Here is a 144,179-nt window from a genome sequence, read left to right as displayed (position 1 = left end):
TTTCATCTTTCAGAACTGAAACTCTATACCCATTAAATGACAACTCCCCTTTTCCCCTCCCCCCAGCCCCTGGTAACCACCATTCTACTTTCTGTTTCTATGAATTTGACTATTTTAAATACCTCATATAAGTATCTGTCTTTTTGTAACTGGCTTCTTTCACTTAGCATAATATCCTCAAGATTCATCCATGTGGTAGCATGTGTCAGAATTTCTTTGCTTTTTAAGGGTGAATAATATTCCATTGTGTGTATATACCACATTTTGCTTTTCCATTCATCCATTGATGAACATCTGGATTGTTTCCACCTCTTGGATATTGTGAATAGTGCTGCTACAAACATGGGTATGCAAATGTCTCTTTGAGGCCCTGTTTTCGATTCTTTTGGATATATACCCAGAAGTGAGATTGCTGTATCATATAGTAATACGTTTTTAATTTTTGAAGGAACCACCATACTGCTTTCTATGGTAGAGGCACCCTTTTACAATTCCACCAACTGTGCAAAAGAGTTCCAATTTCTCCACATCCTTGCCAACACTTGTTATTTTCTGTTTTTTGGGTTTTTTTTTATAGTAATCATCCTAATGGGTGTGTGGTGATATCCCATTATGGTTTTGAGATTAAAAGTATTTTTAAAGGAGTGTTGTTTGCAATGCTATGACAGTGAATTTGAAAATCTAGAGGAAATAGATGCCTTCTCAGCAAAATTTAAGTTTTCAAAATTGACCTGAGGAGGTTGAAAACCCAGACAGACCAATAGCAGTAGAATAAATTAAAACATTAATATGAAATATAACTTTTAAAGTATGTGCCAGACTCAAATGGCTTTGTATCTGAATTTCATATAAACTTTTAAGAACAGAAAATTCTCAAGGACTATTCTTGATGCTAGAAAATGATAGAGAATATCCTGGTTTACTTTATGAAGCTAAGAAAGTCTTACTACCAAGAAGTGGTAAAGATATTACCAAAATAATTAAATCTATAGACTAATTTCAGTGAGGAATACAAATATAAATAGCCTAAATAAAATACTGGCAAACTAAATATATAAGCATCTAAAAGAATTTAAAATATAAACAAGCTGAATGTGAAAAAATAATAAATCATGACCAAGAATGGTTGCTATAGGAATGAAAGGATTGTTCAACATTAGGAAATCTCTTAGCGTAATTAATTATATCAACAGATTAAAAGGCTGATTATATTAATGGATGGCAACAGTAAATTAATAAAATTCCCTGGTTATTTTTAATATAAACTTTAAGTAAACTGGAAGCAAAAGGACACTATTTAAAAAGAATGCGTATTTAAAAATTGACCATTTAAAGCCATCTTGATTAAAATAAGGAAGAAGACAAGGATGCTTGCTATCACCATTATTTGTTAGTGTTTTTAGAGAGGTTTTAACTGATAGTCAGGAAAGGAAATAAAATCATGGTTTTGGAAGAGACAAAACTATATTTATAAATACATGACTGAATGGATTGTATATATAGAAAATCTGAGAGCTACACTGTCCAATATGGTAGCCACTAGCCACATGTGTCTATTGAGCACTTGAAATGTGGCTGGTCCAAATTGTGCTCAAGTATAAGACAGATAGTGGATTTTAAAGCCTTGGTTTAAGCAAAAAAAATATATAAAACATCTCATTAGTAATTTTTTTATATTACATGTTGAAATGATAATATTTTGGATGCATTGAGTTAAATAAAATATATTATCACAATTGTTTTCACCTGTTTGTTTTTGTTTTTGTTTTTTTTGGAGGAAGATTGGCCCAGAGCTAACATCTGTCACCAATCTTCCTTTTTTTGCTTGAGGAAGATTTTCCCTGAGCTAACATCCATGCCAGTCTTACTCTGTGTTGTATGTGAGACACCACCACAGCATGGCTTGATGAGCAGTATGTAGGTCTGCACCCAGAACCTGAACTCATGAATCCTGGGCCGCCAAAGTGCAGCACACAAACTTAACCACTACACCACTGGGCCGGCCCCTCACCTGTTTTCTTTTTACTTCTATAATATGGCTACTAGAAAATTTTTAGTTTTGTATATGCTTTGCATTTTCTTTCTATTGGACAGCACTGCCCTACAATGTCTAATACCAATACAAATTAAGAAAAACTTTTAAGGTTGTTGGATATTAGATAAATATACAAAAATAAATCACTTTTTCTCCTTAAGAATCAATTAGAAATGGAACTAGAAAAGATATACTCACTTATAATAGTGATAAAACTATCAAGTACTTAAAAATAAATCTAACTAGGAAAGTACAGGACTTATATGAGGAAAAGGATTAGCAATTTATTGACAAGAAAAACAATCTGAATAAATAAATAAACCAATAAAATTCCTGGATGGGAAGATGTCACATCATAAAACTCTAAATCATTCAAAACTATATATATAAATCAAAATTCCTATGAGATGATGGGCTGTTGGGGTTTTTTTTTTTTTGCTTGTTTGTGATATTTTATTTTTGCTTGTGACATGAAGCAAATAATTTAATAGTCATAACAAATAGGGAAGACCTCTCTTTATTAAATATTAAAACTTTATTAAAGGGGCTGGCCCGGTAGTATAGTGATTAAGTTCATGCACTCTGCTTCAGTGGCCTGGGGTTCACGGGTTCGGATCCTGGGTGTGGACCGATACACCGCTCATCAAGCCATGCTGTGGTGGCTTCCCATATACAAAAGAGAGGAACATTGGCACAGATGTTAGCTCATGGACAATCTTCCTCAAGCAAAAAGAGGAAGATTGGCAACCAATGTTAGCTCAGGGCCAATCCTCCTCACCCAAAAAACAAAACAAAACAAAAAACTTTATTATAAAGCTACTGTAATAAAAGAATACAGTACTGGTGCAGGAATAAATAACTAAATAGTAGAAGAAAAAAAGATCCAAGTTTTGTGAAACATAATTTATGGCAAAGGTGTTGTTTTAGTTCTGTGAGAAAAGAAATTTTTAAAAATAATTGTTGCTGCTATAATTTTCCATTTTAGAAAACAAAACAGTATATGAAAACTCTGGAAGGATTCAGTGGCTTAGCGGTTAAGTGTGTGCGCTCCACTGCTGGCGGCCTGGGTTCGGATCCCGGGCGCGCACCAACGCACCGCTTCTCTGGCCATGCTAAGGCCGCGTCCCACATACAGCAACTAGAAGGATGTGCAGCTATGACATACAACTATCTACTGGGGCTTTGGGGGAAAAAATAAATAAATAAATAAAATTATAAAAAAAATAAAGTCCAAATGGGGTATAAAAAATACATAAGAAGAAAATTTATGAGAATATGTATATAATATTGTGTCAAAAACGTTAAGCAATACTGGAAACCCAGAAACCATACTAAAAGAGAGAAATGAGATCCAGAAAGTGGAACTCAGTTGAAATAAAGAGAGAAGGAAATCCTAACATTGAATAGTGAAGGGAAGATAGCATGATAACATGGTGGGCATACATTCCAGATTTGAACTGTTTTTTATAGAAAGCTTTAAATAACGTGCATTGGATAACTTTGATAAAAAATGAACACTAGGGTAAAAAAAAGCTGTGCGTGTGTGTATGTGTGTGATGATGATGATACAATTTTGAAGTATTAATGAGGATTTCCTACTGCCATCCTATCAAATTCACCAAGAATCCTCTCAAATATTATCTCCCCCATTTTCAAAAGCAAATGAAGCTAAAAAACATTAAGTAATTTGCCCAAGATCATACAGCTAAGTAAAGAGAACTATGATTCAACCTAGACCCTCTAAATTTAGGAGCTATGTTCTTTTTTTCGATACCCCGTATTATCTCTCTAGCAGAATGAATCTTGTTATTCCTTTTCCCAAAATATACCCCTCCCACCTAGCTCCACTTTCCCTTCTATGTTCTCTCCCTCCCAGGTAGGAGTTCTCTAGACAGGTGTATAATTGGATAATTTTTGTTTAGGTCAAATAGTCAGAGTATTAAGGAAAGTTGAGCACATTACATAAAAGATGTAATCCCTCACTTAAGTTATTTACATTCTAAAGAACAATATTAGAGTTAGAGCATAGATTTCAAAGGTAAAGAATCACCAAGCTATCTTCCTAAAAGCTAATGCAAACAACTAGAACTGTTGTCTCCTCACCATACAATTGTAATAGGAGTATATATACTTAGTAATCATACTAAGCAAAAAGTAAACGCTTATTGAACTATTTAATCTGGTACCATTAAAAAATGGCAATTTTTAAAATTCAAGGTTTGTAAGAGAAAAACCTATGCTCAAGAGCAAAAATGGTCCTTCTCAGTACACATATGCTAAAAAAAATTTTAAAAGCGTAGTTACTAAAATACCAGCCATTGGTGTCCCCATAGCAGCAACTCAAACAATCACCTTGAGATTTCCCCAAGACTAACTCACAAGAGAGTGTGAGAAGGAAATAGCTGTTCCTGCCATCAAAGAGAGGATAAAAAATGTATCCAGTTGAGGGCAGTTAACACCTCTGTATTTGGAGATTTAATGATCTGACTAGAGGTAGATTTACTATGAAATCAATGAAGTTAGGCTTGCAAAGGGCCCTGCTAAGGACTTGGGAGGGCCCGTAGCAATGTATTCTCAGGATCATATGTATTTGTAAAATTTTCAAAAGTAGTATATTTTAACTACAACTAGTTAAAACTATTGTCTCTCTCCATTTGGACGTTCCCTTGTGTTGGGTTATATTGGGGATCTTGACCTGGGAATATATGTATTTAGTTTGGGCTCAGTGGAATATATTTATGGGATTCATAGTCACTTCCATGCATAGTTAAGTCATTGATAATCATCCAGGTTACAGGAATGGCTTCTAAGAGCACTCCTACCGCCCAGTGCCAACTCACCGTGAACCATGACACAAAGATCTAGGACCAGAGGTGGTATCACAATACAAGCATTCAGTTTCTGAGTAGTGGAGGAGAAACAAGTTTAGAAATGTGCAAAGCTAGAGCCTTGTCTTTAGAAAATTATTCTAGTCGTCAAATGTGAAATTGTAAGCTGGAAGCTTTGACTCTTATCAATACCTAGTCAAAATGGAAGTCCTCTCCTGTCAGGAATGTGTTCAGTAATGCAAGGTATATAAGTGTAAACAAACCATTTTTTAAAAATGGGAATGGTACAAAATAGAATTTGTCAGAATTCCTATGTTTATAGGGCAAAGTCTATAGAAGTATTACAAATAGCAAGCATATCTTTGTGTGAAGTCATATGTTTTATGCTTCTACGATTGGATTGTGTCTTAGTGTATCTAATACATCTTGTCCTGACAAGATGGAGTGTAAAATTGGTGCCAAGGCAGTGAAATGGCCCTGAAATCTTACCACTCATATGTGATAGAAATTTAGTCTAAACTTTCCCAAATTTGACAACAGTGCTAAAAATTGACATGGCATAACCAATTATGAGTTGTGATGCAGAAATATCAAACCATTAATAACAAAAAATTTTGATTGACCATGCTTTATAAAAGACTCAATTATCTTTCTATTCTCTCTACAGAATACAGTATGATTTTCTAAAAGCAATGTCATGAGAAGAGGCAATCAAAAATTATGCAGCCAGAAAAGATAGGAAAAAAGTATTATAGAGATATGTCAGGCAGTTAATTATTAATTAATCAAAATAATGTAAAAATAGAAATAAAATTATTTGTTTTGATTTTGTGACATCTCTGGTATTGGTTAGCTTTTAAAAATCTGTAATCTGTTGTGATATCTTTTCCAGTTCTACATAAATATTTACTTTTGTGCCTAATTTTATGTTTACAAAGTTGTATTTTTTTTAAAAAAAGAAGGTTCCCAAAATTACATATGATTCAGCTCCCCTCAAAACCTGGCTCTTCTGTTTGGCTCTAACAGCAAGGGAAAAAATACCCCAGAACCTTTAGTTTCAGTTTCACTTAGAAAGTAGATATAGATACACAGAATAAATGAATTAATAAAATAATGAACCAATGGAAAGAGATGCCTGTTCACTGCTATAGTCCAATGTACAGACTAGTTTCTTGTAAAGCATGCAAATACACTTGGGCATCGTGCGTTCTAGGCTCTCTTTGCTCCTCCTTCTGTATTGTCTTCCTAGGTGATCTCACCCAGCAGTCTTATCGCTTAAGTACCATCTGTAGGTTGGTGACTCCCAAATTTACATTTCCAGCCAGACTTCTCTTCTGACCTCCAGACTTGTATGTCAAAATGCTTAGCTGACATTATCACTTGAATTTTCATGAACATTCTAACCTTACCACATCTAAACCTGCACTCGCACTCTTTTCCCAAACTTCTTCCTCTGCCAGCCTTTCCCATCTTAGTAAAGGGCTCTCCAAACACCCAGTTTCTTCAGGCAGAAACCTGAGAGTCATCCTGAGCACCCCTTCTCCCTAACCTCCTTGACCCTACCTTCAAAATGCATCCACTCTCTTCTCTTCACCTCCTCTGCTGTGACCCTTGTTCATATTATTATGATCTCTCTCCTAGATGATTGCATTAGCCTCCTACTTTATCTGGTGCAATCCATTCTCCAAAGAGCAGCTAATCAAGGTTTAAAAAATATAAATTGTCAAAGTGTACAAACTTCCAGTTATAAGATGAATAAGTTACGGGGATCTAATATTCAATGTGGCGACTACAGTTAATGATACTGTATTATATACTTGAAAGTTGCTAAGAAAGTAGATCTTAAACGTTCTCACCACACACACAAAATTATAATTATGTTAGGTGATGGATGTGTTAACTAACCTTATTGTGGTAATCATTTCACAATACATACAGGTATCATCATGTAAGGCATCACATTGTATTGCCTTAAACTTACACAATGTTATATGTCAATGTTATATCTCAATAAAGCTGGGGGAAAAATACATTAAAAAATAACAAACGTAAATTGGTGGATCAACTTACACCCCTCCCACTCCTCATTAAAACCTTCATTCATTTCCCATTGAATTCAATATAAATCTGAACTCCTTGGTATGACCTTCAAAGCCTTGCATAATATGATGTATCTCTCTAGTTCATCTCCTGTCAGTGCAGCCCCACTGGCCTTATCTGAATTCCTTGACACACCAAACTCTTTTCTACATCAAAGTCTTTGTACATACTATTTTCTCTGCCTGGAATGCAGCCCCAGCCCCACCCACACATACTTTGTCTAATTAACTTGTACAAATCCTTCTATAGGTCTTAGTTTAAATCTCCGCAGAGAGGTCTTCCCTTACCATTCAGTTTAATTCAGTTCTTCATTATGTAGTTTCTCATTAGCACCCTACACTTCCCCCCTTTTAGCATATATCATAATTTGTCATTTTAAGTTATTTAATGTTTATTTATACTACTGGGCTATAAGCTCCATGAGGGCAAGGACTGTTTTTATTTAGCTCAGCACTTGGTACAGAAAAAACTTTCAATATATATTTGTTGAATGAATGAGTAAACAATATGATTCATAATTAAAATTAGAGTAAGCCTACAGAAATTATGGTACAGAGTTAGAAGAAAATAATCTCTAATCCTTCTATTATCTTTTGGTATGTCAATATTGTTGGTGAGTCATCTTAATGCCAAATATTTGCCTTTTCTCAGCCTAATAATACTGACTATCTGTTGAATTGTAGACGTTTAGAGTTAAAAACGTTATTAGAGGTGGAAGTACCCTTACGGATTAAGAAACAGAGAAGTTGTGGTCTGCCAAAGTTATACAGTTTGTGAATGGCATAGCTAAGACAGGGCACCAGATCTTCTAATAATTGCCATATCAGTGATTTTTTTCACTAGGAGGTAGCAATGAGCTGTGGGAGAGGGGAGAGAGCATGGAATTGTAAATGCTAAGTAAGCTAATAAAAATATTTTAGGATATTTACAAGTTTTACCCCTATAATATTTCAAACTATTTTCAAGTCTGTTTAGTAACCACTGACTTCAAAGAAAAGAACTTTTCAGATATTATTCTATAATAATTGAGCATTTTAATGTTTAAAAACTACCTATAGGAATATGTAACAACTTCATTCATATAATATATTTTAGAACATCTCTATATTCAAAAATAACTATGTGGATTGGATTATTATATTCCATCAAATATAAGGTGCCATTGATTGTAAGATACACTGTTATTTTATGCAATACTAAGAAAAAATGTATTATTATCAATTAGGATTTTTATTTTATATTCATTGAAAGAGCTCTTTTAGATTTATTTAGACATAGAGTTTAAAAAAAATTATATACACTCTTGGCATACATAAAAGGGAAAATATGAGCAAAATCAACTGGCTAATTTTTCCTAAAATTTCTTCCCTTTTAGAGTGAAGCTCTTCTGAATCACTTTCCGACTCAGAGTTGTATATGTCTGTGGTTTTTCCACATAGCACTTCTTAAAAATAACTCTGGGAATTTAGATTTAGAGTTTTTAAAGAAAAATATTTTCTCTGTTTATTTAATTTGAACCCCTAACCAATAAATCAACAAACATTTTTCTCAATAAGTAAATAAGTTACCTGCTGAAAGCTGAGAAAATTTTTCTGTCTAGCTAAATAAAATTAAAAAGTCAAAAACGAAAACTGGATAGCTATCAGGTAAGTGACTAGAGAGTGGATGAGGAATGTCAATCACTGAGGGGAAAAAGTTTAGAGCTGGGAATGATACTATGACATACCCTCAACTTCCATGGCCAGCTCAGCTCTAGATGGTTGGTTTTTAATTTATGGAAAAGAAGAAAAAGAAAGGAAGGAAGGAAGAAAGCGGAAGGGAGAGGGAGAGAGGAAGGAAGAAAGGAGAAAGGAAGAAAGAAGGAAAAGAGAGAGAGAATGAGCAAAGACCCACTACATTTTCTAAACCCTAACCCTCGGCTTTGATTTGGAAACTCAGCCTGAGCTTGTTAAGATCCTATGGTACTTGTGTAGTTCCCTTCCCCTATTATCCAAAGGGCAGAAATAGCTTTAGCTTCAGGAAAGTAATTTAACTGATAAGATGAGCATTCTGTACTTCCTCATTGTACCTCTCTGTTAAATATCCCAAAATAGCATGTGTTCATTATCAGTCTTTTGCAGTCTTTCAAGGCGTACCCTGCACTCCAGTCTTAAATGTAAACTTCTCATCCATGTCACTGGAACTATGGAAGGTTAAACGTATGGCGGGAAAAACTTTTGTGGTTTAGAAACATGCAAAATCAATGTAGTAATTTTTTGATATGAAGGTAATATTGGTTGAAATGTTTTTGCAAAGTTACTTGCTATTTCAACTTTTTTTTGTGTGTGAGGAAGATCAGCCCTGTGCTAGCATCTGCCAATCTTTCTCTTTTTTTTTGCTGAGGAAGACTGGCGCTGGGCTAACATCTGTGCCCATCTTCCTCCCACTTTATATGGGACGCCACCACAGCATGGCCAAGCCGTGCATCGGTGCGCTCCCGGGATGCGAACTGGCGAAGCCGGGGCCGCCACAGCAGAGCACGTGCACTTAACAGTTTGCGCCACCGGGCTGGCCCCACCATTTCAACTCTTAAAATGACTTTATTCCATTTATGATTCATTAGGCATTTTGATTTTAGCCCCATAATTATTAGTGGAGAATTTTAATTCCCAAATTATCACAAGTCAAAAATACAAATAAATGAGAGTCATCAAAGAATTTAAACATTTCAGAAAGACTCCCTGATGACTCAGAGATCAAACTCCACTGTGTAGCACATGCTGTCAGTCTTCAGGATATTAATGTAAGTAAAACCACATAATATGGAAAATACTCTGGTCATTACTAATCGAGAATTATTCCTTACAACTCTTTTTCTGGAAGAAATTTCAGGCAGCCTTTTGGTTTAACTCATGGCTAATTTAATTGGTGAAATAATGTTGTGAAATTAATTCATCCAGCAACCATTTATCAAATGCCTACTATATACTAGAGCTGTGCTGTGCAATAAGGTAGCCACCAGCCACATATCACTACTGAGCACTTGAAAGATGGCTGGTCAAATTGAGAAATTAATTTTTTTGTGTGTGAGGAAGATCGGCCCTGAGCTAACATCTGCCAATCCTCCTCACTTTGCTGAGGAAGACTGACCCTAGGCCAACATCCACACCCATCTTCCTCCACTTTACATGGGACGCCGCCCCAGCATGGCCTGACAAGCTGTGCGTTGGTGCGCGCCCGGGATCCAAACCTGCGAACCCCGGGCCGCTGCAGCAGAGCGCGCGCACCCAACCACTTGCGCCACCGGGCTGGCCCTGAGAAATTAAATTTTTAAATTTATTTAATTTTAATTAATTTAAATTTAAGACCTGATACTCAGTTCAGCTATTGGAAAACTTTTAAGTATGTTTGGAACAATTTGAGTATGCAAATTTACTTTTTCAACTCTAAATTTTATGAAATGCAAATACAGTTCAAGTATCTACAATAAAATTTAGCATCCAATTGAGATGTACTGTAAGTGTAAAATACGCACTGGATTTTGAAGACTCTATGCGAAAAACACTAAAATATCTCATTTTTTTTAATATTGATTACGTACTGAAATGATATTTTTGATGTTTGGGGTTAAATAAAATATATTATTAAAATTAATTTCACTTGTTTCTTTTTATCTTTTAAAAATGTGACTACTAGAAAATTTTAAGTTACATGTGTAGCTTGTGTTATATTTCTGTTCAACAGCTCTGTGCTAGAGACTGGAGGTGAAGTCAAGAATGATTTCATCTATTCCTTGGTCTCAGGAAGCCTATGACTTCCATTTCAATTAGCCTGAGCCATTTGCTCTCACCATCTTCTTTAGCCATCAGTTACACTACACATCCCAACCAGTACCCAAATATGTGCCATTGGGCCTAAAGATCCAAGTATGGATGAATCAACACAAACACACTCATCCTACTAACAAAGCTCAACCCAAAGGAAATTTTATATTGATGATACAATAAAAATATAATTTTTACATGTGATTACTAATAAATTCTCATTGTTTTTCCTCATTTTCAACACACTCCAAATTTTCCTCCTTTCACAGAATTTAATGATTTCCTGCTTGACCAAAGTTTCATATATTTCTCAATTCATTTATTAAGATTTGAATATAGGCTAAAGAAAAGGGAGTGTATTAGTTATCTATTGCTGTTTAATAGATTACCCCAAAATTTAGCAGCTTAAAACCAGGAGCAATTGTTATCTCACAGTTTCTGTGAGTCAGGAATCTGGGCGTGGCTTAGGTGGGTTCCTCTGGCTCAGGCTCTTACAGGCTGCAATCAACGCCAGGGCTGCAGTCATCTCAAGCTTGACTGGGGAGGATCGCCTTCTAAACTCACGTTATGTGGCTGTTGTCAGGCCTCATGTCCTCACTGGCTGGTGGCCAGAGACATTAAGTTTTTTGCCGCATGGACCTCTCCATGGGGAAGCTCACAAAATGGTAGCAAACTTCCCGCAGAATGAGTGAGAGGATAGAGGACAAGCAAGATGGAAGCCTCGATCTTTTTGTAATCCAATCTCAGAAATGCTATCTTGTCACTTTTGCCATTTTCTATGTGTTCAAATTGAGTCATTATGTCCAACCTACACTCAGGAGATGTTATTACACAGAGGCATGAATACCAGGAGGTGGGGATCCTTGGGACCATCTTAAAGGGTGCCTACTACAGGGAATAAGCTAGTCTCAAACTGTTTTAACTTTAACCAAAATCAGTTAATGATCCCTTGAATAACTGAGACTGATTCAAAGAAAGTCTTTAATTAATGTGACTCCTTTTAAATTATTAACCATAAATCTAGAGATGTAGTCAAATGGTTTTTTTCATTTGTTTTTTGTGTGTGTGTCTGAGGAAGGTTAGCCCTGAACTAACATCTGTTGTCAATCTTCCTCTTTTGCTGAGGAAGATTGGCCCTGACCTAACATCTGTTGCCAATCCTCCTCTTTCTGCCGAGGAAGACTGGCCCTGGGCTAACATCCGTGCCCATTTTCCTCTACTTTTTATATGTGGGACACCTGCCACAGCATGGCTTGATAAGTGGTGCATAGGTCTGTGCCTGGAATCCAAACCTGCAAAACCCAAGGCTGCTGAAACAGAGTGTGTGAGCTTAACCACTACTCCACCGGGCCCGGCCCCCGTAATCAAGTATTTTTGATACCTATATAAATGTATATTGTAGTTCCAACTGACTAAAGACATTTGGTTACTGTTTGCTGGAGTGCTGAGATTTTTAGGATTTTGTTCATGATTTTGGGGGGAAAAACCCCCCAAAATATATGAAATATGGTCCATCCCTTAAAATCATAATAGCATCGTTAAAATTCTCTGAAACTTGTATTTTAAATATCCATAGCCAGAAGTGCTCGGGAATGGTTTTGTTCATAGGCAAGTAACGGTTAGTCACCCTTAAAGACTTTTTCATGTTACCTACAAGTTTTAAGTATTCCTGCTGCTTTTCCACAGCATGAAAACTTGTGCTGCTCTGAGAATGACACCCAATTCCCATTTTAAATTAAAGTCTTCATATAAAATTGATCCCCCTCCTTTCATTTAACTAACTTATCTCTCACTATACCCCGACAGGAGTTTTCCATTGTGACCTGACTCGTTCACTGATCTCTCCCTACAGGGCCATCACATAGCAATCATCCTGATTAATAATAGATCGTTTATATTTCTCTCTATCAAACCACATCCTTCCCTCTCATCCCTTTAAAAGTCTGCTGAAGCTCACCTTCCAGACTAACCCCAGCGGATATTTAATCACACAAATCTAATTAGACCTGAATTAAAGTGCAGACTACAGAGGGATTGGGAGTTGCTATTAGATTTGAGTATCGAAATTTAAGATTTCAAAGGTAGAGGATTTTCAAGATGTAACCATGGAAATGGACCAGTAAATTGTGATCAAAGTTGTTGGCAGCAAGAGTGTTTGTGTTCTTTGAGGGTAGACGGTTGGATGGGTGTACATCATCATGATAACGGTTGGGTGGAGAGCTGCAAATGAATGATGAGAGTAACTAGATGGGAGTGCAACATCCCTTAACTTGATTCAGGAAATGAAAAGTTGTGTAAGAGGTTACAGTTAAAAAAGAGTAACAGTAGCTAAGAGAAATACATAATGTACTGGACAGATTTTAATTAAAAAACAAAACAAAACATGGTTTGAAGAAGTGACCGGCCAAATAAAGACTGGCCTGTGTGAATTATTCTGGGAGGTGCACCCAGGTTCTTACCTTCTGATATCTTCTTACCACACCTATGACTTGTGATCCTAAATACATATCACAGCCAGCGTGTGCTTCTCTTAGTCAGATAAGCAAACTTGCAACTCTGAGAAAATATAAAAGTAAGTTTTTAAATGGTACAAAATTGGTGCCAAATTACAATGTTAATATTTTTGTGCAAGTGTTGTAATAAATTTTGTAATAATTGTTATAGTTTCTATGTTTTGTTCATGATTTGAGATATTTGATGTGTTTAAGAGACTCTGACATTTTAGATTTATGTTTTAAGTGAAATACTTAGAAATATTTAACTAACTAAATTTATACTCAATGTTTAAGCATTTAAGAGAATCTGATTATTAAATCTACAAGTTTTGCCTTATGCATGTAAGTACTCCTTAAATGCTGAGGAAGTTTGATTAAACTTTATTAGGTATTTGAAGTGCTAAACAGGAAAAATTTACTAAATTGGTGACTTATAGTTTGAAATGTCTTACAGAATTGGTAAAAATGTTAAATATTTAGGTAAATTTAATAAATTTATAATAAATAATTTAAATTTATAAGATGACTGAGTATTAACCAAGTACAAGTAAAAATGTTTTAAATTTCAAAACAAACAATCTTAGATTTATAAATAAGATTTGTAAGTTGAGCTCAAAAGCCTCAAAAAATTAAGTTCTAAAATTTGCAACCATAACTGAATATTAATTAAAATAAAAATAGCTGTAAAATGACCAACAACATGGATTGGTTACATAAGTTACGATTCATCCATATGATAGAATTTCTAACTATTAATAATAATCTTATAGAAAAATCAACACGGACAGCATTTGATTTTTTAAAAAGCAAGCTATAAAAGAACATTATAAGATGATCTTATGTTTTAAAGATATTAATCTAAAAAAATCTATGCCTACATACATGCTTAGAGAAAAATCTGGATGGACTAACATCAAATTGTTAATAGTTACTAGTTGATACTTACAGATATTTGTGTATGAGTGTGTAATTTCCAGTTTTTTTTTTTTCTGCATTAACCATGTATACTTTTGCTAGAAAAAGAATATTCTTTTTAAAAGAAAAAAAAGATGTAATGGTGTGGAAGTAGCAATGGAGAACTAGAAGAACGCCCACATTCCAGGCTCCACCATATATGAAATTAGGGGAAATAAGTAACATTCGAGAGGGCTACAGAGGAAGCAGTTTCCCTGAGGTAAAGCTAGGGTTCTCAGGCCCGGAGGTGGAGGGAATGTTTTGTAAGGAATAGACCACACTTTCCTTCGTGACCCTGTTAGGCCTGGCATTTGTTTCTATCAAAGGCCCTATCACACTTCTGGTGCAAGTATTTGCTTATGTGTCTGTCAAGCCACATTAGATTACACGCCTCTTTGAATATAGGAATGGTCTTCCTCACCTATGTAACCCCAGGGCCTAGCACATAGCAGGCATTTAATAAATACTGGTTGAAAGAGGGAATGAAAGATAACTTTTTATTTCTCTTATCACCTCTCCACTTGAAAATGCAGGCTCTAATTTGAAGACTCGCTCCTGCCGCAAAAACCAACCTGGTCCAAAATATCTCCTTACCAGCTTGCCACAGTGGTTGAAATTCTCCCCACTGAAGTAACCTTTTTTAGTTAAAGCACTATATCCAAAGACTCTACTCTTGAAACTCTACGCATTCCCAAGAATGTCAAAATGATCATGATTTTTGAAACTGAGTGATAGATAACGTCCATGATTATATTGTTCCCTCTACTTTCGTGTATGTTTGAAAATTTCTATATTAAAAAGTGTTTTAGAAACCTGTCAAAAAATTCAACAAGTCCTGCAGCAAATATTTAATGATTTATGAGAGCATACCATATGCTAGTCATTGTGTTAAAGTCTAGGAATACAAGTGTGAATAAATGTTAGGGGTGTGAGTAGGAGTGGGACAAACATACAGTGCTCTGTACACACATGAGAAACAAGAGGATAGGGCCGGCCCCGTGGCTTAGCGGTTAAGGGCGCGCGCTCCGCTACTGGCGGCCCGGGTTCGGATCCCGGACGCACACTGACGCACTGCTTCTCTGGCCGTGCTGCTTCTCTGGCCGTGCTGAGACTGCGTCTCACATGCAGCAACTAGAAGGATGTGCAACTACAACATACAACTATCTACTGGGGCTTTGGGGAAAAAAAGGAGGAGGATTGGCAATAGATGTTAGCTCAGAGCAGGTCTTCCTCAGCAAAAAGAGGATTAGCATGGATGTTAGCTCAGGGCTGATCTTCCTCACAAAAAAAAAAAAAAAAAAGAAACGAGGATATAGCTAACTCACAGTTGGGGCACTGATACAGTGGTCCAGGACAAATCTAGAAAGTAATAAGAGTTAGGCCGACTGGAACGAGCAAGAGAAATGGTGAGAAGGGAGAATGGGTCATTCCAGACACAAACAACATCAAGTATCAAAACATGGAAACTAGGTAGAACACAATGAGTTTGGAGTTCTAGTTCACTATGACTCTAACTTTGAATTTATATGGAGAAGTCATGGGAATAAAAACAGTCAGGGTACAGGCTAAGCTATTTTTACAAAGAGACACCAAGTTACAATGGATTAAATAGGATCAAAGTTTATTTCTCTCAAGTAGCAGTCTAGAGGTAAGGGTAGTCCAGGCTTTTGGGATTGCTTGTTTAAATCCTAAATGCCTTCCATATTATTGCTCCACCATACCCTAGGATATTGTCCTTGTCTGCATCATCAAAAGAGGATTACTGTCATGTCCATCTTACAGCTCAGAGGAAAGAAAAAGCGTAGATGGAAGGCAAGAAATTTCCTTTAAAAAATATTTTTTTTGAAATAATTTCAAATTTACAGAAAAATTTTCCAAACAGTAAAAAAAAAATCCCATATCTCTATTACCTAGATTTTCCAATTAACATTTTATTTTATTTTATTGCATTTCTTCTCTTATATTCATGCTCTCATTATATATACACACACATAGAGACAGACATGTCCCTAAACAATCTGGTTTGTATTTCCCCCGAGCAAAGATACTCTACCATATAAATAGGATACAAACTCTCCAAATGAGGAAATCAACATTAGTACAAACACTATCTAGTTCACAGATATCATTCAAATTTTGTCTACAACAATGTCGCTTTTCCTTCCTGGTCTAGGATCCTATTCAGGAATATGTGTTACATTTCATTGTTATATTTCTTCAGACTATTTAGTTGTGGAACAATTCCTCAGTCTTTGACAGTTAAGAGTACAGGCCTTACATTATGTAGAATGACCCTCAACTTTAGTCTGTCTCATGTTTGCTCATGACCAGACTCTGGTAATGCATTCTTGGAAGGAATACCACAGAAATGACGCTGTGCTCTTCTTAGTGCATCCTATCAGGAGACATTCCACGTTGTTTGGTCCTGTGGGTGATATTAACTTTGATCACCTGGTCAAGTTAGTGTCTGCTGGTTTACTCTAGCATAGAGTTATCATTTTCCACTTTGTAATTGATTAGTATATTGTAGGGAGGTATTCCGAGATTGCACCAATATTCCATTCTTCATCAAACATCCACTACCTGCCTTAGACATTCATTGATGACTTCTGTCTGAATCAACCACCTCTATGAAGGGTGCCAAATATAGCACTTTATAGCATGAAATGTGGCATCATTATAGGCTTTACTGAAAAACTGTTGTGATCCGACTTGTGTTTTAGAGAGGCCATTCTACTCTCAGTGTGAAGTGGACAGTGATGATGGTAGTGTAATAATCTAGGCAAGACAGCTGGCAATTGAGGGTAGAATAGAAGGAGAGAGTATATTAAAAAGATATTTAAGATATAGCTCCTAATCTAGACCTGATGAAGAATTGAATGTGGAAATTTAAGAGAAGGAGAAGTTAATAAGAGGGTGAATAGTGACCAGGACAGTGTGCTTCAGGAGGAGCACGTTTTGGTTATTTTAGAGAAAATGAGTGTGTAGTTGGTGAGAGAGGTATAAACTGTAGATAGAGAACTTGGAATCTGTGGCATCGAGATGGTACTGGGAGTAGATGAGATCACTAGAAGGGCTAAAAGGAGAGGAGACAGCAGAATTTAACCGCGGAGAATGCCAGTGTTTTAGCAGAGGAAGAGGAGGTGGAGCCAGCAAAGAAGAATGAGAAGGTATGATTAGAGAGGTAGGACAGGACAATTAGAAGAGGACGGTTGTAGTTAACAAGACATTAGCAAATTAGCTGGCTACCACCTAAGAGAAATCTGAAGGAATATAAACATAAGACTTAAAAGCTTTGCTGGGAGCGGAGAGGAGTAGAGAAAGATAAATCCACAAAAGCCCTGGGTAGTCAAGAAACAGCATGAAGACCCTAAGTGAACAGGTTTGTGCAGGAAGAATGTGCAACCTATAGCTAACTAGCATTCCCTTTTCCTCCATCAACTTCTTGGTCCTGAGCTGGGGCCACTCTATTTTTATTCCTCCATAGGCCCTAAAGATTGTTTCCTTTCTTTCATCATGGTTTACTCTCCCTACTCACCACCCAGATCCACTGAGAAACAGAAAACATTACCAGCTTTACTTCTATTATCCTGTTACCAAACACAAACACATTTTTATATTTTTAAATATTTTACTTTAAGAAACTATAAGAGAAATAAAGAGAACAAAACAAAAAGTGAGTGAAATAGAATCACAAGAACTCTGCAAAAATAATAGTAGAGCAGTTCTTTAGTTACTGTTTCCTTGAAATGTAAGTGGGTCTAGGACAGCTCTCTCTCAGCCCTCTTCTCTGAGGACCCTATGAGATGCCTGGGGTAGTTTCCTTAGGTTGGGTCCTGAATCAAATGATTCCTTTTTTAAACCCAAAGTTACTTCTGCTGCTGAGTCTTGAACGTATACAATTCTCAGTTTCTTTCTTCCTTTTTTTTTTTTGTTGAAACATATATTTATTGAGACATAATTCACATACCACCAAAGGTACCCATTTAAAATGTAAAATTCAGTAGCTATAGTATCTACACAGAGTTGTGCAACCATCACCATGATCTAAGTTAAGAAAATTTTATTACCCCAAAAAGAAACCTCAGACCCATTAGCAGTCACTCCTCATATGCACCCCCCTCCACCTCCACCAGCCCTAGGAAACCACTAATCTACTTTCTGTCTCTATTGATTTGCTTATTCTGGACATTTCCTATAAATGGAATCATATTATATGTGGTCTTTTGTGACTGACTTCTTTCACTTATCAGAATATTTTTAAGGTTCACCATGTTATAGCATCTTTCTTTCCTTTTTATGGCCAAATAATATTTCATTGTATGGATATGCCAAATTTTGTTTTTCCATTCATCAGTTGATGGTTATTGGGTTGTTTCCACTTTTTGGCTATTATGAATAAAGTTGCTAAGAACATTCCTGTACAAGTTTTTGTGTGGTCATATGTTTTCATTTCTCTTGGGTATATACCTAGGAGTGGAACTGCTGGGTCATTTTAAGTTAAGGTTTAACCTTGTGAGGAACTGCCAGCCTGTTTTCCAAAGCAGCTGCACCATTTTACATTCGCACCAGCAAAGTATGAGGGTTGTGATTTCCTTACAACCTCACCAACACATCATCTGTCTTTTTGATTTTCAGTTTCTTTTGATCAGTACTTTCTGCTCCTCTCTCTGGGTAGGGTATAGTCCCCAGCTAAACTGCCCTTCTACACTTTAGCAGCCTCTGGTACTTTTGAGCCCTGTGGACAAGAAAAGCAAGTCCTTTTTTTAGTCCCTAAAAATTCCACTCCTAGGCTTTGGGCCAAGCTGCACTGACCTGGCATGCCTGACTTCACCCTTCCTGAAGTCCTCTTTCTCTGGCTCCCTGTGGGAATAAGAGGCTAGGATGCTATGTTACCCCACCACCTTCCCCATCAGTCTTCTTATTTCCCTTGCCCCCTCAGTGCTGTGGCTCCTCCAAGTCCTTTCCCCTTTGCTGGATTCCAGGATAGTAAGTGTCACTTATGGTCTTCCTTGAAATGTAAATGGGTGTAGGTTGGTTCTCTCAATCCGCTTATCACAGGCCCACTCTTTCTCTTCCATTTGAATGGTGTATTAATTAGCTGGGTGTTAAGGCTTTCTTGATTTGCTAAAACTCTACCCTTTCCTTTCAGTTTTGTTTTTATTTTCATTGTTTTATATGTTGCTAGTAACTGAATTCATGATTTCTTCCTTGAGCCCAATATTAGCAGAATGTTTATAAGCTTCCAAGATTTTGGATTTAAATTTATGTTTTTAATTTTTGGCTTTACTCTAGTGTGATATGCTTTCTGAGATTTATTTCTGTGGCCCAGTATATGACCAATATTTATAAAGTGTCCTAGAAGTCCAAAAAGGAGATATTTTCTCTGTTTGTAGGATACAAATTCAATACAGACATGTTAACTGTTTCCTTGTTAATTATGTAGTTCAAATCCTCTATGTCCACAGTTTCTTTTAACAATTTAAGATGGGTCAAGTAGTCGTTACAACAGATGCCACCATCTTCATGTCTTCCTTTTGTGAACTCCTTCCTTTACTTCTTTGGGATGGGAATAATAATACCTAATCTATAGGATTATTATTAGGATTAAATGAGATAATAGTTGTAAAGTGATTAGTATAATGTTTGGCACATTGTAGGCACTCAAATGGTAGCAATTATTATGCTGAGGCATCATGGTCAAAAGCATAGGCTATGGATGCAAGCTGATAGGAATTCCAATCCCATTCAGACTCTACCAGCTGAAAGACCTCGGGTGTGCCACCTCACAGCTGTAAGCCTTAGATTTCTAAGTGGAGGAAACAGTTCCATCTCACTGCTAAGGCCACAAATCAGAGATAACCAGTTTGCATTTTGGTGTACATGTGCTGCTTTTCAGTCATTTCGGTATGCATATATATATAATTTTAAAAAATCTAAACAGGTCATACTACATAGTTCTGTTTCTTTTTTTACCTTAAACTCTTTGAAAGCATAATTTTCAATGGCCCCCATTTTTGTGTTAACTTCTAAAAGTTACCCATATTATATTTCTTTGTAAAAACAAAATATCAAATTGAAATCTATTATATAGCAATTAACAACTTTTTTCTAGAGGAATCATATGGATTAATTTCTTGTTACTTATTTTGAAACCTATCTGTTATGGGTTGAATTGTGTCCTCCTCCAAAAAAAGATATTTTAGAATCCTAACCCCCTGTACCTCAGAATGTGAACTTATATGGAGACAGGGTCTTTACAAAGGTAATCAAGTTACAATGAGGTCATTAAGGTGGGCCCTAATCCAATATGACTGGTGTCCTTGTAAAAAGGTGAAATTTGGACATGGAAACAGCACACTCACAGGGAGAACGCCATGTGAAGATGAAGACGGAGATCTGGGTGAACAGCAGAAGCTGAGGAATGCCAAAGATTGCCAGCAAACCACCAGAAGCTAGGAGTGAGGCACGGAACAGGTTCTCCTGCACAGCTCTTAGAAAGAAATAACCCTCACCTAGATCTCGAATTTCTAGCCTCCAGAACTGTGAGACAATAAATTTCTGTTGTTTAAGCCTCTCAGTTTGTGGTACTTGGTTATAGCAGCCTTAACAAACTAATACACTATCTGTTGCCAAGAATTCTAAGGAGATGATTATTTTGAAATCATCTTAGACATACACAAAGAACTGTCAGTTGTCACAAAATTCTGCAGTAGGTGTTTTGCAGTTCACCTGTGTGCCACCAAGTTTGCATCTTGGAAACAGTTTCCAAGGTTATGCTATAGTTCATCTCATTTAGGTAGGTTAGTAAAATGACAGTAAAGAGCAGCTGATGATGTCTAAGGGAGGATAGCTATCTTCCGCAATTCAGGATGACTTCACTAATTCACTATTTCGGTCTTTTGTTTCTGAAAATCTTTTTATTATAGAAAATTTCTAAGAAAAATACAATGAGGTTATTTAACTACGGCTCAAGTTCAATACTAGTCACACATGGTCAATTTTGATTCTTCCACTCAAACCTCCCACATCAAACTATTTTGAAGACAGTCTCAGACTTTATATGATTTTGTAACAGCTTTATTGAGATCTAATTTACATGCCATATAGTTCACCTATTTAGTGTACAATTTAATGGTTTTTAGTACATTTATAGAGTTTTGAAACCATCACCATAATCTAATTTTAGAACATTTTCTTCATTCCAAACAGAAACATTGTACTCATTGGCTGTCATTCCGTTTTCCCCTCTCAACCTCCCATTTCATATCATTTTATCTGTAAATATTTCATATGCGCTTCTAGAAAGATAGGAACTATTTAAAAAATACATAACAATATCCTTAAACATAATTTTTTAAAATAATAATTATTTAATGTCAGAGATAAAATTAGTGGTCACATTTCCCAATTCTTTTATATAGTATTTTTTTTCAGTATGTTTGCTTGCATCAGGACCCAAATAAAATCCTTACATTGCACATTGCAATTGCTTGATACATCTGTTAGGTTTCTTTTACTCTCTCTGTTATCCCTCCAACTGTCTCTCTTTTTTTTTTCTTTTTGAGGAAGATTAGCCCTGAGCTAACATCTGTTGCCAATTCTCCTCTTTTTTGCTGAGGAAGATTGGCCCTGGGCTAACATCTATGCCTGTCTTCCTCTACTTTATATGGGACACCACCACAGCATGGCTTGATAAGTGGTGTGTGGGTCCATGCCTGGGATCTGAACCTGCAAACCCCAGGCTGGCGAAGTGGAGCATGCAAACTTAACTGCTATGCCACCAGGCTGGCCCTTCTCTTTTTTTTCTTACAAATTTTTGTTGAAGAAATTAGGTATACGTTCTATGCAGTTTCTTAGGGTCTGGAATTTATGATTGTATTCTTGTGTCATTGTTTACCATGTTCTACTGTCTCATATATTTCCTATAAATTGATAGTTGGATCTGGGATCTTAATCAGATTAAATGTTGTTTGTTTGTATTAGACTACTTCATAGGTGGAGGTGTTGTGTCACCTTCCTTTTCTTTTACTGTGAAATACATCATTTAGCAGTGTATAAAAATAATTATATTTTTTAAAGAATAATAATAAAATGAACATCCAGCACTCACCTCACAGGTTAAAAAACAATAGAGTATTGCCAATACCTTAGAAATCCTGTTTGCCTTCTCCAAGCAAATCTCCTTCTCTTCCCATCCAATACTAGATATAAGCACTATGCTGAGTATCGTGATAATTATTCCTTCACTTTCTTTATACCCCTTATGAATATTTTCCTAAAGAGAATATTGTTTGGTTTTGCCTCTATGTCTACTACTCTATGCCTTTTCTTTTCCACCACCACATTATGTTTTTGAGATTCTTCCATGTTGTTTCAGGTAACTGCAGCTCATTCATTTTCACTGTTATACTGTATAGTATTTCATTGTATGAATATACTACAGTTTATCTATTTTGTTAGTGAACATTTAGATTGTCCTCAGTTTTTTAATATTACAAATGATAATGCTATGTACATTCTTGTATGTGTCTTATGGTGCATATGTGTAGAGTTTCTCTAAGGTATATATATATATCTATATCTATCTATCTATCTATCTAGGGGTGAAACCGCTGAATGCAGGGTATGCACATGTTCAACTTCAGTAAGTAATTTCAAATTATTTTCCAAAGTGCTTATACCTATTTAGATTCCCACTAGCAGGAGATGAGAGTTATTCATTGCTCTGAATTCTTGCAACACTTAGTATTGTCAGATTTTGCCAGCTGGTGGGTTCAAACTCTCTATTAATAAAAGATGTGTAAAATTGCACTCATAGTTGATATTTAAACTGAATTCACAGGAATCTTATTCAAATATTCCTTTTGCTTCTCTCTTATTTTCAGGAAAACTTAAAGCTTTGTATTTTAAAAATGAGATTAAAGCATTTCACCTATAGGTTGTCATTGAAAATATGTCACAATGTTTGAAGTGGGAGAGGGGGATATTTATGTAATTTAAGGTCTAGAACGATGTTCATAAGATGCATGACTACTTACAGCTATGTAGCAGCTAAGCATTATGGTGGTAAAAATCTAGATAAAATATATCCTTTGTAGGGCCGGCCCCGTGGCTTGGCGGTTAAGTGCATGCGCTCTGCTGCTGGCGGCCCGGGTTCGGATCCCGGGCGTGCACCGACGCGCCGCTTCTCCGGCCATGCTGAGGCCGCGTCCCACATACAGCAACTGGAAGGATGTGCAACTATGACGCACAACTATCTACTGGGGCTTTGGGGGAAAAAATAAATAAATAAAATTATTAAAAAATAATATATATATCCTTTGTAGAGTTAATGCAAGACACTCCATTCAACCCAAAAACAAACACAGTAGCTCTACATTATCTAGAGCTAATAATGTAGAGATAATGTGTTGCCTGGAGGAATAAATTAGGTGTCATATTATCATATTAGATATGACTCTTGGCACACTTTAAAGAATGATGGGCATTATCTCACCTTCTAAATGTTAGCCTATACCTTATAGTTCAAAATATTTCAGTCCATAAAGTTTGCTCTTTCTAGAATTATTTTTATCCACCATTTTCCAGGGAAAATCAAATGTACGTAGAAACCATTCCTAATTTCTCCCTTCTTACCGCCTCTTCTCCCAGAGATTTCTGCCTTGTGTCTAAGATTTTCTCAAAAAGCAGCAATATCTTCATGATTTTGTGTCCTTGAACAGTGCTCCATGCAAGCTGATATTTTGCAAACTTGTAATCATCGGTTTCTTTTAAAGCTTGCAGTCATCAAGCTATACATAAAAGGTAATGCATTAGATCTTAGCAATTGGAAGGCTTACTAGCCCCCTTTTCCCCCCATTACCAGCCTGCTCCACTGCTTTTATCTCTTCATGTCTCACTTAATTCAGGCCTCATCCTCTAGTTCTGTGGCTGACCTAAGGTAGACACTTAAAATTTTTTTAAACTTTTAATTGTGGTAAAATGCACATAACATAAACTTTACCATCTTAACCATTTCTAAGTGTACAGTTCAGTAGCGTTAAGTACATGCACATTGTTGTGCAACCAATCTCCAGAACTCTTTTCATCTTGCAAAACTGAAACTCTGTACCCATTAAACTACAATTCGCCGTTCCCCATTCCCCAAACCCAAGGCAACCACCACTCTACTTTCTCTCTCTTTGAATTTGACTACTCTAAGTCAGTCATATAAGTGGAATCATACAGTATTTCTTTTTTTGTTCACTTAGCATGTCCTCAAGGTTCATCTATGTTGTAGCATGTGTCAGAATTTCCTTCCTTTTTAAGGCTGAATAATAGTCCATTTTATGTATATACCATACTTTGTTTATGCATTCTTCTGTGAATGGACATGTGGATTGCTTCTACTTTTAGCTATTGTGATTAATGCTGCTACCAATGTGGGTGTACAAATATCTCTTCATGACCCTGCTTTCAATTCTTTTGGGTATATATCCAGAAGTGGAACTGCTGGATCATGAAATAATTTTTTAAAAAAATTTTTGAGAAACTGCCCTACTGTTTTCCATAGTGGCTGCATCATGGTAGACAATTTTACAGTTTCTGTCATGCTCTGGAGGGGAAAAATGATTGTACTATAGACTATAGCCAAGGAAAAGGATTGTATGGCCAAGAATGAACACTGTCAATTATCATGCTTTATTAGAAAATTATTAAAAATAATTGAAAGAACGGAATTCCTAGAATTTGGAGACATTACAAACCATTTGATCCACTCCTTTCATTTACTTGTGAGGACAAGTGGCTTGTGGCTTGTGAAGGTCAACGGGCTAGTTAAGGGAAGAATCAGAACAGGCATCCACGGCTTTCCAATCTTCAACTTATCGCAAAGAAAATAATTTTCAACTTGAAATATTATGTGATGAAGAACAAGAATTATGGAGTGTATAATTCAAAAGATCCTCTGGGATGCACTGTGTTTTGCTTTTGTTTCTATGGCTGGTTTTTCGCCTCCCAAATTGCCTTGGTTGACATCGAAACCGGGCCTGTTTTTCTTGCTAGCGCTGCAGACTGGGTGCTGGGCATCCTAGCAGATGGAGGGGGAGACAAAGAAATCTAGTCCGCAATTAGGATCCACCGAGCGTGGAATGCGACCCTCTGCTCGCCCGCGCGCTGGCCAGAGCCGCCGGTCTGTAGCGCGGATTTAGCTCCCATCATAGGGCCTCAAAGACCCCCGCGCGCGAGGAGGACGGTTTCTGGCTCTCTGCTGTCCCTACACTGGATCCAAACGAGCGAGTTCGGGGACTCCCGGAGGCAAGGCAGCTCCCCTCCTCAGCCAGAGCTGCGGAGCCCATGCGACTTCCCCCGCGGAACCGCGCCCAGTCTCCCCCGCCACAGTCGGGGAGCCCCGGGCGCCGCGGAGCGCGGTCTGCGGACCACGGCGGGCACGTGGGCTCGGCCGCAGCGCTGCGCCAGGCACCGGCTCCCCGGCTCGGCCCAACCTCTCCGCTCCCGCCTCGGCCCCTGGCGGTGGGGAGAGGGATCCTCCCCCCTTCCACTTTGCACCAGTCCGAGGGAATTTGCGGTCGGTGACGCGCATCCTTAAGCGAGCCACCTGCAGCGCGGGGCGCGCCGCTCTGGGCGGCATCGCAGGGCTGGGCCGGCGCGGCCTGGGGACCCCGGGCTCCGGAGGCCATGCCGGCGTTGGCGCGCCGTGGCGGCCGGCTGCCGCTGCTCGGTAAGGCCCTGCTCGCCCGCTCGCAGCCCCGCAGCCCCCGGCGCGGCCCTCGGCCCCCATCCCGCACTGTGGACCCGGGCGCGCGCCTTCTCCGTCCCCGCCGCCTCGCTCCTCCCCGCGCTCGCTCCTTCCCTCGCTCCCGCGCCCCTCCTCTCATTCGCGCCCTCCCGACTCGCCCAGAACTTGCCCGAGGCCCCTGCTGGTCCCACCCCACGTCCTGCTAGCCTGGTTCTCTATCGTTGCTGTTCGGGCTCGGGCCGCGGTCCCGAACGGCGGCCCGGACTCCGCGGGCGGCCTCGCCGAAGCGGGGCCCGGGGCCCGGGGCGGCACCGCCCGCCTGCCGTCCCCGCTCACTCGGCCCGCGCGCTCTGCGCCCCGAGGTTGGCGCCAGGTGCCGGACCTCGCCTCGCCCGACCCTGCATACCGTAGACTCCTGGGTGGCGTCTAGAACTCTTCTTTTGAGGTTTTGATTTATGGAGTGAACTTTGATGGGGAAATGCGCCCGCGTTCTCCCCCAAAGCGAGTCATCCTGAATAACGACCCTCACCCCGGCCGAATTTCGCTTGGATCAAAGAAAAGTTACTTTGGAAATATTATGCAAACAGGATTTACATATTAAAATACTGGCTGCCCCTTCCGCCTAGACTCGATTTTTATCCTGGCATTAAATCCCAAGAGATTTTGCAAGGACTCGGAGGACTGTACCCAAATAATCTACTGGGTACCATAGTTGTTACTGCAAAAAAAAAAAAAAAAAAAAAAAGGATCTCTATTAGATCCAGTTCTTCTGTTGGAAAGATGAAAGGGTTGATTAGAATTTGGGGTGAAGGAGACAAAGTTCAGGGAGCCCGGGAGTCTCAGGTCCCTGTCCTAGTTCTGCAACCTTGGGACCGGCACTCACTGCCCCTGCCTCGGTGTCCTCCTCTGTCCAGTGAGGGCATCCGGCTGTGTCTCCACCAGCTCCAAAATTCCTGTGGTAAATAGAGAAAATATTTGCAATATCGATGTGCGGGAATTATTTCCAATAGTTTTTGTTACAAATAGTTCGGAAATATAGAGTAAGAAATGTAGGGGGAAAATGAGTGGGAAAACAAGACATTTTGCATTTCTTAAACTTTATCTTTACTAGTTGGTAAATAGGTCCATTTCAAATGTATGGTACAATATGTTTTTCAGAGTCTATTAATACAATAAAGTTAGCTTTCTGTTATGTATGACATTCAGTAGTAAGTGAATTTTTCGGTAGCATACAAAAGCTTTCTAAAAGTATAAAAATCAGTACTTGCAACTATATTTAAGCTGCATTTGAATTCTTTTATATTTAGGAATGATGTCAGAAATTTCTACATCTCTTCAGATTTTTCTTGAAGTATAATTTGTATACAGCAAATATGCACACATCTTAATACAACTCCATTACTTTTTACATATGTGTATACCCACATAACCATTATCAGATCAAGATATAGAGCAATTCTAGCTACACTCCCCCTTAGTCGATACCCGCCAAAGGTAGCCACCATTCTGACTTCTATTACCATAGTTTTGCCTGTTTTTGAACTTCATGTAAACCAGACCATCACTATGTACTCTTTTATGTCCATCTTCTTTCACTCAATGTTGTGATTATGAGATTCAACCTTGTTCTCAGTAGCAGTGGTTTTTTTTTTTTTTAATTGTTGGGTGCTATTCTTTAGTATGAATATACTATTCAATTTTTCCATTCTATTGTTGAAGAACATATAGGTTGCATCCAATTTTGTGTCATTATGAATAATACTGCTGTGAACATTCTTTTACATGTTTTTTTGGCGGACATAACCACCCATTTCTCTTAGGATTATACCCATGAGTACAATTTCTGGATCACAGGGGAAGGCATATGTTCAGTTTTGATAGATCCTGTCAGTTTTCCAAAGTGGTTGTACCAATTTACATTCCCGCTGGCAGTGTATGGAAGTTCCAGTTCCTCACATCTTTGCCAATACTTGGTATTACTGATTTTCTTGAGTAAACAAGCATAAAGCGAGAAGCTTAAGAATGAGGACTTTAAAATGTTTAAAAGCTTTAAATTCCTTAAATTATAAGATGCAAGCCCCATTTCCCTTATATTGTGAGCTCTACCTTTCATGAATAATGATGAAGCTTTCTGAGTAGTATTTAAAGAGTGGAAACATATTCTCCATGGCCTTAATTGCATTCAGTGATGATATTGGCTAGGAGGAGGAGAATTTCAATATTTCCGTAACTATGATAATACCTCGTTCACTAGTGTCAGAAAATTCATATTCAGAGCCTTGGATTACACATTTCAGTTGCCATCCTTTGCCCTGTTGCTTATCTTACTTTATTTACCTTCTTGTATACTGCTAGACTAAGGGGGAATGGTTCAGGAGGAGGTGGAGGGAAGGGATGCTAGGTAAAGATTGTTTTGGATTGAATAGGACACTAGACCTGGTGACCTGATGTTAAGGTCTCCTTCGATTTTAAAAGTCTAGTTCTAATCTTTGCCATCATCCAAGTATAGATTGGCTATTCATTTCTTCTTAGGTACTTCACGTTTATCTATAGCAAATTATCCTCCTAGGCTTGCTTGTGAACTACTTGCCTTCCATTAAAGAATAACTCTACTTTTTATAACTAAAAAGGCACTTTCAGTAACTTAGTTGTCAGTAAAGATTTTGTTGTTATTGAATTCTTCTGTTGTTTAACTAAAAAAATAGCAGGTAATGAGATATTAAATGTGGGAGGGGAAGATCTGCCCATCTTCCAGGGAAGACTTCAGATAAGAAAAATGAAGAGGAAGCATACATGAGAAAGAAAAAAATTTTTATTTGAAAAACTGTGGTTGAATATTTATTTCTGTGCTAGGCACAGGGGTACAAAGATGAAAGAGATGGGGATGGGGGAACTTACATATAAATAGCTAATTACATTGTGTTTAAGAAATCCAAGCTCATGGTCTTTGCCTTTCCCCAGGAAAAGCATTTCAACACAAAGCTTGCTTTCAGTTAAACCTTCCAACACAGTTATTATAATCACTAAATATCTATAGATGAAAAATAGCATGCTTCAATGAAGGGAGCTTCAACCAGGTCAGAATAGGAATCCCAGATTTTTTGTCCCCTAAAACTGCTTAAACATGGATATACTGAATTTAATAGTTGTGGGAAAGAAACTGCTCTTCTATTTAAAATAAAACAGACTGTTTCAGAGTTAAATATGACCATCTTTTATGTCCTGTGAAGAAGTAATTTTCTAAATGGTTCTTTGAACAAACTTTTGGACTACATTTTCCTCCCAAAGAGCATTCCTGCTCACCTGAGAAGCCCACAGGATGGCTCAGCTTCATCCCTTTCTTCACAGTTCTTTTTGTTTCTCTCCTCTTGTCATTCTCTAATGAAACTCAGAAAGCAGTGTGACAAGAGCCCTTATCAATAAATTCAATGTTCTAGATTACAATCTTGCTGACTTCCCGAATACCCACCAGATATTGCCTTAATCTTTGGGTAAAGATTCTGATTTGACAAAAACCAGATAATCTCAGAAGTATTGTATTTTATCATTTTTCTTGATTTTAAAAGGAGCTTGCAGAGAATAAGAGTAAGAATTTGGAGAGAGGAAGTTGAAGGGCTGAAAATTAGCTTAGCTGCTTTATAATTTGCTTTGGTTGGTCTTGCTACTGTGCTCTATCCTTCATTTACTCTGAAATAGCACATTCTTATGAATCTCACAGTAGGTGTTTGAATAGAGCTTTTTGGTTTTCATCAGATGACTTTGTGATCTTAAGATTTTTAGCCTGACTTTCAACAAAAGTTTAGCCACTTCTCAGGTAGCCATAGTTATGTGGCTGAAGATTTTTCTGTCTTTTTGGGGTCTATGAGCTTTATATCTAGATGGTTTAATTACCTTTGGTTGATACCTTCTATTTCTATATCATCAGTGGTCCTCAAGTGATGAAAGCTTTTGTTGAACTCGCTGATGGTCGTTAATTTGAATCATGCAACTCTGTTCTATGGGTACCAACACATGTGGAGGAAATTTAAAAATAATATAAAGTGCACACACACACTGTTCTTTTGTGGCTAGAGGAATTGCATAAGATCTTAAAAGAGGAACTATTGTTATTTTTTAGGTTAAACAGTAAAAATATTTTTTCACTGCTGTCATTATAAGGTCAATTGGTAGCCAAGAATCCTCTAAAGAATTATTTACAGTCTACACTAAAACTGGATATTGTCATTATTTCTTTAAATGACTGTGTTTTGATTAAGATATCCACTGAATTCAGTCTTCAAATACTTTGCTATTTGAGTTACGATGTTCCTAATGTTAGAGATTCAGTTCTTGGGGGCAATGTGGAGAGATATGTTAGGGCTAACAACACAGTCAGGAAACATGTGTTCTCTACTCTGGCATGGAATTTCTCTGCACTCAAGTTCCTCATTTGTAAAAAGGAGATAAGCAGTATCTTACCCCTTCATCAGATAATACCTGTAAAGTACAGCTGCATTTCTTGTTAGGTGCTTTGCAGAAAGAGCTGTCTAAAATCTGAAGAAATCATTAGGATTTAGAGTCACAGGACTTTTCTCCCTCTCTCCCGCCCGTCCTAGACACTTGTGAGCACTGTCTATGTCCAAGACTTGTGTGACATGCCACATAGTGCTGGCTCCTGCCCTCTAAGAGCTCAAAATCTAATGTTGGGGGTGTCAGCAAGAAAGGGTCAGGCATACAAAAGGAAAATTGCATTGCAATTTTATAAATATGCACAGAGGTTGAGCCTCTAGCCCTCACAGAAAATAAGACAAGGCTTCCAAGAGGAGGTGAAGCCAGAGCCATGACTAGAAAGATAAGTAAGAGTTGACAGGGAAAGGAGAGGATCAGAACATTCCAGGCAAAAAGGACAGCAAAGAAAAAGGTACAGAGATAAGAAACATGGAATAGATGGAAAACTCTTACATTCCGGGTTGCTAGAGCACAGTTTATAAGGCCTCCAGGATTAGAGTAACTATCATTTAAAAAGTTGTAACTCAGAAAGTTGTTTGAAGACTGTTCAATGGAGAGTTTTAAAAAATTCAAGGTTGCCAGAGGCACAGTGTGTAATGTGTAAGGAGTGTTTTGGTGATGTGGTAAGGGACTTCGACTTGATCATGTAGACCAGGAGACTCTGGATGGAATTCAAGGGGTCCATTGTATCCCTTAGGGTGCGTGTGCATTGTGCACACGCGCATGCATGGTATTTTTATTTTTTTGGAGAGAGGATTAATTGTGTTCATCAGATTTTCAAAGGGGTCTGTGACTCCAGAAAGGGTAAGGACCATTGCTGTAGGTTGTTGAGAGGTTTTAAGCAGAGGAGTGACTGGTAGTATTTTAGAAAGACAATTCTGGTGTCGGCATGGAGGATGGATGTCAGGCCGACAGGACCATGGCAGGGAGGCCAGCTAGGAAGGCATTGGCAGTAGTCCAGGCGAGAGACGATGAGGGCTTGAATAAGGGCAATGATAATAGAGATGCAGAGCTGTGGATAGATTTGGGAATTGGCAAGAGGATAAAATGTCAAGGCTTGGCAACTGCCAGGATAATGGGAAATGAGGGAGAGAGAGGACTCAAAAATGACTTCTGCGTTTCTGGCTTTGGTGACAGTGGATGTGTTACCACTAACTGAGAAAGAGAGAAGATAGAGGTGGGAGTAGGTTTAGGAAAGAAAAAGTGGAGTTCAGTCTGGGTTTAAGGTTCCAGGGGGGCCATCCAGATACATAGCTGTACACAGAGGAGGTATGAATTTGGAACTCAGAAGCAAATAGATGGTAATTAAAATCGTGAGACTTTACAGAAAAAGAGCATAGAATGGAGTGGAAAGGATAAGACCTTAGAGCTACCCAGTTCTAAGAAAAACACACTCATGTATGTCTCCTCTCTACTCACACTGAATACTTCTGGCACTTCTGGCCACAAAATGTGTGTGTGTGTGTGTTTGTGTGTGTTTCCCCACACCAAGCAATTCTCAGACACCAGCTGAGTGTCCTACAATTTATTTCAATTCTGACATTATCTTCCTGGAGATAGCATCAGATCCCACAGGCTAAGAATTCAGGCTCCCCCTGCCCCCACTTCAGACACCAATTGCAAGTCGAGGTTGTTGCCTGAGCTTCTGTCCACAGGCTGTAAATCAGAGGTTCCCATGACCCTCTCTTCAAGTTTGATTAATTTGCTAGAGAAGCTCACAGAACTCAGGAAACATTTTACTTACTAGATTATCAGTTTATTATGAAAGGATATAACTCAAGAACAGCCAGATGGAAGAGATGCGTTAGGGCAGGTATATGGGAAGGGATGTGGAACTTCCATGCCCTCTCTAGGCAGCCACTTTCCCAGCAACTCTTCATATTCACCGACCTAGAAGCTCATCAAATCTCTCTGTTGGAGAATTTTTGTAGAGTTTAATCTGTAGCCCCTGCCTTTTCCCAGTGGTCAGTGGCTGGGGCTGAAACCTCCCACCCTCTAATCACTTGGTTTTTCTGATGATCAGCCCCATCCTGAGGCTTTCTAGGGGCCCCACCCTAAGTCACCTCATTAATGTAAACTCAGATGTGCTCAAAAGGGACCCCTTTTAAGTAACAAAAGACACTCCATCACTCAGGAAATCCTAAGGGTTTTGGAAGCTTTGTGCCAGGAATGGGACTAAGACTAACTATATATTTATTATACCACACCAGTCTACTGCTCTCTTTCACCAGATGAAGAAAAGGGGGCCCAAAGAGGTTAAATGACTTGCTGAAATTCAAGGTTATCAAAATGGGTAACTCAGAAGAGAGACTTGGAACTCAGGTCTCCAAGTCTTAGCCAGTTCTCTTTGCCTCACAGGACACCTTACTTGGAGGATTTGAAAATGAGGTGCCCTGAATTTCTCTGATTTGTTTTATAATGTCTAAATCCATCACACTTTCAGTGGAGTAGATTTTACTTTTACCTAAAATTTATTTTAAATTGATGCCAAATTTTTTTCTCCACCAAACCTCACCCCCACCCCAGTCCTGTCCCTTCAAAGTAGACCACTTAGGGAGCCATTTTCCGATTCCAAAGGTGTCCTCCTTGCTCAGAATGTTTTTGAAACTGGACTCTAGGAAATGCCACTAGGGTTTTGGAATGCATTCTCAGAAAAAACCTTAATATTGATGATAGCAAATTCTTTCTTTGACTTCTTTAAAAGTCAGGTTTATTGAGGTACAACTTTTCATATAGTAAATTTCACACTTTTTAGTGTATGGTTCCATGCATTTAACTAACACATACAGTCACATAACTGCTACCACTACCAAGTTATAGAACATTTCCATTCCCCCTAAAACTTCCCTTATGCCCATTTGTAGTCAACCCCAGTGCCCATCCCCAACCCCTGACAACCAGTAATCTCTTTTCCATCCCTATCATTTTTCCTTTTCCAGAATGTCCTATAAGTGGAATTTTATATTTTTTTATTTTATATTAAAAATTTTTATATTATATATTTTATATTAAAATTTATTTTATATTATATATTCTATTTATTATATTATAAAATATGTAGCCTTTTGAGTCTGTTTCTTTCACATAGCGTAATTATTTGAGATTCATCCATGTTGTTATGTATATCAGTACTTTCTTCCTTTCTATGGCTGAGTAGTATTCCATTGTATGGATGTGTCACAGTTTGTTTATCCATTAACCATCATTTGTTTGCTTTTAGTTTCTGGCAATTATGAATAAAGCAGCTATAATATTTGAATATAGATTTTGGTGAGAGCATAGGTTTTAATTTCTCTTGGATAAATACCTAGGAGTGGAATTGTATTGCTGGATTGTGTGCTTAGTGAATGTTCAACTTTATAAGAAACTGCCAGTTTTTCAGAGTGAAATTACTATTTTTCATCCCCACAAACAATGTATGAGAGTTGTAGTTACTCAGCATCGTTATCAGCACTTGGTATGGTCAGTTTTTTGTTTTTGTTTTTTAACCACTCTAATAAGGGTGTAGCAATATCTCATTGTAGTTTTAATTTGCATTTTTCTAATCACTAATGATGCTGATCGTCTCTTTGTATGCTTAATTGCCATCCTGTATTTTGTTTGGTGAAGTGTCTCCTAAAATCTTTTGCCCATGTTTTTATTAGGATGTTTGTTTTCTTATTATTAGGTTTTAAGTGTTCTTTGTGTATTCTGGGTACAAGTCCTTTATCAGATATGTGTTGTGGAGATATTTTTATCCCAGTCTATGGCGTATCTTTTCATTTTTTTAGTGGTATCTTTTGAAGAGCATAAGTTATTATTATTTTTTTTCTTTTGATACTTTTTTTCCCAGTAACTTTATTGAGATAATAATGGTTTATAACATTGTGAAAATTCAGTTGTACGTATTGTTTATCATTTTCTGAGTAGACTTCATCGTGGTCACCCCAAGTAGTCTAATTATTAGATTTTGATGAAGTCCACTAGTGGAAAAAAATTAGCCTTAGGCGAAATACTGCTCTGGTCCCACCTAACCAAGCTTAAAAGCAAGACCTGAAAGGAACAAAGCATTTACAATGAACTTAACTGCATCCCAGAAAAAAGTTCGAGAATATTTAACAGACTACAAAAACATCTGACACCAGGTAAATTCACAATGTCTGGCATCCAATTACAGGTTAACAGACAAACAGAGAATAAAAATTCATCCCGTAATAAGGAGAAAAATCAATCATCCAAAAGGGACCCAAAAGTGATATAGAATATAGAATTAGTAGGCAACAATATTAAAATAGGTGTTATAACTCTATTCCATATATTCCTGAAGCTAGAGGAAAGACTGTGCCTGTTAAGCAGGGACATAGTAGATATAAAAAGTCACACAAATTGAACTTCTAGAAATCAAAATTACAATTAGACTGGATGGGATTGGTAGCAGATTAGACATTGCAGAAGAAAAGATTAGTTAACTTGAAGACATAGCAATAGAAGCTATCCCAAATGAACAGATTAAAAAAATGAAATAAAATGAACAGAGAATGAGTTACAGGAGAACTTTGAGTGGTCAAATATACATGTAAGTCTGTGAATGTATCTTTTTTCTCTGCATGCTTTTAGGATTTTTTTTTTTTTTTTATCATTGGCTTTAACCAATTTGATTATAAAGTACCTTTTGTAGTTTTCTTCCTGAGTCATGTGCTTGGGTTTTGTTGGGCTTCTTGGATCTGTAGGTTTATCATTTATATCAGATTTCGAAAATTTTCCTCCATTATTTCATCCAATATTTTTTCTGCCTTCTTTTCCCCCATTCTCTCCTTAAAAGACTCTAATTACATGTATACTTGGCCACCCAAAGTGAGTATACTTTTTTTATTGTTTAACTTTAAAAGATAATTGACTGTTTAAAGCAAAAATAAAAACAGTGACTTGTTGGGTTTATAACTTATGTAGAAGTACAATGTATGACAGCAATAGCACAAAGCCCAGGAGGGATGAAATGGAAATATACTATTGTAAGGTTCTTATATTATACACTTAAAAGTAGACTGTGCACTTAAAAGTAGACTGTGTTACAATGAAGATGTGTACAGTCATGCATCACTTAACGACTGAGATACGTTCTGAGAAATGCACTGTTAGGCAATTTCATAACAATCATATGATGTGCGAACATCATAAACTGTACTTACACAAAGCTAGATGGTATAGCCTACTACACACCTAAGCTATATGGTACTAATCTTATGGGACCACCGTCATATATACAGTTTGTTGACTGAAATGTCATTATGTGGCACATGACTGTACTATAAACCTTAAAGCAACTGCTAAAATAACAAAACAAAGCATTATAGCTAATAATCCAAGAAAAGAGATGAAGTGGAATAATGAGAAATACTCAATTATTCCCAAAGAACGCAGAAAAAGAGGAAAAGGGAATAAAGAACAGATGGGATGGGGGGAGGGAGGAGGGCGAAAGGGAATAGAGCACATGTGTATGGTGAAGGATGGTAATTAGTCTTTAGGTGGTGAACATGATGTAGTCTACACCGAAATGGAAATATAATGATGTACTCCTAAAATTTATATAATGTTATAAACCAATGTTACCTCAATTAAAAAAAAAGAACAGAGGGGACAAATAGAAAACAAAGAATTATATGGTGAGTTTAAACCTAATCATATATAATAATCTCATTAAATTTGAATGATCTATATATCACAATTAAAAGGCAGAGGTTGGCAGACTTGGTTAAAAAAAACCTAGACCCAACTATATGGTGCATAAATGAAACCAACTTTGGATATGAAGACACAAATAAGTTAAAAGTAAAAGGATGGGGAAAAAACATCCTATGCAAACACTAATCAAAAGAAAGCTGGAGAGGCTAAAATATCAGACAAACTATATTTCAGAGCAAAGAAGCATATTACTAGGAACAAAGAGTCATTCTATAATGCTATAAGACTTGATTCATCAAAAGGACATACAAATCCTATACATTTATGCATCTAATAACAGAGCTTGAAAATAAATGGAGCAAAATCTGATTGAACTGCAAGGAGAAATGGACACATCCACAATTATATACAGAGAGTTCAAAACTCCTTCTTCAAGAATTGACGGAAGATGGAGAAAGAAATCAGTAAGATATAGAAGACCTGAACAACAATGTCCACCAAACTGACCTAATTCATGTTTATAAAATATTTCACTCAACAACTACTGAATATACATTCTTCTCAAGTGCACACAATATGCTTATCAAGTTAGACCATTTAAAAGATTCAAGACATACAAAGTATATCCTGTGGTTATGATGGTATTAAATTAGAAATTAATAACAGAAAGATATCTGGAAAATTGTCAAATATTTGGAAACCAAATAACATATTTCTAAATAATCCATGGGTCAAAGAAGAAACAAAAAGATAAATGAGAATGTATATTAAACTGAATGAAAAGAAAACTCAATAAGAATTTGTGGGATGGCCCTAAAGCAGTACTTAAGAGGAAATTTATAGTATTGAATTATTAATTAGTAAATGATTAGTAGCATTCAATCATAATGCTACAAATTAAACTAGTAAAGATCAAATCAATGATCTTGAATTCAAGCACAAGCAAGCGGGGAAAAATAACAAATTAAACCCCATGTCAGCAAAAGAAAGGAAACAAACATGATCAGAGTGAAAATCAATGAAATAGAAAACAAAACAAAACAAAAAATGGAGAAAACCAATTCAGCTACGAGCAATAAAGATCAATAAAATTGCTAAACCTGTAGCCAAACTGATAAGGAAAAAAAGAGAGAAGACACAAATTTCCAATATCAAGAATAAGAGAGGCAACATCACTATAGAATCTATAGTTATTAAAAAGGATAATATGGAAATACTATTAACAACTTTATGCCTGTACTTTGACAGCTTCCATTTAATGGAAAAAATTTCTTGAAAGACACCACCAAAGCTCATCCAAGAAAAATTGATAACCTAAATAATGCTATGTCTGTTAAAGAAATTGAATTTGTGGTTAAAAATGTTCCCACAATGGAAACTACTGGAGCAGATGGCTTCACTGTGGAATCCACCAAATATTTAAAGAGGAAATACCAGTTCTGCACAAACTCTTCCAGAAAATTTAAGAGAATATAACACTTCTCAACTCATTCTGTGAGGCCAGCTTTACTCTGATGCCAAAACCAGACAAAGATGTTAAAAGCAGAAAACAAAAACAAATCTACAGACCAATAATTGCCAGGAATATAAGTCAAAAATTCTTAGCGATACTTTAACAAATTGAATTTAACGATACATAAAAAAGATGATACATTGTATCCAACTGGTGTTTATTCCAGGAAGGCAAGATTGGTTAACATTTGCGAATCAGTCAATGTGTTCACCATATTAGCAGAACAAAAAAAAAAAGCTGCTAAAAAACAAAAACAAACCTGTATGATCATCTCAATAGATACAGAAGAAGCATTTGACAAAATTCAGCATCCACTCCTGGTAAAATTTCCCAGCAAACTAGGAATAGAAATGATTCTCCTTAAACTAAGTAAGAGCATCTATGAAAAACCTTTAGCTAACATCATAGTTTAATGTCAAATGGCTAAATATTTTCTCGTAAGATCAGAAATAAGTCATGGTTGTCCATTTTCACTACTTGTCTTCAATATTGCACTGGAGAGTCTAGCCTGTGTAATAAGGCAATGAAAAGAAATGAAAGGCATCCAGATGGGAAAGGAAGAAGTAAAACTGTCTTTATTTACAGATGACATGATCATCAATGTAGAAAATCCTATGGAACCTACGAAAAAGTAACTACAACTAATAAGTAAGTTCTGTACATTTGCAGTATACAAGATCAGTGTAGAAAAATCAGTTACGTGTCTATAACTAACAATCAGAAATTGAAGTAAAAAATACAAAATATTTTCCATAAAAAATATGAAATAGGGATAAAGATAGACAAGATCTGTATACAGAAAACTATAAAACATTGCTAAGGGAAATTAAAGAAGACCAAAATAAAAGGAATTATATCATGTTTATATATTGCAAGATTGAATATTGTTAAAATGTCAGTTTTGCACAAATTAGTCTAGTGATGCAATATAATTCCTATCAAAATCCCTGCAGACCTTTTTGCAGAAATTGACATGCTGATTCTAAAATTTATATGGAAATGAAAGAGACGTGGAATACCCAAAACAACTTTGAAAAGAAGAACAAGTTGGAAAACTTAAAATACTTGATTTCAAGGTTTATTATAAAGCAACAATAATCAAGACAATGTGGAATTGGCATCCAGATAGACAAATAGATCAATGGAAAAGTATAGGGATTCCAGAAATATGCAGTCAATTTATTTTTGATGAAGGTATAGAGGTAGTTCAGTGGATAAATCATAATCTTTCAATAAATGGTGCTGAAACAATTAGATATTCATATGTAAATATATTTATATGACAAACTTTGATTCTTATGTCATATAAAAAGTTTACCATATAAAATGTTTACTCAAAATGGATCATAGACCTAAATGTAAAACTAAAATGTAAATGTAAAACCTAAAACCATAAAACTTCTAAAAGAAAACTTTTCTAACTTTAGATTAGACAAAGATTTTTTAGATACAAAACCAAAAGCATGATCCATAAAAGGAAAATTGATAAATTGGACATCTTCAAGATTAAGAATTTCTGGTCTTCAAAAGATGAGTCACAGATTGACAGAAATATTTGTCAATTACATACCTGATAAAGGACTTATATCCAGGATATATTTTTGAAACAAGTCTCAAAGGGGGCTGGCCCCATGGCGTATTGGTTAAGTGCACACGCTCTGCTGCTGGCGGCCCGGGTTCGGATCCTGGGTGCGCACCCGATGCACCTCTTGTCAGGCCATGCTGTGGCGGCGTCCCATATACAGTGGAGGAAGATAGGCACAGATGTTAGCCCAGGGCCAGTCTTCCTCAGCAAAAAGAGGATGATTGGCATGGATGTTAGCTCAGGGCTGATCTTCCTCACAAATACAAACAAACAAAAACTCTCAAAACTCAAAGATGGCCATGTGGGAGGCTCCTGAACTCACCTCCTCCCATGGACACACCAAATCTACAGCTACACATGGAAGAGTTCCCTCTGAAAGAAATTCAGAAAATAGCTGAGTGACTCCTACACATCAGGCTAATGAGAAAAAAGCCACATTGAAACAGATGGAAAAGACTGAGACAGAATCTTGCCATAACCCCACCCCTGCCACAGTAACCTACAATCAAGAGGGAACTCACAACTCACAGCTTCTCCCTGAGGAGTGAAGGGTTTTGACCCAACATCTAGCATTCCTACTATTAAGACTTCCACCTGAGGGACAGGCTCCCAGAACACCTGGCTCTGAAAGCCAATGGGTCTTGTGTCCATGAGACCCACCAAATTATAGCAAACAAAGAAAAAGTTCTTATTAGGCTTTCAAGGACTCACTATGGTTATACCCCCAGGACTCAGTGCAGTGGCAACAGACAGGAAATGCACATCTCTCAGTCTTTCCCTTAAAGAGACCTATTTGCAGCCTGAGGGTCAGGCTCCTGATTTAACATTCATCTAGGAATTGACTGCGGTCCTGCTCGAGACTGGGGATGCTGGCAAGCACCATCTCCACATTCTCCTTCTGTCTATATCTCACTGAAAGGAGCTTCTGCACATGTCTGGAGCCCTGGCTTTTGTGGCTGCCACTCAGAAGACACACCCCCTGATTGTCTGGCTCTGGTGGCCAGCAGGGCTTGCATTTATGTGTCCCACAGGACTGTGGCAAACAAAGAAACAGTTCTTAACTGGCTATGGCCCAGGGCTCAGTGCAGAGGGAGCGGACAGAAATGCCCCGCTCTCAGTCTTTCCCTGAAAGAGTTTGTTATTTAAAGTTATATATTTGTTGTTTCAAGTTATACTTTAAAGGCTACTCCCTGAAGGTCCAGCTTCCAATTACTCTGCATCTAGGTGCTGACTGAGATCCTCTCCTTTGTGGCACTGACAGGTCCTGGCACACCCTCACTACTGGAAGCCAATAAGAACAAAGAAGGTAGCTTGGACAATCACAAAGATTTGAGAGACAACAAAGACCTAAGCCTGGGCTGAATGATAAGGTTCATCTGCTAAATGAGATCACACTGTGAAGACTGGGAGAGGTGGCTGTTTTATCCAATTCACAGAAACCAACACAAAAAGTCAAGGAAAATGAAGAAACAAAGTAGTATGTTCCAAACAAAAGAACAAGGTAAAACTCCAAAAACAAAGCTTAATGAAATGGAGTTAAGTGATTTACCTAAAGAATTCAAAATAATGGTCATAAAGATGCTCACTGAGGTCAGGAGAACAATGCATGAATAAAGTGAAAATTTCAACAAAGAGATAGAAGACTTAAGAACGTACTAAACAGAGATCACGGAGCTGAAGAAGAATACGGTAATTGTACTGAAAAATTCAAAAGAGGTGTTCTACATCAGACTAGATGAAGTGGAAGAAAGGATCCTTGAATTCGACAGAGCAGTGAAATTCATCTAATCAGAGGAGCAAAAAGAAAAAAAATGAAAGAGTGAAGATAGCTTAAGGGACTTATGGGACACCATCAAGCAGACCAATATGTGCATTATAGGGGATCCAGAAGGAGAAGAGAAAGAGAAAGTGGCAGAAAGCTTATTCAAAGAGATAATGGCTGAAAAATTCCCTAACCCGGGGAAAGAAACAGACATCCAGTTCCAGGAAGTCCAGAAAGTTCCAAAAAAGAAGAATCCAAAGAGACTTACACCAAGACATATTATAATTAAATTATCAAAAGTTAAAGATAAAGAGAGAATTTAAAAGCAACAAGAGAAAAATAACTTGTTACATACAAGAGAACCCCTATAACCCCTATAACCCCCATCAGCAAGTTTTTCAGCAGAAAGTTTGCAGGCAGAAGGGAATGACATTATATATTGAAAGTGCTGAAAGAAAAAAACTGCTAACCAAGAATACTCTACCTGGCAAATTGTCCTTCAGAATTGAAGGAGAGATAAAGAGTTTTCTAGACAAGCAAAAGCTGAAGGAGTTCATTACCATTAGGCCAGCTTTACAAGAACTGTTTAAGGGACTTCTTCAAGCTGAAACAAAAGGATACTAGTTAGTAACAGGAAAACATATGGAAGTATAAATTTCACTGGTAAAGGTAAATATACAGTTAGATTCAGAATATGCTAATGTTGTAATGGTGATGGGCAAACCATTTATAAATTTAATAAATATATTATTTATTATTTATTTATTTATATATTATATATTATTATATTATATATATAACAAATATATAACAGATTTATAAATTTGTGTGAAGGTTAAAAGACAAAAGAAGTAAAAATAACTATAACTGCAATAATTTATTAATGGATATACAAGGTAAAAAGATGTAAATTGTGACATCAAAAACATAAAATGTGCGTGTGAGAATAAAAATGTAGAGCTTTAGTATGCATTTGAACTTAAGTTGTTATTAGCTTAAAATAGATTGTGATAAATATAAGATGTTTTATATAAGCATCACAGTAACCACAAAGCAAAACCTGTAAAAGATACACAATACATAAAGAGAAAGGAGTCTAAGCATACATTACAGAAAAGCATCAAATCAACAAAGGAAGAGACAAAGACAAGAAGAAAGGATCAAAGGAGTTACAAAAGAGCCAGAAAACAATTAATAAAATGGCAGTAATAATCCTATACCTACCAATAATTACTTTAAATTGTAAATGGACTAAATTCTCCAATCAAAAGACAGAGTGACTAAATGGATAAAAATCAAGAACTATATGCTGCCTACAAGAGACTCACTCAGCTTTAAAGACACACATAGACTGAAAGTAAAGGAATAGAAAAAGATATTCTGTCTTTTTCATGCAAATGAAAACCAAAATAAAGCAGAGGTAGCTACACTTAGATAAAATAGACTTTAAGTTAAAGACTGTGATAAGAGACAAAGGAGGTCATTATATAATGATAAAGGGGTCATCCAAGAAGAGGATCCAACATTTGTAAATATTGATGCACCAAACACAGGAACACCTAAATATATAAAGTGAAGATTAACAGACCTGAAGGGAGAAATAGACAGCAATACAATAATAGTAAGGGTAATATACTTCAATACCCAACTTTCAAGAAAGGATAGATCATCCAGACATAAAGTCAATAAGGAAACATTGGACTTAAACTACATGTTAGACCAGGTGGACTTAAAAGACATTTATAGAACATTCCATCTAACAGTAGTGGAATACATATTCTTCTCAAGCTCATGTGGAACAGTCTCCAGATAGATTATATGTGAGGACACAAAACAAGTCTTAATAAGTTAAAGAAGATTGAAATCATATCAAGCATCTTTTCTGTCCACAATGGTATGAAACTAGAAATCAATTACAAAATGAAAACTGGAAAATTCAAAAATGTGTGAAGCTAAAACAACATGCTACTGAACAACCAATGGATCAAAAGAGAAATAAAAAAATATCTTGAGACAAATGAAAATGGAAATACAACATACTAAAACTTATAGGAAGCAGCAAAAGCAGTTCTAAGATGTAAGCTCATAGCAATAAATGTCTACATTAAGAAAAAATAATGAGCTCAAATACATAACCTAACTTTACCAGAAAAACAAAACAAAACAAAACAAAACTAAGCTCAAAATTACTAGGAAGAAGGAAATAAGAAAGATCAGAGCAGAAATAAATGAAATAGAGACTAAAAAGATAATAAAAAACATCAATGAAACTGAGGTGTTTTTTTGAAAAGATAAACAAAATAGACAAGCCTTTAGACAAGCCTAGACTTACCAATAAAATAAGAGAGAGGACTCAAATAAAATTAGAAACGAAAAAGGAGACATTACAACTGATACCACAGAAATGCAAAGGATCATAGGAGACTTCTAGAAACAATTATATGCCAACACATTGGACAACCTAGAAGAAATGGATAAACTTCTAAAAACGTAAAACCTGCCAATACTGAATCATGAAGAAAGGGAAAATTTGAACAGAATTACTAGTAAGGAAATTGAATCAGTAATGAAAAACCTCCCAACAAAGAAAATCCAGGATCAGATGGTTTCACTGGTGAATTCTACCAAACATTTAAAGAAGAATTAATACCAATCCTTCTCAAACTCTCAAAAAATAGAAGAGGAGGGAATGCTTCCAAACTCATTTTATGAAGCCAGCATTACCCTGATACCAAAACCAGACAAGGACACTACAAAAAAAGAAAATTACAGGCCAATATCCTTGATGAACATAGCTGCAAAAATCCTCAAGAAAATATCAGCAATCCAAATTCAGCAATATATTAAAAGGATCATACACCATGATCAAGTGGCATTTATTCCAAGGATGCAAAGATGGTTCAACATCCACAAACCAATCAATGTGGTACACCACATTAAGAAAATGAAGGATAAAAATCATATGATCATCTCAATAGATGCAGAAAATACATTTGACAAAATTCAATATCCATTTGTGATAAAAACTTTCAACAAAGTGGTTACAGAGGGAATGTATTTCAACATAATAAAGGCCATATATGACAAGCTGACAGCTAACATCACATTCGATGATGAAAATCTGAGAGTTTTTTTTCTACGATCAGGAACAAGACAAGGATGCCTGCTCTTGCCATTGTTATTCAACATGGTACTGGAAGTCCTAGCCCGTGCAATTAAGCAAGAAGAAGAAATAAAAGGCATCCAAATCAGAAAGAAAGAAAACTGACTCTATTTGCAGATGACATGATATCATATATAGAAAACCCCAAAGACGTCACCAAAAAACTGTTAGAACTAATCAACAAATTCAGTAAAATTGTAGGATACAATATCAATATACAAAAATCAGTTGTGGTTCTATACATTAACAACAAGCTATCAAAAAGAGAAATTAAAAAAACAATCCCATTTACAATTGGATCATAAAGAATAAAATCCCTAGGAATAAATATAACCAAGGAGGCGAAAAATCTGTATACTGAAAAGTATAAGACATTGATGGAAGAAATTGCCTAAGACACAAATAAATGGAATTTCCGTGTTCATGGATGGGAAGAATTAATATTATTAAATTGTCCATACTATCAAAGCAATCTACAGATTCAATGCAATCTCTATCAAAGTTCCAATGACATTTTTAACAGAAGTAGGAAAAACAATTCTAAAATTTATATGGAACCACAAAAGACCCTAAATAGCCAAAGCAATCTTGAGAGAGAAGAACCAAGTGGGAGGTATCACACTTCCCGATTTCAAACACTATTACAAAGCTATAGTAATCAAAACAGTATGATGTTGGCTTAAAAACAGACATATAGATCAATGGAACAGAATAGAGAGCCCAGAAATAAACCCATGCACATATGGTTAACTTATAATAAAAGAGTCAAGTATATACAATGGGAAAATGATATTCTTTTCAATAAATGGTGTTGGTAAAACTGGACAGCCACATGCAAAAGAATGAAACTGGACCCCTATCTTATACCTTACACAAAAATAAAAATCGATTAAAGATTTGAATGGAAGACCGGAAACCATGAAAATCCTAGGAGAAAACATAGGGGATAAGCTCCTTGACGTCTGTCTTTTTTGGATATGAAACCAAAAGCAAAGGCAAGAAGAGCAAAAATAAATAAGTGGGACTATATCAAACTAAAAATTTTTTGCACAGCAAAGGAAACCATCAACAAAATGAAAAGGTAACCTACAGAACTGGAGAAAACATTTGCAAATCATATATCTGATAAGGGATTAATATCCAAAATATATAGAGAACTTATACAACTCAATAGCAAAAAACAAACAATCTGGTTTAAAAAATGGGGAGAGGAATTGAATAGACATTTTGCCAAAGAAGACATACAAATTGCCACCAAACAGGTACATGAAAAAGTGCTCAACATCACTAATCATCAGGGAAATGCAAATCAAAACCACGATGAGATATCACCTCACACCTGTTATAATGGCTATTATCAAAAAGACAAGAGACAATAAGTTTTGGTGAGGATGTGGAAAAAAGGGAACCCTTGTGTGCTGTTGGTGGGAATGTAAATTGGTGCCGCTACTATGGAAAACAGTGTAGAGGTCCCTCAAAAAATCAAAAATAGAACTACCATATGATCCAGCAATTCTTCTTCTGGGTTTATATCTGAAGGAAATAAAATCACTGTCTTGAAGAGACATCTACACCCCTATGTTCATAGCAGCGTTATTTACAGTAGCCAAGACGTGGAAACAACTTAAGTTGTTCATTGATAGAAAAATGGGTAAAGAAAATGTGGTACACACACACACACACACACACACACACACACACACACACATACACACAGGGATATTATTCAGCCATGAGAAAGAAAGAAATCCTGCCATTTGTGACAACATGGATGAAACTTGATGGCCTTATGCTAAGTGAAATAAGTCAGATAGAGAAAGACAAATACTATATGATTTCACTTATATGTGGAATCTGAAAAAAAACGAACTAATAGAAACAGAGAGGAGATTGGTGGTTGACAGAGGTGGGGGTAGCACGTGGGAGAAATGGGTGAAGGTAGTCAAAAGTTACAAACTTCCAGTTGTAAGATAAATAAGTTCTGCGGATGTAGTGTACAACATGCTGACCATAGTTACCAATGCTCTATTATATATTTGAAAGTTGCTAAGAAAGTAGATCTTAAAAGTTCTCATCACAAGAAAAAAATTTGTAACTATGTGAGGTGATGAACGTTAACTAAACTTATATGCAAATTAAAACCACAATGAGATATGATACACCTAGTAGAATGGCTAAAATCAAAAATTCTCATCATACCAAGTGTTGGTGAGGATGTGGCGCAACTGGAATTCCCATACACTGCCAATAGGAATATAAAATGATACAACCTCTTTGGAGAACAGTTTGGCACTTAAAAAGTTACACAGATACCTCCCATATGACCTAGGTATTCCAATCCTTGGTATCTACCCAAGAAAAATGAAAGCATATGTCCATACCAAGACTTTAATACAAATGTTCAAAGCAGCTTTATCTGTAAAAGCCTAAAAGTAGAAACAATCCAAATTCTATTAATAGATGAATGAATTAAAATTGTGTTATATCTATATAATAGACTACTATTCAGCAACTAAAAGGAATGCACTACTGATATATGCTACAATATGGATGAATCTCAAAAAAATACAGTGAAAGAAGCCAGCCAAAAAAAGAAAAAGTTCAAAGTATGTGATTCCACTTGTATGAAATTCTAGAAAATTCAAACTAATCTATAGTGACAGAAAGGAGATCAGAGGTTGCTTGGCATGTAGGAGTGGGGCGGCTAGGAGGATTACCAAGAGGCATGTGGAAACTTTTGCGGGTAATGGATAAATTCACTGTCTTGACTGTGATGGTGGTTTTACATATGTATATATATATGTATGTATTTATGTGAAAACTTATCAAATGATGCACTTTATTTTATACAATTTATTGTATGTTAATTATACTGAATAAAACTTTAAAAAAAGAGTAGGGAGAAAAAAACATTAGAGAATAGGGCAGGAAAAGTTCTAAAACTCTCTTTAATCTTCTTTGTTTTTTTTTTCTTCCCTTGCCCTTGCAGTTGTGCTCATTTAGTTTCCTTTAAAAGACTAGGGGCTACATTAAGGAAATAAAAAATACATAATGACTAAATGCTGACTAGGTTGTAGTAAAACTATGACATTCTCACCTTACACATGGCAACATAAAATGGTACAGCACCTCTGCGAAACAAGGTGGCAATCACATCAAGAACCTTTTAAATATGTTTATATCCTTTGATCCACTAACTCCACTTCCAGAATTTATACTAAGGAAATAATATTTTAAAAGTGAAAGGCTTAGTGAAGTATTTTAAATGGCAGGGGAAAAAATGTAAAATGTGTAATAGCAAGGGAATGATTAAGTCATTTTTGTTATGTCCAGAAAAAGAATGCAGATCAATTATATGTAGTATCATAAGAAATGCTTATGATATGTTATGCTCAAAATCAGAGTATAAAATATAAAATGATTTCTATTCTATCAATACAATTAGTTGAAAACGGTGTATACAGATGGAAAAGGTTCTAGAGAAATGAAAATAGTTTATCTGTTAGGGTGGCAGGATTTAGAGTGAATTTTCACTTATAGTTCCACTTGTATTGGTATAATGTGGCTTATTTAATAAAGAATAAAATAATAAAGACAGATTAAAACAAACCAGTGCATGTGTCTTAATATGTATTTCCCATAGCTGCAATACTGAGATTTTTAAGAAGATTACAAGATAGAAAGATGGTTGAACACATACATTTACCTCCTGTCTACCACTAGTCCACTCAAATGACAGTAAAATAATGTTTTTAAAGACATAAACATATAAGGGCAAAGACAATGAAGAGGGAGAAAATAAAATTTTGAGAGCTTTAAAGCACATGAAGAAAGCTAAATCATAAGGTGGAGGTTGAGAAAGCTGAGAAGCGGCGTGATTTCCACTGTAGGAATTTTTGGGAAATCTTATACACAGAAGAGTATAAATTGCCAGCACCAGCTCCCAGAACATGGGCAGCAGGCAAGAGAGAGAAGACTCTTCTCTGGGGAATCTGACCAGCTCCTGAGAAAACCTAAAGACAACCATACAGAGAAGATGGGGCAGCAGTTCAAACAATGTGCACAGAGCTTATGATGAACATTTCATGTTTCATTCTTATATTATGTATGAGCAGACTGTCAAGGATCATCAGTCATTTGGCAAAAACATCCAAATATTAGGAGAACAGAAAGTGAAGGAGACAGAAGGAATCAAATAATTCAAGAAAACTTCTCCAAAGAGAAAAATATGAATTTCTAGATTGAAAAGGCCAACCGAGTATCCAGCACAATGGATGAAAATAAACCCTCAACAGGCACATAATTTTGAAAATTTTAGTGCACAAAGAAAAGATTATACAAGCATCCATAAAGAAGAAAAAATGGCTGTATACAAATAATCACTTTTTCAGCTGCACCAGCCTCATTTCAAATGGTTAATGGCCACATGTAGCTAATGACTATCATATTGGACAGCACAGATAAAGAATATTTGCATCACTACAGAGTGCTCTGTTGGACAGCACTGCTCTAAGTACCTCTGCTCCTGATTTACAGTACCACTTGCTTTTTATGAAATTATATTTCCCGCATACTTTCCTCTTGGCTACTTTTCCTTGATTACATTTTGTTTTGTTGTAAGATGAATACATATTTTCTTTTTAAGGTATGCGTGTATAAACATCATCATCTTTATTTTGTTTTGCAGTCGTTTTTGCAGCAATGATATTTGAGACTATTACAAATCAAGATCTGCCTGTGATCAAGTGTGTTTTAATCAATCACAAGGACAATGATTCATCAGTGGGGATATCATCATCATATCCCACGGTAAAGTAATATTAAAATTACAACTTTAGCTACTTTCTCTAGAGACCATGCTTTGTAAGCTACTGAGACCTATCATGGCAATATGGGCTTTTCTTTTTATGTATTTAAGTATATTATGTACTCATATCTGGTGCACATGAGCATCCATACTCATTGCTACCTGGCACTCCATTCCATCAAGATTCATGTTCTCTTTGGGTTTGGATTCAGGAAGGACACTGATACTCAGCATAAATAAGTAACAGGAATTTCCCTTTCTCCTTAAAGAGAATCCAGGCTTCTCTCTCAAGCCTGAGTATCTAATTTCCAACTGCCTCCTGGATATAGATAAATAGATTTTCCATTTACTCCTTAAAATAAGCCTATGTAATTTCATTTCTATTTCCCCAAACCTGCTCCTATTCTTGTATTAATTAATTTCTATTTATGGCCCTGTCTAGTTCTCAGGCTTGAAAGCTGCGTCTCAGCATCATTTTGGACTACTTCCTTGTCTTCACACTTGGTCAGTTACCAAGTCTTGTCAATTTCATTTCTTTAATAGTTCTCATATAGTCACCTCATATTGTCTAGTCTCACTGCCACTTCCCTAATTCAACCCCTCATTAACTCCCTCATAATCACAATAATATCGTAAGTGGCTTTTTCCTTCTACAGTTCATCTCAGGTAGGGCTGCCAGACTATGCTTGCTGAGGCACAGCTACATCCTTTACTGCCTGCTTGCAACCTATAGTGACTTTGTGTTACTTAAACTGACATACAAGTTGCTCCATAATCTGGCTCTAGCTCCTTCAGGTTCCAACTTGTTTTTCATTACTCTTCTTCTTCATGCTTCATCTAACACAACCTAGGTATTTACTCAAGTAAAGGAAGCTTAGTGATAGAGAACTGAAAATATTAGAAGTCAATATACAACAAAAAGTTAACATAAATTAGCCAATTCTATGGACATTTGCAGTTAAGGATTCGTACAAATATATAGTTATTCTTTTTCTTTTATGTAAGTATAATACATAGACACGTGACATGATGCCCTGGACCACTGCCCCCCCCAAATCAGACATATTAAAAATATTCTCAAATTTTAAAAAGAGTATGAAATAGGTTTCAATAACAACATTCTACATGAATATAAAACTTCCAACTTAATACATGATTTTTTTATGCCATAAGCATGGTTGGTTTTAATTTTTTAACAGATATTGGTATCATAACACATTGGCTTATTAATAATTAAGGCATTTTGCCTACACACAGTATTTCAGTGTGGACAAAAAATGAATAATATTATTTGCTAATATGTTTTAAACTTTTAATGTCTTTTCAACTTAAGAAAATAACTGCACACGTTTAAGTGTTTTCTTATAAAACACAATGTTAAAAAAGTTAAGGGAGCCAGCCCTGATGGCTTAGTGGTTAAAGTTTGGCACTCACTGCTTTGGTGGCCCGGGGTTTGCTTCCTGGTTGTGGAACCACACTACTCGTCTGTCAGCAGCCATGCTGTGGTGGCGGCTCACATAGAAGAACTAGAATGACTTACAACTAGGATATACAACCATGTACTGGGGCTTTGGGGAGGAGGAAAAAAAAAAGAGGAATATTGGCAACAGATGTTAGCTCAGGGCAAATATTTCCCTGCCAAAAAAAAAAAAAAAAGAAAAGTTAATGTTGATTGGTCTTGGTTCCTGGTATTAAGTCCTGCATTATTTTTTCATGTAGTGTAAATTACATTCTTATGCAACATTCAGGATTGTATTAAGACTGAGCAGTTCTTAAACAACTTTAAACAGACAACTGAACAAATGCTAATGCTGCAAAGGTGAGCAGTCTTCATAGTGCACTTTCACTTTCCTGCAGTGGAAGCTACTCCTTTTGGATATTTTCCCACATCAGTGTGAAGTGGATTGTTAGGTTGTCAGTAGCTTTTTTAAAAAATGGTTTTCATTTCTCGTATAGTTTACAGTTCTCAGATGAGACATCTTTCTGGAAATGCTGTAGTTCAGGGGTGTTGTGAATAACCAAGCACTCTGGAGTAGACAAACCTTGTCAACACAACGCTAATAAATCAGCAGCTACATCTTTAGCTGCCTCACCAGTATATCCTGGAACCAAAATAAGACGGTTTTACTGTTTTCACAATCCACTGAATTATTGTTTAAAATCTGAATATTTCCATTAGTTATCATTTCTGTTTGAAGACTAAGATGGCATGTGCTGGATTTCTCCTCTGCAAAGTTACTACTTTTCCTTTGTAATTAACGGGTATTTTGGAGGAGATGCAAATATCCTGTCTCTCTTCCGATTTTGAGCTACTGATTTTAGCATCCATTAGCAGATCTTGCCTTCAACAATTATTACTGTGGTGTTTGCCTAATGGTGATTTTCTTTTTCCCTCATTCCCTCTACGTTTATTAATTGGAATTTTTCTGTGAGGAAGAGCTATCCCTTCTCTCTATTTTATTTATTTATTCAATTATTTATTTATATCAGTATGGACTCATAGATATTTATTTTATTCAATGGGTTATAACCTGAAACTATCATTTTTATTTTGTTGCTCACATTTTCCCAGTGTTGGCCATTAGGAGCTGCTTCAAGTCGGCTCCAGTGTCCTTTCAACACGTCCCTATCTTTTTTCAAGCACTTCCATACTTTCTGGCACTACAACATAGGTCAGTGTTGTCTTGTACTTTTCCTGCCTCAGCCTTGGAATTAACCACTTCTCCAAGGAGCACTGGTTTCTTGGAGAACATATTTAGAAACCAAGATCTGAGGGCTAGGTGTGCTAATTGCTACTGGTATGTCATTTCTTCTAAGCCCTCTCAGCAGGCAGAGCTAGGAAATGTATGTATGTGTACTAACTGTATTTCTCTCTCTCTATCATCTCTCTCTCTGTCTCTCTCTTTCTATCCCTCATCACCATAAGTTCATGCTGATAACTCTGTTTCAATTCAGCACCAATGTTTTCATTCTAGCTTTCTCTCTTTCCTTATTTGTACTTCTCTCTCTGACAGTAAGAAATCTGGCTTTCAATATCTATAATAATTCACTTATTTATTCAATCTGAGTCTATACATAAACTGGTTTCAGAATTGCTAACCCACATCCCAGTGAGAAACAAATTTACTAACTAGAGTACTGTATTTGTGTGCAGTTCTTTTTATCTTTAGCCTTATAGCATCCAAAGTATTATTTTCCAAAGTTACTGAGATTAGTTCTGTTCTTTCCCACTCCTTTCACTATGTTATGTTATTTATTTGTAACACAATTAAGTTCATTTGGTTTGTATTCCAATTTGAGTTCCCCCCATATCCTGGTTGGTTTTAATTATTTATTTTTTGAGTATATGAAACCTGATTACGGTCCTAAAAGCCAAAACTATATAAAAAGATATACTTAGAGAAGTATCACTCTCTCCTCATCCCTACTACCAAGTTTCCATTCTTTTCCCACCTACCTCCTGTAATTAACCAACCCCTTTAAATTGTTGATATTATTCCTGAATTTCTTGTGCACAAATGAGCAGATTCATGTGTATTTTCTTAACCCAGTTCTTTCTCACATGAAGTGTAGCATACTTGAAAGTAGATTCTTTTTGCACTTAGTTTCTTCACTTAACAGTATGTCCAGGAAATCACTCCAAAGCAGTTCATAGAGATTGTCCTCATTCTTCTTTACAGCTGCATAGTACTCCATTGTGTGGATGTACCATAGTTTATTCTACCACTCTCCTATGTATGAGCATTTAGGTGGTTTCCAATATTTTGTAATTACAAATGATGCTGCAATTAATTGTTGGAGGCATAGTCCTCGAAGTGGGATTCCCAGCTCCAAGGGTGAGTGCATATGTAGTTTTATCAGATATTGCCAAATTCCCCTCCAGAAGGGTTGCACCAGTTTGCATTCTCCCAGCAATGTATGAGAGTAGCTGTTTCCTCACAGCCTCACCAACGAAGTGTGTTGTTATACTTTAAAATTTTTGCCAGTCTGAGAGATAAGAAGAGATATCTCAGGGTTGTTTTAATTTATGTTTTTCTTTTTTTGTGCACAAACACATTTTATTTGTTTATTGCAGTAACATTGGTTTATAACATTGTATAAATTTCAGGTGTATATCATTATACTTCTATTTCTGCATAGATTACATCATGTTCACCACCCAAATACTAATTACAACCCATCACCACACACATATGCCGAATTATCCCTTTCGCCCTCCTCCCTCCCCCCTTCCCCTCTGGTAACCACCAATCCAATCTCTGTCTCTATGTGTTTGTTTGTTGTTGTTGTTGTTATCTACTACTTAATGAGGGAAATCATACGGTATTTGACCTTCTCCCTCTGACTTATTTCACTTTGCATAATACCCTCAATGTCCATCCATGTTGTCACAAATGGCTGGATTTCATCGTTTCTTAGGGCTGAGTAGTATTCCATTGTGTATATATACCACATCTTCCTTATCCATTCGTCCCTTGATGGGCACTTAGGTTGCTTCCAAGTCTTGGCTATTGTGAATAACGCTGCAATGGAACACAGGGGTGCATGTATCTTTACGCATTGGTGTTTTCAAGTTCTTTGGATAAATACCCAGCAGTGGAATAGCTGGATCATATGGTAGTTCTAGCCTTAATTTTTTGAGGAATCTACATACTGTTTTCCATAGTGGCTGCACCAATTTGCACTCCCACCAGCAGTGTATGAGAGTTCCCTTCTCTCCACATCCTCTCCAACACACGTTGTTTCCTGTCTTGTTAATTATAGCCATTCTGACGGGCGTGAGGTGATATCTCACTGTAGTTTTGATTTGCATTTCCCTGATAGTTAATGATTTTGAACATCTTTTCATGTGTCTGTTGGCCATCTGTATATCTTCTTTGAGAAATGTCTGTTTAGGTCTTTTGCCCATTTTTTTAATTGGGTTGTTAGATTTTTGGTGTTGAGATGCGTGAGTTCTTTGTATATTTTGGAGATTAACCCCTTATCATATGTATGGTTTGCAAATATCTTCTCCCAATTGTTAGTTTGTCTTTTCGTTTTGTTGATGGTTTCCTTTGCTGTGCAGAAGCTTTTTAGTTTGATGTAGTCCCATTTGCTTATTTTTTCTGTTGCTTCTCTTGCCTGGTCAGACATGGTGCTTGACCATATGTTGCTAAGACTGATGTGGAAGAGCGTACTGCCTATGTTTTCTTCTAGAAGTTTCATGGTTTCAGGTCTTACATTCAAGTCGTTAATCCATTTTGAGTTAATTTTTGTGTATGGTGTAAGGTGAGGGCTACTTTCATTTTTTTGCATGTGGCTGTCCAGTTTCCCAACACCATTTGTTGAAGAGACTTTCTTTTCTCCATTGTATGGTCTTGGCTCCTTTGTCAAAGATTAGCTGTCCGTAGATATGTGGGTTTATTTCTGGGCTTTCGATTCTATTCCATTGATCTGTGTGTCTCTTTTTGTGCCCAAACCATGCTGTTTTGGTTACTATAGCTTTGTAGTATATTTTGAAATCAGGGAGTGTGATACCTCCAGCTTTGTTCTTTTTTCTCAGGATTCCTGTAGCTATTCAGGGTCTTTTGTTGTTCCATATAAATTTTAGGATTCTTTGTTCTATTTCTGTGAAAAATGTTGTTGGAACTTTGATAGGGATTGCATTGAATCTATAGATGGCTTTAGGAAGTATGGACATCTTAACTATGTTAATTCTTCCAATCCAAGAGCACGGAATATCTTTCCATTTCTTTGTGTTGTCTTCAATTTCTTTCAGAAATGTTTTATAGTTTTCGGTGTACAGATCTTTCACCTCTTTGGTTAAGTTTATTCCTAGGTATTTTATTCTTTTTGTTGCAATTGTAAATGGGATTGTATTCTTAATGTCTCTTTATGCTACCTCATTGTTAGTGTCTAGAAATGCAACTGACTTTTGTATGTTGATTTTGTATCCTGCAACTTTACCGTATTTGTTTATTACTTCTAAAAGTTTTTTGGTGGATTCTTTAGGGTTTTCTATATATAAAATCATGTCATCTGCAAATAGTGACAGTTTCACTTCTTCTTTTCCAATTTGGATCCCTTTTATTTCTTTTTCTTGCCTGATTGCTCTGGCTAGGACTTCCAGTACTATGTTAAATAGGAGTGGTGACAGTGGGCATCCTTGTCTGGTTCCTGTTCTTAGAGGGAGAGCATTCAGTTTTTCACCATTGAGGATGATATTAGCTGTTGTCATATGTGGCCTTTATTATATTGAGGTACTTTCCTTCTATACGCATTTTATTAAGAGTTTTTATCATAAATGGATGCTGTATCTTGTCAAATGCTTTCTCTGCATCTATTAAGATGATCGTGTGGTTTTTATTCTTCATTTTATTAATGTGGTGTATTACGTTGATTGATTTGCAAATGTTGAACCATCCCTGCATACCTGGAATAAATCCCACTTGATCACGGTGTATAATCTTTTTAAAGTATTGTTGTATGCGATTTGCTAGTATTTTGTTGAGGATTTTTGCATCGATGTTCATCAGTGATATTGGCCTGTAATTTTCTTTTTTTGTGTTGTCCTTGTCTGGTTTTGGTATCAGGGTAATGTCGGCTTCGTAGAATGAGTTAGGAAGCTTCCCCCCCTCCTCAATTTTTTGGAAGAGTTTGAGAAGGATAGCTATTAAATCTTCTTTGAATGTTTGGTAGAATTCACCAGGGAAGCCATCTGGTCCTGGACTTTTCTTTTTGGGGAGGTTTGTGATTACTGTTTGGATCTCCTCACTGGTGATTGGTCCATTCAAATTCTCTATTTCTTCTTGATGCAGTTTTGGAAGGTTGTATGCTTCTAAGAATTTATCCGTTTCTTCCAGATTGTCGAATTCGTTGGCATATAGCTTTTCATAGTATTCTCTTATAATCTTTTGTATTTCTGAGGTGTCTGTTGTAATTTCTCCTCTTTCGTTTCTGATTTTACTTATTTGTGCCTTCTCTCTTTTTTCCTTGGTGAGTCTAGCTAAAGGTTTGTCAATTTTTTTTTATCTTTTTGAAGAAGCAGCTTTTGGTTTTATTAATTTTTTCTATTGTTTTTTTAGTCTCTATTTCATTTATTTCTGCTCTGATTTTTATTATTTCCCTTCTTCTACTGATTTTGGGCTTTGTTTGTTCTTCTTTTTCCATTTCCTTTAGGTGCGTTGTTAGATTGTTTATTGGAGATTTTTCTTGTTTGTTGAGATAGGCCTGTATTGCTATAAACTTCCCTCTTAGAACTGCTTTTGCTGTGTCTCATAAATTGTGGCATGTCGTATTTTCATTTTCATTTGTCTCCAGGTATTTTTTGATTTCTCCTTTGATTTCTTCATTGACCCAATCATTATTCAGTAGCATTTGGTTTAATCTCCACATATTTGTGGCTTTTCTGATTTTCTTCCTATAGTTGATTTCTAGTTTCATACTGTTGTGGTCAGAAAAGATGCTTGGTATTATTTCAATCTTCTTAAATCTATGGAGACTTGTTTTGTGGCCTAATATGTGATCAATCCTGGAGAATGTTCCATGTGCATTTGAAAAGAACGTGTATTCTTCGGTTTTTGGATGGAATGCTCTGTATATATCTACGAGGTCCATCTGTTCTAGTGTGTCATTTAAGGCCAATGTTTCCTTATTGATCTTCTGTTTGGATGATCTATCCGTTGGTGTAAGTGGAGTGTTAGAGTCCCCTACTATTGTTGTGTTACTGTCTATTTCTGTTTTTATGTCTGTTAATAATTGCTTTATATATTTAGGTGCACCGACATTGGGTGCGTAGATATTTACAAGTGTTATATCCTCTTGTTGGATTGTTCCCTTGATCATTATGTAATGCCCTTCTTTGTCTCTTTTTACAGTTTTTGTTTTAAAGTCTATTTTGTCTGATATGAGTATTGCTACCCCAGCTTTCTTTTCATTGCCATTTGCATGGAGTATCTTTTTCCATCCCTCACTTTCAGTTTGTGGGTGTCTTTAGGTCTGAAGTGTGTCTCTTGTATGCAGCATATATATGGGTCTTGTTGTTTTATCCAATCAGCCACCCTATGCCTTTTAATTGGAGCATTTAGTCCATTGATGTTTAAAGTAGCTATTGATAAGTATGTACTTACTGCCATTTTTTAACTTTTTTTTCTCAGTGTTTTAGTAGTCCTCTGTTCCTTTCTCCTTCTATACAGAATTGATGGTCTCTTTAGTTTGACCTCTGTCTGAAAGCTCTACTCTTTAGCTCCCCTCCTCCCTCATTTTATGTTTTTGATATCATATCTAACCTCTTTTTTGTGCATTTCTATCCATTATCCTCTTATCATGGAAATAGATAATTTTTCCTATTTGTGGTCTTTATTCCCCTTAAATCAGTCCCTTTAACATTTCTTGTAGCACTGGTTTCTTGGTGACAAACTCCTTTCATTTTTGCTTGTCTGGGAAATTTTTTATCTCTCCTTCCATTTTGAATGATAACCTTGTGGGTAGAGTATTCTTGGCTGTAAGTTTTTTCCTTTTAGCACTTTAAATATATCGTGCCACTCTCTTCTAGCCTGTACGGTTTCTGCTGAGAAGTCAGCTGATAGCCTTATGGGGTTTCCTTTGTATGTAACTTGTCTTTCTCTTGTGGCTTTTAGGATTCTCTCTTTATCTTTAATTGTGGACGTTTTGATTATGATGTGTCTTGGTGTGGGCCTCTTTGGATTTATCTTGTTTGGGGCTCTCTGTGATTCCTGTACCTGGATGTCTGTTTCCTTCCTTAGGTTAGGGAAGTTTTCATCTATTATTTCTTGAAATAGATTCTCTGCCCCTTTGTCTTACTCTTCTCCTACCAGGACACCTATAACACGGATGTTAGTGCGCTTGATGTTGTCCCAGAGGTCCCTTAGACTGTCCTCACTCTTTTTAATTCTTTTTTCTTTTACCTGTTCATCTTGGGTGATTTCTTCTAGTCTTTCGTCAAGCTCGCAGATCTGTCCTTCTGTATCCTCTACTCTGCTTTTGAGTCCCTCTAGTGAGTTTTTCATTTCCAGTATTGTATTCTTCATTTCTGATTGATTCTTTTTTATATCTTCCATTTCTTTGTTGACATTCTCACTGAATTCATCTATTCTTCTCCCCAGATCAGTGAAGCATCCTTAACACTCTTTGTTTGAACTCTCTGTCGGGTAGGTTGCTCATTTCTGTTTCACTTAGTTCCTTTTCTGGGGTTTTGTCCTGTTCCCTTACTTGTAATGTATTCTTTTGCCTCCTAATTTTGCCTCTTTCCCTGTGCTTGTGTCTATGTATTAGGTAGGTCAGCTACGTCTCCTGCTCTTGGATAGGTGACCTTATATAAGTGACGCCTTAGGAGGCCTGCAGTGTGCTTCTCTCAGTTCTCAATGTTCCAGGGGTGACCCCTATGTGGGCTACATGTGTCCTTCTGTTGTGGCCTGTTTGCTTTCCCTGTAGGTGCCCAGGGAGGCTGAGCTATGCCCCTGGCCAGCTGTTGTAATGCTAAGCTGCTTGTAGTTGTTGTGGGCCCTTCAGCCTCTTTGTCAGATGTGGGGAGCCCCAGCACAGTTGGCTGCAAGTTCTAATACCACATTTGTGTTGCAGTATTTCTTTTAAGTGAGTAGGCCCCAGCGTGGCAGGTTGTTAGGCTCAGGGGCTTACAATTGCTGTAAACCTCCAGCCTTTAGGTCTCTTATCAGCTCTCTGAGGATTCCAGCTGGGTGGGGCTGGCCTCAGGCACAGGAGCACCCAATTCTTTCAGGCTTTGGAAGGTGGGGCAAACCCCCTATGTGGGTCTTTGAGAAGCACAAGTTTTCTGCAGCTGACAAGCCCTGCCGCCCACAGGTCCACACACACAGTTAACACAGTCCTGCCCGGTGTGCACGCTCCGACCTCCTGAAGTAGACTCAATCTCTCCACGGCGGGAGCCCCACACACTCCACCCGCTCCTTGTGCACGCCCTGCCCCACTGAAGTGGGCTCAGTTGCCAGGCTGCAGAGAATCCAGTCACCAATCTATGCAGGCCCACAAGTTGCCTGAGGGCTTGTTGTTGGGTGGGGCCAGTCTCTAGGGTGGGCTGCCTGTCCTGGCTGAGCTGGATTAAATGGGTGCTCTAGTGGGTGGGGCAGACCTGGGCTAGCAGGCCCCAGGGAGAACTCCAGTGGCGTCTGTTTAAGCACGACCACACCAGGCCACAACAATGGCCACTGCCAATGTCCCAGTCCCTGGAGAGGTCTCACCTCTCACTGCAGTGCACTCAGAGCCTATCAGGTGAGTCTCTTTTCACTAAAGCACTGTGCACCTTTCTTTCTGGTGATTTTAGGTTGGTTTCTGAACCGGGTGAGTTTGCGTGTGGGCCCTTTAAGAGCCAGTTTTAATTTCTTTGTGAACCAGCTTTTCTGGGTGGTACTTCCCAATGTTTCAGTAGCAGGCAAAGTCACATACTCTGCCACTCGTCTCGATTGTGCTGGGTCCACAAAATGCCCACAGCGGGAGCGATCACCTGGCTCAGGGCCCCGTTCCGCCAGGGAGGGCTGCGGACCTGTGGGCTGCCCCCGGGTGGCCGTGAGGCGCTGCGGCTTGTGAAGGCAGCGTTTTTCCTCTCCAGAAGGGAGTTTCTGCCTCTTCCACCTCGATTAGGATTGTCCTTTGTTGCAGGAGTTCCTCGTATCCCATTATCAGTTCTCTCTCAGGGGTAATTTTTCTACAAGTTGTTGTAAAATGGCTGTGTCCGCAGGAGGAGCTGAGTTCAGAGTCTGCTTACACCGCCATCTTGACTTCTCCCTCCTATGTTTTTCTAATTATAAGTGAATTTGAACATTTTCTCATATGTTCAAGGGCCATCCTTTGTATCTTTTTTTGTGAATTGTCTCTTCATTTCTTTTTCCCATTTTTCTACAGTGTTTTGGTCCTGTGTTCCTCAATTTAAAAAGATTCTTTATATATTAGGGGTATTAGCCCTTTACTTGTAATATATATTGCAAATATTTTCTTCTTTTTACTCTATTCTATGCCCATCTTTTAAGATCCAGCTCAAATGCACTGAAGCATCCCCATCCCCACCATCTCAGCTTGGAAGTCACTTCTCCCTCCTCTGAAGTTCCAGAGCACTTAAATTTATCTTTCAGAGTAGTTGGCATCTTTTTATGGGGCACATCATGTCACCTTGTGTTTTAGTTATTTCTTCCTATAGACTCAAAATTCTTTAAGGACAAGATCAGTATCTTTTCTTTCTAGTCCCATGGAACCCAGCAGATGGTCTAGCACTTACCAGATGTTGACTAAATGAACTTATCAGATACTAACTGAATAAATGAACAAATAAGACCAGAAATATGGCTTATGATCAGTAGCAGAAGAGCTATCCTGCTCTACATCTGAAGAAGCTTGTGTGCGTGTACATACATATGTGCGTGTGCTATGCTACATGTAGGAGGGGATGGAGGTGAGGGGTTTACTGACAGAAGTTGCTACCACACCCTCCTCTCAATATATTTCAATACTTTAAAGAAGGGAAGGAGTGTGGTGGGGACAATGAGCCTGTGGGGCTATATGTCCAGAAAATATTTTGGTTTTTAAATTCCCTCTAACACAGATACCAACTTACTATTACTGTGTAGATTCTTATCTACATACCAATAATCACAAAAACATTTACCTATGTATTATGAATTTTATGATTACTGTCTATATATTAGTTTGCTAGAGCTGCCATAACAAAGTATCACAGACTGAGTGACTTAAACAACAGAAATTTGTTGTCTTACAGTTTTGGAGGCTGGAGATCTGAAATCTAGATGTTGGTAGCGTTGGTTCCTTCTGAGGGCTGTGAGGGAAGGATCTGTGCCAGGCCTCTCTCCTTGGCTTGTTGTAGAGGGCCATCTTCATGTTCCCATGGCATTCTCCCTGTGTGCATGTCTTCCAAATTTCCCCTTCTTATAAGGGCACCAGTCATGTTGGATTAGAGCCCACCCTAATGGCCTCATTTTAACTTGATTACCTATCTCCAAATAAGGTCACATTCTGAGGTACTGGGGGGTTAGGAACTTCAACATGTGAATTTGGGGGGAAGGGACACAATTCAACCCATAGCTGTCTGCAAAACATTTTAGAAATGCAGCCTAAAGTTACCTATCTTTTCTTTAGAGAATTATAATTAATAGAATTTTCAGTCAGCAATATGTTCTCAATGGGTTACGACATTCTTGGGTGTTGTGCACTATATCAACATGTATGTGTTTGGTAGAGGTTCCAGCTAAGAAGAGGATGCATTGAACTTGTGCTTGTAGTAAATTCACATTGTTTCATCCACGACATAGGCGTCAGAATCCCTGGAAGACCTCGGGTGTGCCTTGCGGCCTGAGAGCACAGAGGCAGTCTACGAGGCAGCCACCGTAGAAGTGGCCGCATCTGCCTCCATCACACTGCAAGTGCTGGTCAACACCCCGGGGAACATTTCCTGTCTCTGGGTCTTTAAACACAGCTCCCTGAACTGCCAGCCACACTTTGATTTACAAAACAGGTAAGGGGTGTGGTATGTGTGTGTGTGCAACCTCAGGATTTTTGGAGGAATACTTTCTTGCCATAAAATCTGCATCATTTGGGTTTTTTTTTTTCATATTTCTGTCCATGTTCATCATAACTCTTACCTCCAGTGAAATAATGAACCAAAAATATAGTTAGTGCATGGATACATGACATTATATATTTGTCAAAACCCATAGGGTGTGCAATGCAAAAAGTGAGCCCTGATGTAAACTATGGACTTAAATTAATATCAATATTGGTTCATCAGTTGTAACAAATATACCACACCTGGGCAAGATGTTAATAATAAAGAAAACTGTGTGTATGTATGTGTGTGTGTGTGAGGGGGAAGGGTGTATATGGGATCTCTGTACTTTCTGTTCAATTTTTCTGTAAATCTAAAATTCCTCTAAAAAATAAAGGCTATGAATTAAAAAAATTATATATATAGATATGTACATATAGTTAAGGCCTAAGAAAGCATTGAGTGGCTGGCAAAATGTAAAACAAAGGTGAAAAGAAGATTTGAGGTTTTAAGATGTCTTGTTTTTTAATTGGATTTTGTCTTATAGATAAAAAGTTAGAAAGTTTTCATTACATTCTAGTTAAAGTAGCAAGAAGCTTACTAGTTAAAGTAGTAAGAAGCTTCTTTCTGGGAAATGCTTGGGGAATGAACATTTGGTTTTATCTATTTTGTTTCACAGTATAGTGAGCAGAATTGCAATGATATGTTGTATTCATAAAATATTTTAGTAAGAAATTGATCTGTGTATGAGGAACACTGGTCTCATGATCCAGAAAAATATCTTAGCCAAGATTTGTGGATTAACGTCCAGGCCTGTGTCTAACTCTGTGCTGATTGCTACCCTCTGCTGTCCCCTCCTCTCGCTGAGACCAGATAGGGGCAGGAAGCAAGGGGCACAGGCCATTTAAATGCCCACTTAATAATTCTAAGGCCTCTTTTCTCTCTAATTCTTGGGGGTGTTCTGGTGCCCCGTAGCTGTAGAAGAGGCATTGTCTTTCCAGGAACAATGCAGTAAATGGCGTCCAGATGGCATGAAGGGGTACCGTGTTGTTGACTGAGGTATGGGAGAACATCTCTGTGACTGACTTGTACCAACTATTTGTATTTGTTTCTTTAAGGTCAAACTCTCAAGTAATTTTCAGGACAATAACTATAATTCTGAAGTTTGGTTCTAAATCTTGGAACACATTCATTTTCCTTTCCTCTTTTGAAACTGTATTACTCACTTCTGTTTTTCAGTTACTTTTATCTTGAGTTTAAACCAAAACACTCTTCTATTAAGAATTTGGCTTAAAGAAATGTTCTGGTAATGTTATTAAAATTTGATGCCACGACAGTTCTTACTGAATTGAGACCAAAAAGCGAAGTAAAAAAGTAGGGTTCTTTTCACTCCAGGAGAGTTTGCCTTTTTCGCTTTAGGACAGGCAGCCTAGTTTGTTAGCCAAAGACATAGGTCTTATGTGGGTTAGTTAACTTAGTACCGAAACATTTTTAGTGATTTTTCACAGTAGAGAATTACAGAAATTCCTACCTGGACTCAGATTCATAGCCAGAAAGATTGAACACCTAAGCTTTGATAACTGTCTTATAGTTTTGTATGATGGCCCAAGAGTTCACAAATGATACTGAGAGAGTGAATGATTCAGAGAAAGAGGATGCATAACCAAAATATTGCAGAAGCACATCAAATATTTATCCTACTAATTTACTGTCGATATGAATGCAAGCGCATGTACTCTTGAACTGTGCTGCTTGGAGCTCTAAAGCAGGGCTTTTCTAATAGATAGGAGTCTCCCCTTTTCCGCGGGGGGGTACATGCCAAGACCCCGGTGGGTGACTAAAACCACAGATAGTACCAAACTCTATATAGACTATGTTTTTTCCTATACATACATATCTATGATAAAGTTTAATTTATAAATTAGGCACGGTAAGACATTAACAACAACAACTGGTAATAAAATAGAACAATTATAACAATATACTGTAATAAAGTTACCATAGATCTTTAGCGACCTTAGCGTATGATTTTTTTTCTTTCCTTATTAAGTTGAGAACTTTCCCCTTTTCACTTAAAGGAAGCACTTTACGGCTTCTCTTTGGCATATCTGAATTGTCAGCATCACTACTCTTGCACTTTGGGGCCTTTATTAAGTAAAATAAGTCTTACTTGAACACAAGCATTGTGATACCAAGACAGTCGGTCTGATAATGGAGACAGCTACTAAGTGACTAATGGTGGGTAGCATATACTTGGTGGATCCACTGGACAAAGGGACGATTCCTGCCCCAGGCAGGAGGGAGCTGGATGGCAGGAGATTTCATCACACTACTCAGAATGGTATGCAATTTAAAACTTATACATTTTTTATTTCTGGAATTTTCCATTTAATATTTTTGGACCGTGGTTAAATGCGGGTAAGTGAAACCTTGGAAAGCAAAACCGCAGATAAGGGGGGACTGCTGTAATATGCAATTGCATTGCCTGGCATTCTTGTTAAAATGCAGATTCTAATTCAGTAGGTCTGGGTGGGGCTGAGATTCTGCATCTCCGTCAACTCCCAGCTGATGCTAACATTGTTGGAGAAAGATGGCACTTTGAGTAGTAAGGGTCCAAAGGTCAGAAAGTGTAAATTTAAATCCAACATTACTCAGCAAACTGCTAGAGAGTATTTTAAGCTTTAATGAGAATGGTTATCACCAAACACACATCAAAGTTGCTTCTTTGAAGAGAATGCCGCTAGCCAAATTTATCTTCACCAAGTATCTGAAAAGTTAAAAATACTAACATTGAGACGTCTTCCTCCTTACATCTCTGTGATATGTCAGTGTAATTATTACTTCAGAGGAAAATGCCTTATGTGAGATTTTGCTTGAATTCTTTCATCTAGAGAGAGAGGCACAAACCGGACTGTTCTTTATCTCAGTGTATCTTGCTTGCACAGTAATGTGGTTCTGCAAATAGGGAACTGAGGCTGGTGGCCAGGTGACTGGGCAGATATGACTGTGGCGGGTGCTTTGTTGTTGGAGGGAATGGTCCACCACTGCAGATGGGAGCGTACCAACAGGCCTGTACTTTTTTGGGTGGGAGTTTTTTCTCCAAGGGGCTCAGGTAGCATGAGGTGAAGGTACTGGAATGGAGGTCCCTCGCTCTCTAGAGAGGGAGTGGTTAACAGTCAAGGTCAAACTCACAAGGCTCAGGCTGAGTGTTGGGCACGTGACAGAGCTGTGTGCTCCTCAGAGCAGCCCTCCCTGCCAGTCAGAGATGGAACGCAGGAGCCACCAAACTGCCTTCTGACTCAGTATGAAATTTTATGTTTTTAGTTTCGCACATTTTCCAAAATAACCAGTTCTCTTTCTTGTTTTTCAGAGGAGTTGTTTCCATGGTCATTTTGAAAATGACAGAAACCCAAGCTGGAGAATACCTACTCTTTATTCAGAGTGAAGCTGCCAATTACACAATATTGTTTACAGTGAGTATAAGAAGTAAGTGCAGTTTGCTACTAGGTATTCACAGTATCCCAAAGGAGTGGTCTAGAACCCGTGAGCTTTTTACCAGCTGCTCTGGACACGTCATTCAGGTTTCTCTCAACATGTAGTCAAATTGATTGAATTCACTTTGAGTATCCATATAACTTACTGAGATTATCTGACATGACCCGAGGACTATCAGAATGAATGCTCTTAAAAACCCAGGACATGCTCTGTTCAGGCCTCCCATTTTTTCAGCGACAGATGGCTGACAGGGAAGAAATGGAAAACATTTTGACTGTGAAGTCAGAAGACCTGGGTTCTTATTCTGGATCTGATACTGTCACCTTTGGCAGGTTACTTAATCTCTCTGAGCCTCAATTTTCTTATCCATAAAAGGGGGGTAAAGATACATACCACACAAGATTGTAAGATCCCAGCACTGTCCAGTGGAGCTCTCTGGGATGAGGAAGACGTCTGCGTCTGCTCTGTCCAACAGGGGAGCCACTGGCCACATGTCGCCGTTGAACACTTGAAATGTGGTCAGTGTGACTGAGGAACCAAAGTTGTAATTTTATGAAATTAAAAATTAAATTAAAATAGCCACATAGGGCTGGCCCCCTGGCTTAGCGGTTAAGTGCGCGCACTCCGCTGCTGGTGGCCCGGGTTCGGATCCCAGGCGCGCACCGACGCACCGCTTCTCCGGCCATGCTGAGGCCGCGTCCCACATACAGCAACTAGAAGGATGTGCAGCTATGACATACAACTGTCTACTGGGGCTTTGTGGGGGAAAATTAAAATAAATAAAATCTTTAAAAAAAAAAGGGGGACAAAACAAGAGTATCCTTAAAAAAAAAATAGCCATATATAGCTAGTGGCTACAGTATTTATGCAAATGCAAGATGACTATGCAAACTGCAAGGCACAATTCAAACATTCTTACCCGGGGAGGCAGCTGTGCAGTTGGCAGAACTACCACCTGCGTGTGTCCTCGGCTTCTGCTTGTTTCCTCCCGATGATGCGCGGGCCTAGCGATTGCACAGATTCACTGCTGCACACACTGAACACTTTACCTCCCGTGGCCAGCAAGGACCAGAGGTGGGTGCATTCACGTAGGTCCTACTGCCTGTAGGGGCCAGCGCCGTGCTGCAGAAACTCCAAGTTTATACCATTTTACTTTTATTTTTGTGACATTTAAAAAACTAATTAAATTTAATTTTACTCAAATTAATTTTTTTTTCTTTTTCTTTTTTTTTGTGAGGAAGATTAGCCCTGAGCTAACACCCAATGCCAATCCTCCTCTTTTTTGCTGAGGAAGATTGGCCCTGGGCTAACATCCATGCCCATCTTCCTCTACTTTATATGGGACGCCGCCACAGCATGGCTTGAGAAGCAGTGCATCGGTGCGCGCCCAGGATCCAAACCTGGGCCAAAGCAGAGCGTGAGCACTTAACCGCTAGCCACCGGGCCGACCCCTATGCCGTTTTAAATTAGATTCCCTGGCAAGACACTGGTCTGACTTGCTGGGCCCCCCTCTTCCTTGTCAGTGACTTGAAGGCAGAAAGCCTGGGTGTGGGGCATGGCATCCAGCCCACAGAGCGATAACCATGACTACCCTTTGCTGGGGGTGTTCCACATGTACCATCTCAGATCCTCCCAGCGATCCTGCCTTCACGTAGGTGTGAGAGGTGTGGTGATGGGCACAGCTCGAGGCCCAGTTTAGATAGGTCTATGCTTTTGGCACCACACTGCACTGTGTCTTGCAATCAAAGCTGCTAACAGAAAGAGCACTGGTGGCCATTTAGGTTCCCAGAAGTGTCATCTTACTGGGGTTGAGAGTGGGAAGGCAAAAATCAGGTAAAATCAAAATTGGTCCTGAAAACCCTTTTAATTACTCTGAAATTTATAGGACCAGAGCTCTAGAAGCTCAAAAGTCAAGAGGTACCTTGTATTGCTCTTTGATTTTGGTCTTTTCCCTACCCGCTCCCCAGGCCCCAACCCCCCTCTGAGGGACAGTAAGTCTGTGCACCTCAGGTTGGAGGAGAATAAGAGATTTCTTGTTTGCTCTCTCTTTCTCTCACTTTTTTGCCAAGTGTTTGTAGTTGAATTTGTATAAGGTAAGTGGGCATCTACTTTGTCTCTATTATATTTAGGGTAGCTTCTTTTCACTTAAGATTTACAATGTAGAAATATAACTACAATCATTCAAGTAAATTGTAACATGTTTTTAGCGTTCTGCTGGGTGGTGGGGTTTAAAAAAATCAGGTGGAGGAGACTTGGCAACTGTCAATGTGAAAAAGAGGAAAGGGTTTAGTGAACCACAAGTTCAGTATTAACCAACAGTGTGGCGTGGTTACTAAAAAAGGAAATCTGAACCTTGGTAGCGTTCATGAAAATATAATGTCTAGGTTAAGGAAATTAATGGAAGATTATTATTTTCAGTTCTACATTTTTTCAGAAGAATATTGACAAAACAGAACAACCAGGATAGTGAAGAACTTGGAATTCTTTAAATTAGGAGCAGCTGAAGGAATTGGGAATGTTTATTTTGGAAAGGAAATATTTTGAGAAGAGAAGATTGATTACAGGGTAATGTAGAGGAAATTCTTCTGGCATATGAGTTGGGAAACCTGGGTGAACTAGTTAAAACACCTTGGGTGGTAATTATCTCCCTTGATCTCCGTTTCTGATTTTAAATATTTGAAAGATTTTCATGTGGGAGCAAAGCTACACTTTAATAAAAGTGGCTCTAGAGGGTAGAATTGGGACCAATGGTTAGAAATTACAGGGAGAGAAAGTAAAAACCACCACAAAAATGGGAAAAGATATTTGCAGTTCACATAATCAAAAAAGGATTAATAGTCACAGTAGGTAAAGAGCTTCTATAAATCAGTAAGAAAAAAAAAACTAGTAGAAAAATGAATGGAAGACGAGTGGGCATTTCACTTTCAGAACATGAAACCTAAATGGTTAATAAACATATTAAATTAATAATTGAAAAACACAAATTAAGACTACAATGAGATAACATTTTATACCCACTAGATTGTTGAAAATTAAGAAGTCTTGGTGAATATATAGAGCAATGGTGAATCTCATCCTGCTGTGTAAGTGGAAATTAGTATAACCACTTTGGAAAACAGGTTGTCATTATGTGTAAAGCTGAATGTGTTCATACCATATAAATCATCAATTCCACTCCTAGGTATATCATTAAAGAAACTTACACACTTGCCTCAGTAGAAATGTACAAAATGTTAATAGCACCATTGTTGGTAATACAAAAAACTGGAAACAACTCAAATGTCCACTGCAAAAAAATGGAATAATAAGATGGTGTAATATTCACCAATGGAATACTATGTAGCAGTAAAAAAAATGAATGAAGTATAGCTACATGCAAAACCATGGATGAATCTTAAAAACATAAGGTTGGATGAAAAAATGAAATTATGGAAGGCTACATATTAAATGATACCATACATTGAAGCTCGAAAACAGACAAAACAAACCAATATATTGTTTAGGGCCACATATCTATGTGGTGAAAACATTTTTAAAAGCACAGGAATGGTAAACACAAAATTCAGAATAAAAGTTACCTAGGGTTGAGAGACGAGAAGAAGCACAAAAGTAGATTCAAAGGTATTTATTAATATTCTGGTTATTAAGTTGGGTATGGGTCCATAGGTATTCGTTTTTATTATTATGCTTCAAAATTTACACTTCATATATTCTTTTGTGTGTGTGTATATATATATATATATTACATATATATATACATATATATTACATAATATTTTTAAACAAAATTTATTATAAGGAGGGAGATTGGAATTCAGTATAGGGAAACTTTCTTTAAAAAAAAAATGGTTTGTTGAAAAATGAAACAGTTCACCGTGGGAGGTAGTGAACTGTCCCTAGAGGGGTCCAGCAGAAGTAGAAGGAAAGTTTGTAAGTTAGGCGTTGCGGGATGAGGAGTGAGGTGTGATGGTCCAATGTGACTAGGAAGCTAAACTAAGCCTCTAAATTCTGTTCCAATTCTAACTCCATTCTACTATATTTCTGTATCTCTAAATCAATATATTTCTGCCTAGTTCTAAATAAAATTATGGGAAGAAAGTTGTGTCTTAAACTATATGAGTTTTAAACTTTATGTTATTTCTCGTTTTCTTTCTCCTATGCGTATCAATATTTGTATTTTTACATGGCTTCACTCCACTTACTTTAGTTGTCTGTGGATTTATGAAATACCCAAGGAAACTGGCTAAGAGGATAAATGCTAAACTTGTCATTTCAGCCAGTGTTGAATTTAATATACTGGTGAGGAGAAGATATATTATTATGTATATTTGGAGAGGAGCAGAAGACACTGCTATGGTATAAAATAGTAACTTTTCTTAGTGATGTAGAATTCTTTTTTTGAGGGGGCTGCTAAGACAATTATTTTTAAAATATTAAAATGTTAATAATTTATGATGCTTTAGATTCACTGCTTTACACATTAAGGAGACCTTACTTTAGAAAAATGGAAAATCAGGACGCCCTGGTCTGCATATCTGAGAGCATTCCAAAACCAACCGTGGAATGGGTGTTCTGCGATTCACAGAGTGAAAGGTATGACATGTGTAAAGATAACTGCTATTACTTTAGTTTTTTGGTCTTTTTCTAATATAGTTGACATCAGGTTACCAAATGATATGAATGTGATCCCAAATTTTAGAGGAAAAAGAAAAAGAGATTACTTAGAGATACTGTATGTACAATTTAATTTATCACTTTTTAACAGGAAACTTTGGCTCCTTAAACAGTGAGTGGATGGGACCGGCCCCGTGGCTTAGCAGTTAAGTGCGCGTGCTCCGCTTCTGGTGGCCCGGGTTCGGATCCCAGGCGTGCACCGACGCACACTTCTCCGGCCATGCTGAGGCCACGTCCCACATACAGCAACTAGAAGGATGTGCAACTATGACGCACAACTATCTACTGGGGCTTTGGGGGAAAAAAAATAAAAATAAATAAATAAATAAATAAAAAAGAACATTGTCAAAAAAAAGTCATTAAAAAAAAAAAAAGAGCGAGTGGATGGACTTCTCTGGGGGGGTGATGGGGGATGTTTACTATAGCGAGGAGCCCTTGTGGAACTCCTCAAATCTCACGTCACTTAACTGCAGGGTCCTCCCTGGACACTACACTACACAAGTAAAAGCCCTTTTCAGTTACAGAATTCTTGGCTCCCTGAGCATCTTGTTGAGGAAAAAGAAAGGTATTGGTTTTAGTGTATAATTTCCATAAGTAAGAAATTCCCTGTGAATAAATGTTTAATTTGTGATGATTCTGTTTATTCTGGAAAAGCAGTTTAATATGGTTGTTTAAAGATATGGAATCTAGCCCCATTTGAACTCTGCTTTGCTTCCTACCTGTGTGGCCTTGGGCAGGTTGCTTAACCTCTCCTGTCTCATCAGGAGTGCTGTGAGGATGAAAGGAAGTAACATGTGTGAAGCACAAGGAGCAGTACCTGGCAGAGAGGAAGTACCGGATAAACGTTTGCTCTGTTTTTTGTGTGTGTCATAGCTAAGTTCTTACAAAGTAAGAATTTATTTAGTTTGAACTAATTAAAATTTACTAAACAACTTTTATCAAAAAATGGGACTACATAGAAGGAGAAAAGGTGAAAAATCAGGTTACCAAATGATATGAATGTGAGTTAGAGGAAAAAGAAAGAGATTACCTGCAGATATATATGTAACATGTGCATTAAAAAAAAGTTGGAAAGCTACACATCGAAATAATAGCAGTTGTTATCTCAGGGCAGTAGGAATATGGGCAATTTAAAATTAAAATTTAAATTTAAAAATTTAATTAAAAACATTTTTTTCCTTGGGGTTTTCTGTATTTCCCAAAATTTCTGCAATGAACCCAATTATTGTTGTCTTATAATAAGGAAAAAACCCTCAAGGAACGATACATGAACAAAGAAAAGAATACACTTGTGTAAAGCGATAAAGAGAAGAGTGGCTATACACAGACTCCGAAAGCGGCGTCTGCTTTGGGAAAGGTCATGGTCAGGGAAGCTCTCAGGAGGCATTGAGGTCCATCTTCTGCTGAGGCGAGGAGAAGGGAGGGTGCAGCCTGAAATGTGGCTGACTGCCCTCTTGAGTGACACCTCCGCTTCCCTCTCTTAGCTCTGGGGACTCAGGGGACTTGTGCAACTTGAGCTTCTCTCCTCTCGTTGGTTGTCATCTTCCATACTTCAAGATACCTACCTTGTTAAGCTGTATTACACCTAATCATGCCTTCCTTTTCTCTCCCCGCCTTCTGTCTCCTTCTGTCTTCTTTCTCAATTCTTCCTTTCTTTCTCTCTCTTTAAACAACAACAACTAAAAAAGAGGTCACCAAACACAAAAACTTTTACACTGTTTTGTTATGTAGTTCTGTCTAGTGTTATTCTAATTGGTTGAGGTAATGAGTAACTAACTGGTTCCCTTATGAACTCTTTGCAGAAACATTGATTTGGGTTTGTTTACCTTTTGACCTGCCCCGTCTTTGTACTCTTAAACAGGCTCTTAAAACAGGCTCTAGAGACTTTGTTCTTGTCCTGAACCTTCATTTGTAATTTTAAAACATGTTAACTCAAATGACATTTATTTTCTGATTGCAGCTGTAAAGGAGAAAGTCCAGCTGTTGTTACAAAGGAAGAAAGCGTACTTCATGAATTATTTGGGACAGACATAAGGTGCTGTGCAAGAAATGAGCTGGGCAGGGAATGTACCAAGCTGTTCACAATAGGTAAGACCATAATATCATGTACTTCTGTTTTCAGTGACTATTCCTTAGAAACCATCTGGGACTAACCATGACTGCTTAGGTAATCATTCAACTTCAGAAATTCTGTAATTCCTTTATACCATTTTAAATGGAATATTACGGATTCTGTAACTGATGATTTCTTCATAAGAGAGTAGTCAATCTCTAAAAGATTCTTTTATTAAAGTAGTTCCTAACATTTGAGATGACATTAAAATCTTTGTTCTTCAGTGTTCAGGATATATTTTGTGATGAGGGAAAATCACTTTTTTTCTTACTCGGGATATTTTCATCTTCTAGATCTAAATCAAACTCCTCAGACCACACTGCCACAATTATTTCTTAAAGTGGGGGAACCCCTATGGATAAGGTGCAAAGCTGTTCATGTAAACCATGGCTTCGGGCTCACCTGGGAATTAGAAAATAAAGCACTGGAGGAGGTAATATGGAGAATTTGCATTCTGAAAATGCAGAAACAATGAACTAATAGTACAGGCTGAAATCATTAAATTCAAACTCTGTTTTATTAAAATCTAGGGCAGCTACTTTGAGATGAGTACCTATTCCACAAACAGAACTATGATACGGATTCTGTTTGCTTTTGTGTCATCAGTGGGAAGAAACGACACTGGATATTACACTTGTTCCTCCTCAAAGCATCCCAGTAAATCTGCTTTGGTTACCATCATAGGTAATGCAGTCCACTCATGCAATCTTTATTCATATTTTTAGTTGCTTTCGAGTGGAATGTAAGGTATGTACTGCAAATTCTATTTTCTTTTTTAAACTTTTTTTTTTATAATTTTATTTATTTATTTTTTCTCCCAAAGCCCCAGTAGATAGTTGTATGCCATAGCTGCACATCCTTCCAGTCGCTGTACGTGGGACGCGGCCTCAGCATGGCCGTAGAAGCGGCGGGTCGGTGCGCGCCCGGGATCCGAACCCCGGGCCGCCAGCAGTGGAGCGCGCGCAGTTAACCGCTAAGCCACAGGGCCGGCCCTCTATTTTCAGTATAATGTTAGTATCAAAAAGCTGAGAAAGAAGCTGAAGTAGAATAGCTTTGCAAATAGAATCTGCCCACCCCCTTCCTTTTCCAGTTAAACCGTGCCCCCTTGAGTGCCACTTCAGTGCAGTCTTTACACTGACCACGCTGTAATGTCACCATCTGTTTGTGGATTTTTGTCTTCCCATAGACTGTAAGTTTCCTGAGGACAAGGATAACCCCTGCTATCCTTGTAGTCCCAGAGCCCAGCAGAGAGCCTGACACAAAATAGGCACACAATAAATACTTGTTCTAGAACTAACTGAGAGGGCAGTGAGCAATGACTGAGAGAACTGGACAAGCACTTAGATGCATTGAAATTTGGGTGGACTGTGTAGGATTTGAAAATAACCATGCTTGAATAATCTCAGATTAGGTGGTAGCCTTCAGCCATAATGAAAATGCTAAGAAATGAAGTGATTCTCTTATCAAACTAATAAGGAAGTGGACAATAAGGAAATCTTGTGAATATTGCTGGCTAGATTGTTCTTTTATTTGTGCCCTGGATTATTTTATGTGGGATGTGTCACTGAGAGGCATTCTGGCTGAGAACAAGGGGCTCCCAGACTCTGTCAGTGGACCCCTACTATGTGCATGGTTGGCTAGGCTGGGGGAGCCCTTCAACCTCGTGTAATCATTTGCAAAATTGGTAGGTTTATTTATCCATTTCTTTGGGAAGAGAGTCAATTATTTACATCCATTTCTTAGAGGAATCTTGACTCCAGAGTGATGAGGCTTATAACTGGGAATAGGACTCCTGTATTTCTTGTTGGACTATCACATCTGACCTGCAGCATGCCCACATCTGAATTTTCTTCTGATAAAATGATGAATAAAAATTTACCTTCTCAATATATTTCCATATGAATCTCATTATCTAATATATGAGTGCTTTTTTCTTTCTTTCTTTCTTTTTTTTTTTTACAGAAAAGGGATTTATAAACGCTTCCAAATCAAGTGAAGATTATGAAATTGACCAGTATGAAGAGTTTTGTTTTTCTGTCAGGTTTAAAGCATACCCACAAATCAGATGTACATGGACCTTCTCTCAAAAATCATTTCCTTGTGAGCAAACTGGCCTCGATGATGGGTACAGGTGAGACAACAAAATGCTCCAGGACTCATGGTCATTCGTAGCGCAACTCTTCCCGTTGCCCATGAGAAGAGCAGTTTTGTATTATGAGTTTATATATTATTGAGTTAACATTGAAGACAAGAAAACAAACAGCAGATGTGAGGGCATAGTAACAATTTTATAATCAGTTCAGATAGTGTAACCCACCGCATGAAAAACGGAAAGAATCATATTAGTTTGAGTGTGGTTCTGTGGCGTTTTCTGAGTCACCACATTGTTACTTCCTAGTTGAGAGTACGTGCTACAGCACACCGAGTCTCCCTGAGCACACTGCAGATGACTGAGGAAGTAAAACCCCTTAAAAACAGGAAAACATTACCTATAGGTGTATTGACTTAAGTTTTCAAAAAATAAATACAGAAATAGCCCAATAATAAATGCTGAAGGAAAACTTCATTTTCCTGGGGATTTGTAAAACTGTTCTCAAGGTTCTCTTATGGGAGAAATCCTTCATTCCCTCTTTGGAAAACAAAAAACAACCTTTTTCTTGTATTTTCTATGGCTATGATACCTCTTATCTCTTCAAACTAATCCTATGTAACATAGTTTCAGGCTGAACTATGAGGGTCTGAGAGGCACTTATGCTCTCTCAAGCAAGTCAACAGTCTAGAATAAATTCTTGTTTCTCAACATGTGGTTCTTAAACCACATGTATAGGAATCATCTGGGCAAATTCCAGACATGGCAAACCCAAATTGGGGCAAAATGCCCAGATTCTACATTTTTCATGAGGATCTCTGGAGATTCCTATCACAGGTCTAGATCTGTGCTGTACAATACAGTAGCTACCAGCCACGTATGGCTATTGTGAACTCGAAATGTGGCCGGTCCAAATTGAGATATGCTGTAACTGTAAAATACACACTAGATTTTGAAGACTTATATGGAAAAAAAATGTAAATTATCTCACTAATAATTTTTATATTGATTGTATATTCAAATCACAGTATTTTGGATATATTGAATTAAATAAAATCTATTATTACTTTTTACTTTTTTTATGTAGGTAACTGGAAATTTAATTTTGCATTATATTTTATTGGATAGCACTGGTCGAGATGAAGAATAGGAGTTAAGCTTTTCTCACCTTGATTCTTCTCAGTGTTTGTTTCACAATTAATGTGCTGTTCTTCACACCCAAAAGTGACTTGTAATTGATCCTTGTTTGCATTTTACAAGAGTGGTGTAACACAGAGTTTGCATGGAACCATCTTCCTGCTCTCACCCAAACCTCCTACTGTTCAAAGCATTCATTTTTCAGGTCATTAAGAATGCAGCCTTTGGTCTGTGAGTTGACTGATACACACTCCTCTAACTCATGATTTCTCAACAGCAGCACTGTTGACATCTTGGGCTGGATAATTCTTTGTTTTGGGGGGCTCTCCTACGCTTTGTAAGATGTTTAGCAGTGTCCCTGGCCTCCACCCAATGGATGTCAGTAGCACCACCACCCCCATGGTGACAACCAAAAATATCTCCAGACACTGCCAAATGTCCCCTGGTGAGGAAAAATTGCCTGTGGTGGAGAACCACTGCCTTGGAGGAATCACTCCATTGCCATAAGCCCTTATTCCGAATCATCAAACTTCGAAAGCAGAAGGCCCAGGAGTCAGCCCCTGTCTTCCTAGTTGAATTGATTACCACACGCCTGTGTTCAGAAGGCTATCAGTGGTGTCATCATCCTCTCCCTTCTTTGTATTGTGACCCAGTGTCAGAGAAGCTCCTAGCACTATGAGATTCTCTTTTGAACCTGATTCAAAGAGATAGAGGATCAGTTCAGTTTAGTTCAACAGATATTCCTTTAACATCTTCTTGATCAGTTTGATGCTGTGAGGAGCTACAAGAGTGAATAAGGTAATATCTCTCCCTCCACCCCAAATTTATACAGGCACATTTAAGTGCCAGAGGCCACCCAAGAGATTATTGCTTCTGTGCTGGTGACATCTGACACAACTTCTTGAGATTTTACAGAATTACTGATTAGAGGACCATGTCTCTGATATATGGGTCATGAGCCAATCTAGTGGGCTAGTTAATTTGGTTTCATTCCATGGCTATACCAAGGTAGTTCTCCTGTGGAGGTAGCCAAATGAATAAATCATGGAAGATCCTGATTCCTGTAGTGTTTTGTACCTCTGTTTTCCGTAATTACCTGGTAATATAGTTAACCTCTTTGTGTGTTGAATCTCACCAGTGAGTTTATAAGCTCTATAAGAATAGACGCTCTGTCATTTCTCTATTTTTGTACAATGCCTCGTTTGGTCAACAGGTGTTAATAAATTAATGAATTCATCATCACCCCTGGAAAGCAACTCAAAGTGCATAGCCCAAGCCCAAGATGAGTCAGTGGTATTTTCTTTGCACTGCAAGGACCACACACAAGGCCCTTACCACAACACCCAACACTCAGTGTTTATTTTATTTAAAAAGTTCTTGAAGAGCTACATTGTGTGTTGGTGATAATGATACACTGGGTGTGATGAGCCACTTAATACACAAGGCAAAGGGAAGATGGAGCCTCCTTCTTCTTGAAAAAGATGCTTAAAATATTGGACAAAAAATGAACAATGAAAAATTTGAACACACCTCCGAATGCTCTAAATGTCTTTTGCTCTCCACATAAGGCTCTGTGTTGAGATGGGGGTGCAGATTAAATTATAATCTGAGTTCTTTTCAACTTTTTATTATAAAAGATTTCAAATTGACTAGTAAACTAAAGGAATAGTACAGTGAGCATCCTTTACCCACCACCTAGATTCAGCAGTTTAATCAAACTGGATTTTGTTTGTGAAGTACAGTATTTTAATCATGTTGCAAGAGATGACTTTATAAGTGTGACATGATTTTTTTATATGTAACTGAAAGGTCTATGTTATAACACTGCTCCTGAAAAAGATTTAGTGTGGTCATAGTGTGTGTGCCAGAAGTCTTTCAGCTTCCCCACCTTCTCAGCTTCATTTCCCCAATTTACTTCCTCAAATATTACACCAAAGTTTATTAGGGCTTGCCTTTATGTGTTTACATTTTATTAAATTATAACTTTGCAGCAGTCCTGATATCCTGGTCTTGAGAAAAGATTCTAGGATATTTCATCTGTTAGTTTCCATAATTTCCTATCTTTCTAGACTTCATTATAAACACCAGATCTACTTTAGCTTTTCCCAGTTTCATGGTAGAAAAAAAAAAAGACAACTTATTAGGATGTTATAATTATTTAGTAATTTCTTCTGAAAGACTCTCCTTAGGCTTGACAAATCCTTGTGTTTTTCTTTTCCCTGAAATATTTAATTTCCCAAATCTACGAGTCTAAGTTCTGCTCATAGCAAGTAACTGAACACTTATGGTAAACAGCAGTGTGCTGGTCGTCTGGGTTCTGGGTGGTGAGACACATCCTTCTCAGGAACAAACAGACAGAAAAGCAGGCTCTCAAATCAATAAATGCTATGTAATTACAGAAGTGTATTGAACCTCTTTGGGAGGATTCTTTTTTTTCTGAAGGAGATGAGCCTTGAGCATCCATATACAGAAAGGGGGGAAAAGGAAGAGAAAAAATTGGATCGTGAAATACCAAGAGCCCCCAACCACATCTTGACCCCCTCGGTTGTAAGGTATTAACCACATCATATGAAGCGACTCACTGAGAATAAAAGAAACTTCTTTGAGCTCTTACCATGTGCCAGACAATGTGCAAAATCCTTTATATGGATTACCTCCTTTAATCCTCATAATCCCATTTTATGAAATGTGGAAACAGGATAAGTTACTTGCCCAATCACTTAGGGCAAAGTCAGTACCCTTCATTCACTCTCGTTTTCTAAAATTGCCTTTAAAAAAAATAGAGATAACACCCATAATTTCACCTCCAGAGATTATATTTCAGACTTTTTCTATGTAACCACCATGATAGAAACATATAAGTATAGATTTTTGTACAAACATGAAATTAATTGTGTCATTTGTAACCTGATTTTTCATTTAAAAATACCGTATCTTTCTATGTTAATAAGTATATTATTATATCTTACTTTGTTTACATTATCATTTTATTTTTTTTTAATTATTATTTTTTTGTGTGTGAGGAGACCAGCCATGTGCTAACATCTGCCAGTCCTCCTCTTTTTCTGCTGAGGAAGACTGGCCCTGGACTAACATCCGTGCCCATCTTCCTCCACTTTATATGGGACACCACCACAGCATGGCCTGCCAAGCAGTGCGTCAGCGCGCACCTGGGATCCGAACTGGCGAACCCCGGACCGCCGCGGCGGAGTGCGCGAACCTAACTGCTTGCGCCACTGGGCCGGCCCCTACATTATCATTTTAATGGCTGTATAGTATTCCATTTTTAGAAAATTTTATTTTCATTAACTCCTATTGATAGGCATTTACTTTCGTTTTTTTTTCTTTGCATCTTTCTTTTTATTTTAATATGATTTTCTCACTTACTGTATACCCCAGAGTAAAGCTTCTAAATGTCCTTCTTATTCAAAATGATTACTGGACTTAATAAGCCTCATAGTAATGATAATCTAACACATATATTGTGTTTACTATATGCTAGGCACTGTTATAGGCACTTTATACAAAACTGCTTTAATAAAAACTTCACACAAAGTTCTACTCCAGCAACCATATGAGGCAGATACTATTACTATCTTCATTTTACAGATGAGGATAACTGAGGTGGAGAGAGGTTAAGCAACCTGCCCATGGTCACACCACTGAGCGATGACGGAGTTGGGATTCCAGCAAAAACAGCTGACTTCAAAGCCTGTGTTTTTAACCACATCGCTATACTGCCTCTTGACACCCACTCATTTCAGAAGTGTGAGATTCTCAAACCCAGTGTGTAAGGAAGCAAAATACAAGCATGCTCTTTGGTTATTTGAAAATAAAAGTGTGCCTCCTGGTGAGATGTGCCACACTTTGCTATTGAGTTTTTAATGGTCGTACTCCCCGAGGCTTGTTGGCCCTCCTGAAATAAAATAAACACGAGCATGGTATTATATAGTCTAATGTAAAATCATCAGCATCTCTCTCCCGCCCCCCGACTATTTTGATCTAACTCAGGGCAGAAATTTGAACAGATCAGATTCAACTTGAGTGGGGCTCAAGGCAGCCGAAACCGCAGGCTGAGGGAGACAGGATTGTGGGCGTCCTGTTGGGGTGACTGTTGGCCCCGCGTAAAGCACTTCAGTCTAGTCAGCTCTTCGATTTCCAGTTTCAGAAGCTCCCAGTATCCCCAGGACATGCCTGATTGTTCTCTGCATTCTGATTTGACTTTGATGATCCCTTGCTCTTTGCAAAAAGCATCCTTTATAGTAAAGTTACTCCCTGAGTCACTGGAAAGAGCCTGCCCTTTCTCAACTCCTCCCTTCTCGGCACTAAATGGAAAATAAAAATGACCTGCATTTTGATTGTACAGAGGAGAGAACTCTTTTCATAGTTGTAATGAGACTACATCTTCTTTGTCACCAAGGTATTATTTCTCTGTAAACTCCAATTTCCTGATCTCTTGTCTCCTGCCAGCTGGCCCTTTTTAGAAAAACCCTAGGGGAGAGAGGAAGCTTTGAATCTCCTGGTCACCTAATTGGTTAGTCCCCTTGGAATTTCCAGAGGAGGCTCAGCGACGCAGTTGCTATTGCTGGGGTTAACTGTCATAAACAAGGGCACGGGCAATTTAAAACAACGTGGATATTCACTTACATGTTCAGTCTACTTATGTGGCCAATTTCCTACCTGGAAGAGTGAGACCATTTCAGATGCTCTCTTGTCTAAACCCTGGCAACTCCTGCTCCATTAAGACAGCACAAAAGACTTAGGAGGGAAAGAGTTTACAAAACATTTTGCTTTGGTGCATGATAGTCAATAGTTGTATTGGAAATTTCTTTTCCTATTAAATTGATCGGTGCTTTTGGCATGGTCCATGGCTAGCCACACTGGCTTCTTTTTTATCTCCTCTGTTCTCCCTTTTTAGGGTCTTTGCTATTGTCCAGTGAGAATTACATTTTCCCTTTTAGAAGCTCACTTCTTTCTCTTCTTGGACCACTTAAATGCTGCCTTCCTAAAGTCTGGAAATCGCACATAGCCATATTTACTTTTCTCCCTGGGTTATAATTTGGCTTTCCCCAATCTTTCTGTCACTTCCGCTTCACCAACCATTTCCTTCTTGCTGTCCAGAAGTAGGTCAGGATAAGAAATTCCCCTTTTTATGTCTTCAGCCTTCTTGTTAATGAGGCAAACAAAAAACTTGTTAAATGCTCACTTGATAGGCCAGAGAAATAAATTCTCTCATCACTATGCACAGTCAGAATTACCTTTTAGGTTCCGACTTAAGGGCACAGAACATCGGAGTCAGATAAACATGGTCTCAAAAGCTGTTCTATCAGTTGCTAGGTGGTGTTTTGAATCTTAGGGATCAATTGGGATTCTGTTCTCTCCTTCATCTTCCATATCCAATCCAGCACCTGCTGTTCCCTTTTTCCTGGTGCCTTTTGGGTTTGCTCTCTCCTCTCCTTTCCCATTTTCCCATCTTAGACAACACTCATCTTTTCAGGCTCTGAACTCTTGTCTAAACTTTTACTTCTCCTCTCATAGGACTTCCCACATTATACTGTAACTGCTTATTTACTGGCCTGCCTTCACCAAACTGTAAATTCTGGGAGAACGGAAACCTAATTTTTCTAACTCATGTTGTATTCCTGATTCCTCCACAATTAGGCTCTACCACTGACAGTAGAATGAATGAATGAATGAATTCCTGGGTTACTATACTAACTGCCTCCAGACTTCTCTCCAATAAATTTTTCCTGCTACCATCACTCTAAACTAAGATGCTGTTCATGGTATTCTCTCCTGCTCAGGAGTCCACAGCATCTGATTCCTGCTTTCTCCTTCAGGTCTAAATAATTAGGCCTGTTTTTCAAGGTCGCTGATCAGCCTCCCCACCCTATCCACTGAGCCCTCTTTGCTGCTACATCCCACATGCACCTCTGCTCCAGTGAAGAGCTTTCCCATTACTCTCCTTCGTGGCCTGAGGAATTCCTGCCTCATGTTTTAAGTCCTGCTGTTGCCTCCTTGAATGTCCTTTTCTTTTGCCCTCATTAAAACCAGCTTATCCAGTGAAGACCTCACTCAAGTCCTGCTTCTGTGAGGCTCTCTGAACTTTTCTCACTTACACTGGCCTCTGCCTTCTTTCGTCCTCTACTGGCCTTCAGTTTAATGCTTTAACTGTTCTACGTATGCAGGTTTTGTCCACCCACCTGGATTATGGTATCTTTGAGGGCAGGAGCTGTATATTCTAGGTGTTTTGCCTCCTACATAGCTCCTAGTTTAAGGCTGGCTTCCACTCCAGGTCCTCCTGTTTACATTTCTACCCTGCCCATACGTAGTCTTTTTTTTTTTTAGGCTATACAGAGATGGCCCAATTAAATATTTTGTGAACGAGACTGAGATTTTTTTATTCTTATTCTGAGGGAAATTTTTTTCTATTTCTTCAATGCATAAAGGCATATTCAACAGCTCCTTGCTCTCCTACCTCTCCTACTCTATCCGACATCCCACTACAATATCCAGCGTCCCATTTCCTTGGTAGACATGGTGGATAATCCCCAATATCAAGTTATCCATATCAAAATGTATTGAGTGGGTGATGAGCACTCCAAGTAGATCTAGAGCCTGCTGAGACCACCCAAAGATTTCTCTACCAACTCAGTGGATTTGAGCCCTCATCATTGTTAATTGCTATATAAGTCAAGGGTTGGTCATAGATCCTGCCTTGGACTGACATCAGAGAGCCATCCTTTCAGGAAGCAGGGGGGTTATGGGTTCCTCCACTTCAGAGGTTCTTCTATATTTCTGGGAAGTCAGACTAGTCTGGAATGTATAGAACAGTAGGGGCAGAAACCTTCTTGTCTCACTGAGGAACCCCAGACTGGATCAGTACTTCTCAACCTTCAATGTGGGCATGAATCACACGGAGATCATCTTAAAATACAGACTCTGAGTCAGTAGTTTTGGGGTGGGGTATTTGTATTTCTAACAAGCTCCCAGATAACCCCAATGCTGATGCCTGTCCATGGGCTGTATTCTGAGTAGCAAAAGCCTAGCATACAGACACCTTCTTGTCCACTGAACTTTAGGGAGTGAACGTCTCAAGGAAGACTTGTCCCATGCACACCGCCATTCATTTCAGCATCTCCTGTAAGAATCTTGCTAAGTCTGTCTTTAATTCTTTTCAAACAGCATATCAAAGTTTTGCAACCATAAACACCAGCCAGGAGAATATATATTCCATGCAGAAAATGATGACGCCCAGTTCACAAAAATGTTCACACTGAATATAAGAAGTAAGTTAAATTGTCAAGAAATTTAATTTTAATCTTGTAACTCCTTAATTATTTATTAACTATGGCTAGAAAGAGCTAACTAATGGCATAGAAGGAATGCTATAAAACTGTTTTTATATGCTGAAGTGTTTTGAAATTTTACTTTCATATCTACTGGCTTTGTTTATATATAGCTTTTTCTGTGTTCATCCTTTGAAGCCCAGAGACTTATTCCATGTGCTCTGACTGTGCTTTAGTGTTGTGACTTTTTTGACTTTAGTACTTTGAAAGATCATGTTAAGGAAAGGCTGAAAGTCATATTGCCTACCATTTATTTGTTTTAATAATTTTTGTTTCTTTGGTGTATAAAAAGATGAGAGTACACTTCATTGGACTTCTTGCAGATATTTCTGAAGCTTAAAATCATTTTGAGGTGTATGGGTAGATAGAGATCTACACCTCAGCTCTCTCCAGGAGTCTAGCAGTGGAAAAGTGCTATAGGTGGTAGGGCTGCTTGTACATAAGGTTACATAACAAGGGGGAGAGAGGGAATAACCAGAGACCTTGAGTCATCCTGCATGAGACACCCTCCCAGAAGTACAAACTGCTTGGAGTAAATGGGCAGCCTACTTGAAGCCAACTGTGAAACTATTTCTGGAAAGTACCATACTACATGAGCTTATTTTTCATGTTATTTTCTTCAGGGAAACCTCAAGTGCTGGCTGAGGCATCAGCAAGTCAGGCTTCTTGCTCCTCTGATGGATACCCATTACCATCTTGGACCTGGAAGAAGTGTTCAGACAAGTCTCTCAAGTAATAAGGATGTCTTTTGTGTTGGAAGAGCGTAAAACTCACACTCTGACATGTTGACTCTTTCTCATGAAGTCAGTTTAAGAAGATATGATGAAATATTTAAAATGCTTACCTTCTGAGTCAACCGTAATTCTAAATGGTCACCAATTGTTTCTGATAACTTATAATAGATGAATGTCTTTTAGAGTTCACTAGGGAAACCCTAACTTCCAATCTGATGACAGCCCCACCTATCTAACCTCTCTGTCTGCCATTTCTTTTCAGCTGCACAGAAGAAATCACAGAAGGAATTTGGAATAAAAAGGCTAAAAGAAAAGTATTTGGAAAGTGGATCTCGAGCAGTACTCTTAACATGAGTGAGGCCGTAAAAGGGTTCCTGGTGAAGTGCTGTGCATACAATTCCCTTGGCACATCTTGTGAAACAATCCTTTTAAACTCACCAGGTATACAGCAGTTGCTGTTGTAATGCACCACCTTCAGGAATTCCCCACTAGAAGTTAGTCCCTGTCGTTGGCTTTTATTTGGGGAATTTTACAAGAGCAGATAGATTCAGTGTGTGAGACAAGAAGGCTTTTTGAGTCAGGCAAGAATCCCCACTGAATCTCTACGGTTTTGGAGTTTGGGAGCAGAGTGACTTCTGCTTAGGTTGTTATGACTCACGGATTTGAGTGACGTAGGTAGAACTTTAAACGCCCAGTAGAGTGAATGTCTACCGGAAGAGCCAACTCTAGTGACACGGATTTAGTAATCTGGAGTCTCTCCCATTTTCCCTTTGGCTTAATCTTATTTGCCTTTAGCCTGCTGTTTTATAATTTTTAGTTTGTTTTTTAGAGCCCTCCTAAGTTAACAATTCTGAAACCTGGCCGTCTACGCTAATAGCTTAGAATCACCAGCATCCCCAAACTAACTTCTCCACATTCATATGATATCTTCGTAGGAGAAACACAAACTTTTTTTATCTGACTTATGTATCCTGTGGGTTTAAATAGATGTAATTCTTATAACCCTAGTAAATGATTTTTTAAAAATGGGTTCAGAATCACTTAAAATTTTCTAGGAAGGAAACTTGTCCTTTATATGAACATTGCCTGATTTTCTGTGGGGAGTAGAGTGTTTGTGGAGTGCTTGTAAGGACTGCAAATAATGGTTACTCAAACAGGATGTGAGATAATCTACTATACTATCAGCCAGGAATTCTAACTCATCGCTCAGTGACTCTCTTTCCTTGCAGGCCCCTTCCCTTTCATCCAGGACAACATCTTCTATGCAACAATTGGGATTTGTCTGCCCTTCATTGCCATTTTAACCATGCTAATTTGTCACAAGTACAAAAAGGTAAAAGCAAAGGTAAAAATTAACCATTGTTTCCTAATTCTGAAGAACTGCCTATTGCTAATTGACTCATTATTTTATCTCTGAAGCAATTTAGGTATGAAAGCCAGCTGCAAATGGTGCAGGTGACTGGTTCTTTGGATAATGAGTACTTCTACATTGATTTCAGAGAATATGAATATGATCTCAAATGGGAGTTTCCAAGAGAAAATTTAGAATTTGGTAAGAATCAAATGTTCCAAATGTTTCTGTAGCGTTTCCTTTCTGTTGGAAAATCTTTAACATGCACTCACTCACCATTTATCTTGCAGGGAAGGTACTAGGATCGGGTGCTTTTGGAAAAGTGATGAATGCAACGGCTTATGGAATTAGTAAAACAGGAGTCTCAATCCAGGTTGCAGTCAAAATGCTGAAAGGTACAGTAAAAGGGAATGATGTCCACAAAGATGGGAGGCGCAGTCTCCCACCGCCCCTTCTTCTCTTTTCCATCATTTTTATGGTTACTGCTTGCCATGCCTCAAGCCTAAAAAGGGAGTGAGTTGGGGTTAGTGTCAACCAAGTCATGAATATAAAATGCAAGTCATGGGCGGGTCCCATGGCTTAGCGGTTAAGTGCTCACACTCCGCTACTGGTGGCCCGGGTTCGGATCCCGGGCGCGCACCCACGCACCGCTTCTGGGGCCATGCTGAGGCCGCGTCCCACATACAGCAACTAGAAGGATGTGCAACTATGACGTACAGCTATCTACTGGGGCTTTGGGGGAAAAAAAACGGAGGAGGATTGGCAATAGATGTTAGCTCAGAGCCGGTCTTCCTCAGCAAAGAGGAGGATTAGCACGGATGTTAGCTCAGGGCTGATCTTCCTCACTAAATAAATAAATAAATAAATAAATAAATAAATAAATAAAATACAAGTCATGAATACGAGACTCCACCTCTTCTTCCTCTTCTCTGTTTAGTGGTTTTTTTTTTGTGTGTTTCAATATTTGGGGATACTGTTGCTACAGGTAGATGTTGTTTCTTATTATTTGACACAGACTCTAGGTAGAAGAGCAAATTGGAGCCCTCTGTACCACTTCACACTCATTGCTCCAACCACTCCCATCTGGCATCCACTGCCATCCCTCCCCCTTAGCATCACTCACTAAGCAAGGGCCTGCCCAGCTGTTTGGAGGTCACTGATCACCGACAAACTAAGTCTAATGGGCATTTCTTAGTCCTCATGTTACTTGAATTTTTACCATAAATTGGCATGATTGACTATTCTCTCCATCTTTAAATGCTTTCTTCCTTTCGTTTCCACATCACCATATTCTTCTGGTTTTCCTCCTACCTCTCTGACTGCTTCGCAGTCCTCTGCTGGCTCATTATCTTCTACCCAGCTGTTTATCTGGAGCTCCTAAAGGCCTGCTCCTGGACCTCCTTCCATTTTCACTCCACACGCTCATCATAGGTTATCTCAACCACACCTGTGACTTCATCCTATGTACCAAAGGTTCTCATGGTTGTGTCTCCCTTCTGAGCTTCAGGTTCATATGTCCAAATGCTTGGATATCTCAAAAGTTCCTTTAATTCAGCTTATCCAAACCAGACTCCTCCAACCCTGGCCCTCCATCAGTGCTCCCTCTCTCAGTGATTGGTTATGAGTACTAAAGACTAGCCACATTCCACACAACCGGGCAAATCAGAAAACTAGGACTCATCCTTGCAACTGTCCTCATTCTAACACCCCGTAAGCTCTTCCTATCAGGTTTCCTGCTTAGTGTCTCTTGCGTTCATCCTCTTCTCTCTTATCTCTATTACTACCACTCTAGTCCACGTCCATATCTTCCGAATGGCTGCAATAACCTTTGGATTCTCTATACTGAAGTGCAAGAGATGGTTATGAAATGCAAAGCAGATCATATCATTTTCCTGCTTAACATTTCCGGTTGCTTTCAATTACTCTTGAAATAGTCTACACAGCCCTGGATGATTTGGCTGCTGCTCATTTCTCCACCTCCCACTCTCAGCACAGCAGCACACTGGTCTCCTTTCAGTTCCTCCAAGCAGTGTACTCCCTCCCATCTCAGGGCCTTTGCACAGGCTGATCCTTCTGCTTACCCTTCCCCTTTCACGTAGTCATCTCTGACTCCTTTGGATCTCAGCTTAAATATCACTTCCTCAGGGAAGCCTCCTCTCACACCACAGACGAGATCAAGTTCCTTGCTATATGCTATCCTTAGCTCTCTGTAGGCTTTTTTTCCATAGAATTTATCACAATTATAATTACATATTTGTTTAATTATCCAATTAATGTCTTATCTGCCGCATTAGTCTGTAAGCCTCATGAGGGCTGGGTCTGTATCTGTTTTGCACTACTCTCTTCTTTCTTGATCTTTGCCCACCCTGTTTCTTCAGTATGGAATGTTCTTCTTCCTCTCTCCTCACGTGAATTCACCTGGTTAACTCCTGTTTTTCCTCAGGTCTCAGTATAGCCATTTCGTGTCCCCTTCCCCACCCCTCCTGAGGCTAGGTTAGGTATCCCTCTTGTGTGACCCCACAGCACCCCTACATTCATTTGCCATGTTGCATTTATCACACTATATTGTAATTGTTTATTTATTTGTTTCCCTTTTCCAAGAGACTCTAAACTCCAGGAAGACAGGGGTTGTGTCTTGTCTATCATTCATTCCCTCAATGCCTGGCACTTTGCCTCATACATAGTAGGCACTCAAGAAATACTTGTTCAATGCATGAATGAATGAATGAATGAAAATCAGATAATGGTATATGAAAGTGCTTTGAAAAAGTTAAGCACACCATAAAATATATTATTTTGGTCATGAAGAACAAGACACGGACAATTGAAAGCTACAAATCCCTATAAAATGTGAAGCAGTGGAAGACATGAGGTGCTAGTGGGTCACAGGACACACAGTGAAGGATCTCACTCCCAAGCCAAGGTGTCGGAAATAAGGATACCCCTGAGAGCTCGCTCAAGACAAAATAGATGGCATCAATGTTCTGGAAAAACCACTATAAAAGCTAGGATGTCTTCCAGGACAAAATAATGAGACCTGGAAATATCTAATCAAATGTTCATTGAATGTAAAGAAAAGTTTTTATGTCTGTAAGAGAGAATATGTTAACAGAGGGCTGGGTGCCTGGTGCCTGGAGCCTGGAGCCTGGAGGGGACAGTCCAAAGACCCTGCCCTTGCCTCTAGGGCTCCAGCACCTGCCTGGGCAGGGGTGCCCGGACCAACTGGAACATCGGTCTCAATGAAACGAGACCTTGGAGTTCATCAATAACTACCCTGATGCTATGCTTCTAAGCAAGATGATGAGTACCTTTTGCCAAGCTATCTATACTTGTCTCCAGGGAGAGAATGCATTGGCCAGTGGATACATTCTAGCCTACGCATCAGTTACATTTCTCATTATCAATTAATGAGTCTCTGGAGAACTTGGTTAGTGGGAATTGGTCCTTTTGGACCTCTCACCACTGGACCCACTGGCAAACTGAAGGTTGTAGACCTGGGGGCCCCAGACTGGAGCCAACCATCCTCACTGACATTCCTGTCTTGTCTGTCTATGACTTTAACAAATGCAAGAGTCAAAAAAAAAGAAATGTATGTTTCATTTCTTCAGCATATGTATTAACTTCTACTATGGAGGAAAATCACGTATTATTATTATTTTGTTTTATTTTGTTTTTTGAGGGTCAATTATAAGGATTTTATTTTGGTAGACAGGAACATCCACTAGAAAGGCACATTATTAGATTCAACTTTTCTACTACAGTCTTTGAAATTCTGTCTTAAAACACAAGATATTGTTATTCAAAATTCATGGATTATTTTACGTATTTTAAAATTTTTATGCAAATCTGCTCTGAATTGAGGAAAGTTTTAATTTATTAAATAACCTAAAATGCCTATTTTATTTTAGTTTTACATTTTTTATGCTCTTCCGTTGACAGAAAAAGCAGACAGTTCTGAAAGAGAGGCTCTCATGTCTGAACTCAAAATGATGACTCACCTGGGAAACCATGAGAACATTGTGAATCTGCTGGGGGCGTGCACGCTGTCAGGTAACCAGTTCCCACTAAGAACACCTCATCAAAAATATGTCAGCCTGAAGACAAAGAGGGCAATTGTTCTCATTTTTTTCTTCTTTTTCCATCACAGTGTGGGCCCTCAAACCTAAGGGGGCTTAGACATTGAGCGCTCTGTAATCAGATGGGTCGCTGTGGAGAATGCCTCTCTTTATGGAGATGTGCCACGTAGTTGTAACCTACTGAACAACAATGACAGCACTGCAGGCACATTTGGTGGTGTCTCAGGCTGGCTGCTCAGAGGGTGCTTCTCCCCTGGCTGTGAAGCTGGCATCTGTAGTGGCGAGAACGGCTGCAGAGCTTGGCCACTGCCCTAGTTGGGCTGCTTCAAATAAGGCACAGCCGGGATGGAATTTCAAGCTCTTTCCCAGAATTCAATGGAGCATGTACTCTGATTCTCTCACTTCCCCCTAGAAATACCTGAATGATGTGCCCAAGGGTCATTCTTGCTGGGACAGCCAGCCTGGGACTGGGACTAAAAGAAGAGAAAAAAAGAAAACGGATCTACGAGGAGATTGGGGATATATTTCTCCCTCTTCAGGCAAACAAGTCAGCGTATATTTACCAAGTGCTCACAGTGCAGCTGGCATATTGTGCCCAGGTGCAAACTGGAGAGTCCAGGTGGCTAGTGGTTATTGTTGAGGCCACACGCACAAGGGCCAAAGTGGAAGGCAAGAAAACACTGCTTTCCAAAGGAATTTCAGCAAAAAGCTAAAATTGAGTTTAAAGTATAAGAAGAGATAGGCTCAGAAAAAGTTGTACTCTGCCAACGTCAGAGGAGAAGTGAGCTCTCGTAGACAATGTTCTCTGCTACACAGACGTCTGAAAAAATTGTTTGGTATTTGTATACCTGTAATTAAAACTGTCATTATTTCAGGACCAATTTACTTGATTTTTGAATATTGTTGCTATGGTGATCTTCTCAACTATCTAAGAAATAAAAGAGAAAAATTTCACAGGACGTGGACGGAGATTTTCAAGGAACACAATTTCAGTTTTTACCCCACTTTCCAATCACATCCAAATTCCAGGTAAGAGACTGAGTCAAGGTTTCATAATTATACATTGTAGAACACAGACAAGGTATGGCAGTTAAACACCCCCACAGGCCAGTCTCTAAAGCCATAGTCCAGCACTGTGTGGTCTGCGGGCTCTAAGACCTAGAAAGGTCACTTACCTTTGCTCTAGTTTCCCTTTTGATTTGCAGCAATGAGACCGTTCCCTTCCTACAGTTCAGGTTCTACAGTTGAGCCAGTCTCTGTCCACCTGGGCCTAAATCACACCCTAGACACAGAGTCAATTTTGGGAAAGGTGTGTTATTCGATCTTTCAGGCCTCCAGGTTAACACATAGGTATTGGTAGAAAGAATGAACACTTTTTCCAAAGTCCTTGACATAGTCACAGAAAGTAGTTCAGATCCTTTGGAGTATTGCACAAAAGAGCTCTAAACTCATAAATTGGATTTTAAAAAATTAGGGTGGATTGATTGACATAATGTGGTGTGGACAAAATAAAGTAGTGGTAACATTCGTCTCTATGCTCTGCATTGTGTAGCCTGCCATCCGTGGGGTCCTGAGTGATTCTCAGTCCTGACGGGATTTCCTGTTTTAGCATGCAATAACAAGGGCTCTAGGAGTTTGGTGGGACGCTCGTCCTCATCTTTGGAAATTTCTTGCTAGTTGCTTGAATATCGTAGCTCTGTGACGCCTTTCTCTGAATGAATTCACAGGCATTCTAATAGAATGATTCCTCAGACCACAGTGCATTCCTATTTTCCCGCAGATGTGAAAGCTCTCCCTTATTCTATAGGCAGGTTTGTTAGAGACTTATATCTTTGCTGGGGACTTTTGGAGGGTGTGTTTGAGATTCCAGCCTTGGTTTCCTAGCATGTAAGTTTCAGTGCAGGCCTCTGGCCTTCTAGGATCTGAGACAGAGACCCAGCATGTTGAAGCCGGAAGGCCCCGTGGAGATCCCCACGCATGTCTTTGTGTGGCTGCCCTTAACTGATTCATACTATCACAACAATCTTCCCTTTACACTCATTTCTCAGTTCATATTCTAAAGTTGAAAAAGTTCTATAACATCATCTGTATTCTAGAATAGAGTCTATCCTAGTCAGTCAGATGCATGTAATCAGCCCTCCATGGTTAGTAACAACTGGTGCTGGTAAACTTAGCGCCTTTGATTCATTCTAGTCACTGGGATATTAAATATACTGAAGCAATTACTTTTGGAATATTTGTGGTCTGAATGCATGGAGTGATTTTCCAAAGATATGGAAATTGTAAATTGGGCTAAACTTGTATGCTGGAATAAATGGAATCTTTTTCTGTATATAATGCATACAAAATTTCTCAGTGATGAGTTCTATTTTATATACCATAAAGGAGATTTTCATTATTACTATTTATTAATTTTACAAGAAAAGGAAATAGAACACATAGGTCTCTATAAAAGATCTGTATTACATGTGCTTTTATAGGGAAAGTGGACTGAGTTTAGAAACAGAAGAATGAGGTGTGAGTCCTAGTTGCACTCTGTGTTAGCTTTGTGGTTTCAGCAAATCATATTTATCTCACCAAGCCAAATTTCTCTTTTATAAAATGTGACTTTGACGACCAGCTTGTAGAGTTGTAAGGATTGTGTGGGGTCTTCTTTGAACTGTAAGGCTCCGTACAGGTAACGGGATAAGTCCTATCTGAGTTAGACTGGTGAGCTTATCACACAGATGCTTTTAAAGTCCACAAAAAAGGACAAGTTGATGCTGTGCTTTTAATTTAAAAGCCCATTTGTAATTAGAATTCATTTCTTTGATGAACTGTATTTTTTTTTTAATAAAATGTCTACTCAGAAGAACATAAATAATGAAATAATTTTTTTTAATAGTATGCCTGGTTCAAGAGAAGTTCAAATACACCAGGAGTTGGATCATATCTCAGGGTTCAATGGGAATTCATTTCAATCTGAAGGTAATATTTTATTCTAATTAGTAGCACTTTAAAATAGAAACAGATACAAGGATTCTGTATTAGCTATTTTTAAAAATTGTGTAAATACAAGAGCATGTTTTTCTTGCTAATGTCATCTATAGGCTTTATTAATGCATCTTTGCTTTAAAGGTAGTTAAAGCCAACAGTTAATATATTATGAATTTTATGTCAATGATCAGCTAATAAGCACTGAGAGCTATTTTATTTGGTCAGGTTATTCTTTTTAAAGTCATAAATTAATTAGAGCCGTCCTATTACCTGCTAAGTGGAAAAGATGATGAGTTCCGGAGTCAGACAGAAGTTGGGTTAACCTCTGGTTCCTTCACTTTCTGGCTGGATGACTTTGGACAAGTTATTTAACCAACTGAGACACAATTTTCTCATTTGTAAAATGGGCCTAATAATACTTTCCTCATAGGACTATTAGAAGGCTTAAATGGAAGAACATTAAGTGCACAATACGATTCATAAAATGTGGTAGATTAGTGTTAATTCTTTTCCCAACGTGACAAAACTACCTAGTGCGAAAGAAGAGCATATGAAATTCCTAACTAGTCGGGAGGCTGTGCATGCATCACCAAAACAGCTAGAGAATTGATTCCTCTAACCAAAGACAATCTTCAGATGCGTCTTCGTAGGCTGCACTGTTAGCACACATGGGTGGGCCCCCATGCCACCAGGAAAATGATGGGACAGCTTCATTTGTGTGTTTTAGCACCTCACCTAACTGTAGCTTTAATAACCTCCTCTTAGAGATTTAATCAGGCAATTTTGTAGAGTTTTGGCAAAAATGAGGACCAGTTCTATTTTATAGATGAAATTGAATATGAAAACCAAAAAAGGCTGGAGGAAGAAGAGGACTTGAATGTGCTTACATTTGAAGATCTTCTTTGCTTTGCATATCAAGTTGCCAAAGGAATGGAATTTCTGGAATTTAAGTCGGTAAGCTCCTTTAAAGGAGAAACTAACAACAAAAAAAGATAATTTTGAAAAAGAGATGTGCTTTTTTTTTTCTTGTTTATTTTAACGTGTATCCCTTAAAGTCCGTCTTTCCTCCCTCACTGTTCACTGTGGGAGTCACCTCGAATGTTACCTCAGCTCTTGGCTGATGATAGTATAGAGGCCTGGGATCCGTCATTAGACAATGGTTATCACAGCCCTCCTGGGCTGTCCAGAGTCCCCTGAAGCCTCCAGATAGAAGTCCTGGGGGATCCCTCCTCAAAACCAGGTGGAGCAGTGTCAGCCCTTCCTTGGACACTCAGTTCCAGTTGTTCAGGCTATGCCCTGCTCATGGGCATTTGACCCAGGGGGGGAGTGGAGGCTCAGATCCAGTGTGCTCTGCTTGCCAAGCCAGCCATCCTGGGCACCTTTGTCTAATCCACACCGTCATGCTGTTGGCCAGCAGCAGCCCTGTAGGCCTACTGCCCCCATCGCTAAATGCCGGATCCCCTGGCGTGTGACACCGAGGCCGTGGAGCCTGCCTCAGACCATGGACTGGACCTCAGTTTTGCATTCTTCCTAAATTGCCTTTCTGCCCTGCTGTGCTCTGACATTTCAAATGTCTCCTGCCTATTAAGCAGATTAAAGCCTTCCTCTGGCTACTTCCTGTCCTCATTCTCGTACCTTCCATCACCTTCTCTTTATTTCCCAAACTTTTCCCTCCTCTTTTTTCTTTGAGTCTCCTGGTCTTTTCCTCCCTCTCTCCTCCACTTCTCTCCCTTTGCCTCCTCTCTCCTCCACTTCTCTCCCTTTGCCTCCTCTCTCCTCCTTCTCCATGAATTTGGAAAGACTAATTTCCACTGCATTCTTTTTTCCTTTAAAATGTTACTTTCTCGGGGCTGGCCTGGTAGCGTAGCGGTTAAGTGCACGTGCTCTGCTTCCGCGGCCCGGAGTTCACAAGTTCGGAGCCCTGGTGCACACCTACGCACCGCTTGTCAAGCCATGTGGTGGCGGCGTCCCATATAAAGTAGAGGAAGACGGGCATGGATGTTAGCCCAGGGCCAATCTTCCTCAGCAAAAAAAAAAAAAAAAAAAGCGGGGAGGAAGGATTGGCAACAGGTGTTAGGTCAGGGCTGATCTTCCTCACAAAAAAAAAAAAAGTGTTACTCTCATTATATTTTCCCACCCCTCATCTCTGAGGCACATTCTTCTCTTCATCTTTGCTACCTGCTGCTGGAGGCCCATCTGCTCAAGTTTCTTTAATATAGTTCGTTCACCTACACATGTATAGTAGAGCTTTCACAAGTATCTTCATAGACATTGGAGGGCAGTTACCTAGATCATCTGGCTGTTTGCTGCCTATAGTTAAGTAAACAAACTACCCACAATTGGAGGTCAAGGAGCACTGCCTTTTTTCCCCTGGGCTTGTAATAACATGAATTTTTTGAAGACTATCCAGTTTCTTAGACCCCTCCCTTGTTTCCCCTCTGAATCATCATGTCTCCCTACTTCTCCCTACTTCTCTGGTTGCTCCTCAGTCTCCTCCACGGGCTCTTTGATGCCATCAGTCATTAGTTGAGCACTGCCTACATGCCAAGCTCTGTGCTAGGTGCTGAGACACAGAGTCAGATCTTATCATTGATGGGGAGAAAGAGACAAGCAGACATGCAAATCAAAGATTGTGCCGCAGTGTGATAAATATTGTGTTCAACTAAGTTCTGGGAACCCAGGAACATCAGACCTGAGGGAGGGGAGGCGGTGCAGAAAAGGCTTTCTGAAGAAGTTCATGCTTGCACTGCAGGAGATTTTTGAAGGAAAAGATTTTGAAGGAAAACCAGCAGGGAACATGGGATAGAGTAAAGAACATGGAATCAGGAGGAAGTTTTTTGAGAAAAGTGATGAGTTAAACATGTTGAATGTTAGGTTCATTGGGCAACAAAGTAGAGCTTAGTCCAGCAGATATTTGGATATTCCTATCTGAAGCTCAAGAGAAATGTTTGGGTGGGAAGTAGAAATTTGGTGATGGTAGTTGCATCCCTGGCTTTGGATGACTCGGGGGAGGATGTGGAATGAGAGGGTGTGGCCCTGGGGATGAGAGCAGGCTCATGCACAGAGCCACAGGAGGAAACAGGAACCACGGGAGCAGTAGGAAGAAAACAGGGGTGGGTGGTGGGCAGAATTCACAGAAGGAGGGACCTGAAGGAGGAGGAGCTGCAAACAGTACCGGATACCATGGAGCGGTCAAATCAAATCTCTACTGGACTGGTGTCGTGCAGGTCTTCTCCGGGCTTAGCCAGAGCAGCTTGGGCAGATGAGTGGGAGGTGGAAGGCAGGTTGCAGGGGCCCAGAAGTAAAGTGGATGAAATGTAAATGGAGCTTGCAAGTGACAACACTCTCAGAAAACTGGGTAGGGAGGGAGGAGAGCTAGAGGGGTTTTAGTCTTTGTGGTTTTGGCTTTTATTTTTTCAAGAATGAACAGAGGCCTTTGGACCTTTGCTACTAGCGCTCTGTTCCTTTTAAAATTTTCCTTCATAGAGTTAATTTTCTTGCCAGACCGCTCAGATTAATGTCATGTCATCTCTCAATTCCAAGGGTTCCTTCGAATTCTACTTTAGTCAACCTTCCCAAATTTATTTTATTTTTTTCTTAATATTTTCTTTGATATTACTCCATTTTATTGCTAAAGCTATTTTCCAGTCACGAACGAGATTGTTTTCTACACTCCATTATAACAGTCCTGGAAGAAGTCCTCTGAAAATCCCTTTGAGAGCTCAGCTGAGGGCCCTGTTGTTCATCTCTTATTTATAACAAGAGACAACATCCATCTAGGTTTGAGCTCCTTTCTAAGAACCCGTTCCCTTTGGCCTCTGGAATGTTCCATAAGCAGCACAAGTGACTGTAGCCACAGTAGCTGAAGAATGGGGTCACCCGTGTTCACTCAGTTTGTTATACATCATGATGACTGTTCATAGCCGGGTATAGATAAGACACCTTCAAGAACTATACATTTCCGGCATTTGTAACTCTTACTGAACTTGAAACTACAAGAAAGATTGCACTCTGTGATAACATACATCATAGTAAATAACACTCCAATTTCATTCTTTCTAGTGTGTTCACAGAGACCTGGCAGCCAGGAATGTGCTTGTGACCCACGGGAAGGTGGTGAAGATATGTGATTTTGGATTGGCTCGAGATATTATGAGTGACTCCAACTATGTTATCAGGGGCAATGTGAGGCTGCTATTTCTTACATATTTTTATACTGCTATTTTCTGTTCTGTCATTGTGACGGTAAACATCTGTACTCACAGTCGTACATTTTTGATTTATGGTAACATCAAAAAACTCCCTCACAGCAGTTTGCTTTTTTATGCTTAAAAGGTTTTTCTGCAGCTTCAAGGAATATTCCATCTGTAATAAAAGTTGAGCAAAATAGCATCTCATCTATCCTTGGGCTAGTCAGAATAGAGCAATTGGGGGCTTTTGAGTACAATCCACACTCTGAAAAAAAAACCCATTACTTGCATTTATTTCAGTTCCCTTAGCTGTAAAGTGACTATTGAGTTATGTTTCCAATTATGAGAATAGTTGTAGTAGCCAGCTGTGGTGGTCTAGTGGTTAAGATTTGGCGCTCTCACTGCCATGGTCCTGGTTCATTTCCCGGCCAGGGAACCACACCACCCATCTGTCAATTGTCATACTGTGGCAGCTGTGTGGTGCTGTGATGCTGAAAGCTATGCCACTAGTATTTCAAATACCAGCAGGGTCACCCATGGTGGATGGGTTTCAATGGAGCTTCCAGACTAAGACAGACTAGGAAGACAGACCTGGCCACCCACTTCTGAAAAAACTGACCATGAAGACCCTATGAACAGTAGCAGAGCATTGTCTGATATAGCGCCGGAAAGTGAGGGGATGGAGTAAAAAGACCAGGCAGGGCCCTACTCTGCTGTCCACAGGGTCACTAGGAGTCAGAATCGACTCAACAGCACTAACAACAATAGTTATAATAAAGCATTTTTAAAAATACAACTTAAAAAATTAAATATTACATATAAGTTTTTAAAAGGTACAATATTTAAATTAAATATTAGTTAATGAATATTTGTCATCCTATTAGTTACACAAGGAAACCTAAGACATGACTTAATCGATTTGTTAAAAAAAAACTAAGGGCAGATGTGTTATTTACAAGGGAACTATTAGAGATACTAGATAACAAAATTGTGTGGATGAAAGAGTATGGTTTTAAGAATTACAGCACCTAGGTTTAAACCCTTATTCTTCTTTTTGGCTGTTCATTTTTGGGATTTCTCTCTGCTTTATTGTCCCTACTTGTGAAATAATAACAATAAATGCTGATGCAGTGTTTATGGTGTGCTAAGCACTATTCTAAGTGCTTTACGTATATTAACTCATTGAGTCCTCAGTATACCCATTTGTGGGTGAGGAAGCTGACTGAGGCACAGAAACATAACTTGCCCATGGTCACACAGCACATGGATTAGAACATGAATGGTCTGAGCCCCAAGTTTGTGCATAACCACTATAATACAGTGTTTCCCATCAGAATTATATACTTACCTCATAGCGTTGCTGTGAGAATAAACCATTAAACCAACTTGGAAGCGCCCGTCCAGGGTAAATGTCCAATAAATGTTAAAAATCAAATTAAACTGTATTATGGGATACATAAACTACTAGAATCAAAGAATCATCTTAGCTGATTTTAGATCTGTGCCTCAGTCATTGTAGCTGAGGTCAGAAATATGATGAATGCTCATATATGGCTATGTACTTTCTCCCCTACTAGCTGGTGGTCTCTTAGGTGGGAAGGTGAATTCTATTTGGAACCATAATTAATTCCTTTAATTAATCAAATTAACCAGACCAACCTGCTTGATTCAATCAGCTCATCAGTTTGTATAGGATTTAAAATAAAGTTTCTTTCTTGAGCTTTGATTTTACTTGAGAGATTAAACATGCCCTGTGAAGGACTCCTCAACCCATGAAAGAGAAACTACTACAAAATGCTCTGCCCCACAACCTATCTGTCCCTGTGTCTTGATTCTAACCTGAGGTAGTACTAATTCAAAACCCCCCTTTCATGCTACTGGAAATTATTGAAGCCACAGATGCCAGCCTGGTATCATTTCTGAAAGTGATGACATATGCTCCCCTCACCACATTCTTGTGGATGGCATTTACACCAAAGTTCTTCCAAGAAATGCTTTAACAAAATATTTCACTAATTCACTAGTATTCACTTACTTCTGGGCAACTGACTGGCTACTCCTTAATGGAAAGTGAGTATCTGTTGTTAAACTTGTTAACTCCAAGCACAAGCTTTTGTTCAAGATGAGTTTTAAAGAAATATGGGTTGTTGTTTTTTAAGGCTACTATGTGAGAATGTTAATTTGAAAGTGAAAAACTTCCATTTGAGGAATACGATTTTCTCAAATAAGCATTAATAGTGGCCTTAGGAAGATAATAAATTTTATCATCTAGCTAACAAGAGAAAAGAAGTCATGTTGTACATGGAAAATACACCGTTTGATCTCCTCTTGGGTTTCACACAGGTCCGTTTGCCTGTCAAATGGATGGCTCCTGAAAGCTTATTTGAAGGGATCTACACTATTAAGAGTGATGTCTGGTCATACGGAATATTACTCTGGGAAATATTCTCACTTGGTAAGTTTGCTGCCCCCATCAATACATTCTGCTCCCTCTGCACCCCTACCCCCCTCTTCTACCCGCTAAGTCAGAGTGGGTGAAATGCTACCTCAAATGCTCCCAGAGCGCCCTAGTCTTACTTCTGTTGAGGCATGTGCCACTTTATTTATTTATTGAGATATAAATGACATGTAACATTATATTAGTTTCAGGTGTACAACATAATGATTCGATATTGCAAGATGATCAACACAATAAGTCTAGTTAACATCCATCACCACACATTGTTACAAAATTTGTTTTTCCTGTTAAGATTTACTCTCTTAGCAATTTTCAAATATACAATACAGTATTGTTGACTATAGTCATCATGCTGTACATTACATCCTCATGACTTATTTATTTTATAACTGGAAGTTTGTTCCTTTTGACCCCCTTCACTCATTTCAGCCACCCCTCACCTCCTGCCTCTGGCAACCACCAATCTGTTCTCTGTATCTATGAGCTTGGGTTTTTTATTTTATTTTTAGATTCCACATATAAGTGAGATCACACAGTATTTGTCTTTCTCTGTCTGAGTTATTTAACTTAGCATAATGCCCTCAAGTTCTATCCATGTTGTTGCAAATGGCAAGATTTCATTCTTTTATATGGCTAAATAATATTCTATTTTATATATATATACATATATACATATTCTTTTTGATGCATTTGTAAATAGGATTGTTTTTTTAATTTCTCTTTCCAATAGTTTGTTATTAGTGTATAGAAATGCAACAGATTTTTGTATATTGATTTTGTATCCTGCAACTTTACTGAATTCATTTATTAGTTCTAATAGTTTTGTTGGTGGAGTCATAGGGTTTTCTATATATAATATCATGTCATCTGCAAATAGTGACAGTGTTACTTCTTCCTTTCCAATCTGGATGCTTTTTAATTTCTTTTTCTTGCCCAGTTGCTCTGGCTACGACTTCTAAGACTACGTTGAATAAAAGTGGTGTGGTGATAGTGGGCATCTTTGTCTTGTCCTTGATCTTTAAGGAAAAGACAGGAAAAGCTTTTAGCTTTTCACTATTGAGTAGGATATTAGCTGTGGGCTTGTCATATATGGCCTTTATTATGTTGAGGTACATTCCCTCTATACCCACTTTGTTGGAAGTTTTTATCATAAATGGATGTTGAATTTTGTGAAATGCTTTTTCCGCATCTATTGAGATGATTGTGTGATTTTTATCCTTCATTTTGTTAATGTGGTGCATCACATAGATTGATTTGTGGATGCTGAACCATCCTTGCATCCCTGGAATAAATCTCATATGATCATGCTGTATGATCCTTTTAATGTATTGTTGAATTTGGATTCCTAATATTTTGTTGAGGACTTTTGCATCTATGTTCATCAGGCGTATTGGCCCATAATTTTCTTTTATTGTGGTCTCCTTGTCTGGTTTTGGTATCAGAGTAATGCTGGGTACTATATGTTTTATTTGCTGTAGTCTATAGGTCTGTCTTCCTCACTGACCTATAACCTGCTTGAGAGCAGGAACCATGACTTTTCCCAGTTGCAGCCCTAGCACCAAGCAGTGTCTGGCCCCTGGGAGCTCTCAGTACATGTTTGTAAATTGAATAAATAAATAAACAAATGAAGAATGAATGAATGGTTATACTTCTCTAACATTTTTCTCAGGTGTCAATCCTTACCCTGGTATTCCAGTTGATGCTAACTTCTATAAACTCATTCAGAGTGGATTTAAGATGGATCAGCCATTTTATGCTACAGAAGAAATGTAAGTTCAAATCAGACTGTAAATTGGCTGAAATCAGAAATTTACAATCTGTCTAGTTCCAAATGCACAAGAAAAAAAGTAAAAACTCCTTAATATGATTTCTCTTAAAAAAAGAAAAGAAAAGAAAACTCTTCCTTTTTGGGGGGAGGATTTCTGAACAAAACTGAACCTTTCCTGCCCTAAGAGGCTCTTACTTCTGCCTTTCAAATCCTTTGCTTGAAGGATCCATGAGGGTGATAAGACTCCACCTCCTAAATTCTGGTCCACATCGTGTTTCTTTAAATGCATTTCTGTCCAGCATCTAATTTGTCCTTTCTAATATGAGTTCAAAATCTAGTTGAGTACTTGCCACAAAACAAACATGCCGTAGATGAGTAGCTCCACAGCAATAAATGGTGCTTTATTATGTGGAAAATGATCCATTTTGTTTCACTCAGATTTCCTCATCTTGCTCCTTGTTCTGATGCTTTTACAGATACTTTATAATGCAATCCTGCTGGGCTTTTGACTCAAGGAAACGGCCGTCCTTCCCTAATCTGACTTCATTTTTAGGGTGTCAGCTGGCAGATGCAGAAGAAGCGGTATGTAGCTGCAGAGTGCTTTGTAAAGCATTGCTATAAAGGAAAGCAATTACGCAGAACACTTGTTGCTGATTTCTTAAGAACCGAAGATCCCAAGTTGTCTTTCTCACCACAATTTGTCTTAGTTGCCCTTTAAAAGTTGCATGGGTTAGATATATTTATTGATAAGTGTTTTTAGGGAAAAAAAGCTTTTCCTGAAGATTTCAGCAAACTGATTACGAAATTAAATGCTTTTAAGTGTCCAATGAAGAGGACTAGACAACTAAATAAAACTTAATCCCTGACCTCCAGAAGCCACTGACTTAGTATAGAATAATCACACAACTCAGTCATGTGATATAGTAGAGTGGAAAGAGCATTGACATGGAGCCATGAGAGTCTAAAACCAGCTCAGCCGCTCTACCTCCTAATAGCTGTGTCAATTATGGCAGGTCACTTAACTTCTCTGGGCCTCAGTTTTCCCACCTGTAAAATAGGTTGCTAAACTTGAGTGTTGGGAACTTGGAATTACTTTGCTGACTCTTCCCTCATGAACACCACCTGGTGTCATGAAAGGAGCCATCCCTAGATAAAGTGGAGAAGGATGGGACCTTGAACTCCCAGTACCTAGATTCAAATCTCGGCTCCATCATTTGCTTCTTATGTGACTTGATTAAGTCACTTAATCTTTTTTGGGGTCTCAGTTTCCTTATCTGAAATATGGGATTAATAAATCTTACTTCATGGAGTTATGAGGAGTAAATAAGATGATGTATGTGAAAAGACCTAGCACATACTGGGCACTTAGTGGTTACTCAATAAATGTTAGTTAAATATGAATCTGATTCTTTAAATGGATTGTCTGTCCTCTTTTCTAAATTATTAAGAGTCCATTTTCAATTCTGTATTCTCTCCAGAGACCTGCATAGATGGTGTGTGTCCTCTCCTCCTGTTATGATTTTTTTTTAAAATCACATATGGAAACTAAGTTATTGTCAGGGAGTTGGGTCAAAAAGGTTGAGGGAGATGAAAAGCCCCCAAGAGACTTATAGGCTATTGGGCTGATGACCTGTAAACAGTTAATGACACTATAAGATAAACTAAAAGAAGAGTTATAGAAAGAAACAAGAAATGAACTGTTGGAGTAAAGAAAAAGGATTGAGTAATTTTTACTTGAGGGGCAGTTGTGTGTGGATTCACAGAGGGGTTGTTTGAGCTACGCTGTGGAGAATGAGTAATATTTTGGATGTTGGGGGAAGGGGGCTTAGTAGGGTGTTCCAGGCTGAATGAGTAAGATAAATAAAGATTCAAAGTTGAGAACGTTGCATGGAAGATAAATGGTGTGGCTAAAATATAGGGTGAGTGGGGTAATATGGAAGAAAACAACACCGTGAAGGTGGTGCTGCCTAAGAACCCTTGGCTTTGTTCAGGACCACCTTGGGGTTGGTATTCGGTTCTCCTTTCATGTCTCTTTACCTACAGGATGTCCGAATCCCCTTCCTTCTGCTCAGGGGGCCTTAGAGGTATCAGGAATTGCTGAATGGCAAGCTCTCAGTGGATGATGATTCAGCTCAGGGTATCCATGCTCAAGGACAGTTCTCCAACTTTTCCCCTATCTCTCCCACTCCGCCCCTGCCCCTATGTGACTGAAGGCTCTTTCCCCTTTTGGTATCAGAGCCACAGGTAGCAAGCTGTAGCTTCTTTAGTTAAGTTAGAGAATGGCGCCCCCTCTGGGCGGGATGAATACACCAAGAGGAACGCCTACCTCCTGTCGGGTGCAGTGGGCTCCAATCTAGAAGCCTGGGGAGTAGAGCATAGGTTGGATCCCACTTGCCTGCTTTGGCTGGGCTCATTTGAGCAAGACATAATCTACACAACCATACCAAGCAGCTCTGCCCATGATAAGCAAACCTCATTCCTCCTCTGGTGCCACTCCATGTTTTCTCCTCACATCTCCTAAGCACAGTCATATCAAGTCTCTTGGATGGGAAAACAGGCCTTGCCAGCATGTCTGGGGTTATCTTTCCTAGTATGTATGTGAATGGTTTTTGTAGCATCTCTGTTTCTGCTTCATCATGGACTAGGGAAGGAAAATGGCCCTCGGAGAACAAGAAAGAAGGGAAGGGGAACACGTAGAGAAAACACAGGCTAATACTTTTAGATATACCCCAACCTCAATGGTATGGAGTTAGATCAGGGAGATTATTGAATAACATGCTAAAACACTATTTAGACAATGGCGAACCAATGAAGATTTTTAGAATGGACAAACTTGCTTCAATATTTGACTTAAAGACCCAGAGCGAATATTCTCTCCTCTCCAAAGAGTCCCCTAACTCCCTTAGTCACACTTCAGTCTCCTTCTTCTGAATCCCATAATACTTTATATTTAACTCTATGTGAGACTCAAACCATGTTATATGATAATTTTGCTTTATGGGTCTGTCTTTCTCATCACTAGACTTGATTCATGAGGGCAAGGATGATACACTGCTCATCTTACATCACCTGACATAGTCCCATAGTCAGGGGACAATAACTGGTTATTAAATAAATGAATGAATGTCGGCATGAAACTAGGTTAGAGACCACAGCTGTCTTGTTCACCGTTATATACCCAGCTGCTAGCATAATGCTTTGCATATGAAAGAAGCTAAGCAAATATTTCTGGAAGGAAGGAAGGGAAGGAAGCATAAAAGTAAGTTTGGGAAAGCAAAGGCAAAAGTTGAAAATTAAGGACATCAGTTAAGAGGTGACTACAGCAATAGAGAGCAGCAAAGATGAGGGGGTGAACTAGGCGATGGCAGTGGGGATGATGGAAGGAAGGGACACCCAGGCCTCCTGTTTCAAGAAAGGGGCCTGAACTCACATCATCTCTCCTCTCATATCAGCCCCCATAAATTACGGTAAGTATATATAGTTTTAAAAAGAAGTGAGGCCATAATTGTCTTTGAAAGCAAGAAAGAGCTCTTTGTGGACCAGAAACTGTGGAAAATCCCTGAGACAATGACAGCAGTTAAGATTGGACTGAAGAGGGAAAACCCACAACAGAGGATGCTTTGAAAAAACAAGGGAAAGTGCTTTCATAAAAGGGGAGGAAGAGGTCTAGTGAGATTCTGCAGAAGTTCTGCAGTGGGGGCAGCCACCCTGTTAAATAAACATAAGAATAATATGGGTGTTAAAAAGGTAAGTATAACCACTGGTAGAATAGAGAGAGAGAGATATATGACCTCAGGTTTAGTATAGAAGAAAAAAAGGACCACAGAAAACATGATCAATCCAACAAAATGGGGACGAGAGAAACAAAGAGAATTCATGGAAATAGAAAACACAAAATGGCAAGAATTAGTAAACCCACTTAAGAAAGAGAATTTCAAAATAAAATTGTTATCATACAGGCCACATCCACTAACCTCGATGCAGTGAAATGAGAAATCACCAATAGCAGCCAGAAAAGCCCCCAAAGTCATATATCTGAAATTAAAAATCATGCTTCTTACAGAAGTCTTAGTTAAGATGAAGGAGGAGGAGGAAGAGGAGGGAAAAGAAATTAAAATGGACACTGCTTATTAAAACCTGTGGGAGTTGGCCAAATATATAACTCTAAATTCGTTTGTTAGGAAAAAAAAAGAGAATGAAAATAGGTGACTAAGCTTTCAACTCAAGAAGCAAAGAAAAAACAAAAGCAATGAAGAAAAGGGAAAAGGGAGAGAAGGAAGAGAATGAACAAAGCAGAAGGAAGGAATTAATAGAGACAACAGCAGAATTCATTAAACTGAGGACAGCAGCAAAAATAAAATAATAGTGATGATCAGGAAAACCAGAAGTTGTTTTTTGAGCAAATAATAATGTAATAGCTAACATTTTCTGAGTGTTTATCAAGCACTCTACCACTGTATTACCAATAATAACTCCTTTAATCCTCGCATCAATCTCACGAAGTAGGTTCTATTATAATCTCTTTTGCAGGTTAGTAAATTGACATACAGAGAGATTAAGTAATTTGTCCAAGGTAACACAGTAAGTTTCAGACTTAGGATTTGAATACAGCAGTCTGGCTCTAGTCTACACTGTATATTAATACTGTATGTTAACAAAGTACTATACAAATATGCCACTAAAGCATACTGACTGAAGAGAACAGTGAAGAAAAAAAGAGAAAACACAACATTCGGAATGAAAAGGAGAATGTAACTAAGAATAGAAAAAGCATTTTAATAAGTATAAGAAAATCTTACATACCTCTCTATATTGATACATTTGAAAACCTAAGGGTTCAAACTTTTGTAAGAAGAATGTACTCATGTATTACTTATGCAATTAAAAAATTCATTTAAAAATCACCTACAGAAATGGAAAGGATGACATTAAAAGAAGTGATGTATCAGAACTAGACCCAGTAACCAATTGGCTATGGCAGTAGAGAGAGCTTGGGATGGTTCTAAAACTTTTACGATGTGGGACTGGATGAATGGTAGCGTGTTAAGTGAAATTGTAAATACGGGAAGAAGAGAAGGTTTGGAGGTCAAAGAGAACGAATTTAGATGTGGAGATGTTGCATTTGAAGTGTTATTGGTATTTATGTCACAGGCTTTATTAGATGGTTAGAAAGTCACTGTGAGAGATGTACATTTGGATTCAACCGGTCCAACACATCGTAACCAACTGCTGTGTCCACTTCACAAAAAAGATGTGTTGTTACTGTCCATTCTTAAGGTACTGTCATTATGCAGACCGGGTTCAAAAGGATATGTATTTTTCGTTTTCTAGAAAGAAAAATTAAGAATAGGGGACAGTCCAGTCAGTTAACACTATAACTGATTGTCAAAAACTAACAAAAAGAAATAAACAGTACAAGGGGTGGGGGAAGGGAGGGAGTCTGTCAAACAAAGAAGGTATGATCCCTATGTCACAAAGAGTCCTTATAAATAACAAGAAAAACATGTATAGCTCAATATAAAAGGGCAAAAGAGATGAGCAGGCTATTCACAATGAAATGCAAATGGCCATTGAATATAGAAAAAGATGCTCAACTTTGCTTATCATGAAACATATGCAGGTAAGGAGGTAATAAAACATTTGGCTTGACAAGGGGCTAGAGATGTGAAAGACTGTTAATACCCACTGTCAGTGAGGCTCTGGAGAAAATAGTGTTCCCAGACACAGGTGATAGGAGTAAAAGTAAGCAAACTTTTCTGCAGGGCAGCCTGGTTACATGTATCACAATTCAAATAGGCATCCCCTTTGAACCAGCAATTCCACTGCCCTCATTTATCCCAAAGACAGGCAAGGTCACGAGTGCATTTTTCAGTTTATATTATATAACCAATCCATCAAAAGGTTAATTATGGTACATCACTACTATGGAACCCTAGGCTGCCATTAAAAAGATATGTACTCATGTTTAGTGAATAATGAAAATATGTAACATATGAACAACATAATAACAATATATTAGTAATTCACAATAAGGTTCTTAAACAGAATTTACAGTCTGAGCCTACTGACAGAAAATTGTGTGTACATGTGTACATAGCAAGCTATCCATAATGGTGGGTTCCTCTGATGATTTTAGCTTTTTTCTGTATATCTTTCTATATTGCTTAATCATCTATATCAATGTGTCTTAAATTTGTAATCAGAAAATAAAAAGTAAAGCTGTTTTCATTTTGGAAAAAAATTAAAAAGTCACTAAACTCCCAAGTGAAAACTCAAAAATCAGTCTCTTGTATTAATTACATAATGAACAGATCTCTTTTTGTGGCCTTTCTCTTTTATGGTTTTTCTGCATGGCTTTAGAATTTCTAGATTGAGATTTTATATCTAAGGGTAGAAACAATAATGAAATAAAACATTTGACTATGACTTGATTTCTCCATTAATAAAAGGACCAAAATTGCTCTGTCAATTAATATGTAGAATATCTTCTAAGACCTGTGGGTAGTGAAAGTTGCTAACAATTTGCAATATAGGCAGATGACATGTAAGTCTAAATCAGATGGTGATCAATGTTCTGTCTCTTTCTGTATCAGATGTATCAGAACATGGATGGTCGTGTTTCGGAACATCCTTCTGTCTATCAAAACAGGCGACCTTACAGCAGAGAGGTGGACTCAGGGCTGCCCTCTCCACAGGCTCACGGTGAAGATTCATAGAGAAACCATTTAGTCTTAAGGACTTCATTCCCCCTGCCTTCCTTAAACAGGCTGTAGATTACCAAAACAAGATTAATTTCATCACTAAAAGAAAATATATTCTCAACTGCTGCTTTGCTGGACTTTTCTCTAGAAGCTCTCTGTATTTACTCTTGTTTTCAAAGGAACTTTTGGAAAATCGAATCATCCTTTGCACAAGGCAGGAAGAGCTGATAATTAACTTTATTGGAGCACCACCTACATCCAAAGATCTTCTCAGACTGGCTTGAGTGAAAATTGTGTACCTGAAGGATAGTATATTCTTGTAAATATATAAAACAAAAGCATTTTGCTAAGGAGAAGCTAATATGATTTTTTTAAATCTATGTTTTAAAATAATATGTAACTTTTTCAGCTATTTAGTGATATATTTTATGAATGGAAATAAAATTTCTACTATAGAAATATTGGTTATTGAATTGTTTACATGGTATATTTAGGGAAAGACTTAACTGGAGTTTGTGAACCTAGTGGAATTGTGTTCAGTGTTTCATTTGTGCCTGTGTGTTTTTTTCCTCCTGAGAAGGCCCATTTTTTCATCAGATTCTTAAAAGGATCCATGACCCCTGCCCCCCAGACTAGGTGAAGAACAGCCGATTTTGGGCGTCTGTTCTCTTCTCTGCAGCAACTCCTTTGATTTAGTCTCTTTTGTCCTTGAAGTTTAGCACCCTCCATCCCACAGGCTTATAAATTTGGATTTGTCCTCGTCCCCTTACATGCTGGGTTAGTTCTTGGTGAAGAACTTGGTGAAGTTGTCCCCTTTTCTTTCTTTTTCTCATCCTCTCTGCTAGTGTAGTGGTTATAGATAAGAGCTCCCAAACCAGTCTCATCTGGAATGGAATTCTCTTTCCACCACCTCTTAGCTGTGTGACATTGAGCAAATAACTCAACTTCTCTAGGCCTCAGTTTCTTCTTCTAGAAAATGGGATAATAATGGCATCTATCTTATAGGGTTGTTGTAAGAATTCAATGATTTACATATATAATATATGTGTGTTATAAATATATATATATAATTGAACAAAGAATCCTAAAATTTATGTGGAACAACAAAAGACCTCGAATAGCAAAGGCAATCCTGAGAAAAAAGAACAAAGCTGGAGGCATCACAATCCCTGACTTCAAAACATACTGCAAAGCTACAGTAATCAAAACAGCATGGTACTGGCACAAAAACAGACACACAGATCAATGGAACAGAAATGAAAACCCAGAAATAAAACCACATATCTATGGACAGCTAATCTTTGACAAAGGAGCCGAGAACATACGGTGGAGAAAGGAAAGTCTCTTCAATAAATGGTGTTGGGAAAACTGGACAGCCACATGCAAAAGAATGAAAGTAGACCATTATCTTACACCGTACACAAAAATTAACTCAAAATGAATTAAAGACTTGAAGGTAAGACCTGAAACCATAAAACTCCTAGAAGAAAATATAGACAGTACACTCTTTGACATCAGTCTTGGCAGCATCTTTTCGAATACCATGTCTACTCAGGCATGGCAAACAAAAGAAAAAATAAACAAATGGGACTACATCAAACTAAAGAGCTTCTGGAAGGCAAAGGAAACCATGAACGAAACGAAAAGACAACCCACCAACTGGGAGAAAATATTTGCAAACCATATATCCCACAAGGGGTTAATCTCCAGAGTATATAAAGAACACATACAACTCAACAACAAAAAACCAAACAACCGGATCAAAAAATGGGCAGAGGACATGAACAGACACTTCTCCAAAGAAGATACACAGATGGCCAACAGGCACATGAAAAGATGTTCAACATCACTATTCATCAGAGAAATGTAAATCAAAACTACAATGAGATATCACCTCACACCAGTCAGAATGATTATAATTACGAAGACAAAAAATAACAAACGTCGGAGAGGCTGTGGAGAAAAGGGAACCCGCATACACTGCCGGTGGGAATGCAAACTGGTACAGCCACTATGGAAGACAGTATGGAGATCTCTCAAAAAATTAAGAATAGAAATACCATATGATTTAGCTATCCCACTACTGGGTATTTACCCAAAGAACTTGAAATCAACGATTCAGAGACTTATGCACCCTTATGTTCATTGCAGCGTTATTCACAGTAGCCAAGATGTGGAAGCAACCGAAGTGCCCATCAACTGATGAATGGGTAAAGAAGATGTGGTATATATACACAATGGAATACTACTCACCATAAAAAAAGACAAAATCATCCCATCTGCAACAACATGGATAGACTTTGAAGGTATTATGTTAAGTGAAATAAGCCAGACAAAGACAAACACCACATGAGTTCACTCATATGTAGAAGATAAACAAACACATGGACAAAGAGAACAGATTAGTGGTCACCAGAGGGGAAGGGGGTTGGGGGGTGGGCGAAAGGGGTAAAGGGGCACATATATATGGTGACAGATAAAAATTAGACTACTGGTGGTGAGCTTGATGCAGTCTATACAGAATACTGATAAATAATAATGTACACCTGAAATTTCACAATGTTATAAACCATTATGACCTCAATAAAATATATCTATATCTATATATATATATACATATATTACATAAACATATAAATCACTTAGATCAATGCCTGGCCCATAAATATAACCTAATATTGTCATTCGTGCTTTCCTTTCTGGTTTTAATCCTTTGTTTTAGACCAGGCCACCATAAATCACTTAGATTACACCAATCCTGTCTTCATTTAACTCGTCTCCCAGTCTCTCCGCCATCCAAAGTTTTCTCTGAGCCACTGACAGATTTGTCTTCCTAAAGTGTTGATTTGCATATATCACTCCTCAGCTGGAGAGCTTTCAGTGGCTTCCGGTGTCTATCAGCTAAAGCCAAATTCTCTTCCCAGTACTCAGGGCCCACGACAGCCATGCTCCACTGCATTTCTCAGCATTAGTCTACATGACGCTGTCTCTCTAGCCAAAACCACCTACTCATGTTCGTTGAGTGTGTCTTGGGCATTCCTATCTCCAGTTTTTCTTTTCTTTACCCTCCTCCACCTGGGATGCCAACACCCTTCTCTCCCTGTTTAAGTCCTTGCTTTGTGACCAGACTTGAGCTCTGTCTTCTCCTTCATTCTTTCTCAACTCCACCAGCCAATAGTGATGGCTTCCTCCACTGAAATCTTGTACGGGCTTCTTATCAATACCATCTGACTGGCTCTTAACAGAGAGTCTACCTACCTCATGTTATCTTCTTAAGTAAACACCCTTTCTTTTTACTTGGAATTTAATAAGTTTGAAAGTAGATGGGATTTATGCTAAGTTGTGTGCCTAACTTATTTGTATACATAGACAGGACACAATAAGTATATGTATTCAATTATTTTTTCCCTACTCAACTTAGAGCATAGAATATGCTTGCTGTTAAAAATTCAAATAATTTTGTCTTTTTACTTATAGTAATAAGTGAAATTTCCCCTCTATGCACTCAAATCCCAAAATGCTTCTTCGGGGGAACTACTGTTAAAGTTTCAGTTATTTTTTCCCCATCTTCTTGTTTAAATACATTTACATTGCTCAGACATATTTACACACGCAAACACACACACAGGGTTCTTTGTTTTCGACATAAATGGAATTACACTAGCCATATTGTTAAACGTGCTTTTTGTTCTTCATAATGTGTCAGTATTTTCCCAACTTTTTGTGAGGCACTGGTTATGTGCTAAACATTTTGCTAAGAACTACATTTGCATCATCTCATTTAATCTTCATAACTACCTTCTGAAGTAAGTACTAAAATTATTCCAATTTTTGTCCTGAGGAAATTGAAACTTAGGTTAATAACTTGAGGTCTTCAAGCCCCTGTTAACGCTTACCTTGTGATCACTCTTGGGTTCTACTATTATTTTATTTATTGCATTTATTTATTGTTTCTTTTTAATTGTGGTAAAGAAACATATACCATAAAACTTACCATCTTAACCATTTTTAAGTATACAGTTCAGTAGTGTTAAGTATATTCACTTGGTTGTGAAACAGACCTCCAGACCTTTTTCATCTTGCAAATCTGAAACTCTATACCCACTAAACAATAACTCCCCTCTCCCACTCCCCCAAGCCCCTGGTAACCATCATTCTACTTTCCGTTTCTATGAATTTGACTACCTCATATAAGTGCAATCGTACAGCATTTGTCTTTTTGTGACTGGCTTACCTCATTTAGCATAATGTCCTCAAAGTTCATCCACGTTGTAGCATGTGACAGGATTTCCTTCCTTTTTAAGGCTGAGTAATATTCCATGGTATGTATATAACACATTTTGTTTATTCATTTGTCTGTCGAAGATCCTGTTGTAGTGATCATGTGTGTCTTTGGCTGTCCAGGATCAATCCCCATTGCATTCAGGAACAGCATCGTGATTTGTGGTGTTACTTCTCCCTGTGGTATGCAGTGCAGTGGACTTCAGTCAGGGGACCTTGCCTTCCAGCCAAGGAGAGTCCTTGACTCACGCTAGGCAGTAAACTTCCTCTCTTGTTCCGGAATTTGTACCTTGGCTGGATTCAGGCAACGATGAAAAAGGAGTTAGAGGTGATTATTTATACAGTACCAGCCTCTGACGAGAGTGACAAGCAGTTCCCACTTCCTAGATCCCTGGAGCCGCTCTAGTCCCTCTTCTCGCCCAGCCTTGGTCTCTAGCCTTCCTGTGAGGCCTGTGAGCCACCCAGCATCCTTTCAGTAAATCCTCGTGTGATGCAGTGAGCCCAAGGCTGCCTCTGTGACAGCCCGATAACCTTGGTGCACACACCTGCACTGACTCGCAGTCTCCTTGGCTGAATTGAATTTTATCTGCTTCACCTTTACTAGGAAGTTCTCTCCATTTTGGTTAGCCAATAGTCTTCTTTCTAGCTTCGAGGGCTATGCTGATTTATCTTCATTTGTATATTCTTCTGTAATCTTGATAGGATTTGAGGAGGGAGTAGAGCAATTGGTAAGCCCTCTTTTTTTTTTTTTTTTGCTGAGGAAGATTTGCCCTGAGCTAACATCTGTGCCAGTCTTCTTCTATTTTGTATATGAGGTGCTGCTACAGCATGGCCACTGATAGACGAGTGGTGTAGGTCTGTGCTTGGGAACTGAACCCGGACCGCTGGAGCATGCCAAACTTAACCACTAGGCCACCAGGGCCGGCCCTTGGTAAACCCTCTTGAACTCCTTGTCAAAACATGTTTGTTGGTGATCATAGGGAGAAAAATAAAAGTGAGTTAACATTTATTGGAATGTTCTCCATTTCCTTCTGCCAAAGTGGTTTTGGTCAGGACACAAGTACATTCTAAACATGACTTCACTGTGGATGGAGTCAAACGAGTGTGTTTATATGTGGACTCACCTACACAGCACACCCCTTGTTGTTACAGTATCAAAGGCACCAAAGAATTTGATTTCCTTGAAAATGAGTATTCTCTTGTTCATGAACTTTGTAAAAATTGTATCATACACTATGCAGACTTCCAGATCCTATTTTCTTAAAAAAAAAGTCAAGATTATCCTCCTAAGAGTCGCTCATGGTATTGCATGGAGCTGAAGTTATTTCATTTCACCAGTGTAACGTACAATTACGACTATTTGTTTTCACACTGATGACATTTGAAGCTTTTTGGGTTGGATGGGGTAATTGGTTCACAGGAGTTCATTATATTATTGTATTGAGTAACATAACTTCTGCATATACCGAATACAGTATTTAAAAGGCAACATTCTCTGAGTTGGGATGGTGTTTAAAATCCACCTTGGGGAAAACGAAATTAGACCGTTAAACCCAGCTTTTACCACAGATTCGATTTTAGTTTGAGTCAAGTTGTGTCCTTGACATAACTACACATTTTTAACTCATGTAAGAACACAAATTACAAGCACTGATTTTAGGGAAGTGCTGCGGTTACTGCTCTGACAGCCCCTCCCACTGGGCCTTTGCAGTGATCTTGCCAGCAGGCGGTGCCCTAGACCGCTGTGTTTCATGACTGCAGCCTGACTTGAGTCCTACACCATGTTTCTGGAAGGGCAAATTTTAAGAAACAAATGTAAAGAAAAGGTCAATCAGTTGATTAGAAGGAAAAACAACCCTCTATGCAGATAACTTCATTTATTCACTGACTATGGTAATGATTGATTGTGCATTTTATGTGCATTATTTACACATTCCCAACCTTCACTCAGCAGCCTGGTGTCAGATTCTTTTATAAGACCTGCTTTTTACCACTCGCTTCTCTACAATGCATTCATCTGCAAAAGAAAGTGACTCTTGAACTTATTCTCCTTGGAGCACCTTCTGTGCTTGGTGTTGTCTGATCCTGGGCTGGCTCCCTATATTGAAAGCGAAGAGTCTGTTTCCCAGAGATCTTTAGGTGTAAGGAAAGCACCCAGGGGTGTTTGGCCTCTAGCAGGAAGATGTCCTGGGTGACCTCTTATCACAGTTCCAGCCCTTCCATTATCCACCTCCCTTTCTGTTCCTCCTTCCCCCACCACTGCCACTTGTGTTTCTTCCTGATCTTCCTTCTCTCTCCTTAGCTCATCGTGAAGGACTTTCTCCGTAACAGACGTATCTGAACTCCTCTGCCACTCCCACTGTCATTTTTGTCAAAAATAAATGACATATCAGTATTCACATTTGTTTCTGTCTATGCCACAATTAACATCAGCAATAGAAAAAAAAAGGGAGGAGGAGTTGTCTGAAAAAAACACATCTTTTTTGCTCCTAGGGGTCCAACATGTATTAAATTCCAAATTGTCTTAATGAGGCAGAAAGGGCTTTGACGAATTTTTTTACGGTAAAGTATACATGATGTAAAATGTACCATTTTGGCCATTTTTAAGTGTACAGCTTAGTGACATTAAGTACATTCACGTTGCTGTGCAGCCATCACCACCATCCATCTCTAGAACTTTTTCATCTTCTCAAACTGAAATGCTGTCTCATTCCACCCCCCCGCCCCACCTTCTGGCAACCACCATTCTACTTTCTGCTTCTATGAATTTGACTACTCTAGGAACTTTATATAAGTGGAATTATACAGTATTTGTCTTTTGTAAGTGGCTTATTTCCTCTAGCATAATGTCTTCAAGGTTCGCTTTGATGAACTCTTTATATTAACATTTATTGATAACATACAGTGTTCTAGAGCTGTGCTAAATGCTTCACATGGGTTGTCCCATTTAACAAATTGTGAGGTAGGAGCTTGTTCTGTGGCAGTTTAACAGACAGCGAGACCAAGGCTTAAGAAGGTTAAGTCACTTAGACACACGGAGGCACTAAGTGCAGGTGGCCTGGAACCCACTCCTGCTCGCCTCCCCACAGCCACACCCACCCCTGCGGCTACCTGGGCTCCTTCTGCCAGAGCTTCATCTCTCTTTGGCTCAGTCCTCAGCCAATGAAAGGGGTCTGGTAACAGCAAGAGTATATGAGTTCCAGCTCCCAATTTGCCTCAAATTAAAAATGTATATGTAGGAAAGCAATTTGTCTTTCTGGTATCTTATTGAGAAAATACTTCTGCATGAGCTCCATTCATGAAATGTTAACATCTGTAGTTGAAGAGAGCAGACGCATGAAATGTTTCAACTAAAAAAATGAAATAAAAATTTGTGCCTATTTAAGAATTTTCTCTACGTACTGCTAAAAATCTATCTTAAAAGAAAAATTATAATAAAGTCATGTATACTATATTCAGCAACCAGAACATAAGAATCATATCTTTTATGGGCAAACACAAATTATGAGGCTACATCTATATATAAATTAACTTTAAAAACATCAGCTTTATTGATATGTAATTCGTATAGTATAGAATTCACCTAGTTATAATATACAATTCAATAACTTAGCTTTTTGCTTGGATGAAAATTGCCTTACCTTCTGACCACCTTACATTTGTTTGAATGATTTGATTGGTGAGAGTCAAAATGGGACAAGTGAAGCTCCAGAGTGCTTCTGTAGCACAGGTTGCCGAGTTCCATTGTAGTGATCTGTTTGGCTTTTTTGTGGATGTTGTTTCTATATCCATCTATTTAATTCCTCAACCTTTTGTGTCTTAAAGGTTCATATGTTAGTAGATTATTTGGAGTTCCATTATTATGCAATAGATATAACAAAATAAAAGGAGGTTACGTCTCCAGTCTCTGCCAGAAATGCAATAATATCAGTAGCTGGGCCCTTCCCACCACGTGCACCAGCATTTCCACGAGCTGAAGGAGTTTCTGTTTGCAAATTCAGATGTCTATCTCCTGCTGCTCTCAGAGGAACTGAGAACCCCCAGGCTCCCAGCCCAGGGCAGGAGCACTCTGGCTGGGGGGAGCCTCTCACCGTGCAGAGGTAAGAGAAGGAAGTGGTAAGGGGTCACGCAAAACGCGCGGGGGACGAAGAGCAGTGGAGCCAGGACCCTCTTCTTCCTCAGCTTCTGCTCCACCTTCTTTTCCATTCGCTCGGAACCCGGGGCCGAAGGTGAGAATTAGGCTGGGGAGCGTGGACAAACCAATCGTGGGCCCCTAGACAGCCCACACCTTCCCTTTTCCCACAGTCTTGTTCTGACGTGCGGAGGCTGCCCCGCGCGTCAGCACTAGAACGCCCCGCGGCCGAGGGCAGTGGTGGAGCGAGACGGGGAAGAAATGGATATCGGGCTGTCAAATGGGTCTGCGGCAAACCTGCAGGGACAAGGGAAAGACTGTGTGCCTCTGGTGGCAGAAGGGAAAAGAGAAAATTCCGTGGTTGCTCCCACGGGGAGGGTGTGCACGGGAAATGTTATGTTTGCCAGCACCTACAGAGTGCTATGCAACAGGCACCGTGTAAAGCACTTTGGTATACTAATTCACTTAATCTTTGCAAAAATCCCATAAGGTAAATACTATTATTATCCCCATTTTACAGACAAAGAAGCCAGGTTCAGAAAAGTTCAATGACTTGCCGATGTCAGATGGTAGGTGGCAGAGCCAGGGTCAGAACTCTCTCGGGTCCCTGCACTCTGCACCCTGCCGTGTGCCTGAAACTGCACACACACGACAGGGCCTGGTGTGTTTTCACATATATAAGCTACATGACATGTAAGTGTTAATCGTATAGATCTTCCTTCATATTTGAAGACAAGGCCAGTAATGGTGGTACTTCTGGCCTCCGATTTACCCTCTCTGAAAAGCAAACTTCATCGCCTTCTTTTCAAGGGATGGGGGCTCGGTCAGTCAGTCACTCATGACCCTTTGGCCCAGGTAGTCAGGGTGACACCCCAGCTGGGAAACGCCTACAGACAGAGTTAGGATAAAATCTGTGGCTGCTGATAGGTTGTCACAGGCACTATTGTCACTTGCCTCTCACAGACCACGGGGCAAGTGTGACTGATTTATTAACGCTAATGAGGCTGCTCTCTCACTGAATTTTGGTTCAGATGGAAGCAAACGCGTAGCTAGTACCACTATTGGAAATATGTTTGCATTTTTAGTTCTAAAGGGAAATAGCAGCAATATCTTTATTTTTAAATTCTGACCTCTCCTTTTCTTTGACTTTATCTTCTACAGTATTTTTGTTTTGAGTATATGTGAAAGATAGTAGGGTGAGAAATTTAATCTATGTGGTCATTTGGTCTACTAATTCACCCCACGGTGTTCACTATGGGCCTACCGTGGGCACGCTGCTAGGCACCCAGGACGCGGAAGCAAACAAGACACACTGTGTCTAGGCTCATGGAATAAGTCAGGCTGAAAGATAATATGCAGATAAATAAATACAATAAGCAAGGTGATTTCAGATAGGGAAAGACATATTCAGGAAGGAAACACATAATAATGTTGGAGAGACAACTGAGAGTGGGGCAGAATTATTCTTCAGATGAGGCATCCTGTTTAGTGAACATTTATTAAGTACATACTGTGCTATGCGTTTGAGATGCAGAGAAAGAGTGAGACATACCGCCTGTCCTCGACAGCAGCAACAACAGATGGGAAATCAAATTCCGAGTGCGTTGACTTTTATGCTCCGCTTTTGAGTTATCGGAGAAAACTTCCCTGGGATAACGCTGACGTTAAGACAATAATAACACCAAAAGTGTATCTGGCTTGAATGTTGAGTGAAATACAGCCCCTACCGGCTTTGATAATGGGTTTGATTGGAAACGTTTACAGTGCAGAGATCTCGCTCCCTGGATTTGGACCTTAAGCCTGTGTTTGTTCATTACACAAGTGTTCTGGGTCCGCTTCTCCCAGAGGCATTTTAAAACATGCCAAGCTGCTGTTGCATAAAAAGCAAGCTTGGGTGTTCAGCAAATATAACCTGGTGAGCAGACCCGGTGTCACTCACTCACTGAGAGGGGAGCCGCGTCTGCTGCCTCTGTTGAATACAAGCAATGGACATGGAGAAGGTCAACTCTATGGACTTTGGAGAATTTGTGGATGTGTTTGGGAATGTCATTGAGAGATGTCCTCTGATTGCAGCCGCTGTCTGGTCCCAGCGGCCGTTTTCTGACTTGGAAGATTTAGAGAAGCACTTTTTCGCGTTGATTGATGCTCTTCCGCAGTCAGGTGAGGCTCCAGTATTAGACACTGGGATTCTCTGCAGAGGGATTCCAAACATGCTTATCAAAATATTTTGAGACATGTTGGCCTGCTTGCTTATAACTGATACATTTATTTAGCTATTTTTATCGTAAGGTTCAGTAGTTTCCTCAGACTTAGTAAACGAGAGTCAAGCACTTACAAGGTGTTAAGCCAAAAGTGGAATGGAAGAACGTATATTGGCTCAGGTCAAGTGGCTGTTAAATATTAAAGCTATGAGGTCACGAGGGCAGAGGAACAGGCGCTGGTCTCCTCGGGCCTCACAGCAGCTCGGAGGCCAAAGGGCAGGCTGAGGGCCCGCCCTCTCTCAGCTGAGTGTGTTCACTTTGGGAATGTCCTGTATGCAAGAGAGGAGACAGCTCGATATCAGAATATCTCAGGAGCCCAGGGGAAAGCAGAAATGGCTGACATTTTTACCAGAAAGGGCCAGTGTGGACCAGAATGCTGAGGAAAGTAAACTCATTCAGATCAGGGACTCCCTGGGGGAGTTTGAGGGAAAAGACGAAAATCCGAAGGAATTTCTCTGGAGAAAGGGAAAGAAATTGTTGATTTCCTCTGGGTAGGCAGAGAAAAGGAGGCGCTTCTGGGTGTGGGGTGGGAGAGGTGGAGGTGGAGGCTGCCTCCTGGGCCGTCCTCATACTCTTCAGAGAAGCCTCGCCGGAGCTGAAGGGACACAGGGTGGGGCCGCCTTCTCAGAGGGCCTTCTACAGGGATCTGGGGCCGGAGGGAGAACTGCCCCTCTCTTCTCTTCCATAATGAGGCCAACACATAGATGTCTTGCTTTGAATCCAGGGCTTTGACATCAGGATGGTTTCTGATTGTAGGATGAACGTGTCCCAAATAAGGATCTCATTTTAGGCACCTCTAGGAAGAGTGGAGGACGGTGTTATAAAAGCAAACTGACAGAAATGTGGGGGCCACGTTAACACTCGCTCACTTCTCAGGGCCTCCAGCTTGGCTGGGCTCTGCCACAGGGGCAGCTGGCGGACCCGAGCCTTCTGACTGACGACTCACAGGCACAGCCAGCCCCTGCTCCACGAGGGAGGCGTCTCAGGCTGCCAGCCCAAAGCCTGCAGAGCAAGCTGGAGCCAGCAAGAGGCCCGGGAGCCCGTGGTCAAAATGTCTGACAGGAAAATGGAAGAGGCCCAATGGAAGCCTGCTAAGCCAGAGGGGAAATAATTGTTAAAGGGTGTGAATGCCTTCTGAATGACATTTTTCTCTATGGGATGAGGGGGGAGGAAAATCCCATGATCTGTCTCAATCCCCAAAGCGGTGGTGGGGCTAGGGAGGGAATATATTGAGAGAAAGCTATGACAGCATGGATAATTTAAACCTAGCATTCATTGGTTTATCTAGTTATTCAACAAACATTTATTTGGGGTTACTCCATGCCAGGAACTTAGATAATAAAATAAAAATTTCCCTATTTCTGTCTTTCCCACCAGCAGTCGCCCCAACCAGTTTGACCAGAAGTTCTAGTTAAAGTTGGTTAAGGCCTAGTTAAGGTTAAATCCAATCACAGTCCTGAGCAAAGTGGGATTTGGGGCAGGATAGGCTTGTATTTGATCCCCCTCCAAACTTGATGGAACCTTTGTGTTCTGGCCAGTGTCAGAATCCTACGTTACTCAGGGAATAGAATATTGGGACTTAATAAAGGTTTGCTTAATGAATGACTTTGTTCCTTAGATGACTTTGAAAGATGACAGATCCTGGTATTACCCCTTCCCCACACATTTTAACTGGGGTGACTTTAGTGGCAGGTAGGTGGGACAAAATGACTGGAGAGAGTTCGGGCCACCTGCACAGTTGTTTTCTTCTGAGCTAGGCACACTTCTCTGAAGGGGCCTCCCTGCTGGTAGGGCCTGCTTCTCAGCCCTATGCTGGTGTCCATGCTTCTCTTAGACAGGCAGCTGGGAGCAGAGCCTCACCGCTGTCTGAGGGGTTGTTCCATAGCTAATCACTTTAATGACATTAGCTAGGTGATGTTAGCAATAGGAATAATAATAACAGTAGCTAAAATGTATTTAACCCTTACTATTGGTGTGTTTGAGGCACTTTTCCAAACACTTTGCATTTGTTAACTCATTTAATCCTCATAATAATCCTATAAAACAAGCATTGTCATTATTATCTCCATTTTACAGATGAGGAAACTGAGGACCAGAGAGATTTAAGTAACTTGATCAGGGATACACAGCTAGAAAGTGGCAGAACTGGGATTCAAACCCTGATAGTCAACGCAACAGCTTTTGAAGGATTTTCCAGAGAATTAGAAGTAAAGTCTAGAAACAACTTCTAGGGGTTTCGTTTATTCATTTGCTAATTTATTCAGTTAACATTAATGCTTGATGTCCCAGATCCTATGTTTGGTTGTTTAAGTAATCAAATAAAATGGGATTTACTGCATAATCTAACTTTGCTCCTTGGATAGTAAAGAACAAACTGGGTGTAATGGAGCCTTTGAATCCTGAAACTAAAAAGTTCCTAAAACTTAAAGAGCTGTTCAGGATGTGGGTATGGATTTGTTTTAAACGATGATCTAAGAAAACCCTCTACCATTAACAGAAAACTGAAAATCCTGTTTCTAGAGGAAACCTAGGCAGAGGATCCATGTTGGTTATGCCATGATGACCATTGGCCAGTAGGTGGCAGTCCAGGATTAACATTCAGCTCCTGCACTGCTTGGCAAAGTGCCCTTTCCAGACAATTAGTTCCTGGTTTCCAGGCAAGGGGAGTGGCACTAGCAAAAGCAAGAAGGTTGAAACACACCCCACACACATACACACACCACACACACACACACCACACGCATACACCAAACACACACACACACGCTACTCACCACACACACACCCACACACACCCACACACACACCCACACACACCCACACACACACACACACACACACACACACGGCCAACAACAAACCAATTCAGCACTGACGTGTTAAAATAAAAGAGCAAAAGAACTGTCATAACGGAGTTAATCATGCATCCCTTTGTGGCATTTCAGAATGGCAATAACGCCATAATTCATTATTTAATACTTATTTCAGAACATAGTTGTTGAATAAATGAATGAGTTAGGTACTAATAATTACCTTAAATGCAGGCTATAATGTATTTAGATGAGGCTATTAAAATGTGTTTAGTCAAAAATATATCACCCTCCTTCCCAAGAGTGACGTGTTGGTCAGTAAATACCTATCGATTGCCCACTCTACGCCAGGAACTGTCCTGGGCACTGGGGATAGAGCAGCGAACAAGCCAAGTCCCTGACTTCAAGGAGTTTACGTTCTAGTGAAGGCAGACAGGATTAACTTAAATAAATAAGATAATTTCAGATTTTAGAAACTATTAGAAGAAAATAGGTAATTTGTAGAAAATATGTAATAAAAGCAGTCTTTCTTAGTAAGCGACATTTGAGTTTAAAACCAAAAGAGGAGAAGGAAGTAGTCAAAGATCTAGCAGAAGGCCACTCTAAGAAAAGGAAACTGAGACTTTGGACATTTTAGAGGCACAGAAAGACCAAGGTGGTTGGAGAATAGTGAAGAGTGGAAGGATACGAACAAAGAGAGGTCGGGAGAGTGGTGGTTGTAGTAGTAACAGAGAGAAGTGATGGTGGTTTGGACAAATGTTGGAGCAGGAGAGACGCGGAGATGTGGCTGGATTCTCAAAATAGATTTTAGAGTTAGAGCTAACAGGTTTTTTTGATGGATTTGTTGGGGGAAGGCAAGTCAGAAACAAAGAGAAATTAAGGATAACTCCTAAGTTTTTCGTCTGGGCAACTGGGTGGGTGGTGGTGCTGTTTTCTACAATGAGGAAGACTTTAGAATTGAGAGGACAGGAAGGAGAATGGGGGCTCATTAAGGCTGAGATGCCTAATAATCATCCAAGTGAAAATATTGAGCGTTCAGCTGTTTCTTCATAACGAAGGAACTCAGTGGAAAGCTGTGGGCTAGACTAGACCATGGTGTCATCAAAGAATTGATGACATTTAAAGCCATGGGACTAGAGGAGAACACTTAGGGCATCAGTGTAAATACAGAAGGGAAGAGATGTGAGTATTGAGTCCTAGGGTACTTCAGTGTTAGTGATCTGGCAAAGCAAGAACCATGATGAAAGCAGGGAAGCTTTGGTAATCTTCCAAGGAGAGAGGGCCAACCATGTGACGTGCTCCCAAGAGGTTGAGAGAGGAGGATGGAGCACCGGTTACTGGGCTTGGGCAAAATGTCCATTGTCTCTGACCTTGAGGAGCACAGATTGGTTGGTGGGTGAGGCTGAAAGCTTGATAGAGTGAAGCTGGAATGGGAGGTGAGGAAGCGGAGACACTGGGTAGACAACTCCTTTGAGGAGTTTTCCTGTAGGGAGGAGCAGAGACAAAGGGAGACACTAGAGGACAATAGGGAATTAAGGGAGGGTGTGAATTTTGTTTACAGGATGAGTAATTCTAAGGTACATTTGTGGGTTGATGAAGATAAGCAGTGGTGGGGGAGAGAAATTTGAAATTGTGGTCTTTGAGATGGAAAGGGGCTGGCTTCAAGAACACACGTGGAGAGCTTGGTCTTCGACAGGAGGGACAGATGATCCATTGTACCAGAAGCACACTAGTTGGTACAGATGTAGGGACACTGGTGGACTGTAATGGGGTTCTAGGCTAATTGTCTGCTCTTCAGTGGCCACCATTGCCTGCCCTGTTCTTCTCCTATTGAAACGATTGTCAGCTCTGTGGCGGGAACTCTTCTGGGTGCAAAGATTCATGACTTGTGGTGGCAGCAAATAATGTCCACACATATCTCTAGATGGGACATGCCAATGGCACAGGCAGTGGCTCTAAGATTTTAGGAAAGACTGAAGAACAGGCAGCATTGAAATGGCCCTGGGAATCATGGGATGTCTGACCCGGCCAGCGCTTGGGCATTTCAGGTGGGAGGACCCAACAAGACTGGAGGCGGGGAGGTGGGAAGTCCGCCGAAGACTCCAGCCTCCTGCGAGGGTTTAAGGGCAGGCTGGGAGTGCCTTTTGGAAGCAGCACTGGATGGGGAACTAGGGCTTTGCTGCAGGCCAGTGGGGCCGGGTCAGCGTCACCCTGGGCAGTACTGAAGGGGGCAGTGGTTTGGGGCAATAAAGATAGAGTCTTTGGCTGGATGGGATCAGGTTCTATTGCTTCCCTCCACCAGACTCCCTGCACCTTTTTCTTTTTATCTGCAGCTGAGGGTGTGTGTGCGCGCGTGTGCGTGTGTGTTGAAATTCCAGTTCCTCTTTTTTAGTCTCTTTTCTTCTTCTCTTTGCTGTGCCCTTTCCTCGGCCTCCCTTCTTTCCCTTTACCTCTCTCCTCCCCGCACACAGTGGAAAACACACGCTCAATCCTGGGCAAACATTAACCCCAGGCGATGTTTTCAAGAGGGGAGACAAACTCAGGGGAGTGAGAACTGAGCGGCAAGGGCAAGAAGGAAAGAGGCAGGTCTGGGGCGCAGGGAGCCCAGTGGGGCGGTAGGGGGGCAGACGTACCCCGCGCTAGGGTCTCCCACCAGTAACTACTTCCTTCCAAGCTCGTGCTGGGCCTCTAGAGAGTCAGAAATTGGGCGAAGGGAAGCCGAGCGAGACGGAATCCTGTGAGAAGACTGAGTCTCGGCCCCCCTCGCCTCGAGGCTGCTTTGAAAATCCGAATACGCAAAGTAGGGAGCTCGGGCGGTCCTCCCAGGTCCGGACCGAAGGGCCGTCCGGGACTCGCGTTGCTCCCACTCCCCAGCCGCGGTCATTCGCGGGGCTCAGGGCTGAGTGGGCGCGGGGCGGATTCGGGCGCGGCTCCGCGTCAGGCCTGGCAAGCGGCCGCTCGGCACAGCCAACCCCCGGCCCAGGGCTGGGGGCCCCCTGCGAGGGAATTTCACACCCACCACCTACATTTTCGCACCACCCGGGCAGGGCTGGACGCAGGAAACGGGAAAGAACCACCTCATGTTTGTAGTGCCCGGGGGACAGGGCCCATGAGACGGGTTTTGAAACAGTGGTGTTACAGAGATGGCATTATTGGTGACACGAGTTTCGTTTTAAACTCCCTTTAACTTTGTAGGAGCAGCCAGTGCCTGTGATTTGGAGTCCAGGATCCAGGCACAGTCAGCTACTGGCTAAGTGACCTTGCACAGGTCACCTAACCCTTTCTGAGCCTCCATTGAATCCTCTCAGATGTTCTGCCCAGTTCTCCCTACTTCTCAGGACACCGGTCTATGGGTTACATGGCACAATCCCAATCATCCTTTGAGTAAGGGGAGGCTTATACCATAATTAGAGGGGATTTTAAATTATCCCCCCCAACAGAGCCCAATGCCTATTCCCAGCCTCAGAGTCAGATGCTTCCAGCCGCACCCACTCCAGTTACACAGAGTTTACTGCAACTAATAATAAAGGCTGTTTATTGAAGATTTGCTAGCATTAGGCGCTGTGTTTTAGGTAACTGAATTGTCTCTGATCCTCACGACTACTCAAGGAGTCAGGTGTCACTGCCCTGGGTGCACGGATTATGGCTCCCTGCTTACCATGTCTATCTTGCCCAGCCTGAGGATCTTCTTTTCTCTTTAGGGAGAAGCAGAATGATTGGCCAGGGCTCAGGGAAACCCTGGATTAGGGTATTTACAAGCCCAGGGATGATGCCAGGGGTTCCAATTTTAGGCCTAGGAGATTATGAGACGCTATCTTCAAAGAAAACATTCTCTGCGATCTCTTAGGGACCTACAGTCGGAGGAGGGGAATGAACCTCAGACAGGACGGGTGATGAGTGTGTGCTATTTTCCTGAAAGGGGGAAAGCCACTTTCATTCAGAGGGCTGTGGAATTCCGGCTGGAAATGGGCTTCTTTGCAGTTAATCATCTGCAAGTCTCTTTGGATGCCTGATTCCAGAAGCCCAGAATTCACACTTAGGGTCACAAAATCCTGGGCATTTATTTGTCAAGCACCATGGATGTTATGCCTATGGGCTCTCCCGCCTCTTCTCATTTGGAACAGAACGAAACCCATTCCGTGGCTTTTGCAGGAAGTCTTCAGGCCCTTGCGTCCGGCACTCTTTGACATCAAAGCCCCTCTGAGAGCAAAGGACTTTGAAAAGATAGAAATGCTCGGGCTTCTTATCGCGTCCCAGCTCCCTCCCGAGCAAGTCGTAAATTCCGAGCCTCAGCGGCCTCTCCCCTCCGCTCTTCTTGCCCCAAGGTCTCAAAGGACAAACTTGTCACTTCCCGCCCCGCCCCTGGGTCCTGGCCGAGGCCGAATGAAGCCGGGACCGAGGGGCGCAAGGTTCGGGACGTGTTTGAGAGGCGGGTGCAATGGGCGCCCCAGCGCCTCCAGGACACCCCTTGTTGCCCCCCATCACCTCCTGGGGACCCTGCTTCCTGCTCGAAGCTGTCTTTGGGGCGGGGCAGGAGGCCGGGCTCGGCCTGCGCGCAGCCCTTTGCGCCCTGTCCGCGGAGGGGAGCAGGCGCGGTAACCCGCTCCCGCCGTGTGTCTGTGCTTCTCCGCAGGCCAAGAGGGCATCCTGCGCTGCCACCCGGACCTGGCGGGCCGCGAGCTGCAGCGGGGCACGCTCACAGCCGAGTCGCAGCGGGAGCAGAGCGGCGCGGGCCTGACGAGCCTGGGCGCGGACGAGCGGCTCCGGCTGGCCGAGCTCAACGCGCAGTACCGCGCGCGCTTCGGCTTCCCCTTCGTGCTCGCCGCACGCCTCACCGACCCGGCTGCGATGCCGCGCGAGCTAGCTCGCAGGCTGCACTGCCCGCCCGCGCAGGAGCTGCGCACCGCCCTCGGCGAGGTGAAGAAGATCGGCCGCTTGCGTCTCGCGGACCTCCTCTGCGTGGACCCCTCGGGGCCGTAGCGGCTGCGCGAGCCCGGGCCCGGGACGCACGTCGGGACGCGCGGGGGCCGCGGCCCGGTGCTGTGCGCCCGGGGCTGGAGATTGTCGCAAGCCTGGAACAGCGTCCACACAATCGCACAAACGAAGGGGAGAATTGAGGCAATCATACGAATGACGAGCCCTTTTGTCCACCCACCCACACGTGCACGCTTTGCCAAAATATCTATATAGTTTCGTGCTTTGCCCCCGATTTATCCAGCTCACTGCTTCAATTCTTCACTCACTTTGCAGCCCGTTGACACTACCAGCCTTTGTGGATTCCAAAGCGCTTATCCAGGCTTGTTGGCTCCCCACCCTCTCCTGCTAAGCCTGAGTTGCAAAGCAAAACGAACGGAAAAGGAATCTTTTATTCCACAGCGGTTTGCCTATTTTTCTTCTCCCACCTCATTTGCTGCACCCGCCATCTACATGTGAGCGGAAGCGGCTTTCTCACTCGGGGGCTTCTACAGGAGCCGAGCGACGAAAGCAAAGCGCTGGTCTTGGGCCGCGGCGCCGGGGAAGCCGCGTGTGGGGGACGGTGGGCCGGACAGAGCCCCAGGATGGGCCAGCGTTGGGAAGCGCCCCGTGGGGGCAGGCAGAGTAGCTGCTACAGGTGCTCCGAAGAGACAGGTGGGCGTGGGGGCGTCTCCAAGTTGGACCAGCCTGAAGTCAGGGGCGGCGGCCTCCCGTCTCTCCCAGAGGTCGGTCCATGAGAGTTGGCTCCTGAGAACCTCAGACTGCCCCGGGAAACCCATCAGTTATTTAAAAAATAAAAAGTAATGCTCATTGAGTAGTGCTGGATATTGTAGCCCCCGGGGGATGAAAATGGGACCCCATTTCATGGGACCCGCTGTTAAAGCGAGTAATGAAGGAAAGTCGGTGCCCATAGAAATCTTTCCGGCTAGAGTAGGCCGGCTCTGGGGAGCTTGTCAACCCTGGGGCTCCAGAACCTTAGTGGACTGGGCAGCTCCCTGCCCTGGTGGCCAGAATGTCCCCTCATGCAGGAGGAGCCCATCACATTCTCTCTCAGCCACATAGACTGGAAAGTCTAGGACCCAACAGATACGACTTAGGCTTCTGTTGGCAAAGGAGAAACAAGCCATTCGTTGTCTCCTCAATGCAGAGTAAGAGGTGAAGACAGAGCTGGCCCTTTTGAAGACAAGAACCTCCATTAGTGACCAACCTGGGTCTGGGTTAGCAGCAGCAACAGCAGCAAGAAAACCTTTCCGTGAAAAGCTGTGTGGTCGCCCCTTGGCTGGGGGCTGAATTCCACAGAAAGAAGCCACTGTGGCAGCACCAGGAATTTTAATCAAGGAACTTCGCTTCTCTTTCCCTTCTTACAGGTGTTCCCTGCTAGTGGTAAGGGTGAAGGCCAGAAGCTGGGTGGGGGGAGGTAGGTGGGAGTGCCAGGGAGATGAGCTGTGGCCACCAGAGTCCCTGTAGACCGCAGCCAGGGCCTTCTCTGCCTGGGCCTGGGCCAGATGCCTTCTCTGGGTGTAGGAGCACCAGGTGCAAGCCACAAAGGGAGCTCGATGACTCAATTTCTGTGCTCTGGAACCCCGAGGCAATGGTGGGGCCCTTGGGCCTGGAGCTAGACGCCTGTCTCCCTCTAGTCAGGGTAACTTGGGGGCTTTCCTGACACACAAGAAACCTGCTGCTTGGTAAAAAGGGTGTTCTGGCCCAGGATACAAGTGCCACAGGCTGGGTGGGAGACTCAGAATAATGCACTATATTCAAGGCACCCTGTCCAACCCTGGAGTGAGTCCAGGTCTTAGACAGATGGGCCACAAAATGCAGAGTCTGGGCTCTTTATGTAAATGTGCTCAACCTAGGAAATGTGCTCAACCGGCAGGAATCCCCAGGGCGAAGAATCTCGGCGGTATTTTTAGGAGTGTAGATGTGATCTGGACGTCTCCAATTACGCAGTTACATTTCAACGGTTCAAAGCGTGTCGGGGAAATTGTTTATTTCTGCAGGAGAGGGTACGGGTGGGGGAAGACGCTGGGTCCGCCCCTTCAAAGGAGCTGGGGGGTGAGGGGAGAGGAAGAGCTGGTTGCGCAGCGCCTGTTCCGTAGATGCCTGAGCACTTGCAGCCGCGAGGCCGGGCGCGGGACGTGGGCGCCAGGCTGGGAGGGGCCCTGGCAAAAGCTGCTGGTTCTTGCTTTCTTCTTCGGTAGCCAAGAAGCGGAGGCCGTTCCTCGCGCCGGAGGCTCACCTGTGGCTGCCGAGGTCTGGCAAGGCAGATTTCTCCGGCCACATTTTGGCTCAAATAGCGACACGCCCTGGGCTTCTGCCGGCCTCGGCCTGGCGGACATGTTTTCTCGTTTCCACGCGCCAGTGCGCAGGATGCGGGAGACAAACCCCGACAACAGGGACCGCGGCCGCCGAGTTGGACCTCAGCGTGCGCACCAGCCCCGGCGGCGGGGTGGCCCGGAGGGCGCTCAGCGAGCGTCGGGGCGCGCAGAATTGGTTGGTGCAGGTTCCAGGGTGAATAATTAATACTTTGCTTACTAATTCGTTAAAAAGCACAATGGCAACGCTAAGAAGAGTTGGAAGTCATAGAGCTGATTTCAGTTTCCGTCACCCTTCAACCTCTCCATGCACACTCCTTTCCGAGGTGGGGGGCTGCTTGGCCGTATTTCACTTCCGCTTAAAATGTCCAAGCCCAGCCTGGCAAGTGCTCTGAGTAAAGGGACCCCAGAGCGCTCCCGCTAGGAATTCACGAGCCCAATCCCAGCTTGGCGTTTACCTATGTAATCGGGAAACTGAATGGAGGCCTTCTTTTATTTATCCAGAAAGGTAGGCTTTTTGGTCTGGGTGTCCAAAAGATGTCCAAGGACACCGATACGGGAAGAAGGGAAGGGGAAAAAGACAACAGGATTTCTTTGCATAATCTTTATTCATTTTAAATTTGACACATTTCCAGAGATCAGCCACAGAATGTTGGTGATTCTGATTCAAAACAGAGAAGAGCTCTTTTCAGAAAGTATTTCCTGTGGGACAAAAGCAGATGGATACCTTCTTTGGCCATTGGAGAAAAGTCTGGGATGGAATTTATGGAAAATTCACCATTCAATAAACTAATAAACCACAGTTAGCAGGTGCTTGTGAAAAGGAGAAATAGGATGTGGAAAGTAGTCAGAGCTGTCACCACAGCAGAGTCTGATTGTTCTGGCACTATTTGGTGTGTGGCGTGGGGGTAGAGAGTTTGGATTCCAGGAATCATGCTAGTGGGTTTTGTGTTGGGGAGGCAGTGTTTCCAGGGTGGCACCAGCAGCCTTAGTAATAATTAACATCTGTACAGAGTGCTGTGGGTTGCAAAGAATGCACCTGTAGTGGCTCATTTAATTTTAGTTACTGGAATAGCTGGCTGTGCAACCTTAGGAAAGTCACCCAACTTCTCTGGGCCTCAGATTTCTCCCTTGTAAAATGGAAAGGCTACGTAGATACTAAGTCCATGTCTCCTCTCTGGGGAGAGTAGATTCCCAGTGGGCCTAGTGACTCAAGGAGAGCTGACCCTCTATCTAAATGAGCCCCTTCCCTCAGCCACATAAATCCTATTGTGTAGGGCTTCCTAGGAACATATTTTCATGTGATAAACAAAGGTCACTCCAGGCATGAGATGTTGGTGAGTAAATAAATGGTAACTGAAGGTCCTCCACGTCAAAGCCACGGGATAACATTTAGCTGTTGCTGGTCTAAGAGCCTGGTTCTCCCCAGCATCAAAGGTTTTCCTTTGGGGTGAGACCCGAAGTCCCTCCCCGTCCGGGCTTTAAATCAGTCTCTGTGCTCATCCATTCCACAGAATTAGAGTGCATTATACAGTACCAACACGATGTCCACAGACTAATTTCAGAAGAAAGGAAGAAAATGGGCAACCACCATTTATTTCCATAACTTTCACCCAGTGACCAAAATTCAGATTTCTGCACCTAAATATCACCCCCTCTCCTGAGGCTGTTTAGTTTTCAAGATCTCCTGGCTTTGAGAATATATTTCAGATAGAAGAGCAGGAAAAAAATGTATTCCTAGCCTTGGATCAGAAAGCATGGTGGTCTCTCCACAAGAGAAGCAAGGCCGCTGTCTTCCCCACACTCCTGCTCCCTGGTCTCCAACTAGTAAAGCTCTAGTCCACCAGTCTCTTCCTACAAATGCAGGAACTTTCCCTGAGGTAGAGAGGACCAGACACTCCGCTAGCTTTCAGGGAAACATTCTTGACTCCATTGGGTGGGGACACATCTGCTCCTGTGTATGAAGCCTGGGCAGCTGTGGGCAGCTGCGGCCCCTCACTGCTGTTCAGGGTGAACATGTTGGGCTCCACTGTGGCCGATGGGGCTAAGCAGGCCATGGAGTCTGGGAAGGCCCCACGGAAAGGACACTGCAATCGATTTCCTTCCCATAGATGTTAGCTGAGTGGGCTGTGGCAGGGAAGGGTGGGGTTGTTGGGGTCAAACCACCCATTACTGAGCCTTCCTTTGTGTGGGGGGATGGCTGATTGGGTGCAGTGGCTGAAGAACTCCTTAATTAAGGAGAGACTGAGTCGTTTTCCACAGCGCTGTAGATTGCCCAGCTGAACAATTTTATCAGACAAAATTCCCTTCCTTCTCACTCTTCCTTAATTATCCTGGGAATTCAGGTCAGTGAGAGTGAGGGGTTTCCTGTGCAGGGGAGGAGAGGGAGTCTGGAAGGGCTGCACTATTTGGATCATTTCCTTGATCTAAAAGGGATTCAGAAAGTAGACTTGCATGCTAAGGTGGATAGAGATGGCCTGCCCTATCTGGGTTACAAGGGTCACAGGCTCCCCAGTTTCCAGGAGCCACAAATATGGGGGAAAGCAGGGTCCCCCAAGCTGGAGCAAACACTGGGGACCTTTGAGCAGGGAGGGAGCCCTGTCAATGATCTGTGGATTCAAGGAGTGTCTGCCTGGAGGAGCAGCCCTCCCCTTCCGGTGCCTCCTGCTCCCCACCCCTTCTGCGCCCTGCCCTTGCCACCAGCTGAGACCCTGGAAGCCCTGACCCTCTCCGAGGAATGTGGTATGGCCTCCACACTGTCAGTAACAAAGAGACGTCCCTTTGATAACCAGTCGTGGCTGCCCCTCTAGTTTTCCTGACACTTTATTTACCTGTGTCTCTCTCTTCCCACCCTCTCCTGCCCTTAAAACCTGCTCTAGCTCTGGATCCATGGGGTCACAGCCCCAGCCCAACCCCAGCCCCAAGCTTCCCGAACAAGTTTGCCTTCTCCAGAGTGATTTGCTGAAGGCTTCTCTGGCAGGGCAGCCAGTTAAGGACCAGAGGTACTGGCTGGAAGGGATCCTTGGGCAGCAGAGGTGGAGACGACCATCTGAAGTGTTCTTGGCTCACGCCAAAAGGCTCTAAGAAAGCTGCCATGCACCTTGGGTCTAGGAAAGAGAAAGCTCTGCTTGGGGTCCTGACGCAGGTGGCACTTGCATCCTCTGAGGCCACACAGCTGCACCCAGAGGCCAGAGGAGCCACCCCCTATCCAGAGCAGGCACCCAGAGGATAGGCGCCTGACAAAGACCTGCCAGAGGGTAAGCCATCAGGACAAAAAGACACTCAGGCTCCCTTCCCATCAGCCACCTTCCACCCTCTTTGACTGCTCTCATCACTCTGCCCCTGCAGGGACCAAGATGGGCCTTCTCTTGGCTGAGAGGGCTACCCGGATGTGAGGGGACAGTCCCACTCTGAGGAGCTTGTCCAAGGACATCATTATTGGCTCCTTTCCCCTCGCCAAAAAGCCCAGACCCCAGGACCATAGGTGGGGCCATGCTACGGCCGGGGTTGGGGGGGTGGGGGGCATTTTTTCACAAAGGAAACCGATTGGTTTTCACCACGATTTCCTATCTCCAGCCCTTGCACCCCAAGTGAGCCTCAGGCTTCCCTGTGGTCTGGTCAACTCTGGACCTGGCGTGACCCCTGGGGCCGAAGCAACCCTGGCTGCTCCCAAAGCATTTGGGCGGGCAGGCCAGAGCCCTTTCTCCAGGGCAGAGCATAGAGACACAGCTGGAAAACCGGGACAATTAGCCAGCGGCCGGCGGCTGGGCCATAAAAACGCAGGAAGCAGCCACCACAGGGCGGAGGGGATGGCTGTCCCCAATAAAGTGATTGTTCCAAAGAATGCCCACATTCCGAAGACACAGGCTCGAGCCTGGGCCTCAGCTTCCAGAGCTTGGGGCTTCGGAGGGGGTGTGGGGGACGGAAGAGGGATTGTGTCTCCAGGAAGAGGAGGAAGATGTTTGCTAGATCAAAAGTCCGAAGTGCCCACTACTTAACCTCCCACATTCCCACCCCATCAGGACTGCAGACGCCCCACTCCCCCAATGATTTGCGTTCTGTCATGGGGTTTGCAATTTATTTCCTATTTTAATTCTGGAGAGGTCCGATAACACAGCTGTCTGGGCTAGGCCTGGGAGGTCCACATGGAGGATGCGCTCTGGTCTTCCATCTCTTGTGTGCTCAGTTTGCTGCCCCCCACCCAACCCCAATTTTAACCTTCTTCCTTAGGACATGCAAGGCCGGGAGGCACCAGCCAGCAGGAGATCCTGTAGCCCTGAGCTAGTTCTGATCTGCTCCAGCTTGGCTTCTCTGCACTTCGCAGCTTGGTGGGTGTCATCTGCAAAATGGAGAGGATGACAACACTAGCTTTGTTCCCAATCCAGGGAAATGTGAGGATCAAGGGAGATAAAGGACACTGGAAAGAGCTCCAGGGATGACAAGATGAAGCGACAAATACCAGAGAGCGCTTGACAATGAGAACCGACAAGTGCAGATCTGGAGGAGAGCGCGAGCGCCCGCTGGTTCCGGGAGCGCTCAAAGCCACCCAGTCAGCCTGCCCAGCCCGCCAGACCGGCCGCTGGGATCCTCAAACCCTAGTCTGGCAGCGCCGTCCGGGCTCGGGGGGAAGGCAGACGGCAACCGCGAGCCCACTCCCTGCGGGCGCAGAACGGAGATGGGCGCGGGCGGGAGCCGAATCCTGTCGCCCCGCGCTCCTCTCGCGGCGGTTCCCGAAACAGGCCGCACAGCACAAGTCCCCACGGCCGCCACTTCCAGCCCCGGGCCCTTCGGACACAGTGCTTCAAAAACCACGGAGAATCCTGTCTCAACCCTTCCCCACTCGTAGATTTTCAGAAGCCGTCATTAGTAACGGCCCGTGGTTCCCTTCCCATCCCCTGGAGATGAAGAACAATTTTCTTCGGAGGATATCTTACTTTGTAAAAGAGAAAGTGTTAAGACGTATAAATACCTAGGTATATATTAGGAGAAATTCTAGGCCCCTTTTCCTTGATTTTTAACCACATATTTAAGTATAATAGACATATAAGTGTAGCTCGCTGGATTTTCACGAACACCACACCGTGCAACGAGCACCCTGCTCAAGAAACAGGACACTACCAGCACTCGACCGATCCCCTCCCGCTCCCTTCCCTCACTGCCCTCCCCTAGCTGGGCTTCCACCACGGTTCCTTGGTTTGTAAAAACTTTTGAGTCTTGAATGTAAGTGCTTAAAAAAATTAATTGCATTAATTTAACTTAAATCCCAAATGTGAGATGAACTCGGAGATGCAGCTTGAAGCTAGGGTCATACTTTATCTCGTGCGGAGAACGAGTGGCTTCCTTGGGGAAGAAAATAAATGATTAGCGCTGACAGTTGTTCCGCGCGCGCAGTCGTTCTGGCCAGGGGCACAGAGCGGGAAGGGACCGGCCCGTCTCTTCTGGCTCCGCTCGTCACCTCGGGTTGGCCAGAAACCTTGTCACCAGAGCAATGGCTTCCCTTTTCTTTTCTCTTTGGGATGGAAGGAGCGTCTTGACCGCCAATCTCCCATCCGTGCCAACGCATAAACACAACTCCTTACTCTCCAAACCCAGATTGCACCAAGATAGCTCTTTCCCCCTCTCTTTTTCAAGTCTCTTGATTTCATTCTTTGAACCTGTGATTGGAGGTTAAAGTGCACAGGTTGGAAGGAGGAAGCTCTTAACAATAAAGGTTTGAATATTTAGGTGGGATAGGGTCTCTGCCCTCTCGCAAGCTCCCCCCTTATCTTTTAAAATGCAAATCGTGTTTCGGGGGGTTGTGCGCAGGGTGCGCGCTGCGCCTCGACGTCTCCAGCCATTGGTGTCTGTGTCATTACTAATAGAGTCTTGTAAACACTCGTTAATCACGTAAGGCCGCCGACCTGGGGCTCCGCACGCCAGCCTGTGGCGGGTCTTCCCCGCCTCTGCAGCCTAGTGGGAAGGAGGTGGGAGGAAAGAAGGAAGAAAGGGAGGGAGGGAGGGAGGAGGCAGGCCAGAGGGAGGAACCGCCTCATAGGCAGAAGCGCCGCGAGGAGCCAGCCGAGCACCGCGGGCTGGGGCGCAGCCACCCGCTGCTCCTCACGCCCCCTCGCCTCTTTCCCCTCGCGCCCCCCGGCAGTCTCCAGCGTCCGTCCCCAGGCAGCATGGTGAGGTTTGCTGCCGGGCCCTCGCCACCATGTACGTGAGCTACCTCCTGGATAAGGACATGAGCATGTACCCCAGCTCCGTGCGCCACTCTGGCGGCCTCAACCTGGCCCCGCAGAACTTCGTCAGTCCCCCGCAGTACCCGGACTACGGCGGCTATCATGTGGCGGCTGCGGCGGCCGCAGCCGCGAACTTGGAGAGCGCGCAGTCCCCGGGGCCGTCCTGGCCCGCCGCGTACGGCGCTCCGCTCCGAGAGGACTGGAACGGCTACGCGCCGGGGGGTGCGGCAGCCAACGCCGTGGCGCACGGCCTCAACGGGGGCTCTCCGGCCGCAGCCATGGGCTACAGCAGCCCCGCCGACTACCACCCGCACCACCACCCGCACCACCACCCGCACCACCCGGCCGCCGCGCCTTCCTGTGCCTCGGGGTTGCTGCAGACGCTGAACCCCGGCCCTCCTGGGCCCGCTGCCACCGCCGCCGCCGAGCAGCTGTCCCCCGGCGGCCAGCGGCGGAACCTGTGCGAGTGGATGCGGAAGCCCGCGCAGCCGTCCCTCGGAAGCCAAGGTAAGCGGCGGCGGCGGCGGCGGCCCGCAGGAGGGCGCCCTGGGAAGGCGCGGACGGCCGCCGGCTGCTGGGCGGGCCGTGTGTCCAGGGCGTCCTGGGGCATCAAGGCTGTCTGGGAGCTCCGCGCCAGGAGGGGCGGGGCGGGGAGACAAATTCAGGGGGCTTTGGCCCTCGGGCCCTCTCTAGCTACTGCGCCTGGTCTGGTGGGGGTCGAGAGTGAATATTTTTCTCTCGATTTGTGTTCAGTTTAGGGCAGAGTAGAGGCTTCCTCTTTCCAACGGCCCCTCATTCATAACGTCCGAGCACTCTCGGGAGACTCCCGGGAATGTCGGCGTAGCAGGGCTCTGCCCGAGTGGTATTGCGTCCTCCCCACTTGCTGCCTTTCGCATTCGGCGCGCAGCTTCGAGCCGCGGGAAATGGGGAGCCTCGAACTCCCCCAGGCCCGGCTCTAGACCATTTCTCTCCACGCCCTCCTGCCCCGTCTGAGCCATTCAAGAAGAGTGGTAGCCCGGGGGGCCAGGAAGGCGGCGAGGCGGCGCTTGGGGCCAGGTTTGGCCATTCTGGCCAACTCAAGGGATCGAAGCTACAGCGAGTAGGGAGATCCGGCAAAGCTGCTGTAGCTGGAAAGAAGGTGTTGGCCCCAGGAGGTAAGGGGAAGGGGGCGCGCCCCGGTCTTGGAACCCTTGATCTGCAAAGGGGTTATTTCAATTAAAAGCTGGAGGGCTAGGGGCAAGAATCCCTGGGAGTCCTCTCGTGTCTGCAGAGGGAAAAAGGGAGGAAAACTTGCTGGGGGTTCAGCCGCTGCTCCAGACAGGAGCCTTTTCTCCGGAACCTTCCTTTCAAGGGTCTCGGGGTTGTGTGTTTGTGTGTGTGTGTGTACACGCGTGCATACGTTCAAGAAGCTTGCTCAGAAGATGTCCCTGCAAAGATTCCCCGCAGTCCGGTTTGCCGGACTATGGGGGCTCACTGGTTCCGGGTCTGCCCCTTCTGGTGTCAGGATGTATGTCAAGGTGGAAAGGAAGTGCAAATAAGTGTTGTGGGGAGAGTCCTGTTGGCGTCCCCTTTTTACTCCGTGAAGTCTTTTCCCAGTTCTCTGCACTTCCGCTTTTTTCTCTTCGCTCCTTTCTGGCCCAGTCCGGCCCTTATGCATGCAGGTTATGGTCACTTTGCAGCGGTTTATAGCCACTTACAGCCGTATAAATCAAGAGCAGCCGTTGGGGGCTGTCTCTGGGCATCGGTTTTTGCGTCACTGGGCACATGCCGGGGATCGTCCGGGTGGGAAATGCGGCCGCCTACGGAGAAGACCACAGGGCCAGCCTCGGAACCTCGGCTTGGTCCCTTCCCCAAGAGGAGGCGCCCTCGTCTGATGAGAGCACGCTCCCAAAGAAGGCTCCCTGCTACAGAGCCTGCTTGGGGCGCAACTGGCAGGGACTGGGACGGCCTACAGGAGACCTTTGGCGTGTCCCGGGAGAGTGGCCGCGGGGCAGGAGCCCGGGTCGGGGAAGTGGGGGGGGGGGCATAGGAGCCCAGGCCGCGGGGTCAGCAGATGAGAGGACGCTGTGAAGTCCCGCGCGGAGGTGGCAAGGCCGCAGTCGGCGCCGGGCGCCCTTGTGATGTTAATGTGGGGAGGCCGCAGCCCGCGGGCCGGAGCCCGACTCCTCTGCGGAGCGTCATCTGTCAAGGGGCGAGGGGGGCTGGTACTTGGCCCGGCCTGCTTTGATATACACCTTCCCAGCCCTGCCATTGTCTCTTTTAGGGCCCGGAAAGAGGGTGGTGACTTTCACAGTCAATAATGAATTCTGACAAGTCCCTCTCATCTCTCCCCTCCTCCAGCCCCCTCCTCGGTTCCCAGGGGGTGCGGGGCACCTCCATGACCCTTGGGGCGTAGGCTGCAGAACACACAGGGGTCCTGGTCACAGCGTTCCCCGGCCCGTCCAGGATACTGAAGGGGCAGCACCCAAGAAATAGCTGCTCCTAAGCACCCCAAGGCGAGTATCGCTACTGGGGAGTTCGGCTCCGAGAAGTCCTTAGCGCCGCTCCGCAGCCCTGGAGGTGTCCTTTGTGGCTCCAGCCTGGCTCCAGTGCCAGCCTCGCCTTGTACGATTTGCGAGACCTAGTCGATTCTCAGTCTCCTCGTCTGTAAAAAGGGGTGACTCTCTCTGCAGCCTCGAGCGGTCTGAGGCGGTGACGCGTGTAACGCGCCCACTCCTGGAAGGCCCTCGGACGTGTTAGTTGACTGTACTTTCTCAGGCGCGGGTTCGGGCCGCTGCGCCCATTCAAATGCGCCTGCCGGCCGTGTTTATGTTAATGCGCCTGGCGGGGAGGGGGATGAAAGCTGGGGCCGCCATTTGCTCAGTAGTGGTAATTCAAACAGAATGCGGTTGTTATTAAGGCATTGAAAGGGCTTTTCTTTGATAAGATCGCCTTGTCCTGCATTGTTTGCAACTGTGTTCCCCTTTCAGCGGCTCGGGGGAGCTCCCTCTGATCCGGCCTGTATCTTCCCAGGGCGCTTTTGTTGTGGTTTGCAAAGGGTTTTACCTGAACAAAGTCGGCCTGCGGGGCATTAAACACCTCCAACGACTCCCAGACCCTTCAGATCTTCCTGTAGGACTGGGCACTGGGCAATTGAACCTGTTTTGCTGCAACAAGACCCTGACCGGGGGCCACCGGGAGAGAACATCTCCTGGCCTGGGTTCTGCCAAGGGACTGCCCCGGCGCAGCCGCCAGGCTGGGCCTCCCCGGCTGCGTCGGCACTATTTGTCAAGGCTCTTAAGTAAAACAATCAATCCGAGGTTTAATATGTTGACTCAATCCAATGAGCATAGATCACCGGTCAGGATAGCTCTGGCAGGGTTTGCAGCAGAAATGGATGGGGGGATTCAGAAAGAAAAAGTGCCAAATGCCAAACCAGGTTCGGCCCGGTATACCATGTCCCCAGTGTGTGTGTGGTGGTGGTGGTTGTGGTGGTGGGGTGGTTCTGCCCGTCAGACCCCAACTCAGAATTCCACCAAATGGACCTGGTGTGCCTGGGGGATGATTCTGGTGACTTGAGGGAACCTGTCAGCCCCTGCACCCCTTTTCCACTTCTAATAAAGCAAACAGAAAGTAACACCCCCCTCCGACGAACCAACGTATACCCACAGTCCCAGCTGTCTTCGGGCCATCTTCCATCTCTGGTAGTCCTGGAAATCTGTATATGTCCGGGACTCAGACCTGCCCCCTTTCCCTTTGGGCCTAGCTGGCTTCAATACTATTTTGGTGTACCAAAAGGGTATCTAGGTTCTGCTATGTTCTGTGTGTAGGAGGTTTTAGTTTTTCTTAATTCTAAAAAACCACTTAACCCCAAGGTTGATTTAGTTGTCAGGAATAGCCCCACACCTTCCTCCCAGGACCCTCTGGGGGGTCTTGTCAGACCGGGCAGGAACCAACCAAACCGCGGCCCCCCAGGGTGGTGGAGGAAGAGAAATGGTCCTTGGGTTAAGGAGGTTTGTCATTACCCATGACTGATGGGCCGCCTTGCGGTGCTCAGCCCTAACTTCTCCTTCCTCCACAGTGAAAACCAGGACGAAAGACAAATACCGAGTTGTGTACACGGACCACCAGCGGCTGGAGCTGGAGAAGGAATTTCACTATAGTCGCTACATCACTATCCGGAGGAAGGCGGAGCTGGCCGCCACGCTGGGGCTCTCCGAGAGGCAGGTGGGCACCGCCTCCCTCTGGGGCCTGGTCACCGTTTAGGGGGGGTTCCTGCCGGGAGAGTTAGAAGCCGGGCCCCAGAACCCACCTAGTTCTGTGGGCAGATTAAAGCAAGAGGATGGAGAGCATTTGCCTTCTGAATGCTTTTTTACAAAGCCTCCTTCCGCCTCTTTTTTTGATGTTGAATATTTTTTTCTATTTTGGGGGATCCGGGAGGTACGGAGTATTAGTTTAATCCAGAATTCTATTTGGGTCAATAAAGATTTAAAGATCTTTTCTCTTTGTGCCCAGCACTGTACCTGGGGAAAGAATTAATATAAAACCCCAATTCCTGCCCATGAAAACTAGAGGGGTGAGGCTTGGCTCATGAACACTCTACACGGTCTAGAAAAAACAGGCCAAATTCACAGCTAGGAAGCACCACAGTAAGTCTCATTCTCAGCTCCAGGGTGAGGAATATTACATTTCAGTTTAGCTTTGAGAGGCCCAAGGTTGCCATTCTGAAGTACCTCCAGCACTGGCCTCCTCTTGCTTGGTGTGGAAAGGGCCTTACACTTTCTGTTTCCCTTGGTTCTGAGACTGAACTTTTCCAGTACAGTTGTAGATAAAGTTGCTTTGGAAAGAAACCTGGGGAACAAGGAAGGAGGAAAGCTCTTCTCTCATGAGGCTGAGTTGGGCTTGGGAAGGGCTCCAGCGCTGGGCTGTGGTGGGGATACCCAATGGAAGGCTGTTGGAAGGCTTTCGGGTCCTCTATCTTTAGTTGGAGAGGGAGATATTGGTGCTAGTGCTGAATGCTGTTCCTTTTTTCCCTCACTTCTTCACCACTTTCTGTTTTTCTCCGCTTCCCGTGTCTAGGTTAAAATTTGGTTTCAGAACCGCAGAGCGAAGGAAAGGAAAATCAACAAGAAGAAGTTGCAGCAGCAGCAGCAGCAGCAGCAGCAGCAGCAACAGCAGCCGCCGCCGCCTGCGCCACAACCTGCCCAGCCACAGCCAGGTCCTCTGAGAAGTGTCCCGGAGCCCCTGAGTCCTGTGTCTTCCCTGCAAGGCTCAGTGCCTGGCTCTGTCCCGGGGGTTCTGGGACCAACTGGGGGGGTGTTAAACCCCACTGTCACCCAGTGACCTACAGTGGCCTGCAGCAGCAGAGCAATTCCAGGCTGAGCCATGAGGAGCATGGACTCTGCTAGAATCTTCAGGAGAAACCGCTCCCCTCCCACCCACAAATGTACACCAACTTACCTAGCTCTCAGAGAAAAAATGGGGGCCGGGATAAAGACAAGTGGGGTTGGAGGCCTCAAGGAAGACATTCTCCCAGATTTTGACTTTTTCTGGTCTGACTCTTTCTGCCTATGAGGAGATGGGAAATGACCGGGGCTTTGGTACTGGCAGAAGCATTGCCTAGACTGACTAAACACACCAGGCGTTCAGCCCCCTCCTCTCTAGCTCTTTGCCTCCAAAATCTGCAGGATGCATCTCCGGTTGGAGCTGAGGGGAGAGGGACTCAAGGGAACGCCAGTCCTTGGAGCCAAGATGGCTACTGCCCACTCACTGCGTCGAAGGACCAGCTGGCTCCTCCTGCCTCAAGGGCAGGCAAGATTTAAACTGCAGAAGCCAGAGGCAGCTAAGATAGAAATCTGGACTGGCCAAGGACTGCAGAACCCCCAGATCTTTGTCTTTCTTCTCTTCCCTTCCCAGACCAGGAAAGGCTTGGCTGGTGTATGTGCCCTGTATGGTGTGAGGGGGGTGGTTATTGGATTCCAGGCCTGACAAGGGGGCCCGGGACAGGGCCTTGTTTAGAAAGCCTGTCACCAGTGCTTCTCTGGGCTGAATGTATGTCAGTGCTATAAATGCCAGAGCCAACCTGGACTTCCTGTCATTTTCTCAATCTTGGGGCTGATGAAGAAGGGGAGTTTTTGTTGTTGTTGTTGCTGCTGTTTGGGTTGTTGGTCTGTGTAACATCCAAGCCAGCATTTAAAAAGCCTCTGGATCCATGGGGAGAGAAGTGGTATGGTGAAGGGAAGTGGGGAGTATTTGAACATAGCTGAATTTTTTCTAAAAAGAAAAAAAAGAGACAAATGAGCTTTCCAGATTTCAGATTCTGTATTTATTGTCTTCAGATTTTGTCTGGAATCATTTTTTTTAAGAAATGAACTATCTTCTCTACTTGCAAGCTAGAATTAAAAAAATCAGGGAGGGGACGAAGAAGGTTATCTAGACAACCTCATTTTACCCCAGAGCGTCAGAAGCCTGAGGGAGCAGGTTCTGAGACCTTCCCTGCCCCCAAGCCTGAGCCCAGCCTTGGACTGTGGAATGTGTGGTTCTCCTGGGGGTGCCTTTGGGCAAAATGCACATCTGAATGGTCAGCTGCTTCCCAGCTGCCGGGGGAATTATGGGGGGTGAGGGTGAGAGAGCCCCCTCACAGCATCTCCTCAAATCCACACTGAGGAGATTGCAAACTTTCCCTTCAGCAGTGATTCCCTCCTCCCTAGGGATGCCCCACAATCCAGCGAGTTAAACATAAGCATTAAGTAAAAATATTTTATTTTCTGTTTTCTCAAGGCCACAGTTCCATGAACGTAGTCTTCTATAAATCGCTGGGCGTTTCCGTGAGCCCTTTCTGCTTCCACCCTTTGCCCTGTCCCTCGCCCTTTCCTTGTCCCATCCCCTCCCGCCCACCTACCCCCACAGACAAGAATTCAAGGGCCAGTACAGGGAGATCCTTTTAGTGATGGTTGCTTGTTGTCTGGCTGATCCGCTGGGGACCGGGCTGCTGCCCTTGAGGTTTTTGGTCCTGGAAGCCGCCGAGGTGGACGCTGTCGTCAGGGCTCAAGGAGAGAGGGCTTTGCCCTCCATTTCCGTCTCCCCACAAGCGCCTTTGAGCCCTAATCAGCGCCTCAGCAGAGCGAGGAGGTGCCCCGAGGGCTGCGGAGGATGAGCGAAGCTGCGAGGCACAAACGCCGCCTGCAGCCTCTCCCGGATTCCGCGGCCTTCCGCGTGGCGCGTCACGCCGGGGCTTGAGACAGGGGCCCTGATGCTGCGCCCCGGGCGCCCGGCCTCTGCGCTGGAGGGAGAGGGCCCGGCCCGCCTCTCGCGGCCGGAGGCTGCCCCCGAGGGGAAGCCGTGTTGGGTCCGCTGAGGAGCGGGTCCCGATTCACGACTGCTGTGATCCCTCTGTCCCCTTTGGGGTGTCCGGGCGCCGGGAGGGGAGCGCGCACCCCGCGCCCGGCCGCGCCCACCGGCCCGCCCCCAGCTGCTGCCGCGGTTGCTATGCGTTGCTGTGAAACGCCTGTCAATAAACCCTGTTTGGACAGTGGAGCGAGAGCACAAGGGTTGTTTGCTTAGTGGTTAGAGGTTCAAAAGTCGGCATTGTCCTGCTGCAAGCGATTACAAGTCCTTCCCCTTCCCGGGGCTAGGCCCCCTGCACTGCCGCCCGCCGCGGGCCCGCGCGCGCGCGCGCGCATCGGGGGCGAGGAGGGGCGGTGGGCTTACCTCTGAAATGCAAGGACACGGACCTGGGCTGCGAGCTGCCGGGCGATCTCCCAGGCCACGGAAACGACAAGAAATGAGGGCCCTCGCCGGCAAGTGAGGCCACCGCACTGCCCACGCCAAGACACCACCCCTGGAGCAAGCCTGAGGGGACACGGGGACATGGCGCGAGTGGGCAGCGCAGCCTGAGGAGGCTTGGGAGGTCGGCGCCGGGACGCCCGGGTTGATTTTTGACAGGATGACTTCGGGGCTCCGAGCGGTCCCCTCGCTGGGCGCTTGGTGTGGGTCCCCGGCAATCACTCGGCCCTTCCGGCGCCCAGTCCTTGGTTCGGCCGCCAGGGGGCGCGCGCGCTCTGGGAAGAGCTGGGGCAAGGGCACGCGCTCCTCGTTACCGCTGGGGCCGACCGGGAAGGGGACATAGTTCTCACCCAGCTGGAAGGCTGCAAGCTCCAGCCTCTCCCACCCCGGCTGCTCCCAAAATGGGACAGGGCGAAATTTCCCCACCAGGACCATGGGCCTGTTGAGACTAAGTTCAAAGTAAGGCGCAGGAGATTCTTGGATCTGTCGAACGTTTAAGAAAAACAAATTTGGGGGAGGGGAGCTATCCACCATTCTAAAAGGGTGTTTTTGCACAAGATGTTTCTTCTAAACAATTACAGAACTATGGTGGCCGGCTCGGTGGCGCAGCGGTCAAGTTCCCACGTTCCGCTTCGGCGGCCCTGCGTTTGCGCGTTCGGAACCTAGGCGCGGCCATTCTCACCGCTCATCAAGCCATGCCAAGGTGGCATCCCATAAAGAAGAACTGCAACTCTACAACTATGATACACAACTATGTACTGAGGCTTTGGGGATAAAAAAAAAAAAGAGGAAGATTGGCAACAGATGTTAGTGCAGGGTCAATCTTCCTCAAAAAAAAAATTACAGTAATATGGGTGCAATATTAATGTATGGAAAGACTGAGAACTTAGGACAAATATGGGGAAAAAATGTACCAGTATTGTGGAACTCATGTCGAAAAAGGTATATGTGGAGGAAAAACAGCCTGTTTTTTTTTTCCATAAGCAATTCATGGCTTGATTATGCTCATCCAATAAAATTAACAAGATGGACTGCTAATGAAAGCAACGAAAGTTTCAACGAGTTTCACTTCTTTCTGATAATGTCTAAGAAGATGCCCTCATAGTCAAGAAAACTAATCTTAAGCAGACATCTAAATATATAAACAGCAATATTCTTGCTGTTGTTATTCACAACCACTCAGAAAAAAATAAGAAGGCAACAAGCAGAAATAAAGAAATCTTAGCTACAGAATCTTAAGAAGAGATTTTATGTTTTTTTCTTTGATGACTAGGCACTTTTATTGTTGTTTTAAAATTCTCTACAGTCAGTGCATTTCCTTTTTTTTTATATCTTTATTTTTTTTTATTGGTTTAAAACATTGTAAAAATTTCAGGTGTACATCATTGTACTTCTATTTCTGCATGGACTACATCATGTTCACCACCAAAATACTAATTACAACCCATCACCACACACATGTACCGAATTATCCCTTTCACCCTCCTCCCTCCCCCCTTCCCCTCTGCTAGATTTTATGTTTTATAGGGGCACTATTTTTACCTCGTTTTAGAGACAGGCTACTATTTCCCAGTATAATGACCTTGGGGAGATCACAACCCCTGGGCCACCACTTCCTCATCCCTAACATGGGGATCAAAAGAGGTAATGTAAGTGAATGCAAGCTACAGCAAACACTGATGATTAGACCTCAATAATGTAATGGACTGCTGCTTCTTTTTATCAAGAACTATCTTGTGCAAAGTGATCTAGGATCCTTACAAAGAGCCTTTGAACAAGAATAATTGCTCAAGTCACAATAGAATAACCCCTTCCCAGAAGTTTTTCCTAATGCATTCAGCTTTTCTTACTTTGTCAAAATAGCCTCAAGTCTGTTGTCTCCTGATTTCCACTGCCCAGACATCTGCATAAAATCTCAAGTGTCAAAGCACGAACTAACATTCCAGAGGCGAAGCCGAGTTAGTGATACACGTAGCTCACTTGCCCTTTCATCTACCAGAAAGGATAAACCCAAACGCTTCTAGCTGTATTTAGGAGACTCAGATTAGTTGAGGACATAGTCAGGAACCTCTTTATATGTAATCCATTGGCTCACTTTTAACCAAAAGAGGCAGAGAGGCAGATACTCTAACTAGATAGCATTAAAAGTTTCCTATCTTGAAACAATTTTCATCCCAACATCTCAATATCAATTCTGTACTCTTCCGAGAGCGACCCCAAAAAGCTGCTGTGGATTTAATTCTTCAAAGCGTATTCAGCCCTGGAAGTCATTTTAAGGTAAACATTTTACTCTAGTCCCCATGATCTTTCCTTACATTGAAACTACAGCAACAGGTCTTGTGTTAAATTAGTTTTGCTTTGAAGGATAAGGAAAACATTCATAGCTAAATAATGTAGATTACCTTGTAAATATTTAAAATTTACATTTAAATTATTTTCCTAAATCACGTTTAGACTATAAAAACTTCCAACCCCTATAATTCTTACATTTTCCTTTAACCTCCTACCCTTCTTCAGAAGGATGACTATGATTTTAGGAAACCAGGCAGATTTTATTGATAACTGTGGGACGAGGGCCCAATCACTAAATGTCTTGTTTACTTAGCAACAAACCAGAAGGAATATATGCTTCTCATATCGTTACTTTCTTGAAGGTTATGAAATTAGATCTAGGAAATAAACCTCTCAAATTTCGAATCAGGAGAGTAGAATCTGTCAGTTCCAGAGCTATACCAGCATTTACCTTCACATTCTTTTTGGAAGAACCAGTTTAGAGAAGGTGGGGACCGCACACAGGTGACCTTTTGGCTACCAAATGTTACATTTGTTTTAACAACAGCTTTCCAAATT

General features: G+C 41.2%; 3 protein-coding genes across 6 annotated transcripts; all 3 read left to right on the top strand.

Moving 5' to 3' along the window:
- Positions 1 to 25,867: 25,867 nt before the first annotated feature.
- FLT3 (fms related receptor tyrosine kinase 3) lies at positions 25,868 to 107,016 on the top strand. 3 transcript variants are annotated; one of them, XM_058547927.1, is made up of 24 exons: positions 25,868 to 25,937; positions 48,815 to 48,936; positions 61,228 to 61,430; positions 64,831 to 64,946; positions 69,419 to 69,548; positions 71,590 to 71,717; positions 72,036 to 72,175; positions 72,273 to 72,426; positions 73,705 to 73,873; positions 82,154 to 82,257; positions 82,941 to 83,049; positions 83,314 to 83,492; positions 84,281 to 84,384; positions 84,471 to 84,603; positions 84,693 to 84,797; positions 88,342 to 88,452; positions 89,354 to 89,507; positions 91,363 to 91,445; positions 92,281 to 92,408; positions 95,517 to 95,639; positions 97,988 to 98,099; positions 99,772 to 99,871; positions 100,347 to 100,452; positions 106,464 to 107,016. In XM_058547927.1, the coding sequence occupies exons 1-24, from the start codon at positions 25,895 to 25,897 to the stop codon at positions 106,584 to 106,586; spliced, it is 2,979 nt and encodes a 992-aa protein (XP_058403910.1). In that variant the 5' UTR covers positions 25,868 to 25,894; the 3' UTR covers positions 106,587 to 107,016. The 3 variants fall into 3 exon arrangements, with proteins under 3 accessions (XP_058403910.1, XP_058403911.1, XP_058403912.1); XM_058547928.1 differs by lacking the exons at positions 25,868 to 25,937; positions 48,815 to 48,936; positions 61,228 to 61,430 and adding an exon at positions 63,602 to 63,801; XM_058547929.1 differs by lacking the exons at positions 25,868 to 25,937; positions 48,815 to 48,936; positions 61,228 to 61,430 and having other exon boundaries at positions 64,874 to 64,933.
- A 9,953-nt stretch (positions 107,017 to 116,969) lies between these two features.
- URAD (ureidoimidazoline (2-oxo-4-hydroxy-4-carboxy-5-) decarboxylase) lies at positions 116,970 to 125,035 on the top strand. The gene is made up of 2 exons (XM_058548570.1): positions 116,970 to 117,144; positions 124,689 to 125,035. Exons 1-2 carry the CDS (start codon positions 116,970 to 116,972, stop codon positions 125,033 to 125,035), a joined length of 522 nt encoding a protein of 173 aa, XP_058404553.1.
- Positions 125,036 to 133,394: 8,359 nt separating this feature from the next.
- CDX2 (caudal type homeobox 2) lies at positions 133,395 to 142,462 on the top strand. Of its 2 annotated transcripts, none has more exons than XM_058547924.1 (3): positions 133,395 to 134,072; positions 137,626 to 137,771; positions 138,624 to 142,462. In XM_058547924.1, exons 1-3 carry the CDS (start codon positions 133,538 to 133,540, stop codon positions 138,885 to 138,887), a joined length of 945 nt encoding a protein of 314 aa, XP_058403907.1. In that variant the 5' UTR covers positions 133,395 to 133,537; the 3' UTR covers positions 138,888 to 142,462. The 2 variants fall into 2 exon arrangements, with proteins under 2 accessions (XP_058403907.1, XP_058403909.1); XM_058547926.1 differs by having other exon boundaries at positions 137,626 to 137,767; positions 138,624 to 138,848.
- The last annotated feature ends 1,717 nt before the right edge of the window (positions 142,463 to 144,179 follow it).

This window comes from Diceros bicornis, chromosome 9, assembly GCF_020826845.1.
Source record: "Diceros bicornis minor isolate mBicDic1 chromosome 9, mDicBic1.mat.cur, whole genome shotgun sequence".
Classification (NCBI taxonomy): Eukaryota; Metazoa; Chordata; class Mammalia; order Perissodactyla; family Rhinocerotidae; genus Diceros; species Diceros bicornis.
The sequence above is the reverse complement of the archived record's forward strand: the minus strand, read 5'-3'. Positions and strand labels throughout refer to the sequence as shown.

Bases quoted from the DNA above. Each gene is read 5' to 3' on its own strand.
- CDX2 (XM_058547924.1), top strand. From the start codon at position 133,538: ATGTACGTGAGCTACCTCCTGGATAAGGACATGAGCATGTACCCCAGC. The intron at 134,073-137,625 runs GTAAGCGGCGGC...CTTCCTCCACAG, and splicing joins GCCGTCCCTCGGAAGCCAAG to TGAAAACCAGGACGAAAGAC. The intron at 137,772-138,623 runs GTGGGCACCGCC...TCCCGTGTCTAG, and splicing joins TGGGGCTCTCCGAGAGGCAG to GTTAAAATTTGGTTTCAGAA.
- URAD (XM_058548570.1), top strand. From the start codon at position 116,970: ATGGACATGGAGAAGGTCAACTCTATGGACTTTGGAGAATTTGTGGAT. The intron at 117,145-124,688 runs GTGAGGCTCCAG...GCTTCTCCGCAG, and splicing joins TGATGCTCTTCCGCAGTCAG to GCCAAGAGGGCATCCTGCGC.
- FLT3 (XM_058547927.1), top strand. From the start codon at position 25,895: ATGCCGGCGTTGGCGCGCCGTGGCGGCCGGCTGCCGCTGCTCG. The intron at 71,718-72,035 runs GTAAGACCATAA...TTCATCTTCTAG, and splicing joins TACCAAGCTGTTCACAATAG to ATCTAAATCAAACTCCTCAG. The intron at 98,100-99,771 runs GTAAGTTTGCTG...CATTTTTCTCAG, and splicing joins CTGGGAAATATTCTCACTTG to GTGTCAATCCTTACCCTGGT.